Here is a 103905-nt window from a genome sequence, read left to right as displayed (position 1 = left end):
GGGAGCATCTTCAGTCCTCTGGGAAGTGCTGTGCTGGCAGAGGGCCCGGTCTTGCCTTGGCTGGCTGGCTGAGTCAGGGAGAGCCTCGTCCTGTCCGCCAAAAAGGCTGTGGTCCACCTCCCAGCCAGGACACACTAACGCGAGGAAACTGATGTTTATCACCTCAATGTTTCTCCCCCCCCATCTCTCAAATCAATAAAACATTTTCTGGTGAGGTTTTTTTTTTTTGTTGTTGTTGTTGTTGTTGTTGTTTTTTAATAGTACTGAACCCTAGTTGGTTTGGCTCTGATGGATAGTGTTGGCCTGCGGGTCCCGGGTTCGATTTTGGTCAAGGGCATATACCTTGGTTGCAGGCTTCTCTCCAGCCCAGGCTCTGGTCTGGGCATGTGCAGGAGGCAACCAATCAATATGTTTTTCTCATCGATGTTCCTATCTCTCTTCCATTCTCTAAAAAGAAATGGAAAAATATTCTCAGGTGAGGATTCAAAAAGGGGGACTAACCATTGGATACCTCTGGGTTCAAATCCCAACTCTTACTATTTAACCTCACTACCTTGGGACACGTGGTAACAACTGATGTGATTTCCTTCGGCCTCGGGGTCACTGTGTGGACTCAACAACCTGCCAGGCTCTGGACGGACATCAGTTCCCACCAGTGGCTGCCATGGAGCGGGAAACCTGAAGCCGTGTCCTCGGTGCTTCCTGAATGTGGCAGCACCTCCGCCCCCACGGCCACGCAGTCATCACCGGACAGTGCAGACGCACGTGTGAATATCCCAGCTGGCCTCCGCGGCTCCTCTGTCCTCGCCTGTCTCCGAATGCCGGAGCCACGGCACCCAGCAGGGCCCTGACCAGTTCCCCCGGAGAGGCCAGCTGCGCGGGTCCTCAGTGCCCGGCCTGCTGTCTGAAGCTCTGCACTGTGTCCACACAGTGACTCCAACAGCATGAGGAAGAAGCATTTATGGACCATCCTCGGGAGCCACGGCGCCAAGCGTCCAGGCAACCACGAGGTGAGGGAGGGAGGGGCCTTCTTGTTTCGATCTGTCATTTCAGCCAGTCGTGCTCACCCTCAAGTGGTACCTGTGAGTGATGAGGCACTTAATTCACCTGGAACTCCTGGCGGGTTTCTAACTGTCAGTAACCGGTTGTACGATGCTCGGCGGTGCTGCTTCCTCATCTGTGCCTGCCAGCTGGCAGATTAGGTTGAAAATTGATCTCTAAAGCCCTTTTGGATTATAAACTGCCTCTCCACTCCCCACGGAGCCTTCCATCCATTGTCTGTGCTGCTGGGGGTGGCCTTACCCACGGAGCCTCTAGCAGGGGTCCTCAAACTTTTTAAAGTGGTGGCCAGATCACAGTCCCTCAGAGAGCTGGAGGGCCGGACTATATGAACTAATTCCTACTGTAACACCTCGGCTGCGCTCACTGCCCAAAAACCCTGGCGGGCCGGATCAGACTCCTCGGGCCGTAGTTTGAAGACCCCTGACTCTAAGGGAACAGGCCGCTCTCCAGTTTAAAGCCAGCGATTTCTTCAAAGCAGGGCTGGAGGAAGCAGTGTGAGAAGCAACAGAAACTGGATGTCAGTGGCGTTTGTCACTGAAATACCAGCAATGCCCTTACTGGATGTTTTGATACTGTTCCGGGGTTGATCAGACCTGCCCCCTGTGGTTTCTGGACAGACCCCAGAGCTGTGAGGAGGCCAGGGCACAGAAGGGATAGAAAACTAGCAGCTTCCGTGGGCTGGATGGTGGGGACCTGCACAGGAGAAGCGCAGAGGGAACCACCGTGCGATGCAGGCGTTACTGGACTCGGAGGAAGGACTCTGGGATTCCTCTCTCAAAGGGGCCCTTGACCCAAAGCAGTGGGTTCTGCCATGACTCCTGGCAGCCTCTTGGGGCTAAAAAACAATATGGCGCTGCCAAGTTTTAATGATGATTAAAGTATGTGTTCCTTTCATTTTAATTTGAAACTTTAAAATAAGTGACCCAACAATACTGGTTAGACTATGCTTCTTGCAATTACTCCTGCCTCCCCTGCAGAGGAGCTGCAGTCTGTGCGAGGGTGAGAGGCAGGCGCTGGCTCTGGGCGGGGGTGGGGGAGGGGGGGGAGCCATGGACTCTGGCTTTGCAGGATGACAGCCTGAAGGAGACAGAACCGGCAGTGCCTTTGGATCCATGCTGGGTCCGAGGCTAGGGCTGAGCAGCCGCTGGGAGGGCCTGCCTTCCGGAGTGTGTGAACTAGGTCCCACAAGGAAAAGGCCGCACAACAGAAAATACATGTTTATTATAAAATAATGTTTGCTTCATGATGGGGATAGAAAAATAACACTATGAGCTACTCAAAAAGGCCTGGCGCTCAGCCTCCGCAGGATGGAGGCTGTGTCCCTTGGAGCTCCGTGCTGGCGCAGGGCAGGCAGGCACGGCACACGGGGCAGAGTGGCTCAGGTCCTGTGGGCGCCACGGAGCCTACTTGGTCCACACAAATGCTCTGGCCACGGCGGTCAGAGCGGAGAGCTTGAGTCCTCAGGAGCCGGTTCTGAGCGCAGCCAGAGGGGACAGCCTGCCCCGCCCTGTGCTGGAGTGGAAGAGTCTCTTAGGCTGAGGGTCCTGGTTAGATGGTGCCCAGTGGCCTTATGCTCGGTTTGTTGCCCAAACATCTGTGCTGAGGAAAAGCTGCAACTCCCTCGGTCCACGTGAGCCGCCATCTCGCTGGTGTGGCTCCAGTACAGAGCGTGAGCATCTCAGCTGCTGAGGGCTGCGGGCTGCAGTTTTTGGACTTCAAACCCTGTCCATACTGATGACAGAAAGACATGCAGATGTTAGAGGACCAGTGAACAGGAGCAGCTGGCCTGAACTGTTCCAGCTTCCAAGCCTCCTGGCCCCGAAGAACAAGGAATCATCTAGTCTCTCTCCCTAAGGGGGTAAGGCCTACCCTAAATGGGAAGGGCGGTCCCACAGACCCCCTTCACCCCCTTAAGAGCCTACAAGACCCCTCCAGCTGCAGGAAAAGGGGACCTTTCCCCCTCGAGGGCACTCCCTCGGCTCAGACCTGGAGAAGGCGGCCAGCGTGAGCGCCTCCAGCAGCAGCTCGGAGCCGCAGAAGAGGAGCAGGATGCTGTTCATGATGGCTTCCAGGCGGAGCACGTAGGTCTGCAGCAGCAGGTAGTACGTGGCCATCACGGCGGAAGGGAAGGTCAGGGCCACACTGACGGCCAGGGGCATCTTCCGCTGGCACAGGTTTCCCTTGGTGCCTGTCAGACAAGCCAGGGGTCACCTCCAAGCGGCTGTGCCCCTCGTGCAGAGCAAAGATGGTGGGCGTGGGGACTGGCAAGGCAGAGCGTGATGTGAGGGGACACAGCTTTATAAACTGGGTAAAGGCAAGGGCGGGGAGGAGTCTGGGATTGGAATCATTCACCCCAAAGGGCCTGCTTCAGTTGGGCTCCCATTCACGGGGCGCTGGGTCTTTATTGGGGGGAAATTTATTTTAATTATAAAGATAACATATACAGGAAATAATTTTGGAAAATACAGAGGAGCATGCTCACTCCCTGGAAGGAGCTGTTAGATTACACTGCTCTGGACTTCTGTTCCATGAGCCTATGCTCAGGCTATTCTGATAAAAACGAGTCATTCTCTGATATGTTTTGCAGCTTACTATGCCCCATTAATACAACTTAGACATCTCTCCACACACACTACCGTACTCTTTTTTTAATGGTTCTGAATGGTCTCTTTGGACTGATTCTGTAACTCACTGAGCTGATCCTGCGTTGACAGATGTTCAGGTTGTCTCTAGCTTGGAGGTCACACACTATGTGGCCACAAACATTCTGACAGACTGTACATCTAGGAAGTAGGTGTTTTCAGCCAGTTTTAGAGGTGGAACTATTAGGTCTAAGGGTATAATTTAAAATAAAATATTTAAAATATATATATATATTTTAATATTTTACTGATTTTTTTACAGAGAGAAAGGGAGTGGGATAGAGAGTTAGAAACATCGATGAGAGAGAAACATCGATCAGCTGCCTCCTGCACACCTCCTACTGGGGATGTGGCCACAACCAAGGTACATGCCCTTGACTGGAATCGAACCTGGGACCCTTGAGTCCACAGGCCAACGCTCTAGCCACTGAGCCACACCGGTTAGGTCTACGAATACAAATTTGACAAGGTAAAACTATCAGCGAGAAGGACATACTAATTTATGTTCCCAGAGTCTGAGGCTAGAGGTGCTCATGTGTGTGGGGCGCTGGGCCCCGTCCGCATGCCTGTTCTCACGCCAGCTGCTGGGAGCCTTTCTCAGCTGCTGGGTGAGAATGTTCTCGTTTCCACTTACACTGACTAGTGAGTGAGGCGTTTGTCGTGTTTACTGGCTCCTGTCATTTCCCTGTGAACTGCCCATTAGTTTCCTTTCTCAGTGTCCTCAATTCAGTTGCCTTGGCCTGGCGGGTGCGGCTCAGCTGGTCAGCACCGTCCCACACACCGAAAGCTGGCAGGTTCGGTTCTGGTCGGGGCGCATGCTGGAGGCAGCCAAACACTCTCTCTCTCCATTCCTCTCTCTAAACCATTTAAAAAACCAGGTTGTGCTCCCTGGCAATGGGCAAGGAGACACCTGACTGGTGGTGGGGTTGCTCTTTATCAATCAGGGGCGAAGCAGATGTACAGTCCTTAGTTCATCCTAGCTTGATGCCTGTGTCGGTGGCCAGAGCTGTTTCATGCCTGAGGCACATAAAAAATAAAAAATAAGTAAAAACCCAGGTTGTGTTTCCTTCATGATTTATGTGAGCCTGCACCTTTATTCTTTGTTCTATGTATTGCAGGCGTTTTTTGTTTTTTTCTGTTTTGAATTATAACACTTTTCAGAGATGAGACATTCTAACTCATAAGAGACGTGCTCTGCATTTGTGGGGATATGAAGCTTGTCCCAGGGAAATTCTTGTTCGGAGAAGCAGAGGGGAACTTAGTGCCAATCTGGACAGGCACGTTCTGTTCTGGACACGGCGTGACAGCCCAATCCATTCTCCCGGCACCGGCGAGGGGAACAGGCACTTTGAGGGTAGTCAGGCACCTGGGAAGGAATTCTCCAGTATCTCCTGCGACTGCCCACGTCTAGCCCTACAGAGCAAGAGACAGGATAGTCTTGACCCAAAACATAAAGCAGTATGAAACTTCAGAAAGGGAGGAATGCGATATGGCGCCAGATCCAATCTCTTTCTGGGAGCCCAGGTTATGTGCTTTCCTTTTAGTCAAGTTACAGACACCAGCTCATTGTTAAGGCCATGGTTGGCAGACTGCGGCTTGCGAGCCACATGCGGCTCTTTGGCCCCTTGAGTGTGGCTCTTCCACAAAATACCACGGCCTGGGCAAGTCTATGTTGCAGAAGTGGCATTAGAAGAAGTTTAAAAAATGTGGCTCTCCAAAGACATTTCAATCGTTGCACTGTTGAGATTTGGCTCTGCTGACTGAGTTTGCCGGCCACTGGGCTAAGGAATAGGAGCGTCCTCGGGACGGCACTCACCAAAAAACAGCCGAATCACTTCAATCCCGAGGTAGAGGAAGAGCATCGCCACGTCCAGCACCAGATTGGCGTTTGGATACGGCAGCAGGAGACCTGCCAACACAAAGGCCGGCGTTTGCCAACAGCACACAGCTCCCAGGAGCTGGGCAGGGAGATGTTAACCTAGTGCAGGGTCGGCTCACAGTGCGAGTCTGTTAGGGGCAGGCTTCTCATGGTGGAGTTTTTGTTGTTTTGTTAAGTATGTTTTTATTGATTTCAAAGAGGAAGGGAGAGGAAGAGAGAGAAACATCAATGATGAGAGAATCATGGCTGCCTCCTCCACACTCCCTTACTAGGGATCAAGCCTGCAACCCGAACCTGTGCCTTTGACCGGAATTGAGCCCAGGGCCCTACAGTCTGCAGGCCGAAGCTCTATCCACTGAGCCACACCTGCCAGGGCTTATGACGGAGTTTTACTCCCAACTCCAAAAGCCTGTGGGACTCCACTCTCCAACACGATCAGATGGACATGGAACACCGGCTGCTGAGTCGTTCTGAGTCACCCAGGGGCTTGAACGGAAAGTGGACTTCACAGAGAAAGGTGGGCTCACATGGAGGAGCCCACATCCCCCAAATTAAAAAAATCACATTTTCAAAATATTTTATTGATTGGTTGAGAGATATCAGTTTGTTGTTCCACTTATTTATGCATTCATTGGTTGATACTTTTATGTATCCTTGACCAGGACGGAACTGGCAACCTTGGGGTATGGAGACGATGCGCTAACCCACTGACCTACCTGGCCAGGGCCCCCAAAACAAGAAATTCTTGCTGAGGGGCTCCCTAGGGATGGCTCTCAAGGAAGCCATTCCCTACCTTGCTGGGAAGAGGGGCCGAAAAGAAGTGGCTGAAGTGGGGAAGGTATCTGGGGACACGGGCAGTCAAGCCCATGCCTTACCTTTATACAAAAATATGAAGAGTTCCAGCAGGAAGTAGGTCGCGTAATACCAGCCGTTCAGGAAGAAGAGGATTTCCAGGGGCGTGGAGGACAACCGCTTACCTGCCAAGAGGGGCCAGAGGAGAGGGTGAGGGGAGGGCGCTCGCCCCCTCTGAACCGTGTCTCCAACTTGGAGAAAGCACGAGATCGCAGCCAGCGGGAGGGGCCGCTGGGGCCTCTGGTTGCGGATAATGAGGGTGGGTGTGAGCATAGGACGTGGAGGGGGCTTCCTTCAATCCCCTTCTGTCCTCGGAACCAGCCAGACCCCACTCCCGGCTTCGGGGTGGCAATCCCGTCCCCTGAGATCTCCCCCGTCACCATCTGGGGGGAAACGGGCCGCTTCGAGGTCGCTCAGAGGCATGTCCGTCACGGAGCCGGCTCAGAGCAGGCGCAGCCAAGGACGGGGCTCTGAGAGACCCTCACCCCAGGCCTTCCGCACTCGGGCCGGGTGGAGCGGCGGGACCCGCTGTGGACAGGGAGAAGTCCCTCTCCGAGAATGGAGGCTGAGGTCGCGCTCTGGGAGACGAGGAAGGGGAGGCTGAGGGGAGCAGGAAGCCACTCACACACCTCCGGAACCTCACCTCGCGCCGCCATCCTCGGTCCCCATGGAAACTGCGTACGCGGCCGCCGCCACTCCGGAGCAGTGAGGCGCTGCCGGAAATGGGGACTGAGCGGCCCCAACTTCCGGCCCCTCTGCCCGCCCGCGCACTCTATGGTGAGCGGCCCGGAGGTCTCTAAGCTGTTGGAGTGCGGGGCTGGGCGCGGGCCGCAGGCGGCCTTCAGGGGGACTTGGGCTCACCGAGACTTGGGCTCCCCACCCCGAGTTACAAGGCACTGCCTGCCGGCGTGGCTCAGGGGTGGAGCGTCTGCCTGTGAACCAGGAGGCCACAGGCCCGCAGGCTCCAGCCCCAGTAGGGGGCGTGCAGGAGGCAGCGGGTCCATGATTCTCTCTCATCACTGATGTTTCTATCTCTCCCTCTCCCTTCCTCTCTGAAATCAATAAAAATACGTTTAAAAATTGGATATTTGAAGTGATCCTTTGTGGTCATGTGACCACAGGATGGGCCCCACGATTCCCTTTCTAACATCCGTCTGGAAATGAGGAGCAGGCGCGGGTGCTCTGCAAGCGGGCCGGGGTTAGGGGTCGTTTGTCCAGCGGGCAGCCTTTTTTTTGGGGGGGGGGGGGGGGGGATAAGAGGGGAGGAGTCGTGCGTGGAACGTACCAGATAATTAGAAGGCACCGAACTGAATCCGAACCCGAGGCTCCTTTCAAAGAGCACAAAGCAGAGCACGTGAAGTGGCCGTGATCAGCACGTGACCCGCACGGAGCTGGCTGGGGTCACGGAGAGGACCGAGCCTCGAGGTTTCCCGGAGGCGGTCTGCGCCCGGGGTTTGACGCCTCGGGGCGGGAGCTGTCCAGGTGTGTCCCTGCCCGGGGGGGGGCGGGGGGAGGAGGAACGGGGTGTTGAGGGGCCTGGAGCTGCCTTGGCTGTCAGCCCGCGGTCGTCGGGGCAGGGAAGGAAGCAGATGGCGCGGGCAAACCGGGTCAGGTGAGTCGGAGACTAACTGTAGGGACAGAGCCGGGACCAGCAGGCTGGGGGGAAGAGGGGAGGGTCCTTGTTACTTCCCCTGAAGGGCCGGGCAGAGCCACTCCCTGCCCCCGGAGAGCAGTTTGTGTGTCTCCCATTCGGGGAGGTGAGAATCTTGAAAGCAGGAATGTTAACACTTTGAGGGGAGCTCAGAGGTGTGGGGGCCCGGCGCGGACGCTGAGAGGCGAAACCACGGGCTCTTACCTCTGTTTTGCCTCTTGGCTGCACATGGACCTCAGTTCCCGGGCTGCGGTGTGGCCTGGACCCGGCACTTCTCCCCTGCCCTCGAGGGCCCTGGAGAGACGTGGGGCTGGAAGGGCTTGGCTCCTGCCCCAAGATCTCCTGGCCTTGCAAGTACCTGGGCAGTCGGCCACCAGGGGGCGCTCTGCTCCAGCTGCTCCTGGAGCGGACTCTCCCAACCGTTGAGGCCGCGGGTCCTCCTGGCTGGGATGCCAGGCTCTGCACCGACTTACCTTTGTGCACCTGCCCCTCAGCCTTGTTTCCCAAAGCCGCCTGGGCTCTGTGTACCCAGCGCAGTGCCCAGCTCCCTCCTCCAGCTCATCCGCTTCGGCTCTTCTCCCCAGAGGGTGGATTCCCACCACCCGCCACGCCCTGTGGCATCACACCCTCCAGTCCTCCTGCACACGGAGCTCTGCTGTTGGCGCACCTGCCCACCGGCCTTGGCTCACCTGTGCCAGGGGGGTTGTTTACAGGCTTCCGGTTGAAGGTTAATTTGTTGTTAATTTTATCACCTGTTTGTGGTGTGTGGTTTTTCTCTTGCCACTTTCAAGATTTGCTCTTCATCTTTAGCTTTCAATAATTTGACTGTAATGTGTGTAGGTGTGGCCCTGTTTGTTTTTTATTTTATTTTTTATGTATATTTTATTGATTGAGAGAGAAAGGGAGAGGGATGGGAACATCAATAATGAGCGAGAATCATTACAAAAGACCAAAATTGCACAAAAATTACCCGCAGATCTTGACGGCAAAGTAAGTCTTTTCTTTGAAGTGGGGGGTAGTCTTATACAGCGAATATAGGCCTAAACCTACGTTTTAATTTAACTGTAGAATTAAGGGGTCGTCTTATACGCCGGAAAATACGGTAATCAGCTGCCTCCTGCACGCCCCCTACTGGGGATGGAGTCGGCAACCCTGCATGTGCTCTTGACCAGAATCGAACCTTGGGCCCTTTATTCCACAGTCTGAGGCTCTATCCACTGAGACAAACTGGCTAGGGCAGTGTGGCTCTTTAAAACACACACACACACACAACTAAATATATATTGTTTGAGTAAGAGAGGAGAAACATCAATTTGTTGTTTCACTTATTTATGCATTTCTATATGTGACCAGGGGTCAAACCCATAACCTTGGCGCATTGGAACAAAGCTCTAACCAACTGACCTACCTGGCCAGGGCTGCCTTCCCTTTTTTTTCCTAATCAAGGTCTGTTTGTGGAATATCTTTAAAACAGCTTTTTCTGCCCGGCCAATGTGGCTCAGTGATTGAGCGTGGATCTATGACCCAGGAAGTCACGGTTCAATTTCTGGTCAGGGCTCATGCCTGGGTTTTGGGTCCAATGCCCAGTAGAAGGTGTGCAGTTGGCAGCCAGTCGATGATTCCCATCGTTGATGTTTCTCTCCCTCCCTAACCCTTCCTTTTTCGGAAATCAATTAAAATAATAATTTAGTCCTCTCTCTGGTCTTGCTAGTGGTTTTTCTCATGTGCAGACTTCGTGTATAGGAAAGTAGAGTGCCTCTGGATGTTTTCTTCCGTTCTCCCTGAGCTTTCCCTGTACGCCCGTGCTCCTGGTCCCCGCCCTCCACGCCTGGGTTCCGATCACCACGGCGATAAGCCGGTCAGCAATTCTGTCCTGCTTTCCAGAGGTTTGAGGCTGAGCTTTTTATAGCCTCTGTCCCTCACAGCTCCGGAATTCGGTAAACATCTGAGAAGCCGTGTTACGTGCTTCCCCCACGTCCCCGCCCTGTCCTCCCAGCAGGGTGAGACCAGGAAGCTCCGCTGTCTTCCCCGTTCCCTCTGCAGTCCTGAGGCCTTTTAAAAAGACGGTATTACATTTCATCTACTTTTTCTACTTCCCGATTATCGTATGATCAGCTGTGAGCAACTCCGTCCTACTACAAGTCTCTAAGCACCTCTAAAGTGTTTACTTTCTTTCTCTGAGCTTTGGAAGCTGTTTCTAAGGAAACATCCTATCTTAAAAACCTATTGCTACGGTAATCAGCTGCCTCCTGCACGCCCCCTACTGGGGATGGAGTCGGCAACCCTGCATGTGCTCTTGACCAGAATCGAACCTTGGGCCCTTTATTCCACAGTCTGAGGCTCTATCCACTGAGACAAACTGGCTAGGGCAGTGTGGCTCTTAAAAACCTATTGCTACTGATAAGTGAAAAAAACACAAACCCCAAACTAAGTGATGCCGTGTTCCCATAATCACACTGTGCGTAAAATACATAAACATAGAGGATTAGTTCCAAGACCCCTCCCCGACGGCTATTACCAGTTCCAAGGATGCTCAGGTCCCGTCTATAAAATGGCATGGTATTTACATATGCCTGTGTACTTTATATCATTTCTAGATTACTTGTAATACCTAATCTATGCAAATGCTATGTGAATATCGTTGTTATCCTGTGTTGTTTAGGGAATAATAAGAGTCTGTACCTGTTCAATGCACATAATCACAAGAGATCTAAGGACATAATACCTATCAGCTACATCATGTCCCCACCCCCTAATAACTGTCAGCAACAATGTATCATGTCCCCGCCCCCTGAATATTTTTCACCTGCAGTCGATTGAAACTGTGGGTGCGGAACCATGAAATGGAGGACCGACTGTATTTGAGGATTTGAAATAAATGAGTGGAGTAGGATTATGGCAACTTATTTTGTAAGAAAGTTTCTAAAATAGTACATGTTCTATAAGGACATACATCAGCGCAGGTTGGCAGGGCGGGGAGGGGCAGGAGCCCGGGCTGAGCTGCAGCTGGGGGAGTGACGAGCTCAGAACTCCAGGCTCAGGCGGACTGTGCTGTGGGTGTAACGGCTGGAGGCTCCGCAGTCCCCTCCGGGCGTGAGGCCGGGGGCTCCGCTGGCCTGGGTGGCTGCGGCCGCTGCCTGGGCGATGGAGGCGAACACACAGCTCAGGCTCCAGGCCAGGGAGGGAGTGCGGGTTGAGGAAGCAGGCATTTGGTCTTTGAGACAGAAGAGGACCCAGCCCTGACTTGGAGGCCCAGAAAGCTGTCTTTCGGGATATCAGTGAGCAAAGGATTCTACAAGATCCTTTGTGAAAAGATCAGGCTAGTAATTATTTTTTGAACTGCTGAAGGGATAGTAGGCATAGATTGCGGCTTTGTTAGGACTTTTTAGATCACTTTTTCCAATTATAGGATATGGATCTTAGATGATGTGTTTGGGCATCGTACTTAAAAAAAAAAAAAAAGTGTTTTGAGCTGAAACCAGTTTGGCTCAGTGGATAGTGTCGGTCTGCGGACTGAAAGGTCCCTGGTTCGATTCTGGTCAAGGGTATGTACATTGGTTGTGGGAACATCCCTGGTGGGGGGTGTGCAGGAGGCAGCTGATCAATGATTCTCTCTCATCGATGTTTCTAGCTCTCTATCACTCTCCCTCTCTGTAAAAAATCAATAAAATATATTTTTAAAAAATAATAATGAAGTGTTTTGATTTTAGAGAGGAAAGGAGAGAAATATGGGTTAGCTGCCTCTTGCACGCCCCCTACTGGATGGAGCCTGAAACTGGACCAGTGGCTTGACCGGGAATCGAGCTGGTGACCTCTAGGTGCATGGGACAGCATCAACCATGAGCCACACTGGCCGGGCGTGCCTTTTCTTTTCGAATGTTAACATCTTGACACCACAGTAGATTATTACCGACAGTCTGCCTCCCTTTATTCCAGGCTTCCACACCAGGGGTCAGCTCACTGTGGCCAGTTCCTGAGCTGGGGTTGGCTTGCTTTGCATCCCCAATCTAAGAATAGAATGACCTTTAACATCGCGGGGAAAAAGTTATGCCACATGAAAACATGAACTTCAAACCTGAGTGTCCTAAAGCGGCGTTACTGGGGCACAGCCGTGCTCACCCTTCACGGAGCAGCGATGGCTGCTCTCATGCCAGAACGCCAAGAAGCTGCAACAGGCCAGGGGCCTCAAAATCTAACTGTCCCTGCCTGGTCCTTGACAGAGCGGCTTCCTGGAGGGTGGGCTGAGCGCACGGCCCTCCCGGCAGCCAAGCCTGTGCCAAGAAACTTGTGCCTGGCTTTCCCACTGACTGGGCAGTCACATGACCTGCTTTGACCAAAGGGAGTCCAAGAGCCAGAACACAAGCAGAGGCTGGATCTGGAGTTTTTCCCTGGGGCTTGTTCTCCGGTTTCTCAGCCACTGTCACGTGAACAGACCTTGGTGGGTCATGGATGGGTCATATGAACCTGAGCTGCACAGCCCAGTCATTCCAGCGGAGGCCAACCTGGGTTAGCCAAGAGCCACGGGTCCCAGGACCATCCATCAGGCTGCCTGGCTGACCCACAGCTGACCAGACTCGTGAGCAAGTCCCACAGAAATCTTCCTGACCCAGCCCGGTGGCCGGAACCCGGCTCGAGAGCCCTGTGACAGGTGGTGGTCATGTGCCGCTGAAGCTGGCGGCTCCTCGCACAGCGTTCTGGCACAGGCAACTGGGCTCCGGGCACATGAGTTTTAAAAACGTCTTTTGCCAACACAGGCTAAGGAACAATTCTCTGCTGAGGGCAGTTTGAAGACCTGAACGGGGACAGAGTCTGAATAAAGCACAGAAGTCTGAACTCCAGGGGTGGGGCCGGGTGGGCATCAGGCTACATTTTGAATTTCTGTAAAAATACCTTGTATGGGTAATGGGACTCGATAAATGGTATTATCTGTGCACGCTCTGTGGCCCGATCTGCCTACAGGATGAGGCCGGGACTTGGCATGCCTCCTACCAGGCAGGGAAGCGATCTAGCCCGAAGGATGCCACTTCTGGAAAGACTCCAATTTATTTCCTATTTATAGAACGTAAGAGCAGAAAGGGCCGTGGGCACCGGATCTCATGCCCGAGGCGTGCCCAGTCAGCAGCACAGAGCATCCCTCTGGGTATCGCTTGGTCCTGTGTGTGGAGCAGAGAGCACCGATGCTGGGAGTCCCCTCCGGATCCAGCGAGAGCCCGGGGAGCGGGGGAGGAGCGGGCGGAGCCGAGGGCCAGGGGACGAGGCACGTCCTGGAGTCTGCACCGGGAACTGGAGTCTGAGAGGGAGGATCTTGCTTCCCGGCTGCTGGACACAACTGGCGGGAGCCTGTCGGCTGCGTCCGGGGCCCAGGCCGACGTCCCCCTCACGCGGCACACGTGGCCGCAGGCCGGAGAGGCACCTCAGTGACAGGTCACCTGCGGACCTGCGTGAACTCCTTGCGCAGCCACGCCGAGTCCTGGTAGAAGCGGGGGTCGCCCAGCCGCACGGCTGTGCGCTTGTAGAAGTAACAGTAGAACACGGCCGCTGCGGGAGCAGAAGGGCGGCGCTCCTGAGGAGGTGCTGCGGAGCAGGAACCCCCGGAGGCTGGAGGCCGGGGGCCGGAGGCCGGGGCCTGCCTCCCGACCGCCCAGGGATCCCGCCACAGCGGCAGCAGCACCCCGTGCGTGGTGTGGGGCTGACAGAGCCACAGAGGGACCCGGGAGCCTGAGGGTGCTCCGCCCTTACCCAGCCTCTGGAACACAAACAGGGCCTGCAGTCCTTCTGTCCAGACAAAGCGGTTCGAGTCTTTCCAGCGTAAGTTCTGGAGGAGACAGGGAGATGGGAAGGTTAATGGCAGGTGACGCTCCACGGGGGTGTGTGTGTGTGTGTGTGTGTGTGCTGCAGGGCCCCCGGTTCAAAAGCAGGCCAGTCTCACCCTCCTTCTTCCCACGGCCCCGCTGTTTGTCACAGTGCCTCCAGGCCTTAGCTGGAAAGCAAACCATTAACCCGGAGGGAGGATGTGACCCCAGCTGGTTACTACCTTCACCCCGTGGCCCTGGCCAAGAAGGGACACTCGAGCTCAGCGCCTCGGGGTCCCTGCCTTCTTGAGAAGCCCGGGTTCAGTCCTGCCAGCTGAGGGCGCGGGCAGCGCGGGCTTCACAGGACGCGGCCGGGCCTGTTCAGGCTCCAGGACCAGAGCAGGGACCATCTTCTTCAGAAGCACCTGCGCCCTGGCCACAGCCGGCTCCTTCCCGCCGAGAAGGTGGCCGCAGTACAGAGGTGACAGACGCCCCTCAGGACGCACCCCGAGAAACGCTGAGACACCGCGGGAGGAAGACCGTGACGCGGAAGGAACCTGAGGCCGTGAGCACCGGGTCTGCTCTGCGCCACCTCAGCACCGGGGCCTCTGGTGGCTCTCCGGGGTGATGGTGGCTGCAGGGGCCGAGGCACAGAGGGCAGGCAGCGCTCTTTCCCATGAGACACCGGGGCCTAGAAACACCCTGGACTAGTACCCGCCCAAACAGATGAAAGAGATTCAACTTCCCGCTTTAGCCCCAGTAGACCGGTTTGGGGCGAAGGTGAACTGAATGTTCCAGAAGCTGGTCGGGCTAAAGCGCCCTAGGAGACTCACACTCTCTCCACCTCCCCGAGCAGGGTCTGTGCGATAGCGAGCAGCTGCCGGCCCGAGGAGCTAAAGACCCGAGGCCCCCAGCGCCGCTCACCATGAGCCAGACGTGCAGGGCGATGCTGAGGGCGAAGTACACTGCGGTCAGCACGATGGTCCCTTTGAACTTGTGGAACAGCAGGCTGACCAGGCCGGCCTGGAAGACGAACGTGTTGAAGAACATGAGGAAGATGACGATGATGTTGAAGAGGATCGCGATGTCCTGGATGCTGCAGGCATCAAACACAACAAAGCACAGTGCAGGGCGGCTGAGGAGCGGGAGGGGCGACAGTCCCGAGGGACAGTGCTGCTGTCTTTCTCCCTCTGGGACCCAGGCCTCCGAGGCTCCCCCCACCCCCAGGGAGCATGCGCTCTGGGCCCCAGATGAGATGGAGCTAAGACCCCCCTGGCCCAGCAGCTGTGCAGCCAGACGAGGCGTCCTGCTCTGCCTCTCCCTGCAGGACCTCCAGGCGCCGTGGGAACTGGCTCCGCCTCCGCCCAGAGCACGCCGTGCGAGCACAGCCTGCCCCTCGGATGTTCCTGTCCCCGGACAGCAAAGCGCCTCCTGGTCTCCGCACGGCCGCTGCCGCAGGGCCATCGGGTCTCAGTTCATGAGGAAGATGCACTTCCTTTAGCGCCGTGATCTAAAGTGCCCTCCCCTCCTCCCAGCCACTGCGTGTCCACGGCACGACCCTTACTGCTACGTGAAATGGCCCTTTACAGCACGCGTGTGTGCCCTCTCCACGGAACGAACTCCGCGGGAGCAGGCGTGCCGCCGTTGCCACTGTGCGGAGCGCGACGGCACTTCTCCCGGAGCCGCCTCGTGGCGGCCATGTTACTGTGAAGGGAAACGCCAACAGCTCCCATCGCATGAGGTTCATACATCTTATTAAGACAACTGGCCTTTACCTTGCCATCCTGCATTCCTCATCACGGCAACGTAAGACAGTATTTCTGCTCGCAGATGCAGGGACAGGTTAGCGGCAGGCCCTCATTTCTATGGGAACCGCTTCCTGTGTCCCGGACCCTCGCCAGAGGAAGCAAAAGCAGGACCTGTGGCGTCGCTGTGGTCTCATACTTTCTTCCTCATGGTTTTCTATTAATAACTTTGAGTCATGACTGCCCAGGCCTCGCGCCGCTGTGTTCGCTGTCAGTCCCGCCCACTGAACTCACATGAACAGCACCAGCTGGATGACGGGCGGCGAGCGGAGCAGCTCCGAGAAGGAATTGACGAAGAGGTCATAGGTCAGCAGCAGGAGCTGCAGGGAGAGCACGAGGCTGTAGCCGCTGGCCTGCAGCATCTTCCTCCGCTGTCCGGCCCCGAGGGCACATTCCCCGGTTCCCCAGAAAGCAGCTCTGACCGGCCCGACTGACAGAGAAGTTCCTTTTACTGAAGACAAGAGCCTGTTGGAGGAAAAAAAAAAAAGCCGGTTAAAAGTTCATTAGTACCATGAGGATTTCCTGAGGACCTGTCACGGGCCAGGCGCCATTCTCAGTGCTGGGATACAGCTGTGAGCAAAACCAACAAGACCCCAACGAGGCCTATCTTCCGGGCACCCTCACCCTCTCCCCCAGGCTCCATGCTGGTCACGTTAATATTTTTTATTTTTTTATATATATTTTATTTATTTTTTACAGAGAGGGAGAGGGACAGAGTTAGAAACATCGATGAGATAGAATCATCAGTCAGCTGCCTCTTGCACACCCCGCTGGGGATGTGCCTGCAACCAAGGTACATGCCCTTGACCGGAATCGAACCTGGGAGCTTTCAGTCCACAGGCCGACGCTCTATCCACTGAGCCAAACCGGTTTCGGCAAGGTCGAGTTAATACCGACTCTAGTACTAATACTGCGGCTGCAATCCTTTGCATATGTGCTGGGACCAGTCTAAGCATTCCTGTTGTTTAAATCTCACAAGGTAGAAGATACTCCCATTTTGCAGATAGGACAGCTGAGGTGCAGAGAGATAAAATAACGTGTCCCAGGTCACACTGCCAGTAAGCGGCAGAGCTGGGGTTCGGATCCAGGCAGCCTGGGTGCTCTCACCTGCTGCACAAAGCAGTCTGGTCTCTTATTGCTGACAGGCCAACATGGAACCAGGTGGGAGGGAACATGTGAGCACAGGAGAAGTGGGAAGTGGTGTGGGCAGAGAAAGCTGGGAGGAAACTGTGCTCTCCCACAAACTGCGTGTAAGGTTATGGGAGCAACAGTGGGCACCAGGGAAGGGAAGCTGGGCCTTTATTTCCACACTAGAGGCCCAGTGCACCGAGTTCATGCCCCCGGTCTGTGCCTCTCGCAGTCTGAGAGCCCTTGGAGGATGTCTGACTGCTGCGGAGGTGGGAGAGGCTCAGCCATCACCGCTGTGCTCAGCAGCCATGAGCCCAGCTCAGGGCTTCTGGCTGAGTAGTGATCCCCATAAGAGTGCACTGACCACCAGGGGGCAGCTCCTGCATTGAGCATCTGCCCCCTGGTGGTCAGTGCATGTCATAACAACCGGTTGTTCTGCCGTTTGGTTGATTGGCATAATACCCTTTCATTGTATAGGAGGATATGACAAGATCCAGAATTTGCTCTGGGGGTGTCCTGTGACCACTCCCGCTGGATTAAGTTTATAAACAAATTTCAAAATGCTTTGAGGTGGCCTGCCCCCAGTGGCTCAGTGGTTGAGCTTCGTCCTATGAACCAGGAGGTCACTGCTTGGTCAAGGGCACAGGCCTGGGTTGCGGGCTCCATTTCCAGCATGGGATAAGCAGGAGGCAGCTGATCCACTATTCTCTGTCATCACTGGTGTTCCTCTCTCCCCCTCTGCGAATGAATAAAAACATATATATTTTAAAAATGCTTTGAGGTGTTAGAGATTGAACTAACATCTGCAAAATGCTTTACCATCTACAATTCTTCAGATTTAATACTTTGTTCATCCCACACCCGCCTGCGCAGCAGCTGTTGGCGTGTACACCCTCCCCATCTCACAGAGGCTCTGAGCGGGGAGACCCTCGCCCACCTCACCTGGTGGAGGCCCCCCTGGGGGGTGCACGAGCGTGATTTCTCTGAGCCGAGTTTCCATCTCCATCAAACACTGACAATGATGGTGTACTTACCAGCCAAGGCCTCTAACCCCGGACCCCGCCCTCCAGCCCGGGGCGCAGGGTCAGCACTCAGGTCCTCTCTGGCGGCAGAGGCGCGGAGCCGGGCTGCACACTAACGTCACACCCCCTCCCCTGCTCACACCCCCGCTCCACAGCCCGCGGAGAGCTGTGTGCGGGCCGCTCTGCCGACCTCCCGCCCGCCGCCACCGGCCGCGTGGCCTTTGTCCCGGGGCACGTCCCCTCGCCCGCCTGAACCCGCTTTACAAACGGGGCTGCCCTGGCCGGAATCCAAAGCCAAAGCAATAACAACAACAAGCGCCGACGTCCGGACACTTACTTTCTCTGCAAATCCTCAAGCACACTCACCTCCAAGCCCAACGCTGGTTGCCATGGGGACACTCACCTGGCTTCCGGAAACCGGTTTCAAATTCCGGAAGTAGGCGGAGGAGGAGGCTTTCCCGCTCGCTCAGTGGTCCGCCGGGTGGCCATGTTGGGGGGGCCTCCGTGTTCCTAGGCCCGCCACCTCCGCGTGGCCTTGCTGAGCGCCAACCCCTGGCGGGCGGTGTCGCGGGGCCCGAACATTTCGGGGAGTGAGGGGCAGCGTTGCCGGCCCCTGGGCCCCCCGGCTTGGGATGGGGGAGAAACACCCGCGGCGGAAGTGGAATGGGAGTCAGCCTCTTGACGCGGGAGGAGAGGGCTACTCCGGACTTCATTTCCCAGGCGGCCACGCGCGCGGCCGGAAGTGCCATGAGCCTATAAACGGCCGAGGTGGCCTCGCCGGCCCGTCCCAGGGCTTCGGTGCCCGGTGCGTACGGCGCTCGCGGCCCGTCTGTGTCAATTCACCTGGGACCCTCGAGAACGGCCGCCGGGTGGCAGAGGCGGGTCTCGGAATCCCCAGACTCGGCCGCATCCCACTGTGGTTCGGGGGTGAGAGCCCGGGCTGGGAGTTCTGGGACCTGGGTTCGAGTGCTGCCTTCGCTGCTACCCAGTTTCGCACAGTCGCGGGCTCTCGCTCGGCCTCAGTTTCCTCTTTTAGGAAGTGGACACCGGTGTCCGGGCCCTTCCTCCCACCGGCGGTGGTTGTGAGGACATGGAATCCCTCCCGAAGGCGCCGCCCGCAGGTGGAGCCGCGGAGCTGGCCGCCTTGGTTCCCCCCCACCCCCTCTCCATGGGCTGGGGCAGCCTCCGTTTGGCAGGGAGTCTGGGTTGGTCCCCGCAGCCCTGGGATGGTCCTCGGGACCCCTGAGCCAGGCCGGGCACAGTCAGAGGGGAAGGTCTGCAGTCACTGGTGCTAAGGAGGGCTTTGCTTGTCCACCTCGGGGCTGGAACTTAGGGTCCCTCACTCCTGAACCCTGACTTCACAGGAGCTGCCCTCGGAGGTGGGGAGACCTTGCCACTGAGGGGAATGAACAGGGATTCCTGCACCAGCTCAGCTCCGCACCTGGGCCAAGTCCCATTTCCTCTTTGGAGCCAATTTTTTATTTTATTTTTTGTATTTTTTTGAGAGGAAAAAAGCTGGGATCCGTGGAGCACGTACGGGCTGAGGGTAGACGCAGCAGCAGAAGAGTTGAGGGGGGGCTGCTTTGGCTCAGGAAGGGTGGAGAAAAGGGAGCCTTGGCGACAGGATCAGGTGGTGAGCCCAGGACAAGCTGCCGCTGCCCGCTGCTCCCCTGGTTGCAAGTCCTGTGGGGACCCTTAGAGTGCAGAGAGCAAAAGTACACGCGGAGCAAAGGCTGGGGTGTGCATTCTCCGAGGGGAGCTGCAGGGCTGGGAGTTGTGCCGGGTACCTGAGATTCTGGGTTCCTCAAGCCCCCACTCCGCCTGGGAAGGGGGAGCAAGGACATGACTTTGTCCTTCCATCCGCTTGCAGCTCTAAGTGCTAAAAGTAACATTTACGAGTTTGACAGGGAGCCTCTGCCTGATCTGAGCTCACTGGGAAGTGCAGGCATGGCTCCCTCAGCTGCATTCGTGCACTCGCTTTGTTGCACTTCATGGCTGCTGCATTTCTTACAAAGGTGAGGCCCTCCGCCAGCAAAAAAGTTACGGCTGGCTTTCCTGCGACACTCGCCTCGCTGATGGCCTGGAACCAAAGCCACGGTGTCTCCCAGCTGTGCCCTACCCGATCCTGCCCCCGGGCCCAGCTGTGTTTGCGCAGCCGAGAATCCTGCCTGGGCCACAGGAGAGGTTTAGATTGGCAAGTAGACGCCTTCAGTCGGGGTCGGCAGACCTCACAGGCCAAATCAGGCTCTCCTGAGTGGGTTGCGCATTAAATGGTTGAAGAGAAATGAAAAGGGTGCTGTTTGGGGACGTGAACATGACGGTAAACTGAGGCTCGGTGTCCGTCGGTCACGTTTCTTTGGAGCACAGCCTCATCGCTTTGTGAAGGCTTCGCCGGTGACGGCATCAGCAGAGAGGGTGGCATGGCTGTGACAGACGGATAATGTTCCCATCCTGCCCTGCACAGAAGAGCTTGCGGTCGTCCGTCTGAGAAGGGGCCCCCGAGAAGCGAGGGTGGAACCGGAGACCCCGCGGCAGTGAGCACATCTGGACCAGCACGCCGCAGTAAAAGAGAGGGTGCTCTCGGCGTCTGGTGGCTGCTTACACCCCCCACCCCCCACTCTTCCCTTTTCTCTGCTTTGCTGTCTCTCAGGCAGAGGAGAGCTGTCTGTGCGCTGTGCACTGCGCCCCTGTTGGGAAGGCCCTGTCGTCTGCTCCAAGCCCACCCCTGCGCAGTAACGGGACCTCTGCCAGGGGCGTGGGTCCAGTCCCCTTTGGGTTATATTCCTTTTTCCCTTAACAAAGGGAAATGCTGAGCGTAGATGTAGATGCTGTTTGATGGGTGGAGCCCACTGACCAAGAGCCCTTCCTGACTTAGCCCTTCCCCGGGGGCGGAGGGGTGAGAGGGTCTGGTGACAAACGGATAATGTTCCCATCCTGCCCTGCACAGAAGCTCTCGCAGGAACCAGGCGACCGCTCTGGGCTCCGGGTTGAGGAGGGAGCTGATGGCACGATTGCCTCTTCCAGCCTCGTGGAAGCTTGTTTCTTTCCCCAGACCTCAGGTGACCCTTGATCAGAGATGATCGCCAGCTTGGGTCACGTGTGAGAGCGCTGTGTCTGTTCTGGTTAGGTGGACAGCTGGCTGGAGAGAGCTGGCCTGGCACAGAGTCAGGGCCACTGAGAGGCCTGGGCAGGCACGAAGGCTGCGAGTTTGAGGTTTCTGTTGTTGTTTAAATGTTACTGATTTCAGAGAGAGAGGAACATCGATGATGAGAGAGAATCATTGATTGTCTGCTTCCTGTACATGTCCTACTGGGGATGGAGCCCACAATCTGGGCACATGCCCTTGACTGGAATCGAACCTGGGACCCTTCAGTCCACAAGCCAATGCTCTATCCACTGAGCAACACCAGCTAGGGTTGAGCTTCAGGTTTTTGCTGGTAGATTTTTTCTTAGCGACAACACTGAGAATAGTGGAATACCTCACTTTCACCACATCCTTACATTTTCTCACGCCCTCTGACACTGTGGTCAAGGAAAAAACTGGCCCTGAAGCCACCCCGGTAAGGGTTTGAAACTCCCTGCTCTTAGTCCTCTGAGCCTCCGAGTCCTTGTCTGTAAAATGGGGAGGCGCCCCTCACAGGGCTGTTAGGAGGAGTCTGTTATCGTGTGCTCGGAGCTGCCTTGTGGAGTTCTGTCCTCACAGCTGTGCCTTTCTGTCTGCTCGGGCTGCCCGCCTCCCAGGCCCCCGCTCCGCAGTGCCCCCGGGTCTGAGGTGAGGAAGGAGAGCGTTCTCTCCTGGGGAGTGCTTGGCTCTTTTAGGGGCCCCCTTCTCTCTGCGTGCTGGTTCAGACCGAGGGGCCTCACCTGCAGGAAGCCTTTTGGGGAGCCCGTAGGATGGGGTGACGGCGTGGAGAACCGGGCCTGCTCCCTGTACGTTAGCTGGAGGCAGTGCACTGGCCCGCTAAGCCTCGCGCGCACCTGCCTGCCTGAAGGGCACTGCTTGGGGCCTCGCACCCCAGGCCTGGCACCAGAGTTGCTTTCTGAGTTGTCAGGCGCGGGTGGAAACACAGCGGGTCCTCGTTTAACCCCGATGAGACAGTGGGGACTTCACTCTTGTTTAGAACGCGGAGGCTGGGGCAAAACTGGCTGCATCGTCTCATTTCACCGCAGTTCCATGTCAAGTGAGGCGTGCTGTGCACTCCTGCTTTCTAGACCATGAGTTCTTGCTTCCTCTTCTGCTCTGGACTTTCCCCAGAGGAAGAGAAAGCGGAAGTCTCGGGCCTGGGGATTGGCTGAGGCCGCCGCCCAGTTCCAGGTGTAGCGTGTGGGATGGGGAGGGAAGGCGCCCACAGAGCTCACATGGGGAGAGCTGCTCGGTAGAAGGGGGAGCCCAGGGCCTCCCCGCCTGGGGCGGCTTCCTGTCCCCGCTTTCCGTGTGGGTCATTCTGTATCCCCGGTCCTGCGGGCCCAGAGCCCCGGCCCGGCCCGGCCCCAGCAGAGGAGACGCCACTCCGAGCCAGCCCCCGGCCTGCGGGGTGTCCTGCGTGCTCCCAGGTACGGGCTGGGGTCAGTCTCGGTCCCTAATAGGGGTCAGGGCCCACGGGGCGGTGCCCGGGGGGATGAAGCGAAGCGGTCTGAGCTGGTGGGTGCGCTGAGCGGCCGGGACGCTGACTGCCGCTGCTCCTAGGAGCTGGTCGCAATGGCCGAGGGGCGGTTTTACCTGTTGGTGCTGGCGCTGTCGTCCCTGGGCTCTGTGTGCGTCCTCTTCACCGTCTACTGGATGTGGAACTGGCACGGCGGCTTTGCCTGGGATGGCAGCACCCTCATGTTCAACTGTCACCCGGTGCTCATGGTGGCTGGCATGGTGGTGGTCTACAGCGCTGGTGAGTGTGAGGTCAGCGTGGGAGGCGTGCGGAGCAGCCCCTCCCGGGACTGGCTCTGTCCCTCTGGGCTCAGGGCTGTGGGTGTCGGCCGGGTGGCCTGCCGTTGGGCACAGGTGTCCTTGGGAAGAAGCAGCAGTGAGGGTGGTGCCTGTGGGAAGGGCAGCTTCCCGGGTTCTTTCTCTGCGTTTGAAAGGGCTGTGCTGGGAGGGAAGCCATGGTGGGACGGGAGCCTGTGCCTGGCTGTCCAGGGACGCCTCACTCTCAGAGATGGGCAAGGCGGGACTGGTCTTTGAGCTGCAGTTTGCCATCCCGGCTAGGGAGCGGGAGGTGGACACTCTGTTGGCCTAATGGGCCCTTGTGTAAGGGGTCTGCTTACTCCTGCCGGACCCATCGTGGCCCCAGGCATCCAGAGCTGGGCTTGGGGCCCGGAGGGCCTCCTTCCCCCACTAAAATGGGGGTGGCAGTGACCCTGGTGAAAGCAGCTTACCCGTGAGCTTCAGGGACATCATCCCATTGTGTTTTTATGAGAAGCTTGTGAAGTGGGCTCTGTTGTTAGCCCATTCTACAGATGAGGAAACTGAGATTTAGAAAGAAGACGCAAGTAGCTAGCAGGCAGAGCCAGGGTTTGGACCAAGTCAACTACCGGTGTGCATCTTTTTTTTTTTTTATTTTTTTATTGGCCTGCATCTTGATAATGACTCGCTGTGAGAGTTCAGGTTGATGGAGAACTAGAGATGGTGCTTCTCACCTGCACAACTGCCTGCAGACCCCCTGAGCATCGCAGTGCGAAGGGCAGGCCCAGGGAACTGCTCCCTTTTCATCTCTGCCCTCCCTCCTGCCTTCACGGCTGGCTGAAGGCCCGGGATCGAGGCCAGGATAGAAGACACCGATGAGTCCTAGCATTTCCTGATCCACGTCCGGCCTCCCCCCTCCCCCTCCCTCGGCGGAGGCTGTATGGGCACATGTCAGGGTAATCCCCCCACGTGTGGCGGGCACGAGGGGAGGAGCCGAGCCTGGACTGTCTCTCCGGCAGCGTCGCTGGTGTACCGCCTGCCCCAGTCCTGGGTGGGGCCCAAGCTGCCCTGGAAAGTCGCCCACGCGTCCCTGCACCTGCTGGCCTTCCTCCTGACGGTGCTGGGGCTGGTGGCCGTGTTCAGGTACCACAACAGCAAGCACATCGCCAACCTGTACTCCCTGCACAGCTGGCTGGGCATCACCGCCGTCTTCCTCTTCGCCTGCCAGGTGGGTGCCCTGCCCTCCTCTGGCCCCCACTGCCGGCTGGCAGCCAGGGCTCGGGCTGGGCCTTCACTTGATCAGCACCAAGTATTCCCTGTGCTCGTGGCCTGGAGGCGGCATTGCAGGCACCACTGTGGGTGGACAGAAAGGGCCGTGGAGACGGGGGTCCCGCACTCGCCCTGTGCCCATCCCCCTGCTGGTCTGCCGTCGCAGGGTCTGTGTGAGCCAGGCCGGAAGGAAGCGGAGCTGGCGAGGATGACTGTTCACGGGAGAGGGGGTTGTAGCTACGAGGTCATGGAAGGTTCTTGTTTGTGTAGGAGAAGCAGAGCACAGGGAGGACCCAGAGGTGCTGGGGCAGTTCCCGGTGGGAGGTTTGAGATGGGAGTGAAGGGAGAAGGTCCCTGCACAGCCGGAGGCGCTGGGGGTGGGGTGACAGCGCCTTTGGTCACAGGCGGGTCAGGTGCTTCTCCCCCGTCCGTCCGCAGTGGCTCCTGGGCTTTGCGGTCTTCCTGCTGCCCTGGGCGTCCCTCCAGCTGCGCAGTCTCCTCAAGCCTGTCCACGTCTTCTTCGGAGCCTCCATCCTCGCTCTGGCCATGGCATCTGTCATTTCCGGCATCAACGAGAAGCTCTTCTTCAGCCTGTGAGTGGGGTGGCCCCTCTGCGTGGAGGGGAAAGAGCGGGATCTTGAGAAGATGGCTCTGTGGGCACAGGGCCCTCCCAGGGGGGCCTCAGGCTGGTGTGCCCCGATCGGGAAGGCAGTGGCCTGTCTTTGGGAGGAGTTGGTAAATGGCCAGTAGATATTTCTCCAGCATCAGCCTGACTGAGCACTACTGGGTGCCGAACTCTGCAAAGCCCCTTAAATGTGGTCCTCGGATTGCCCCACGGCATCGACCCCATGGTCAGGGCGACGTAGACATGAGGGCCGAGGCCCAGCATTCCGCTCAGGGAGGGCGCTCCGCAGGGGTTGGTGCTGGGCTCAGCAGCGTCAGCACCTCTGTGCGTGGCCCTGGCTCTCCCGCCGGGCGAGAGCAGGCGGAGTCTCAGGCCCACACGCCGTCCACAGGAAGAACGCCACCAGGCCGTACTCCAGCCTGCCCGGCGAGGCCGTCTTTGCCAACAGCACCGGGATGCTGGTGGTGGCCTTCGGGCTGCTGGTGCTCTACCTCCTGCAGGCCTCATCCTGGAAACGCCCGGAAGTGGGGGTCACGACCGAAGGACAGGTGCGGCTGGGGGAAGGTCACCGGGGGAGGTGTGGGTCTTACCAGGAAGACTAACCCCGGAACATGTGGGGTACCAGCAGCTGGAAGTGGGGGCACTGCTGTCAGCAGCCTCCAGCCCAGCCATCGGGGCAGATGCAGGCTCCGGGGCTCCTGGGGGCCGGTCTACTGGGAGCGGGTGGGGGTTCCTCCCTTCCCAGGTTCTTGTGGCTTCAGGAGGGCAAGTGTGGCTCCCCAGGGGAGCCTTGGGCGTGAAGGGGGTGTCATCACTTGTGCACCAGTTTGAGGCTGGTCTGGCAGGCGCTTGGTGACAAGCTGAGTACTTGGAGCAAGTTCTGCCTGTTGGCCACTCTGTATCTGGGCGAGGAGGGGCGAGGGGTGAAGGGCGTGTCAAGCTGAGGGACTTTGGGCTTCCCTGAAAGATGTTGTGAGTTGGGGACTGAAGGTTGGGGTCTGTGTGAACAGCTCAGACCTGGTGGCACCCGCAGGCCCAGGGCCATCGAGTTATGCTGTTAACCTGTGCGCCTGCTCTTCCAGCCCCTGCTGCGTGAAAGGGAGTGAAGCAAGAAGGGACGCAGGAGCGGCCGGTGCGTCTGGACTCCCTCCGAACCTCTGCTCCACCCGGGGCTCCCACCTCGCTGCCCGCGGGCTGTCGCCGCCACGTGCTGCCTAGTCTCTCCTCTGCACTCCTTCCTGGCGTTGGCTTCTGAGGCCCTCCCTTTGCACAGGCCCCCTGCCCGGCCGCTCACACGCCTGCTCCCAGCTGAGCCGATTCCCTAGACCCTGGAGGTGGGGGGAGGTCCCATCAGCTCAGATGGCTGGACTCAAGCGCATCTGTAACTTGAACGAGGGGTGACCTGCCTGTCCGCTCTCCCGTGGAACGTGTGCATGGCCTTTAGGCACCCGCCATGGCTGGCCCCTGGACGTGAGGCTGGGCGGGAGCTCAGAGTGAAGGGAGGCGGGGGGGGGGCAGAGCAGCTCTGCAAGGAAACTGAGGCGCTGCCTGCTCATGTCTCGAGTCCACTGTGACCGTGTGGCTCCATCACTTCCTGGTGCTGCTACAGCTGGGACCTGGATCCTGGCCTGTCCCCGTCAGGCAGCCCAAGGAGCCTGGGAGCCTGCTGCCCCCAGCTGTCCCGGCGGGGAGGCTGGCAGGGCTGCCTTACTCTCCTTCGCCAGGTTGGGGCCACCACGACACGACCGGCGTTGGGGTGCTTTGTCCCAGCAGAGCCGAGGACCACGGCCACCTTCGCCCGTGTTTTCTGCTGGGCATGAGCCTCCTGCCCCCACAGTGGCTGCTCGCAGGCCGCAGCCCGCCTTGTGCCTCACGCGAGCCGAGCTTCTTCCGAGGGATTGGGGGGTGGGAGGGGCCTGGCTCCTCTCCTAGGGGCTGGGGCTTTGGCTTTCCCTGCCTCCTCCAAACGAGTCCTGCTGGGTCCCAGGTGCCACATGCTGTGCACAGACCAGCAGCATGCTGCCCGGTGCCCGGTGTCCGGGGTGTGCTTCTTCCTCTCTGGCCCGTGGCGATGAGGCCGACTGGCCACCGACCCCACAGGCCAGATGCCGCAGGACTCCGCCGGACCCTCTGGTGGCCAAAGGCTCAAAGCCACTGCAGTGACTGCCAGGCAGCTTGTCACGTGACCCTCCTTACCACCAGGGCAGGCATTTCACCGGTTTGTAAAGCCTGGTTTTCATTAAATAATTTTTAAAAAATCAAAGCCTCTTGTGCGGGAATGAGATTGGCTAAGTGAGCGCTGGGCAGCTCAGGACAGTTCTGACCCTGAGGCCTGGAGAGGGACAAGGCAGACACCAGAGGCCCACAGACTGCCGCCCGGGAGCTGCCACTCCTGCTGGGTGGCCGTCCCTCGGCGAGTGGCCCTGAGCACTGGGATCACAAATAAGGACGTGCTCCCTGGTGTGTGCTCACACACACTTGCCTGAGGTCACCTGACAGGAAGTGGCAGTGCTGGGCCCACCGGCAGGTGTCTGATGCCAGTCCCCTCCCCGGCTGCTGGGTGTGCGTCTGCGCACACTGATAGCTGCCTCGTGGTCAGGGACCGGTGGGGGGGGTGGGGGGGGGCTGGTGCTCAGGAACCCTGGCTGAGTGAGGCTGCAGCCAAGTTGGGGTGTGACTGATGGGGCCTCCAGGGTGACCAGCTGTGCATGTACGTGGTAGAGCAGGACCTGGATGCTGGGTGCAGACACCAGTGGGAGCAGTAACCCGCAGGGCGTGGGCCCCAGACTGTGCTGGGGCTTCACATCAATTCCTTGGACCCTGTTCCTGTCCCCACAAGACGGGCACCATTCTGTTTCCCAGACTCCAAGGGGCTAAAGAACAGGCGTGAGCCGCTGTAGCTGGTTTGAAGCAGAACCAGGACCTAGCCGCATCCACGTGAGAGAACTCAGGGCCTGTGACCGCCCCGCACTGAGCACGGGTCAGGTGTGCGCTGTCCTGCCACATGCACGGGATTGCTGAGAGCAGGGCTGGCCTGGGCGCGCTTTCTGCGCCACCACCCGGACGACATGGTGGCTTCTTTCCCTCCGGGCGTCCCATTTGCCCACTTGATGCCTGAAGAACCAGGGCGCTCTGAGTTCAGTGCGGAGGAAAGCACACCGTCGGGTGGCTTGCGTATGGGGAGGACAGGACTGAGGTCCAGTGGAGCCAGCCCAGCTGTGCAGGCCTGGCCTGTGCGTCTCGTGTGGAAGGAGGGGTCACCTCGCCCGGGGCTGAGCGCTGTCCCGGCAGCAGAGGGCCGCTACTCACACGCCTGGAGACGGCCTCAGAGGCGGCCGAAGCTCTGGTCTGATGTGGTTTATTAGCTGCTTTTCACGCGGGCACAGGCTCAGCAATGCCAGTGACGGCTGTGCTGCCCCAGGGACACGCCCACCCGCTGTGGAGGCCCAGGCAGCGGGGCTGGGGCAGAGTGGGAGCCCGGGACCCACCCTCCCTGCGCAGGCAGTGACCCCTCTGGAACTGCAGTCTGCACTGCAGCCGCTCTGGAGGCTGGCAGCGGTTCCTGCTGAACTCAGAGGATGGGCCTGCGAAGCAAGGGCGGTGGCCGGTGGGAGGCAGAGGGAAGTGGCAGGCGGCCTCTGCACTCACTCGCTCTCCAGGTTCTTCAGGACCTGCAGGATGGACCGGAGAATGGCTGCAGTGGCCACTGCCCCGGGGTCTGGCTCGTCGAGCTTCGTGGAGCTGATATAACTGGCTCTCCCAGCTCCAGCCGTCATGTTCTTGGTGGCCTGGGCCGCAGCTTCGGCGCTCTGAGGGGGACGGAGAGAAGCAGGGTTAAGGACAAGCCTCCGGCCGCCTTCCTGCCCTGAAGCAAGGCCTGGGCTCGGGGGAGGCCCTGGACCCTCCTGTCCCCCTCTGCCAGCACCTCTGTACTGTCCCAGGGCAGAGCACTCACCTCCCACCTGTCTGCAGCAAGGCCCGGGGCCCCACTTACTGCGGACCTGCTGTGCCCAGTTACCAAGTGCAGCTGTTACTCCCCAGCCTCGCTCCCCCCTGGACAGGCTCATCTCTCCTCAGAGGAGGGAGCCGAGCACGGGAAGGGTATTGACCAGCTCCCAGCCTGTCCCCCGGGTGGCGGGGCCTCCACTCACCTCCACTGCCTTGGTCAGGATGTGGAACAGATTAGCCTGTGGGTTCCTCAAGGCTTGGAGCTCCTGTCCCGCTGCCCAGAGAGAATCCAGCTGGACAAGGGGAGGATGGGGGTGAGCACAGGTCCTTGCACAGGGTGGCCATCCAAAGGGGAAGGGCTGGGCGCATACACACCATAGTCCTGTCTCCTGGGGCAGCCTTCCCATACCTGCCGGGAGAGAACGGCGGTTCACTGGAGGGGATGCTGGGGTGGAGCAGGGCCTGGCCGGGAGCAGGTGACATCTCCCCGCTCCCCGCCCACCCTGGGCTGGGGCACAGGCTCCACTCACTTCCTCATGGCCTCCAGGCCGGCGTCCATGGCAGCAGACCAGGCTGGGAGGTCAGTGCTGGCCTTGAGGGGCTGGGCCGCTGCGGTCAGGAACAGGCCGTAGAGCTGGGAGGACCACAAGTTTTTACCTTCGGGCCAGCCGTGCCGCAGCCAGCCCAGGCCCTCTCAGCCCTCCGCCCCGGGCACTGCCGCACTCACGGCCCCGGACGAGCCTCCCATTTTATCCAGCAGCAGGAGGGACAGCTGGGAGAGCAGCTTGGCAGGGTGGGCGGGGGGTGGGCTCTCTCTCAGCCACTCCTGGATCGCTGCAGGCGGAGCGGGGGGAGGTCAGAGGCCCTCCCTCCCAACGGGCACGCTCCCCACAGCAGGCAGAGGGAGGGCGGGAACCCCAGGCTCCCCCTCTCTATCCAGTGTGCAGGGCAGAGGCTGAGGAGCAGCGGGCGGCGGGCCTCGCGGCCCGGCCGATGCTCCTCCTCAGCCGCCACGCCATCCTGGGTCTTGTACTGGGTATAAGCCACGAGGGCTGCGCTTCTCATCCGCTTTGCTCGCTGCTGTCCCGCAGCTGCCTGGCCCCCGACAGGCACTGGGGTTCCTGATGACGCTGGACAGTGAGGGTGCCCTCGCCCAGGAACGTGAGAAACGAGGACTACGGAGCGAGTTCCCTGGGAACCTCGTCTCACTGTGAGAGACTGGCTCTACAGTGACGATCCCCACGCCTGTAGCGGTGACGGCCTATTCTCCATGAAAATGGTGGACGGGGCGAGGTTTTGTGCGTGACTGCGCTTGGCAAAGGAGAAGTTGGCAACCCATGCCAGCGCTCCGAATGTTTCTGAGATGGTTCTGGTTCATGAAACACCCAAATCGCAGAAACGTGACCCAGCCCCTCGCTGCAGGGGCCCCTGCACCCACCTCGGGCAGCGCGGCTGTGGGTGGTCCCACAGTCCCCATCGCCGGACACACGGTCCAGGGTGTTGAGGTACTCCTCCATGTCCAGGAGGGTAGCACACACCTGTTCCAGCACGAGCACCATCCGCTTGGAGCTCAAGCCTGCAGGGAGGACAGCGGGGGGAGGAGCACCTGGCCCTTCTCAGAGCTGACTTGAAGGTGTGGGAGATATGGGTGTTAGGGCCCCTGCACACCCCTCACCCTTCGGGACTCAGGCCAATGCCTGGGTCGCCTGCCCCAACAGCAGGGCTTGGTACCTTCTACAGTGATATCAGGAGCCTCTGTGGGGTGGGCGGGGGCTGGCCGGATCCGCTTCTGCCCCGTCACAGAGACCTTGGGCATGTGAGGCCAGGCCGACGCGGTGGTCTCAGCATCTAGAGTCAGCAGGGTGACTTTCTTAGACATGGGGTGCCTGGCCAGAGGTCAAGTGGGACCTGATTCCCCCTGGTGGCCAATTCCCTTCACCTCAAAAAGCAAGTACTAAGTGCCTGCTGTGTACAAGGGAAGAGGGGCTGTCCCTGGGAGGAGCCTAACACCAACTCCTCCAGTCACGTGAGAGCTGGAGAATCAGAAGGGCCCTCCATGGGGCCTGACGGTCATGGTTCATCAGACCTCTGCTGGGGTCTCCCCACGGCCCCTGGCCTTCTCCAGCTCCAAGGAGCCCTGGCTTGGATGGCCCGGGCTGTAGGTCTCACCTATCAGTTTCAGGCGGGACTCATCCACGAGCAGGAGGGTGAGAGAGAGGCCAGGCATCTCCAGCGCTGACATGAAGGTGCCCACCAGGGCACGGGCAACCTTCACCCCGCGGCTCTCTGCAACAGCAAAGCACGGACGACCCTGAGGAAAGGCCACGAGGGCGGTACTTCCCCCAGAAGAGAGAAACGGGGTAAGAGAAAACCAAGGGGCCAGCAGGGAGACGGCCAGGTCTGCTCAGGGCATCCCTCCAATGCCCCGAGTCACACGTCCCCTGCCGTGTCCCCTCTACAGGGCAGATGGGTCCCTGCAGGTCTCATTTGCTGAGCTCTGCCAGGTGCCAGGCTCTGTGCCAAGTGGTTATGCATGTTTAGTTTCATTTAATCTTCACAGCCGCCTAGGAGGCAGGGACCATCCTTACCCCCTACGCCAGGGGCAGGCTCCACACTCGCAATCAGGTGGACTAAAGCCCTAGCTCAGGCTCGTCTGACTGCACAGCCCAAGCTCTGGGCCATCACAAGACCCCACCTCAGCTGTTCTTTTCTTTTCTTTTTCAAAACAAAATTTGTATTGGTTTTTCAGAGAGGAAGGGAAAGGGAGAGAAATATTGATGTGACAGTGAGACATAGATCGGATGCCTCCTACACACCCCCTGCTGGGGATCGAGCCTGCAACTCCGGCATGGGTCCCACCAGGAATCAAACCGACAACCTTTCTGTGCATGGGATTATGCCCAACCCACTGAGCCACACCAGCCAGGCTGGAGGGAAGAGCTCTGGGTGCTGGCAGGCGCCTTCTCGGGGAGGGGCTCACCCAGAGTGCGGATGGCTGCGTCGGCCACGATGCCCAGCTCCAGCACCGACAGGCCGCCTAGGTTGTTCACCACCAGCACCACCGAGGAGCCTGTGGGCAGATGCTTCGCCGTGAGCCTCTCTGGGCCCCTCACCCGGTGGGGAGGGGGGAGGCACGGGATGGGGGTCAGGCTGGGAGACCAAGGAACTCCTGTAAGCGCCCTCACCGGCCTGCACAGACACGTGTGACACGTTGGAGGTGTTGGTCATGTGGTCGAGCATGAGCCTCACAATCTCGTCGGCGGGTGCCATCTGCCGGAAGGACCCGGGAGTGAGCTGTGCCCGAGGCCTCGGCCTTAGACCAGCCTGGGCCGGGGCGTCCACCTACCTTCATCCGGCGCACGCCCGCTTCCCCGTGGATCCCTGCGGACAGAGCAGTCATGCTGACGTGTTTGTACCGAGATTGGCTTGGGACTAGCTCGGGGCCGTGGAGGTGGGGAGCGGGTAGAAACGGGCAGGACAGTGAAAACGACATGGTTTCTGCCCTCCCGGAGCTTGGTTTGTGGTAGAGAAAGCCATGAACTGGACTCGTAACCAGCGAAGAGCTTGAGCGAGAGGCAGTCAAGCAAGGAGACGTGAGCCTCCGCCCATCACGTTGGGAGCACCGGGCAGGAGGGAGAGCGCCGCCTCGGAGGCGCAGGAGGAGGGCAGCCTGTGCGGAGACCCTGGAGGGAGGTGAGCAGGGGCAGGGAGGGGGCAGTGCCTGGACGGACGGAGCCTCCCCTGGCGGGAGCCTGGGTATGGATGGCAAAGCAGGTAGAATGGACCGGTGGAGCCCGAAGAGCTTCAAGTGCCCATTTAAAACCACAAGCACCCATGGGACAGCTGCGGCTCAGCGGGAAGGACGGGCGGAGGGCTCCCGGGGCATTGTGGGTACAACCCAGGGAGCAGGCGCAGCTGGGACAGGGGTGGCCAACACTCACCCAGGCCCAGCTCTACCTCATCAGCGGCAAGTTCAAAGTTGGGTCTGGAACCAGGGACACTGCAGGAGGACAAGCTCAAGCCCAAGGTTCCTGTGAGAGAGGAGGTGTGAACGGTGACGGCCCTGCACTGGCATCGGCCAGGGCAGCAGGCTTAGGCAGGCAGCCTCTTCACCTTGGATGAAGAGAAACCTGGCTCCGGGACCCAAGGCTACTAGTGCCCTGGCTCCCCCAGGGAGACCCCTCAGCCCCCGGAACACTGGGCCGGCCCTCCTAGGCAGCCGCTGGGAACTGCTCCCGGGCCCAAGGCAGCCTTCCCCGCCCTCCCCGCTTCCGACCCCTGGGCTGGCACTCACCCATGGCCTTGGCAGCCACGCTCACCCGGTCTTTGATCTCCTTCAGCGGCACACCGGCCTCAGCCAGGGCACCCGCTATCTGTATTCACACAGAAAGAAGCCCCCCAGGGACAGGAGTCACTGTGGCGCTTGGGGGCTGGAGGGACTCTGGGCACTGCCACATCCACCTGGCCCTGGTGGAGGGCGAACGGCTCCACCGTCCTGGTGGTGCGCTCACAAGGACCTGCCAGGAATCTTTAGCAAACAGTCTGTTGGAGCCAGAAAGAACCCTACCAACGGAGAAATGGGCCCAGAGAGGGGAGGTTTCCTTTTTTTTTTTTTTTAAAAATATATTTTATTGATTTTGTACAGAGAGGAAGGGCGAGAGATAGTTAGAAACATCGATGAGAGAGAGTCATCGATCAGCTGCATCCTGCACCCCCCCAACTGGGGATGTGCCCGCAACCAAGGTACATGCCCTTGACCGGAATCGAACCTGGGACCTTTCAGTCCCTAGGGCGACGCTCTATCCATTGAGCCAAACCAGTTTCGGCAGGTTTCTTGTCTAATGTCACACAGTGGGCTGATGGCCAGTTTCCTGATTCCCAGTGTAGAGGTCTTTCTCTTGGGGCATGTATCCTGCGGCTCACTTTACCCCCCCCCCCCCATATTCATCCACCCACCCACTCACTTTTTGCCAAGCGTCTAGTACAGTAGTTCTCAACCTTCCTAATGCCGCGACCCTTTAACACAGTTCCTCATGTTGTGGTGACCCCCAGCCATACAATTATTTTCATTGCTCCTTCATAACGGTAATTTTGCTACTGTTAATGAATCATAATGTAAATATCTGTGTTTGCCAATGGTCTTAGGCTCTACAGCAGCGGTTCTCAAACTATGGGTCGCGACACAGATAATTACATTACGATTCATAACAGTAGCAAAATTACGGTTATGAAGTAGCAACGAAAATAATTTTGTGGTTGGGGGTCACCACCACATGAGGAACTGTGTTAAAGGGCCGCGGCATTAGAAAGGTTGAGAACCACTGATCTAGTATGTGCTCAAATGGAAGTGACTCGCTCACAACCCTCCCTGGAAGGGACTGGTGTGGGAGGAGCTGGGGGAGGACGCAGATGGCACACTCAGTGGGGGAGGCGGACGCAGTGGCAGTTCATGGAGGAGGATGGAGGACAGAGCAGGGCTCTCACCAGCTCAGTGTGGGGGAGGGAAACCTCCGGATGGGAGACACCAGAGCTGGGCCTCAGCCGAACAGGAGGGTTAGCCAGGCCAACTGAGTTAGATGGACAAAGGGCTCTTACGGCCATGGGTGCAGCATCAGGCAAGCCCCAGAGGGGCTGCAGCCATGGTGCAGGGAAATGGTACTCATGGAGCATGACAGCATGGTGGGGATGATGGGACATGAACTGGGAAAGTTCAGGGAGGAAGCAAGCGTGTGGTGGGCGCTGGACCATGGGCCTGGGCTGCCTCTAGGAGCCCCAGATGGCTGTCAGGAGGCGAGCAGCCTCAACAGACACCCATCTTCCGAAGGCACCTCTGGGTAGCGTGGGAACAGACTGGAAGGGGAGCACCCGGGAGCGCGCTGACCGAGGCCGGGGCGGGGGCAGGCTGAGGAGGATGTGTGTGCAGAGGCACCAGGAAGGCCTTGTGGTGGGTGTGGGCAAGAAGGGAAGGCCTGGGACAACACTGAGATGCTGGCTGAGGCGGGAGGGGGCACTGGGGAAGGCATGGCCTCCTGTGGGTGGAGTGGCAGCAGGCTGGGCGGGAACCTCACCTTGTGTATGAGCACCACACCACAGAGCCCCCGGCGGCCCGCCTTCTTCACCACCGTGAAGGCACAGTCGTCCCCGATGACCACCATCTCCACGGGGATGCCCTCAGCCTGCGCCTGCTCGCGGGCCAGGCCGAAGTTCAGCCGGTCCCCAGTGTAGTTCTTCACGATGAGGAGGGTGCCCGCTGAGGGAACAGCAGCAGGGCCCATCGGTGCTTGCCCTCAACCCCCCGCCCCCCCAGATTGCCTCCTGGCAGCAGCCCCTCCTGCACCACAGGCTTACCTGTGCCCGCCTGGGCCACTGCCCTGATGGCTGCCAGGATGCTGCCCACTGCTGGTGAAGCGAACACGGCTCCTGCGATGATCCCCGTCAGCATCCCCTTCCCTATGAACCCTGTGATGGGTGTGAGAGGATGCTGGGGGAGGGTGCTGGAGGAGGGTGCTGGGGGAGAATGCTGGGGGAGGGTGCTGGGGGAGGGTGCTGGGGGAGGGTGCTGGGGGAGGGTGCTGGGGGAGGGTGCTGGGGGAGGGTGCTGGGGGAGGGTGCTGGGGAGGATGCTGGGGAAGAGTGCTGGGGGTGAGTCCTGGGGAGGGCGCTGGGGAGGGTGCTGGAGGAGGGTGCTGGCCTGCATTCTGAACCTCCTACCAGCCCCAATGATCTCCTCGGAGCCCCCACCTTCACCTCTGGCCGGGGACACTCACCAGCGTGGGCAGGCTCATGGCCGGAGCCCCCACCCGACAGCAGGGCCACCCGGCCCTTGAGGCTGTCCAAGTCGAAGCGGAGGGCCACACGGTGGCCCTGCAGGAGCTGCAGGTTGGGGTTGCAGGCCACCAGGCCAGCCAGGGCGTCATCCGCACAGCCTGCCACCGAGTTCACCAGCTTCTTGGAGGTCTACGGGGAAGGCGCTTTCAGGCACCAGTCAGGTTGCTATGGCCACGACCCTCTTCCACACCCATGGGGACTCCAGGGCCACAGCACCTGGGTGTATTTTATCAGGAGGGGTGTTCTCTTTTAATCTGTATCGTTTGCCCTTTTGAAATGTTTTGGATTATGGCTTAACTTTATCCTGAAGAATGGCTTCTACACAAAGAAAGGGGGCGGGATATGGAGTCTCAGAGGGCCAGGGCCAGCCGGCCTGAGTTCCAGGGGCTGACGGGCGCAGGACGACATGGCTGGGCAGGGCACAGCAGTGAAGGTTGGGTTCCGCAGGCACAGGACGCTGGGATCCAATGCCAGGCCTCCCTGCCTTGCTATGAGGCCTTGGGGAAGGCAGCTTGCTGTGCTGAGCTTCAGATCTCCCTCTGCAAACTGGGCCTTCCCAGGCGCAAGCCTGTCACACAGTGAAAGCTGAACACAGGGAGCTACTCCCTTTTCCAGAAAGCTGTAGCTGGCTGGAGGAGGCCTGCGACCAGGCAGCTTCTGATTTGTCCCAGGGCGAGTGGGACTAGGGCCCCAGAGGGACCCAGAGGGCCGGAGGCGGGGCAGCCTGCCTCTGAGCTGGGCCCTGGCAAGGTGCACTTCCTGAGGCTCCTCCCTCAAGCCTGTGAGCAGCAGGCTCCTTTGTGTAAACTTTGACCTTGCCTGGGTCTGGCAGGGACCAGAGCCAAGCCACCTGCTGCAGGTCAAGGGGACAGATACAGGCCAGTGGGGAGAGAGCAGAATAACGAGATCTGCTCCACTCTGCTCAATGGCCGAGAGCCAGGCAGCTTCTGGGTGCTTTTGAGCTTGTCTTGTTCCTGTTCTCACGATGTAGAGGAAGCGTTATCTCCGTGGGGAAACTGAGGCACAGTTAAGTGACTTAGCCCAAGACCACACGGTCAGCCAGTGTCTGCCTGGCTCCAACGCAGGCTCCATTTTGCTGCTCCACGCTGCTCTCCCTGGGGCTGAAGGGAGGCTGCGAATGGCAGAGGGCTCGCCCACCAGGGATGGCACAGGCAGCAAAGCTGTGATTGGTCTCCGCTCCAGCCCAGCCTCCAGCGCCACCCCCACCTTCCCAAGAAGGTGACCCCCACGCCATCGCTGACAGCCTGTCCTGCAGGATTTGCAACCATCCCCACACCAGAGTCAGAGGAGGCATTGAGGCTAGGCCCATCCTGGCTCCCTTGGCCTGAGGGCACCGTGCCCGGCCCCAGGACTCCATCTGATAAACACCCAGGGCCACTGCCTGGAGGGTTAACCCGCCTCGCTCTGCGACGAGCGAGACGTTCAGAGAGATAGAGGTGCACAGCTGGTCAGGGAAGCTGGCACTGGGACCTGGTTCTGTGCAAGGCCTGCTCTGGCACACATCGTCCTGGAGTGGAGAGGGAGCAATGCTCAGCAGTGCTGAGCATCCCAAAGCGGAAAAACACCCCCTCCCCCCCCCCCCCCCCCACCCCCACCCCGCGGGACCAGCCCACACCAGCCACGTCCTTCCTCAGGGTCCCTCTGTAGCTGGGAGAGGTCTACTCCAGTGTAGGTCACTGTGACTGTCCTAAAGACATGACCAGACCAGGGGGGCAGGTGGGCCTGGAGGGCCTCGGAGGCTGCAGCCCGGCCTGGCTGGGACTAGCTAGGACATGGAGGGAAGCAGAGTCCGGGCCCTGAGACGGACCCTCTGTCTTAACCTCTATGAGCCGTAGGAGGCAGCAGCATATCTTGGTCAGAATGTAAGGGCCTCCAGGGTGCCCAGGGCTGGCATGGCCCCTGCCCCCCCCCATGCCCCGAGCCCACAGTGCCCTTCCCCAGGCCTGGCCCTCCTGAGACTCACCATGGTGGGGAGGGGCTGAAGCCAGCAAGCTGAGGTCGCACCTTGGCAATGAGCTGCCGGAGGACGGTTGGCCCTGTGGGTGCTGCCTGGGCCTGAGCTCGGTGCAGGAGGCAGTGGCACCTGAAGGACAGAGGACGTGCCGCTGGAGTTGCCCACAGCCTACTGGCACAGTCACGCTTCCAGGCCCTCGTAATTAGGGAGCTGCCCCAGACTCTGAGCCAAGTCTAAACTCCAACACGTGCGCTGGGGATGGAGTAGAGCATGGGGCGGATCAAGGTTCACCTGAAGTGGCTGCCAGGAGGCAGATCTGCCCACACTGGGCACAGGGAGGTCTTTACACCCCAGAGAGTACCCACCTCATTGCCACAGGGCGAGATGAGCCAGAGCAGCACCCTCTCCTGCATGAGCATCGTGTGCAGTGAATACAGTCACAGGGATGCTCACGCCCTGGCTCTGGGTGCTGTTAGTATCAGACCAAGAGGAAGGCAGCTGAGCTGTGAGCACATTTTACTTCTAGGACTGACTCCGAAGCTCTAGAGCAGTGGTTCTCAACCTTTCTAATGCCTCGAACCTTTAATACAGTTCCTCTACAGCAGCAGTCCTCAGCGGTTGAGAACCGCTAGCAGGGTCGTCTAAGACCATCGGAAAACACAGATATTTACATGATTCATAACAGTAGCAAAATTACAGTTATGAAGTAGCAATGAAAATAATTTTATGATTGGGGGTCACCACAACATGAGGAACTGTATTAAAGGGTCGAGGCATTTAGAAAGGTTGAGAACCACTGCTCTAGGGAATTGTTCAAGGTCATGCTAAGAGTCAGGACTTAAACCCACATCTAGTCTTTCCACAAAGCCTGTGTTCTTCCCACTGAGAATTCAATGCCTCCAAAGTCACGCAGAGTCCCTGGTGTGGGAAATCACCCATAGCTCCGCGCAGTTCAGCCTGGCTCAGAGGTGTCTTGGGAGCACTGAATGAGTCTGCAATGGGAAGAGTTACAGGCCAGGCAGGCTCTGCGCCTAGTTCTGCCTTTGCCTCTGGGGGATCTTAGGTAAATCAATGCCCTGGGGGGGCCTCAGCTTCCTCATCTGTAAAATGGGGCCTCATGATCTGTGGCCTTCTGCTGGTGCTGCAGACCACGTGGTCCCCCAGCCACGTGATCTGGTGAGGCCTATTAAGTTGCAGAGCTAATGACTGCCTTTCTGGGTCATTAAGGTGCTCCTGGAAAGTTCTGGTTTTGTAGGAGATCAGAATTTGCACAGCAATAGGGGCCCTTCGAAAGTTCAAAGGGGAGAGGTGAGCCCCCTGGTGTCCCCCCTCCCCAAGGTGAGGCGGTTCTGAGGTCAGGAGAGGGTCAGCTGGGTTTGGGGGACCTGGGAGGGCTAAGGGAAGGGAGGCACGGACCTTAGAGCTGCACACACTGCTGTCAACTCCCTTCCCTCTGGTTCCAAAGAATGGATCGCTCGAGGGCGGGGAGGCACGGAGTCCGGTAGGACCCGGCCTGGGGCAGCGCTTCCGGTTCCAAAGAATGGATCGCCCGAGGGCGGGGAGGCACGGAGTCGGGTAGGACCGGGCCTGGGGAAGGGGAGGGAGCGCTCTGGGAGGGGGGGGAGGTCGGCGGGTCAGCTTCCCACCCCTCCTCACTCCCCTGGCACCAACCCGCCGACACCAAGGTTTCTCGGCGACCCACAAAGGGCGCCCTCATCCGGGTATTCCAAGCGCCGGCAGCCCGCGGAGGGGCGGGGCCTCCGGGGCGGAGCCTTCTCTGATTGGCCGCCCGGGGCGCCGGGAGTCCTCCAGGAGGCCAGGGGAAGCCGTCCCGTGATGCCCCGCGCCCCGGCCGCTCTGGGCTGCAACGTGTCTGCGGGGCGGAGGCAGCGGCCGCGGAGTTCGCCGCGCGGGTAGGGCCCCCTGTGTCTCCGCTGGTGTCCTCTTCTCTATCGTCGCGCTCTCGTCTCGACAGGCCGCCCCAGTCCCCGACATGTCGTACAACTACGTGGTAACGGCGCAGAAGCCCACCGCCGTGAACGGCTGCGTGACCGGTGAGGCTGCCAGGGCCGGAGACCCCGGCGAGGGCGGGATCTGGGGGCCCCCGAGGCCTAGGGAGGCCCGCCACCCTTAGGGCGGCCGGGCGGGATCTGGCCCGGGGAAGGGAGGGCGCCGGCGGCCGAGGAACCTCTCTTAGCCCACGACTCCAAAGAAGCTGGGTCCACATGCGCTTTTGGGGTTTAAACGCTGCTTTCGGGGGTCCCCTTTCGTCCTGGGAGGATCATCTGACCTCGAGGACAGGGACGGGCCCCCTAGGACAGAGAGCGAAGTGTGAGTTGGCCGTGCGGCGCTGCTTGGGCCCCGAGAAGGGCCTCGTGTGGTTGGGGGAAGGGGCGGTGGTGGGGGCGACTTGGGGGTCAGAACTTTCCTTCAGGAGAGCCTGGGGCCGAGTGGGGGTCGGGGTGAGGGGCGGTGGAGGGGTGTGGGGAACGCTCGCCCTCGCCCAGAGCTGAACTGGATGGAGTCCTCTTGGCCTGGGGCTGTTGTTTACTCGCTGCTGGGAAGGCTGGTGAGCACGGCTCAACCCGGTGCTGGGTCTGCCTTGTTAACTCCGCGCAGATGGAGAACACAGGTGTCCAGAACACGGGAATAATCAGTCCTGAACCCGGTATTCAGCAAAGCGAGGGCCTCAAACTTGCAGCAAATGCTAACTGCTGTCAGAGCGTTGGAAGCGGTGAAAGGGTGGGTGAGGGTGCTTGTTGGTAGACACTGGGAGGGCAGGAGGTGTGGACAAAGCGTTGTTTCCGTGCAGAGCTGTGACCGGGTCTGCTTGTTTGGTAAGGATTTGGTGAACATTTAGGTAAGGACGTAATGGAAAGGAGCACTGCCTCCAGTCCTGCGTTCCTCAGTGAGAGGATGCGCGTGCCCTCTCCAAAGGAAAAGGAAAGGGGAGGGTGCAGAGCCATCGGGAGGGGGGTCACAGTCATTGCCAGTTGAAGGACACGCTGCCCTTACACCCTGTCCAGGTTTCCTCGTCCGATTTTCTTAGTCTGATTGGAGAAGCAGCTCTCATGGCCGCGTGAGTGAGAGAGACTGAGGTGCGGTGTCTAGTGAGATGGGAGCAGTGCCTGGAGGCAGCTGGAGCGATCTGTGAATTAGGTGAGGATTCTGAAGCTGTGGCTTTCATCGCTGAGAGGATCTATCTCTTCTGTTCCTTCAGGACACTTCACTTCAGCGGAAGACTTGAACCTGCTGATTGCCAAGAACACGCGATTGGAGATCTATGTGGTCACCGCGGAGGGGCTCCGGCCCGTTAAAGAGGTGGGCATGTACGGGAAGATCGCCGTTATGGAGCTCTTCAGGCCCAAGGTGAGTGCTCAGGGTGGGGCCCACCTTGGAGACAGTCCAGGGTCCAGTGTTGTTTTCTGGTCCTGTGTTGTTTTCTGTCGTTGCTTGGGATGGGCGGAGCTAGGCGAAGGAGAGAAACCACTCCTTTTGAGGGGCAGGCTTTAACTTAAACTCTTGAACAAGCTTCCTAGAAGTGGGAGAACTTGACGGGAAAAACTGAGCGAGTGGACTTCTGTGAGAGGGGAAATGGAAGCAGTTGGGGATGGGGGTCACCATACTGTGGTCGTCATGGTGACTCCGAGCATTGGCTCTGAGTAGGGCAGCCCTGGCTTCAGTCCTCAAGAATTCTAACTTTAGCCAAAACCGGTTTGGCTCAGTGGCTAGAGCGTCAGCTTGAGGGCTGAAGGGTCCCAGGTTCAGATCCGGTCAAGCGCATGTACCTTGGTTGTGGGCACATCCCCAGTAGGAGGTGTGCAGGAGGCAGCTGATCGATGTTTCTAACTCTCTGTTCTTCTCCCTTCCTCTGTAAAAAATCAATAAAATATATCTAAAAAAAAAAAAAAAAAGAATTCTAACTTTAGGTGTTACTTAATCTTCCAGAGCCTTATTTTCTGTTTGCAAAATGGGGATTAAAGTTTCCAACCCCCTGGTTTAGTGTGGAGATTAACTGATTTAATAACATGGAGCGGCCCTGCAGCAAGATTATTATTAAATGTTTTTACTTAATTAGCCACCATATTAGTTCATTATATTGGCTTTTTTTTTTTTTAACTTCATTATATTGTAATGAATCTGACAAGAAGCAGTGGTTAGAATTTTAATTACAGCCCCTTTAAACAAAATATATTTAGGGGGTCTTTGTTATCATAATAAGTAAGACTGTTGGTCCATTTTAGCCTCATTGTTATTCACAGGTTTTCCTCTTTCTCCAAATACTTGGAGATTAGAGAAGTCCTTACGTTCATCTTTCAGAATTTGAATGGAATGATTTCAATTAGCTTGATACGGAAATAGATGAAGAAATTGAATGTAGAACAGAGACGTGGCATCATGACAGTGAGGATTCGATGTTTGCCAGCTTCAGTTCTGGTCTTGTGCACACACCCTTCACCTGTGTGCACTTATGTTATGTACTCACTGTAGATTTTCTCTTCAGGGAGAAAAAAGTCTTTAAGTAATTTAGAATGCTTAAAGAACGATGTCTAAAGGCTGGCCAGGAATTTCTATTTCAAAAAGAACCTCTTTTGACGGCATAATTTGGTTCCCAGGGGGAGAGCAAGGACCTACTGTTCATCCTGACAGCGAAGTACAACGCCTGCATCCTGGAGTATAAGCAGAGCGGCGAGAGCATCGACATCATCACCCGGGCCCACGGCAATGTCCAGGTGAGGCTCCGCTGATGAGCCTTCCAAGTGGGCTGCAGGGTTTGATGAAGGGAATTGGAGTGCCGGGCAGCTGTCTCCATGACCAGGGAAACAAGGAGAAAACATAGGGTTTGGGCTTTTAAAAAGGACTTCTCTAGTTTGCTCAGAGTCTGAGGGACAGGGTAAATTAAATAACCCATGGAGTTCAGTGTTTTACAGAAAGACGCTCTGACACTGGTTTCCTGCATGTCACGCAGGGGCCACCAGTTTTACGTCCTGGTAAAGGGGGGCGGGGCCTCTGTGCTGTGGGTGTGAGGCTCTCCCCTGACCCCATTTCCCTCCTCAGGACCGAATTGGCCGGCCCTCAGAGACGGGCATCATCGGGATCATCGACCCTGAGTGCCGGATGATTGGCCTGCGGCTCTACGATGGCCTTTTCAAGGTCATTCCCCTGGACCGGGACAACAAGGAGCTCAAGGCCTTTAACATCCGCCTGGAGGAGCTACACGTCATCGACGTCAAGTTCCTCTACGGGTGCCAAGCACCTACCATCTGTTTTGTCTACCAGGTACCGGGTCGGGAGGAGAGGGGGAAGCCGTGTGTTTGGGCAGAGCAGTGCGTTTTCGCTGCGTGAACTGCCTGGCTTTCGTGGGCGCGTTGGCAGGAGTACTTAATGTACATTTGCATGTGGGTCAGGTTTGGTTTGCGACTTGAGTGCAGTGGTACTTCCTGTGGAGGAAGCAAGCTCCGAGGCTTGCAGCAGGATTAATCCGTGGGGATTTTGTAGGGTGACCCAGTTTGTACTTTGTCTTGGTCTCTTACAGCATGCTAGGGGAATTATTAAAACAGAGATGGGCCTCAGTTAGCGTGTCGTCCCAGTGTGCCAAGGTTGCCGGTTTGTTCGCGGTCAGAGCGCACACAGGATCAGCCAATGAATGCACTAATAAGTGGAGCAGCAAATCCATGTTTTTTCTCCCCTCCTTCCTCTCTCTAAAAATATCGATTGAAAGAACTTAGGAGAAATGTTGTGGAAGTTGCCTTCACCAGCAGAGAGGAAAATGTCTTAGTGATGCCTTATGTATGACTTCTAAGAAAAGGCTGGCATTTTACTCCGAGCTCACTTTCTGGTGCCTCGCTGGCTCTTGACTTCTATTTTAGTCCGCTTAAAGCTTCAGCGGAGCGGACGGGGGCAGCTGTTCTCTGGCAGATCTGTTGCGGGGGCAGGTGGCAGAGCGCTGGATTAACATGCCTGTCTCGGTCTTTTCTCAGAGGGCCACGCAGCATGAGGTCATTCTTCTGGCATGTCATTGAGCCAGTGACGGAAGGAAGCAGCCCGGGTCCGGGTGCCGTGTGGCCAGCGAAGCACGGACAGCTGTGTGAACTGTTAGAATACACTGACGTGCACTCTTGTAGATTTCTTAGTGGCACTAGACGTGTTGTGGTTCTGAGGCTGGTTGGCGCAAGGTTCATTCTAATAAGTTGAAACCATTTAGGAAACTTTGCTCTTTTTTAATTTTTTAATATTTTATTGATTTTTTTACAGAGAGGAAAGGAGAGGGATAGAGAGCTAGAAACATCGATGAGAGAGAAACATCGACCAGCTGCCTCCTGCACACCCCCTACTGGGGATGTGCTCACAACCAATGTACATGCATTGACCAGAATCGAACCTGGGACCTTCCAGTCCGCAGACCGACGCTCTAGCCACTGAGCCAAACCGGTTTTGGCACTTTGCTCTCTTTTATAGCATATTAACTAGCAGAGCTGAAATAAAAACTTGGGATTCCTCTCCCTTCAGTTTTGTAAATGTCAGGTCCTTAAAATTCTGACGGTGGTTATTCTGGCTGCATGTCCAGCCTCGGGGCTGCCTGTGTGACCGCCTGTCCATTTCTCTGTGTCTCAGTAGGCCCCAATCCAAACCCAGGCTAAACTTTTTGTGAAGTTGAGTCTTAACCTCAGTCACTGATGAGAAAATGTTTTCATCAACTAGAAATTATTTTATCTCCTGTTTTGTGTCAAAAGTTCCATTTAACAGTATCTACAGGAAAGTGTTTCAGGGACTGTCACAGTGGCTAAGGCGTGGTCCCTGACCTGGAAAACATCTCTGAATTCCTCCCATAACTGTTAACTCTGGTTCGGCCTTTGAGGCCATCCTTCCCCCAAGCCCAGCGCTTGTATCTCGCAGGGATGACGGCAGCTCCCGGACAAAGTGAGTCATGGCTCAGAAAAAGGAGGGGCGCTGGTGTTGACAGCGGAGGCCTGGAGGTTTGGACTAATTTGAGAGCAGCAATGTGTCCCACATCAGAATACTTTTAAGAATTTAGCAGATAACTTTTAAAAAATTTGTGTGTATTTAGCTTCTCAATAGGTTTATTTTTTTCTCTTTAGCTGGAGAAAAAAATTTCCTTGAGGCTAAGGAATGAATGTAGAAAGCACACACACATTTACGTATTTACTTAGTATCTTTTTTTTTTTTTTAATAATTTTTTTTAATTGATTTCAGAGAGGAGGGGAGAGAGAGAGAGAGAAAGAGAGAAAGAGACATCCACGATGAGAGAGAATCATGGATCTCCTGCACGCCCCACACTAGGGATTGAGCCTGAAACCTGGGCATGTGCCCCGACCGGGAATCGAACCCCTGACCTCCTCTGGTTCATAGGTCGACACTCAACCACTGAGCCACACCAGCCAGGCTACTTAGTATCTTAGTGGTTGGTACAGTATAACAATTTCATTTTTTCTAAATTCTTGTTGTTAATCCTCATTTGAGGATATTTTTCCTTTTGATTTTTAGAGAGAGTGGAAGGGAGGTGGGCAGAGAGAGAGGGGGAGGGAGAGAGATTAAGAAACATTGATGTAAGAGAGACATATTGATCAGTGGCCTCAGGGATTGAACTTGTAACCTAGGTAAGTGTCCTTGACCGGGAATTGAGTGACCCTGTGACCCTTTGGTGCACAGGACGACGCTCTAACCACTGAGCACACTGGCTGGGCTCATGTTTTCTAATCTGTAAGCGTTTATTGGTTGTTGCTGTTGGTAACAGCTTCAGTGACAGTACCCAGTCCCAGGATGGGAAGGCTGACATGCAGGAAGTCAGATGCTCGGAGCCCCTCTCCTTCCCTCAGGCTAACGATCCCACCTTCCCCCCCCAGGACCCGCAGGGGCGGCACGTAAAAACCTACGAGGTGTCTCTGCGAGAGAAGGAGTTCAATAAGGGCCCCTGGAAACAGGAAAATGTCGAGGCGGAAGCTTCCATGGTGATTGCAGGTTGGTTGGGGTCCGGGCCGTTCCCCTGTATCCTGCCTCTCCTGCTCTGCCTCCGTCCAGTGCTCAGTGCGGCAGCGTGTGCTCAGCATGTGCCGCCTCTGGTCTGCTTACCTTCCCTTCTCCGTTTCTGTCTTGGATTGCCTTGTTTTTCACTCCCCCAAATAGAATTTTCTCCTATACGGGATTAACTGTAAAACACTGAAGTTGATCTATAGAGTGGCAGATGGCAGATGGCTATTTTATTTTGAGCATAACATTTGAAAACGGACAGGGGCCCGTGGAGTTTATCTCATCTGACGCCTTCGCTGCACAGAGGAGGAAGCGGGCCCGAGGGGATTGCCCAGGCCCGTGCCTCCTGACAAAGCCTGGGCTGCGCTCCAGACCTGCACGACCTGGTCTGGGCTCTGGCCCGCACCATGCCGCGTGCCCCAGCGAGTAGAGAAACCTAACACTCCTCCTCGGTGCCAGTTGGCTCCTCAGTGACGGCTCTGATGATGGGGAAAACTGAGCTCAGGGACAAGGAGGGAAGGAAAGGCTTAGTTAGGACGTCTTTAAAATAAGTGATGATGGTCTGTGTTTGCCTCGTGTAACTGGACGAGTGCCCTTGCTGTCTCGAGTCTGGCAGCCCCGCGCAGAGCCCTCTAACGGCCCTCTCTCCTCAGTCCCTGAGCCCTTTGGCGGCGCCATCATCATCGGACAGGAGTCCATCACCTACCACAACGGGGACAAGTACCTGGCGATCGCTCCTCCTATCATCAAGGTGAGCGGCTTTCCTTTTCCTGTTCTGCCCCCACCCCCCACCCCCATTTGCCCTGCTCCCCTCTTCCTCCCCATGTGTCAGGAGGGTCACAGGTGTCTGCGGTCTGTCACTGAGTGTGTGAGACAGTGAGGTCATTGGGAACACAGAGAGGCTTGCCTGCTGGGGCTTAGGAAGAGCTTGCGGGCTCACTATGAGCGAGAAATAACAGAATAGGTCTGCCCTTTCCATTGATTGGCCGGGCTAACTTTAAGAAGGGAAAGGTTTTGCAAATTTAAGTATTTGCAGCGTTCGCGTCATGTAAAGTACTATAGTGATAAATGATACAGACTTTTTAAAAAATCCTCGAGCCGAAACCGGTTTGGCTCAATGGATAGAGAGTCGGTTTGGGGACTGAGGGGTCCCGGGTTCGATTCCAGTCAGGGGCATGTACCTAGGTTACGGGCATATCTCCAGTGGAGGGTGTGCAAGAGGCAGCTGATCAATGACTCTCTCTCATCGATGTTTCTAACTCTCTATCTCTCTCCCTTCCTCTCTTTACAAAGTCAATAAAATATATTATAAAAAAAAAATCCTCGATATTTTTTTTTCTTTTTCTTAGAGAAACTGGGAGGGAGGGAGGAAGGGAGAGAGAAACATTGATGTGAGAGAGACACATCAATTGATTGTCTCCCGCACATTCCGACCAGGGATCTAACCTGCAGTCCAGGTGAGTGTCCTTGATCGGGAATTGAACCTGCGGCCTTCCAGTGTGTGACCAGTCGCTCACCGCTGAGTCACACCTGCCAGGCCAGATTATATAGGTGTTTGCCAGGGCAGATTACATAGACATTTAAAAACTAGTCGTAGAAATTCCAAATCTTAAAACTTAAAATCATAAAATTTAAGCCTTGAAGGTAAGTAACAATCTATAGTAGCTTTAGTGCAGGAGGTGAACGGAGGCAGGAGGGTACATTAACAAAACTTCTGGCAACATTTATAGTCCATGAGTAATTACAACTGCTTTCTAGTCCTCTGTTCCTAGTTTCCAATAGAGTAACATGTGACCGAACCTTTTAGAATAACATGTTGAACTCCTCAGACAACTGTCCTCAAAGTGAAGCGCCTCTGGTTGCACCAGCACATGCGATGCTGGCGGGTGGGAAGGGGAGTGGTTTGCGCTCTGCTCGTGGCAGACGCTTCACCTCTAACGACTGCCTCCCTCTTGGCAGCAAAGCACAATCGTGTGTCACAACCGCGTGGACCCCAATGGCTCCCGCTACCTGCTGGGGGACATGGAGGGGCGGCTCTTCATGCTGCTCCTGGAGAAGGAGGAGCAGATGGACGGCACGGTCACCCTCAAGGACCTCCGTGTGGAGCTCCTCGGAGAGGTAGGGCTCCTCCTCTGCTGCGTTCTCCTCGGGGCACTGACCCCACTGTGACGGGCTCCATTATCCAGCAATACATGTCATCCTTCTGCGGAAGTTGGTGTTGGAGGGAGTGAGATGGAGGGTCTCAGGGAGCCAGGCACTTCCTAGAGCAGGAAAAGCAAGCAAGCAAACAGAAGGGAAGATGAACCTAATGATGCTTACATTACACCTGGGAGGAGGGGCGCAGACACTAAGAATTACGCAGTGTTGTTAGGGGTTTCCAGTAGTTTTGAGGTGATTAAAGTTGGGATTAAAGGGATCATTTGGAGCCGGCACCTTCGAGATAAATTACAGGTTTCTCCGACTGCAGGGATGTGGTCAGCGGGTAGTCAGGAACGTCAGCGATCAGGCCGTTGTGTGGTGTGGCCTGAGGTTTGGAATGGCGAGCTGTGGGCACCGCGGCTGCGGTGTGTGTTCTCGGTGCAGCCAGAGGGGAGGACGCTGTTCGGGAGCCACAGGCGTCCTGATGCCCCCCGTGCTGTTGACCTTCCCTAGACCTCGATTGCCGAGTGCTTGACGTACCTGGACAACGGCGTTGTGTTTGTCGGGTCTCGCCTTGGTGACTCCCAGCTTGTGAAGGTGAGAGATGTTTTCTTCTCTGGTTGCTGCCCACGGCCTCGCTGCTGCTTCGTCAGGGTCTTGTGCTCAGTGCCCCTCAGGATTCCCTCCGCTCACCCTGTCCCTACTGTCCAGCTTACTGCTCGATCGCTTGTGCGCTTTGCCTTGACGAGCTCTCCTCACAGTTCACGCGGGGCTGGGTGCTGTGGGGAATGGTGAGCAACAAGACGCAGCTCCGTCTGCAGAAGGTCATGGTCTAACGTGCTGCCTCCCCTTTAGAATGAGCGTTTTGGACCACTGCAGAAAATACGTGCCAACATTTTCCACTGGTTTTCAAACTGCTTCATTAGAAACCCCTGCATGGTTGGGGTCTCCTGTGGGACATGTTCCTTCGGCAGCAATCCCCTCCGCAGGCGCCCCCCCGGGCCCACAGGGAGGGCACCCCTGCACGACGGAGGTTCTGTGGGGTGAGACTGTTTCTTCCGGGGTGGGGTCTGCTGGGCATGCTGCAGGACTGACTGCTCTTTCTTCCTAGCTCAATGTTGACAGCAATGAGCAAGGCTCCTACGTGGTGGCCATGGAAACCTTTACCAACCTGGGGCCCATCGTGGACATGTGCGTGGTGGACCTGGAGAGGCAGGGGCAGGGGCAGGTAAGGGCCCTCCTGGGGCGGTGGTTGTGTGCCCACTCAGCTGCCCTCTTGCGTTTGCCTAAGGGGGGGCGTGTACTGCACATGACTTTTAAGAGCCTCACTCACTAAGCCAGTGGCAAAAGGGTAACCACCTTTTATGAGTGCCTATCTTGGTCTGCCAGACACTTGATACACATCATCACCGCACAGCATCCCGACAGATAGGGGTTCTCGGCCATCTCAGAAGGGCTGAGAGAGAGTCAGAAACGCATCCAAGATCCCACAACTAGTAAATGGCAGGTGTCTGATTCCAGGTCCTGTGATCTTTCCAGTAGCTGGGCCCCGGGTGGAGTGGGAGGGAGCTGGCAGGTAAGTAGCAGGAGCTTTTGCTTTTTGGACTGGGATGTGCTTCCTGTCCTGTCTGTCAGGACGTTGGAGAGACTGCTGAGTCTGCATCCTCCAACCCAGCTCCCCAGGCAGGGTCCTTGGGTCCAGGTGCAGCTGCTGTACTTGCTGGGCCTCAGCGTGAAGGCGCAGGCTCTGGGGGTGCTTAAAAACGTCGTCTCTCTTTGCAGCTGGTCACTTGCTCAGGGGCTTTCAAGGAAGGTTCCTTGCGGATCATCCGGAATGGAATCGGAATCCACGAGCATGCCAGCATTGACTTACCCGGCATCAAAGGTAGTCTTTCAGTGATGTAGGGTGCAGATCTTACTTGAATGACCTTGGCCTTGGCCTTGTTACATGTTGGGAAGGCAGTTGGGTGAAAGCTAGAGGAAAACAGATAAAAAAGCAAAGAAGGAAGAAGGTCCCGGTGCAGTGGAGTGGTGGAAGCTGAAACATGCCCAACAGCTATGTCTAAAGAACACTGCTGCCCAACATTGGATAGTGAAGGGGAGAATGGGAAGAGAAGGTTACAGGGTAATTTGGGGTTGTGTACAGGGAGCTGACAGCCGCCACGGCAAGTGGGGACTGAGGAGATCACAGGAAGGGAGAGTAACTTCGAGGACAAAATGCAAATCTTCAAGCCCAGGAGAGTGGATATAATCAGAAAGATCAAAGAAAGGTACAGAATGAAAGACTTGCAGTATATAAGCAGTACACGTCACTTAAAGTAATACAACAGGACTGGCACCAAACATACGTATGAGTATCTGTTTCTCCTATGAGGGACCTGGCACCCTATGTACATGGGCTAAACTCACCTATTACAAGGAAAAGGTGATCAGACCGAATCAGAAAGCAAAGCCAGTTTAAAGTTGTATATATGAGCTACAACTAAAATGAAGAAATTCAGAATGTAAAGAAACAGAATGGGAGCAGAAAAGAAATAGAGGTTTATGAATTAGAAAGGAAGAGGTCATATAACTAACTGCAAAGCCCAAGAGAATCAACTGAAAAACTAGACTAAGAATTTAATAGAGTGGCAGGTTATAAAATTAATGGCCTGAAGTCAGTAACTTTAAAGATACCCTTGCTGATTTGGTTCAGTGCATAAGAGCATCGACCTGCAGACTGCAGGGTTCCAGGTTCGATTCCAGTCAAGGGCACATCCCCGGGTTGTGGGCTTGAGCTCCAATAGTGGGCATGCAGGAGGCAGCCGATCCATGATTCTCTCATCATTGATGTTTCTTTCTCTCCCTCACACACATAAACATACATACATGTATACACACACATATAATGTATATATACACAAACGTAATAAAAGTTATTGTTTTAAAAAAATAACACAATTAGAAGGTATAACAGAGGGAAAGAGGTAATTTGCAATAGCAGCAAAAAAGGTAAAATACCAAGGAATAAGTCTAACAAGAAATGTGCAAAATCTATACATAAAACTTGAAAGTACTCTTGAAAGATTAAAAGGCTAGCTTGTTCAAATAAAAAAGATACAGCCAGGTCTTACAAATTGTTAGAAAGCTGTTCTGACTTTTTATACATGATGTATCAATATCAGTAGTTTTTTCCTTGATGACAAGTCAGTCCAGATAAAAAGAGCAAGAAACAAGAAAAGCCAGGAAAACTTAAGAGCAGTGATGCAGGACAAGCCTTATCAGATGGTAAAACATATTAAGCCCTGCCTGGTGTGGTTCAATGATTGGAGCACCAGCCTGCATACCGAAGGGTCTCGGGTTTGATTCCGGGTCAACATTGGTTGCAGGTTCAATCCCTGGCCCAACCGATCTATACATCTCTCTCACGTCAATGTTTCTCTCTCCCTCTTTCTGTCTCTCCCTTTCTCCTAAAAAAGCAATGGAAAAATATCCTTAAATGAGGATTAACCAAAATACATATCTATTTACTATATATATAAACTAAACACTGTTAAACCTAAGAAACTAAAAGTGTGGTTTGGTGCAAAATAGGCAGTTCAGAAATAACAATAAATGACTCAGAAGTTCAGAAATAACAATAAATGCGGGAATTTAGTGTATGATAGTGGCAGCATCTCAGTTCAGTGAGACAGGTGATTCTTTTTAATAAATGATGTTGGGGTAACAGTCATTTGGGAAAAAATAAGGTGGAACGCATACTGTACGTGTGCATCTTGCTAGAATCTAAATGATCAAAGACTTAATGTAACAAAACGAAGCCATACCAAAGCTAAGAGCAAACGTTGGTGAATTCCTTTCTAATCTTGGAGTGGGGAAGGTCTTTTAATCCATGACTCAAAGTACAGGAGCCAAAAAGAAGGATTGATAAATTCAACAAGAGAAATAAAACCCTCCTATGTGATAAAGACAAAACACTGAAGTTAGAAGAAACTGGTTAAAAACATGTTATTTTCTAGCCAAAGACCCATTCTCCCTAATTTAGAAAAAAAATTTCTAGGAAGAGCACAGATTTCCTGTCTTCAATTTGGCAAAGACACGAATGGACAGGTTACAGGCCTCACTTTGTAGTAAAAGAAATGCAAATCAGAACAAAATAGTGCTGGCATTCTTTGCCAGGTGACCAAAACCTGGAAGTTTGGCTCCTCATGATGGTGAGGCTGAGGAGCTGGTGCTCGCTAGCGATGCCTCCCAGCTACAGCCCAGCTGCTGACCTACCGGCAGCCCCAGTCTGGGCGCTGCCCACAGTCCTTCATCTGTAGCAAATGACATAAGCGTCAGGTTATTCTCTGTGGCCTGAGTGTCGCAGCAAAACCCACTGAGGAAGTGCCCAGCAGCAGACTTACTAGTAAGCTGGCACAGCCACATAATGCACCACCGTGCTGCTGGCACCCACAGGGCCTGCTCGGTTCTGATAAGGGCTCGGCATGTAATGAGAAAGCAGGCCGCACAACAGTATATAACGGGCTCTTGTGCTTGTGTTTGCTTGTGATACAGTGTTTACCAGTTTCTCCAAAGTACAAAATAAAGTTGAATTATTAGCCATGTTACCTCAATACACTTAATTAAATTGGAAGGACAAACTAGAAACTCCTATGATTTTTTAAAAATACATTTTTTATTGATTTCAGAGAGGAAAGGAGAGGGAGGGAGAGGAGAGGGAGGGAGGGAGAGAGAGAAACATCAATAATGAGAATCATTGACCGATTGCTTCCTGCTCTCCCCACACTGGGGACTGTGCCCTGACCAGGACTTGAACTGTGACCTGGCTCATAGATTGACATTCAACCACCGAGCCACACTGGTCGGGCTTGAAGCTATTCTTGATTACTTATTTGAAGGATGGGTTAGAGGGAGGGGTAAAGGAGTAAGACTAATGTTATATTTAAAAAAAATAAATTAGATTTTGAATTATGCAAATGTATTACTGAAATCAGATTCAGAGTCTTACTGCCCCGGGGGAACACAGTGTGTGCTTCAACTGAGGAGATATTCCAGATTCTCCTCTCTCCCCATGGGGGCAGCTGGCCCTTCCTCAGATGTGTTGGTCTGTGCGGTGAGTCTTAACCCTTGACCTTTGTTCCAGGCCTGTGGCCACTGCGGTCTGATCCTACCCGGGAGACTGATGATACTCTGGTGCTCTCCTTCGTGGGCCAGACAAGGTGAGCTGAGCCTGGCCGGCTCTAGGGCTCCTGGGAAGGCAGTGGGGTGCTGGGCCGGCTCCAGGGCTCCTGGGAAGGCAGTGGGGTGCTGGGCCGGCTCCAGGGGCTCCCAGGAAGGCGGTGGGTGCTGGGCCGGCTCTAGGGCTCCTGGGAAGGTGGCGGGCTCTGGGCTCACCAAGGCTCCCTCCCGCTGCAGAGTGCTCATGCTGAACGGGGAGGAGGTGGAGGAGACAGAGCTGACGGGGTTTGTGGATGAGCAGCAGACCTTCTTCTGCGGCAACGTGGCTCATCAGCAGCTTATTCAGGTAATGGCTGAGAAAGGCAGGCCCCATGTCCTTGAATTTGACCTCGAGTGCAGCGCAGAGCACCCCCGGATTTTACAACAGCCCGTGTTTATGGCTCTAAAACTAATGTTAAAGGGCTGGAAAACACTAAATTATTTGATGACCCAACGCTCGGCACACTCAGCAGCTCTTCACTCGGGAGTTGTGCTTTTAACGCCGTTTCCTCTGCAGGTGTGTGTGTTGTGTGTTCACATGATCATCTCTGGCCGGGCTGTCCTATGGATATGTTGAGCTTTACTGTTTTAATACTTAGACCCTGTCTTCTGAGACACTCATTTTCCTCTATAATATTAACTCGTACTTGTTGGGTGATATATTATAGAAAAGCACAAAAGGAAAAACAATTCGTCATAATGCTACCAAACTGATTGTTGGCAGCGTTTGGCACATATTAGTTATTAGAATCAGAGCTCTTCTGAGTGTGCCTGCTGTGGGGCACTTGTCCTGAAGAGCCTGCTTGCTGAGCCCCGCCCCCTCACCCCAGCAATCTTTATGTTTGGGGTGACCCCGATGCTCTTTGATTGGCATCCCCACCTCACCACCTCACCTTTTGAGCTGTTCTCCATTCTGGGAGAGTTGGTGTTTGCCAGTGGAGATCAACACTTGAGTGCCTTAGGGTCATTGAACTGTTTCCACCTTCCATCCTCTTGCCTTCCTCTTAGCCAGTCAGCGGTGGCGGACTTGGTAGGAACTGGAGGGAAGGTTCTTCCCGTCTGGGCTGAGTGTGGGGGGCTGGTGCTGATTGCTCTGTCCGTGCTTTCTAGCTCGTGGCCTGAGGACTGGCACAGCTTGCAGATCTATCATAAAGGGCTTTCCTCTCACATATGAGCTCCATTTTGGTGGTTAAGGTGAAGCGATACGTAATGCCATCAACCTGCTCTTTGTTTCTTTTCAGTGATGAAATAAATTTATAAAATGTCAACACAATTTTGTGATTTGTACACAGTAAAGAACTTGGGTATTATAAAGCCTCACAAATTTACACCATGACATAGTTGACACCTTTTCCAAGTAACTGTACATCATTGGCTAGTTCTCCTTTTAAAGAATGCTCTTGCTCGCTCCTGCAGCACGTTTCTACATGACTGTGTGTGCCAGGAGCACAATCAGTGGTAGTGGCTGCGCGGTCTCTGCATGCCGGGAACACACACCTCTCAGCATTCCTGCCCCCTACACGGTGGCTGTGGGCTTAGAGACCCTTCCCTCGCTCTAGGGCCTGAAATTAGTGTGTTGGAAGCTGCAGGTCGGACTGGCTTAAACATCTCTGCTTTCATTGATACGCCTGTGAATGCTGAATACCAGGTTTGCAAAGGGGTCAAGATGTGTCATTCAGACCTTGGTCTTGGCTGTTGGGTTGCCTGTAAGGTGGTAAGAATGTTGACCACCATCTGGGGATCCTGTCAGCATTATGACCTTGGTAAGTTTTACATCCTATAGGTATCTACAAAATGAAAATAACAAGTTATTAATAATAAGAGTGCTTATTCTTTCCAGCTCTAAGCTCTTCATTTTATTGCTTTACATAATACGTTTTTTAAAAAAAGTTACAACAGTCACCGTGAAATACGGTTCATGAGTAGACACCATGGTATCTCACGAGTCCGTGATCTCATTTGCTGTGGTGTGTGATACTGTGAACAGCTAATAAGTTGACTTTATGACCAAGAATGTTTGGATGATAATGTATGCTGTTACCAAGTGTATCGCTTTTGCTTTTAATGGGTATTATTAAAGTTGGTATGCTATAACATGCATTAAAGAAAGAACTTGATATTTTAGAGGTCTCATTTTTGGGGTTGATAAAAACTGCTGGGCTGGCGTCACAGGGCCTTATGCTGCTGGTTCCTTTCCGGAGCCTCACTCAGGCGGGAAGCAGCAGGCCTTCTTTCCAGTGGCAGGTGTGCACACTGTCAATTGCTTGAGGCCAGTCTTCATGGGGCTTCAATGAAAAATAACATTGTAATTCATCATTGCAGGCTTTGGGAAAAGGTACACACGGTGAAGGAGGGCTTCCAGAGCTCATTCCCAGGGCAGCTGTGGTCCCTGCCAGGCCTCAGACACATTGTTTCTCTCTCTAGATCACTTCTGCCTCCGTGAGGCTGGTGTCTCAAGACCCCAAAGCCCTAGTGAGCGAGTGGAAGGAGCCGCAGGGCAGGAACATCAGCGTGGCCTCCTGCAACAGCAGCCAGGTGGTGGTGGCCGTGGGCAGGGCGCTCTTCTACCTGCAGATCCACCCGCAGGAGCTCCGGCAGATCAGGTGTGTGCTGTCTGCCTGCCCTCCTGTCCTCTGGGCCTCCTGCACCCTTCGGCTCCTTCCCTCTGCCATGTTCCTCTTTGTTCAGCCACACAGAGATGGAACATGAAGTGGCCTGCTTGGACATCACCCCCTTAGGGGACAGCAATGGGCTGTCCCCGCTTTGTGCCATCGGCCTCTGGACAGACATCTCGGCCCGGATCTTGAAGCTGCCCTCGTTTGAGCTCCTGCACAAGGAGATGCTGGGCGGAGGTACGGACCTTGTACGGGCCGGGCTGGGGCTGGTCGGAATGGGGGGCGATAACTGATGTGCCGCTCCCACAGAGATCATCCCTCGGTCCATCCTGATGACCACCTTTGAGAGCAGCCACTACCTCCTCTGCGCCTTGGGGGACGGGGCGCTCTTCTACTTCGGGCTCAACATCGAGACAGGTGAGAGCAGCGCTCGCCGGGGGAGGCTGGCTTGTCGCCGCTTGGCCCGAAGGTGCTGCCCGGGGACCTTCCCAGCCCAGCTGTCGCCCTGTCCCTTTCCTCCCTTCTCCGATGCCGTCTCTAGGCCTGCTGAGCGACCGCAAGAAGGTGACGCTGGGCACCCAGCCCACGGTGCTGAGGACTTTCCGGTCGCTTTCCACCACCAACGTCTTCGCCTGCTCTGACCGCCCCACTGTCATCTACAGCAGCAACCACAAGCTGGTCTTCTCTAACGTCAACCTCAAGGAAGTGAACTACATGTGTCCCCTCAACTCCGATGGCTATCCTGACAGGTGAGCCTGCGTCTGCAGCAGGAGCCAGCATGGAGCCTCGTGGCGTTTTCCTCAGACCCTCCCCTGCATCCTCCCCAGTGCCAGTCAGGACAGAGCTGATGGGAAGGCAGCGCAGAGGCGCTCAGAGCTGGCTGCCAGAGAAATCCCAGAAGCTTTGTAAAGTGCAGATCTTCTGGACTCCTTAGTTCTGATTCCGCAGACCTGAGGTTGGACCCCAGAATCCTTATTCTCAGCAAACCTCAGGTGCTTCAGACGATGAACCTTTTATTTACTTTTTATTTGTTTAACCGCAGCTTTGGAGATCATTGTGTAGTTCCCTAGAGTGGACACCGGCGTCCCAACACTGCCTGGGCATGCGTGAGAATGGCAGGGCATTTTCTGGGGGACAATCTGGTCAGCAGCCCGCCAGCAGAGGTGCTGTTGAAATCTGTTGTAGATGTTGATTCTTGAGCATTAAACTGACAGCTCGTCAGTCAGCCTAGGCCACCCAGAAAGTTCCGTGACCTCCGCGGTAGGACCAGGCGTCCGGATTGGATGTCTCCCGGGCGCTCTTAGCCACGGCATCCCACTGCCCTGGAGCAGCTGGTGGATTCTGCCTGGCTTTCTCCCCGTGGGGTTCCCTCCGAGAATCCTGGCCTTCCTGGAGTCTCCTCACTAAACCCAGACCCTCTTTCCAGCCTGGCTCTGGCCAACAACAGCACGCTTACCATTGGCACCATCGATGAGATCCAGAAGCTGCACATCCGCACCGTGCCGCTCTACGAGTCTCCCCGGTGAGGCGCTGCGTGGGGGAGGGTCGGGTCGGGGTGGTCGTAGTGCGTGGAGGACCAGGTCTCTGACAGGCACTGTTCTGCAGGAAGATCTGCTACCAGGAAGTGTCCCAGTGTTTTGGGGTCCTCTCCAGCCGCATCGAAGTTCAGGACTCGAGTGGGGGCACAACTGCTCTTAGGCCGAGTGCCAGCACCCAGGTGAGGGCAGCAGACAAAGATCGGGCCTGATGCAGGGCCAGGCTTATTTCAGCTTTGCAGGGCATCTGGTCTTAATCTGCTCAGCTCTGCCCGGGAGAGCGCAGCCATGTGCCACGGGCACAGCTGACTTCAGGAGAACTTGCTGTAAAACAGGCAGGAGCTGGATTTGGCCCCCTCACTGGAGGGTTGAGAATTCGGGGTACGGGTGGCGTCAGTGGCTTTGCTGCTTGGTAGCTTTGCAGGTTGAGTGATTCTCCTCTCATCATTGGGCACTTTGTAGGGTGTGTGTAGCGGGGGGCAGCGTAGCATGATAGTCAAGAGCATGGGATTGGAGTCTGACAGGTTCACTGCTGGCTGCTGACCTCGGGCAAACGTAGCTTTTACTTTTTCTCATCTGAGTGCTAGTGACAGGCCACTCCCGAGTTGCGCTTACGGGCAGGTTGGCTGAGCGCCTCGTTCCCCGTGCTCTGCCTGTCCTGCCTGATCTGTGATAGGGCTTCTTCCCTAATTCCAAGAGGTCTTCCGTTTTCCTGTTGCTGGAAGTGCCCCCTGCTGTTCCCCTTGGGAGAGGTGCAGTCTGTTGCTCTCTTAGGTACCCTGCTTCCTCAGCTTGGCTGGATGGATGTGGCATCGCCGTCACAGTGATCTCTGCTGACCCTTAGATTCCCGTGCTGTTTTGGGCCGCTGTCAGTTCCAAAGGGAATTTAGATCCGTGTCCGTCCCCATGTCCTCCGAAGCCCGCTGCTCCTCAGGTTCCACTGCTCCTCAGCTGCCAATCTCCAGAGTTCTCACTCAGATGTGGTCTCTGCCCTGGTCCCGTCGGCCCCTGCCTGATGCTGCCAGCGCGGTCTGCTCTCGGGGTGCTGATGTCCCTTCTGTCTCCAGGCCCTGTCCAGCAGCGTCAGCTCCAGCAAGCTGTTCTCCAGCAGCACCGCCCCTCACGAGACCTCCTTCGGGGAAGAGGTGGAGGTGCACAACCTCCTCATCATTGACCAGCACACCTTCGAAGGTGCGGGCGCCGCCATCTGTACCTGCTGCTCCCTAAACGAGGCCGCCGGTCCTGATGTGTTTCAGAACTTGGTGGACTCTGTGCTAGACCGTCCTCAGCGAGGAAGGCAGGAGGGCTGGGCCCCCTAGGCCAGAGCAGGCCGGGGAGGGAGTCTGTGGGGGCAGGAGCAGCCGGAGGCGCGTGCACTGGCTCTGCCCAGAGCCGTGCTGCGAGCCTCCAGCGCAGGGTTACGTGCGTGTGGGGTCATCACCAGTCACCCTTTGCCTTCTCTTCCTAGTGCTCCATGCCCACCAGTTTCTGCAGAACGAGTATGCCCTCAGCCTGGTCTCCTGCAAGTTGGGCAAAGACCCCAACACGTACTTCATTGTGGGCACAGCCATGGTGTACCCGGAAGAGGCGGAGCCCAAGCAGGGCCGGATCGTGGTGTTTCAGTATTCGGATGGTAAGTGTCCCGGTCTCCAGCCTGGGAGAGCTTGGAGGCCTGAAAGGAAGCGGACTGTTCCAGGTTTCAGAGCCTCAGTCAGCAGCGGGAGCACGTGTTGTAGTCGTTGCGCCATGAGCCTCTCCCTCCTCTCGCTGTCGCCTGAATGCATTCTGGAGTAGATGAGCGGTGGCAGGAACATGCGAGCATGTGCTGCTGCCTTTTCTGCTCGGGGAGAGGCAGAAACGGGGAGAGGCGAGAGAGGGGGAGGAGAATCCAGTGCTCGAGTGAGAGACGAATCCTGGTTGCTCCGCATTTAGGATTCTATCCCGCTTCAAGGCGGTGTGTTCACTCCTGTATCTTCACGCGTCTCCCCTCCCTATACGGTCCTAACGACTGGTTTTCAGCCCAGAACCCTTGAACAGGTGGACACAATGGAATTGGTCTTCCTCTTGAGAGAGCTGGGAACTCCAGGTAGGGAGCTCGGGGACATGACCTTGAGGCTCATACGTCTGTGCTTCCTGCTCTCAGAGGAGCTAGACTAGAGGGGGGACTCAGTTTCCTTTGATTAGTCAGCGTGGGCTCATCAGGAGGAGACTCAGAGTATCTCTTTCTCCCCCAGGAAAGCTGCAGACGGTGGCTGAGAAGGAAGTGAAAGGTGCCGTGTACTCCATGGTGGAATTTAACGGGAAGCTGTTGGCCAGCATCAACAGCACGGTGAGACCCAGCCACGGGCTGTCCTCCCTCAGCTGCGCACCTGGTCCACAGGCTGTCTCCCCGTTTTCCTGGGCGTGTGTGTCCAGTGCTAACGATAAAGCAGTGGGGGTCGTGTGGCTGGGGTCCAGGGGTTGGGTTGAAGCAGGTGTCAGGCTTGGTTGCATGGACCGCAGGAGCATCTGATCCGAGTGCACGTGGGTGGAACCAGGGGAGTCCCTGCTCAGGAGGGTCCTGCGTGCGGAGCCGCTGTCCTCATGGCGGTGGGGTGCGTGGCCCCCGGTCATGGGGGTGCTCACCAGCCCAGGGCTCTGAACCCTGCAGGTCGGGGGTTTTTGTGGAGACTTCATCCTGTGGGCACGAGGGGTTACCTTGGTCTCCAGCCCAGTCCTCCCCAGGGGAGGGTGGACTTCAAGTTCCAAGCTGGTAGCCATGGCTTGGTCTTCTGAGCGACCACCCCATCCTGAAGCCAGGGGTCCCCAGGGAACTCTGAGGGGCTCGGAGGCTCCGGGAAAGGTGCTTTGAAGTCGGGACAGAGAATGAACCTGTCTTAGTGCGATGGCCACACCGGGGGTTCGGTGTCGGTAGGCAGCAGGATGAGGGAGGCGTGGAGCCAGGTGAGCGATGGGCGGAGATGGCAGCGGGCCATGTTCGTGGCATTAAAGCTAAAGATCCAGGTGAAGTCACGTGAGGGGGGAGGGAACAGGACCTGGAACCGATTGCCAAGGCAGCTTCTCCCGGGAGTTGAGTGTGTCTGTCTGCCGATGACCAAGCATCTTCATTCTCTTGGTGACGTGGCTGTGACTCAGCGACAGTGAGCAGAGGGGAAGGAACCCTGGCTGGGGCTCCGGAGTCTTGGTTACTTGAGGCGGTTGACTCTCCTGGCATGTCCCTGGGCTCGCGTCACTGGTTTCAGGAGCGGACATGTTAGAGAAGGGTTCGGAACAGGCGGGTTTTGGGGAGGCAACCTTGTTCCTTTCTGTTGGCAAAGTTGGAGATGGATCTTCTTTCTAGAATATTCTGCAGGTCTGCCCCCAAACTCAGTCACAGGAAGTCGTCTTTTGTCATCTTCACGGTGGTGCTGGCACTGCTGCTGACGTAGCCTTTGTCTTGCCGCTCCTTTTTCATGTTTGAGGTGCTCGCTGCTTTCGTAGCTCGTAGATGTAAATGCTGGCGTGTTCACGGGAGCCCTCGTCCCCCCTGGTGAGGGCTGAGGGGGGACGAGGACAGGGCGGACAGTCCTGTGAGCAGACACGGTGCCCCAGGTGCGGCTCTATGAGTGGACGGCGGAGAAGGAGCTGCGCACCGAGTGCAACCACTACAACAACATCATGGCGCTCTACCTGAAGACCAAGGGCGACTTCATCCTGGTGGGCGACCTCATGCGCTCCGTGCTGCTGCTCGCCTACAAGCCCATGGAGGGCAACTTCGAGGAGGTACGGGAGCGGCCTCGCTCAGCCGGGCCCTGCCCGGGGGCCTGTGGGAGGGCAGGCAGCCCTGGGAGACGGGGACATTCCTGGAGGGCACTTCCTGGGTCGGTGAGGTCTTCCTCCAGCCCCACCCCAACCACGAGCAGCTCCGTTTCGGGGTAATTGCAGCCACTGGGCTTCATTGGCCCGAGCGGGGAGAACCTCTAGCGTGGCCGTTGCCACGCCCGGGCAGGGCCTCCTCGGGCAGGCGCTGGTTTCTGGCTGAAGGACGGCGGGCCCAGCGCCGGCTCCAGGCGCTCTGCTGACTGTCCTCTGGTTTGCACCCGCTCACCTGCAGATTGCTCGGGACTTTAACCCCAACTGGATGAGCGCCGTGGAGATCTTGGACGATGACAATTTCCTGGGGGCTGAGAACGCCTTTAACCTGTTCGTGTGTCAGAAGGACAGGTGGGTGACAGCGTGGGAGGAGGGCCGGGCCGATGGGTGGGAGAACAAGCCCAGACTCTTGCTAGGAGAACAAGGTCACAGGCAGCCTCTCGGGCAGCCCCCGCTGCGGGCTTCGGGTGGTGAGTTTGTGGCGCTGCCTTCCAGCGCGGCCACCACCGACGAGGAGCGGCAGCACCTCCAGGAGGTCGGGCTCTTCCACCTGGGCGAGTTCGTCAACGTCTTCTGCCACGGCTCCCTGGTCATGCAGAACCTGGGCGAGACGTCCACGCCCACGCAGGGCTCTGTGCTCTTCGGCACGGTCAACGGCATGATTGGTAAGGGCCACCTGCAGGGCTCCACCGGCCTCGGAGGGAAGAGCAGGGAGCGGCCCGCCCCCCGCTGCCGGCTCTGCAGCTCCGGGCTCCCTTGCTCCGCAGGGCTGGTGACCTCCCTGTCCGAGAGCTGGTACAACCTCCTGCTGGACATGCAGAACCGGCTCAACAAAGTCATCAAGAGCGTGGGCAAGATCGAGCACTCCTTATATCCTTCCCGGCAGCCGCCTCCCGGGGAGCGGCCGGCCAGCTGCTCCGGACACTGCTGCCCAAAACCGACGGCCCCTGTGGGACCAGGCCCTTGGGAGCTTAGAGGACAGTCCAGCGCACAGCCATAGGGAGGAGAGTATAATTAACCCGTACGTATCACCACGTCACCTGGCTCTTCGTACATTTATGTCCCTGAAACCTCTGGCCTCTTGGCATCGCAGGAACAGCCGGTTTCTATGACAACAGAGGAGCCTCCTTTCAGAGGTTGTGTTGGGACAATGGTGTTGGGGGGCCCTTACTAGAGAGGCTGGCAGGAGCTGGGGAAATGAAGAAGCTGAAAATTCCAGAAGCCCGAGGATCAGCCCTCCCAACCCCAAGGACACCCAGGATTCACGTAGTGGGCGTTTGTTTCTTGTAGGAAATTTAGAGGCCACCCAGTCAGGAGGTGGGTGCAGCTGGAGGCTCCTGCTGTGAGTCTGGCATCCGTCAGGCTGTGACAGGGCGATGTGGCCTAGCTGTCGCTGGGGGAGGGCTGAGGTGTAGGTGGGGCATGCCTCTCATCTCACTGAGCCTAGTGGGGTGAGTGAGCTGTGTGCACTGGCTGGGCCTGGAGGAGGGGTTCTCCGGGTGTGCACCCCGCCCACCGCCCGCAGCTCTGGAGCCCGAGCTGCGCTTTAGAATGCTGGGTGAAGATCGCCCTGCTGAGAGCCGTTGGAGCAGGTGTGATTCTCCGGGTCTCGGTTCCAAGGTGGTCCGGAGAGCAGTGAGGGTTCCAGGTGGGCCTGTTTCCTCTTCCGGTCCCGGTGATTCAGCTTGTGGCTGAGAGAGGGGCTGGCTGAGGGAAGGGCATCTCCACGGACGGCACTTTCCTTAACTCCTCCACCTGGAGATCCTTTCATACGGAGCGAAAGACAGAACCGGCCACCGGCTTCATCGACGGGGACTTGATTGAGAGTTTCCTGGACATCAGCCGGCCCAAGATGCAGGAGGTCGTGGCAAACCTTCAGGTGAGCTGTGTGGTGTCCAGTCTGGGCGCCACACAAGCCCTCTGCAGGCCTGGTTCGCTTGGACCGCTGAACCCCGGCGCCTCCCTCCTCGCTTCCCAGAGACCAGTGGCCCCTGTCTGTCCTGCTGCCCAGGGAGGAGTCAGGACCAGGAGATATAACTGAGCTCGCCTCCTGGGTCCCCACCAGGCCCTCAGCTGTACCCAGGGGCCGTGCGCTTTAGCAGAAGGCACCTCGGGCCATGTTGGGGTTCCGGCAGACCCACAGGAGGGAGCAGGGCCAGAACCCCACCAGGAAGAAAAGGGCCCTGGAGCTGCAGTTTGGGGTGTTGCTTCCTAGAGCTGGTGCCCCTGGGGACCATCCTGTCCTGGAAGTGCGGCCTGTTCCGCAGGCGGCAGCTCCCAGCCAGCTCATGGTCAGTAGACCTGCTGGGCCACACTCCAAGGGGAGAGCCCCTCGCAGTCCGCACACCTTCCTCCTTCCCTCCGCAGTATGACGACGGCAGCGGGATGAAGCGAGAGGCCACCGCCGACGACCTGATCAAGGTTGTGGAGGAGCTGACGCGGATCCACTAGCCGGGGCTGGGTTCCCTCTCGCAGAGCCTCTGGGGAGGTTCACCCTCCCGTCTCCCCTCCCCCGCCACCGTCTTCTCGGCCACGGGAAGCCTTTCCCTGAGCTGCTGTCCCAGAAGCCACAGTCACCGTGTGGAAATGGGGGTTTCTTAGAACTAAACCCGCTCCCGGGACCGGGGAGCGGCTGTCTCCCTGGATTTTTAATGTCGCACCTGCTTCCGGCCCCACGCGGGACACCAGGCCTTGGTGCAGCCGCCCTTCCAGGGAGGGGTGTCTCCACGGCTGAGGGGACGCTGCGTGTCACACCCGTGCGCTGTCCTCTGCTATCTCTATTTAGGTTGGGGTGTGGGGGGCCTTGGGGACATGGGAAGAGGGGCGGGAAGGGTTCATTGTCATTGAAGTGAGGGCTTCCTTGTGTTTCCTTCTGTTGCCTCTGAGAGCTCTGGGTCTGGAGACCTGACCACCAGGCCCTGGGTGCCTGAGCATAGAATCTGGAGATGGTGGGTGGTCCTCCAACCACAGCCTTTCTGTGTCTGGGGGGCTGACTGCCTGCAGCGAGGCGGCGGGTGGGCGTGATGGTGGTTAGTTTACCAAATAAAGTAGAGTCTAAGAAGAAAGATCCGTTTGTTTTCGCTTTTCCTCCCCCCGCCCGCCAATCCAGTATCCCGGTCACAATGCCCAGTGTCCCGAGTTCACTTCCCACATCGATGGCAGCTGCTGGGCACCTGCCGCTGCTGCTGGAACAGGTCCTCTCCCACTCACAAGTAGTGAGTGAGGTGACGCCTCACCTCCTGGGCCATGTGCGCTCCATGGTGCCGGGTGCTGGGTTTTTGATTCCCTGGTCTGTGGCTCCTGACGGCTGCATCTGCTTCCCAGCCGCCTGTCAGTCACCTGCTGGGCTGGAGGCTGGGCTGCCTTCCCGGACATGGGTTTGCAGCAGATGCAGCTGCCACAGCGGCCCCCACACTCCCCAAGGCCACTGGCAAGTAGCCCCTCATGGGCCTCCCGCCCTATGGGCACACACCCTTTGGGTTCTGGCTTCATGTCCTTTATGTCTGGTTTGGAAATACAAGTGAAGGCATATTTGGGGTTCACCTTTCTGTCCAGCAGACAGCCTGTCTTCGGCTCCGTGGGTCCACATTTCCACCTGTGATCCAGTGGGAATAAAGGCTGCTCTGTCCCCACAGGGGAGTTGAGTTGATCCCAGGCGAATTGGCCGGCTCCTTTAAGACCAGTCTTTATATATTAAAAACAAACAAAAACCGGTTTGGCTCAATGGATAGAGCGTCAGCCTGGGGACTGAAGGGTCCCGAGTTCGATTCCGGTCAAGGGCATGTACCTTGGGTTGCGGGCATATCCCCAGTAGGGGTTGTGCAAGAGGCAGCTGATCAATGACTCTCTCTCATCGATGTTTCTATCTCCCTCTCTGTACAAAATCAATAAAATATATATTAAAAAAAAAAGACCAGTCTTTGATACAGTTTCAGGAAAGTTGTGGTTTCAAGTTCAAACTGGTTTTGAGAGATTCAGGTGTAAAAGGAAAAGGCAAGGAAGCACCTCAGCTTTGGGGTCTTCGGAGTGAGTTCCTCCCGCAGAGCCGTTCCTTCGCTGCCCGTCTTCCTCTCTCTCCTGGGCCTAAACTAGGGGTGTCGAACTCAATCAGAGAAGGGGCCAAAATCTAAAATCCAGCCTAAATCGCGGGCCGAATGGTTTACTGAACAGTCATAAACTGTCATTGTGATGGAAACGCAGCGGAGTGCAGTGATGACAGCGCGGTGCGGGCCACATTGCAAGGCCTGGCGGGACGGATTTGGCCCGCGGGCCTTGTGTTTGACACGTGTGGCCTAAACCATCGGTAGGACATCCCCTGAGGATTCCCGGACTGTGAGGGTGCAGGCCAGGCTGAGGAACCCCCTTGTCCCCCCCTCAGTGCACCGGGCTTCTAGTATTTAAACAATATAAAGACAACAAAAACACCCAAGGTTTTCCTTTGTTATGAATGCACAGCATCATGGGATTGCCCCCTAGAACAAATTTTAGTAAAAGTGTCCGAGCCAGGTGTGGCTCAGTGGATAGAACATTGGCCTGCTCACTGAAAGGTCCTGGGTTTGATTCCAGTCAAGGCCACATCCCCAGTGTGGGATGTGCAGGAGGCAGCCGATCAATGATTATCATCACTGATGTTTCCATCTCTCCCTCTCCCTCTCTGAAATCAATAAAAATATGAAAAAAAAGGCATCTGAAAGGAAAAATGCAAGAATCCAGGCTACTGTTGGCATGCCACGTCCATCCGTGGCCACCAATGTTAAGGCCTGGCAGGCAGTGGGTGGCCGCTGTGGGGGCAGGACCAAAGGAACAGGTGGTTCAGGGGGGAAGAGTGAGCACTTCCAGACAGCAGTGATTCCAACGGGACTGGTCCTGCATTTCACAGGCAGCGAGCACCTCATCCCCGGAAATGCTGAGGCAAAGCCTCATGGGGTGGCGGGTGGCTAGGGACGATTCCGCAGAGAGAAGATTCTGCAGAGAGAAGGCGGGTGTCCGCGTCCTCCGCGGGATGATCCTAGTCGCCACCTGCTCACCACTCCCCTGACGGCCACTCGGACTGGGCCAGCAGCTGCAGGTGCCCGCTGGCCGCGCACTCGGGCGGCGGAGACCTGCAGTCGGGCAGGCTGGGGCCGGAAGGACGCAGCACCTGGACACCGGCATCGGCTCCACCAGCTCCACGCCTGCCCTGCTCCCAGTCTCTGCCCGCCGCGGGCCTCAGCCTGCCGCCCACGGCCCTTCTCAGGAAGCCGAATCCCAACCAGGCCGGGAAGCGGGCAAGGGCAAACCCCGCCCCCAGGGGTCCCCGATCTTTGACCCCATCCGGGACTCTGCGCCTCCCCAGGCGGCCGCGGGCGGGCGGGCGGGCGGGCGGGCGGGAGGCACTGTCTTTTGTGTGCTTCGCTCCGAGGTGCGGAGACCCTCCAGCCGCGCGGGATCCCCTCGCGGCCCCCGGCCCCTCCTCTGGGCGTCCCGGCCCCCTGCTCGGCCCCGCGTGCCAGCTGGGGGCGCGCTGGTTCGCTTCCCGCGGCGCCAGGAGGAGGGGCGAGCCCGGGAGCCCCCTCCCTCGCCGGCGCCGGAGCCAGCCCGCCGGGGGACGCGCGCCGCCCGTCATGTGGGCCGGACTGCTCCTGGCGGCGGCCGGCGTCGCGCTCCTGCTGCCGAGGGCCCCGGCCCGCGGCTACACCGGGAGGAAGCCGTCCGGGCACCTGGGGACGGAGAGGTGAGCGCCCCGCGCTTGTCCCGCCCTGGTCCCGCCGCGGGGGCGCTCCCGGCGGAGAGGGGCGCCCAGAGCCGCCGGCACCCGCGAATCGGGGCTCCCCTCTGGGGTCCTGTCCGTGGGGGCCGGACAAAGAGACTGAACTGTGCCTCGCGCGCATCTCTGTGCCCGGGTCCGGGCCGTCCTGGCTGGGACTGGGGGGGCCGGAGGGCCAGGCGCTGGGGAGCCACCTGAGGTCGCCCCGCAGCGCAGACCTGGGCGGGGAGGCCGGACGTGCTGCCGCCTGGTCTCCAGGTCGGCGCGCTTCCCGGAGAGCGTGCGGGGCTCTGCCGGGCCGGGCCTGGCTCCGGCGCCGGCGCCCGGGGGAGCGGGCTGCTCCTGGCCCGGGCTCTGCGCGCCGCGGACCTTGGACCCGCGGGGTCTCACGGGTCACGTTTCGGTTTCCGCCTGTGGGTGCGGGTGGGGGTGGGGTGTTTGTCCCTTTGCTCTTCCCCGACAGACGCCGCCGCCCCCTCGGGTCCGCTCCCGCCGGTCAGCCGAGCACGTGTGTGCGTGATGCCGCGGGGCCAGGCGGGGGGGACCGGCTGGAGCGCGCAGCCCGGCGTGGGCCGCTGCCTGGGGGCGCCCTGCAGGGGGCGGAGCTCGCAGCTCGAGGCTCAGTGTTTGCTGCCGCCGGTGTCTGCTCAGATTCCGGACTCCGCGTTCCGGAGCTTTCCTGCCACCTGTCTCCCCGCCGCGCCACCCCGAGGCCCGGGGCGTCCCTACATCTGCCAGTGGCTGGCTCCCCTTTCCTTTCAGAGCGGGTCTGGGGAGCAGGGGCTCAGCGTCTCGTTCCCCGGCTGCTGACGTCATCTCTCTGGCTGCAGCCTGCCTGTGGGTCCCCCTCCTCCAGGGCCCCCCTGTTCTGTGATGACCTCAGAGCAGCAGGCTTCAGAGGACACGGTGCGGGCCATTTCCTGCAGACATGCCTGTGCTCAGACAGCTTGTCACGGCTGGCAGGGGCTTCTCCCCGGTGGGGCGGGTCTGTCTTGTGCACCATGCCCTCAGCCCTGCGGCTGTGCCAGGGCCCTCAGTGGTGCTCCCAGAGGCCTGGCGGCAGACTGTACCCATCAGCCTCCAGACAGGTGGAGCGCAGGCGGGGGAGGGTTCCTGGGTCCAGTTCTGCTGCGTGGGCTTCCCGCTGCCTGCCCATCCCAGAACCAGTGGTAGGCAGTCTGCGTTCCCCTCCAGGCCTGTATCCTGAGCTCCCTCCCACTCAGCACCCTCCTGCCCACACATGGCCGTTCCTGCCCGCTTCCCCAGCCCAGCCTCTGGGAACTCCCTGACATCACTCAGCTCCATGCCAGGCCTCTGTGGCCCCTGTCACTTCAGTTTGTTCTCACCTGGCTGCTTGTCCAGCGCCCCCACATGCGGGCTGCACTGAAGTGCTGAGAGGGCAGGGCAGGGCGAGGATGAGCTCCCAACTCCGACTTGGCTCCCTGGTGGTCCTTGGGGATCACGAAGTCTGGGCATAACAGTGCCTCATCCAGCAGCGGGCACAGCGGGTTCTTCTTCACCCCTTTGGCATCCCCCTTCCCGAGATGTCACCTGGGGAGGGACGTGTCCAGCTGCCCTCCCCCTTCTGTGTTTTGCTGGCTCCTCTTCTTAACCTTTCCCTCAACAGCCATTTAGTGAGCACCTACTATGTGTCACGTACACATAGTAGGTGCTCACTAAAAGATGAAGCCCTTGTCCTCAGGGAGTGGTAGGGGAGACAGGCAGTGAATACAATCAACAAGTTAATAAGCACTTTTACGTCCCAGGGAGTGAGTGTCACGAAGACAAATAAAGCAAGGAAGGGCCCTGACTGCGAAGGTGACGTGAGCAGAGACATGGGTCCCAGAGGGATGGCCGGTTGTGTCAGAGGAAGGCCCTGAGGCAGCCACACCAGCGGCTCTCCATCCACTGCGGCTTCCCTCCACGGAGCTGAGGCCCCGGTGCGGCCCTCTCTGCTGGCCACGCCGCTCTGTGCTCACCGGGCCGGTGTCTGTAGGACAGACTGGGTCTGTGCTGCCCCCAGACGGGCTGTCCAGGTCCCTTCTTTCTGGAAACTTCTGGTCGCCTCTCCTGCGGGTCCTGAGAGCTGCTTGTTGAGTGACTGGCTTGGGAGGCGCTCGCCCCTCTGCAGATGCATCGGAACGTGGAATGTGCTCTCCTCTCTTGCAGACACCAGCTGGGCCCCCACGTCTGCCTCTCGGGGTTCGGGAGTGGCTGCTGCCCAGGCTGGGCGCCCTCCCTGGGCAGTGGGCACTGCATCCTTCGTAAGTGCCTGTCCCCGGGCCCCAGACATCCTCCCCAGCAGGCGCTCCCTCCCTAGGCTGGGCAGAGGGCCCCACCTCGCCCCTCACTCCTTTCTTTCCCAGCCCTCTGCTCCTTTGGCTGCGGGCGTGGCATCTGCATTGCTCCCAACGTCTGCTCCTGCCAGGATGGAGAGCAAGGGCCCACCTGCCCAGGTACCAGGGGCAGCGAGGACTCCGGGGAGGGCTCTGAGCACTGAGGTATGTGCCAGGGCCAGGGGCCTTCAAACTACGGCCCGTGGGCCACATGCGGCCCACAGAGGAGTCTGATCCGGCCCGCCAGGCTTTTTGGGCCAGGCACTGGCCACGGTGTGCTAGCACGGCGTCTCCTACTACCTAGCAGCAGGCACTCCTTCCTGTTCTATGGACGAGGAGATGGAGGCACAGAATCAGTGGCTCCCGGGTGCCGTGGCTGGTGGGTGGCAGAGCTGGGTTAAACTCAGAGGCCCCTTCCCAGTAGAACTCAGGAGGAGCGGGGGTGGGGTGGCTGGGCCTGGGCGTGGCCCGCTCACCTGTGCGCTGCCCGTTGCAGACGCCCACGGGCCCTGTGGGGAGTACGGCTGTGACCTGGCCTGTAACCACGGTGGCTGCCAAGAGGTGGCCCGAGTGTGCCCCGTGGGCTTCTCGATGACGGAGACGGCGGTGGGCATCAGGTGCACCGGTAAGAGGCCAGGATGGTCCCAGGGAGATGCCAGCGCAGGGCTGGGCTGGGGGAGCTGCAGGGAGGGAGGATGGAGCCAGAGGCGTGTGTCCCCTGCTCTTTCTCCTCTCCGGGGCAGGCGCAAAGGGGGGGGTGGGGTGGCAGTGACGGGCCTGGGGGCAGGGACTCCGGTGCAGACCAGAGCGGGCAGAGCCGGTGCCGTAGACCCTGCAGAGCCGTGTGGTTCTCAGGGGCGTGGGGGGGGGGGCCTGGGTGCTGCCCATCGAGCCTTAACCAGCTCCCCAGCCCTGACCCCCCACCCCCTCCTCCCTCCCAAGCAGGAACCCATGGCCTCCTGCCAGGCTGGGCTCAGGTCTCCCCTGTGCTTCCCAGAGCTTCCTCAGACTCCCCTCCCCCCCCTGGAGCCTGCTGGTCCTCTGCCATTTCTCCTCGGCTGAGACCGGCTCACACTCTGGCTGGGCCTGGGTGTTTCCTGCGGGCACATCTCACTGGCATGGGTGGCCTCGAGGGACCATCTGGGGAGGCAGTGCCGTGTCTCAGTCCCACTCGTGTCCTCAGTGTCCCCTGCGGGCCTGTGCACACAACGGTGCCAGTGAGCATTGCAGGGTCCTGCCAGCCTCCTGACCGCCCTCTGCCTATGGGGCTGCCCAGGTGGGGATGGCTCAGCTGGCCATCCTCTTGGTTGTCAGTCTGTGGGGGTGAGAGAGGAGGCCTGGCCCTCGGCCTCTCCTGCTGGCTTCCCTGTCGTCCGCAGTGACTCTCCTGCGCCTGGCCTTTCTCCCTGGAGGGGGGCACGGGGACCGTGCGGGGCGCTTTCCCCCCGCACCTGACCGCGGGCACCGTGTGCCACGCCAGGCGGTTTCCTCTCTCCCCAGACATCGACGAGTGCTTAAGCGCCTCTTGCGAGGGCCAGTGCGTGAACACGGAAGGCGGGTTTGTGTGTGAGTGCGGGCCGGGCATGCAGCTGTCCACCGACCGCCACAGCTGCCAAGGTGAGCGGCTCCGGGGGCGGCAGTGAGGCTGCGGGGGCTGGCATGGACCGGGTGGCTGGGCCCTGGAGACAGGCCCAGGAAGAAGCATCCTGCCGCAGCCGCCCAGGCTGGCGGGGAGCAAAGCCACCAGGGGGGCAGGGGTAGGTGTGGGGAACCCCTGGAAGAGGAGGCGTTCCCCTCCTAAGGGAGCAGGGTGAGCGGTCTGTGGACACCCTCACGATGGGGAGTGACTGTCCCTTAGAGGAGTTAGGTGAGGAAGCACTCGCCCACGAGGCAGCCGCCACACGTCCCCCGGGCCCTGCGGGGTTAGCCTCTGGCGTGTGATGTTGTCATCGTTGTAAGAAACGGCTGCCAGCTCCAGGCCTTCCCCCACTCCTGCACCTGCTCTCCCGGCGAGCGACCTGGTGCTGTGGCAGAACGCTGGGACCGGGCGGGGCGGCTGGGACAGCATTAGGTCGGCCTCCCAGTTCTGGAGGTGGAATCCAGGTGCCCCCACTCCATTCCTGGCTCGCAGATGGCAGAGGGAGGGAGCCTGGCTCTGGGCTTGAAGGACAGGGCAAGCCCAGGGGCAGGGCAAGGTCAACAGTCTGGACCTCCAGGTCCCTTAGCCCGATGTCTCTTCTTCTAAGGGCACCAATCCCATCCTAAGGGCCCCACCCTCCAGAACCCCCTCCTAACACCATCACTTGGAGGTTATGGCTTTACCAGGTGAATTTAGGGGACACAATTCATCCATAGCACCTGGTTATCAATCCAACTGCCTCTCCCCAGCACATGTACATACACACTCACACACACTCACACACACTCACACACACACACACACACACACACTCACTCTCACACACATGCACACACACCACTCACACACACACTCACCACTCACACACACACACACACACACATACACACTCACACACTCACACACACACACACACACTCACTCTCACACACACGCACACACACACACACTCACCACTCACACACACACACACACATACACACTCACTCTCTCTCTCTCTCTCTCTCACACACACACACACACACACACACACACCACTCACACACACACTCACCACTCACACACACACACACATACACACTCACTCTCTCTCTCTCTCTCTCTCTCACACACACACACACACACACACACACACACTATCACAGAGATGTCATAAAAAATGAACAGCTCATGGTCCCGGACGATCGTGTTTGGGCACCTCAGTAAGCACCATGGTTGCGTTTTCTCATTTCGTCCTCCAAATTATCCTCTGAAGTTTATTTCCATTTTCCTGATGGGAACACTGAGCCCACAGACGTTAGATAACTGGCCTGAGACCATGTCGGAGCCGGAATTTGATCCCAGCCGTTTCGCTGCGTGCTTTCCCCTCCAACCATCTGCCTTGGCAGTCTCTCCCCATCAGGGCCAACAGCCCTGCTTAGTTCTTTGAACTGCGGCCTGGTGCTCTGGGTGCAAACATCCCACAGCTCCAGTCCTTCTCCTATGGATGGACTCGTAAGGTTTCGCCTTTTCAAATACCAGCTCGGAGAAGCTTTGGCAGGAGGTGCTATAGCAGCTGGGTTTTGAGGTATGAGTAGGAGTTTTCCAGCATATGAGACCAGAAAGGCAGTTTAAGCGGACAAGAAAATGTGGGCAATGGGGAGGCCCATAAGAGTGAGGTGCACTTGGAAGATGGCAAGAATTAAAGCCAGAGCAAAGGTGAGGGGCAGGAGAGCCCGTGGGAAGGGCAGCCCAGGGTTTGTGAACTATGGTGCCGGGGAGTGGAAGGGGCCTGGTCAGAGGTGCCCTTTGGGGGGCTGTGCGGAGGGAGGCCTGGGAGGAGCACGGGGAGAGGCAGGGAGGTGCTTGAAGCTGCTGTTTTCCAGACCCTAGCCCTGTGGTCCCAACCTGTTTCTGGCCCCAACTAAGCTCCTCTAACATTCTGATGCCCCCACCCCCGCGACATGTAATTCTTACTATTCAAAAAGCAAACCCCTGTTCCCGTGGAGGAGGCCTAAAAGGCCGTGAACTTGGTCTAAACAAGCCCCCTCAGAACACGGCATCCATGAAAGAGAAAAATAAAAAGACCAAAGGACAGTGGAGGTCCTGAGGAAGAAATCATTAGGAAACTTTAGAATAAAAATAATAGGAAGTGATAGGGAAGAATAACAAAGTTACAAAACATAATCATAGAGACCTAAAATGGATAAATGTCACAATACCTATTTACATATGTATATGAGGCCCCCGGAACCAGAAGAAATGCAAAAAACTCCCTGTGAGTAACTCATTCTCGAATTGACCCCATAAAAGTCACATTGCCCCCTGTGGGGTGTGTGCCCCACTCCGGGAACCACTGCTCTGGAGAAGGTGGCTGGGTGAGGATATGAGGGGGTGGAGGGAAGGCTGATGGGGGGACGGGGGACTGAGGAGTTGATACACGGATGTGAGCACAGAGGACGGGGTTAAGATGGCCTCCCCCAGGCCCTGAGTGGGCAGGAGATGGCGATGAGAGAGAGAGGAGGGACTGCATGTTTCCACAACGCCATGGGGAACGAGCCCCAGCCTCGCCATGCCCTCCAGACATGGATGAGTGCCTGGGGACCCCGTGCCAGCAGAGATGCAGAAACAGCATTGGCAGCTACCGGTGTTCCTGCAGACCCGGCTTCCATCTCCACGGCAACCGGCACTCCTGTGTAGGTAAGGTCGGGAGGACCATCAGGAAGACGGACAGAGCGGGGACGGACAGAGCTGTGGCAGGCAGTTGGACTTCCTGTCCCCGAGCCTGTGAGCACCTGAGCCTTTGCTCAAGCTGGCTACACCCCAGGGCCCTCCCTTCACCCGTTTTCTTGGCTGCCTTCGCTCCCCTTGGGGACCAGAGCACGTTCCACCTCAGTGCCTCTTAGTGCCCCTGTCTTCTCAGCCCATCGGCAGGAGTCTCCAGCAAGGAACCGGCGTGTGGCAGGAGCTGGGCTCCCGGGATGGAGGGGGGTCTCAGGGGCTTGGAAAAGGACCTTGTTCGACGTCGGTGTGTGCCCTGTAGCTGAGCAGGGCAGTGACTTTTGAGACTTTTCAGATGGGGCTATACCACTGACACCCGGTGGGTGGGAGGGAGGGTGCGAGGTGTGGATTGAGGTTCCCAGTGGGCTGTTCCTCTCCAGCCAGCACTTGATCTTTGCTGCCTGCTGTTGGGGGATTAAACGCCAACTATCATGCATGACCCTACCAAGGGCACTCGCATAGACTTCCGCCCCACTGCCAGGCATCCGAGCCACCCACACCTCGGGCAGGGAGACCCCGGCCTGGTGGCCTAAGGGATGGTGGCAGAAAGGCAGCCGTGGCAGCGAGGCTCTCCCGCAGATGTAAACGAATGTCGGAGGCCGCAGGAGAGGCGGGTCTGCCATCATGCCTGCCACAACACCGTGGGCAGCTTCCTGTGCACCTGCAGGCCTGGCTTCAGGCTGCGGGCCGACCGGGTGTCCTGTGAAGGTCAGTGACCAGCCCCGCCTCCCGGCTCTCGGACCCCCCCCTTCCCCACCCCACCCTCAGCCCTGCCAGGCCCCGCCCTCCAGCACCAGGTCCTACCTCCCAGCACCAGGCCCCACCTTCCAGTGTCAGGCCCCACCCTCCAGCACCAGGCCAACCCTCTTCCTTCTCCACCCACTATTGTTTTTTTTAAATATATTTTATTGATTTTGTACAGAGAGGAAGGGAGAGAGATAGAGAGCTAGAAACATGGATGAGAGAGAGTCATCGATCAGTTGCCTCTTGCACACCCCCTACTGGGGATATGCCCGCAACCAAGGTACATGCCCTTGACCGGAATCGAACCCGGGACCTTTCGGTCCCCAAGCCGACGCTCTATCCATTGAGCCAAACCGGTCTCCCACTATTGTTTTTGATTCATCTTACAACACTTCACTTTCTTCTTCCTCCCTCCATTGCTTTATCCGTTCTTTCTCCCTTTTCACTTCATTGTTTCCCTAGCCCCCTGGTCGGCAAACTGCGGCTCTCGAGCCACATGCAGCTCTTTGGCCCTGTGAGTGTGGCTCTTCCACAAAATACCATGGCCTGGGCCAATCTATGTTGAAGAAGTGGCATTAGAAGAAGTTTAAGTTTAAAAAATCTGGCTCTCAAAAGAAATGTCAATCGTTGTCCTGTTGATATTTGGCCCTGTGGACTAATGAGTTTGCCGACCCCTGTCCTAGCCCTTCTGTTCCCCCCCAAATGGTGAAAGAAAAAAAAGAGCGTGTGACATAGGAGCCCCGTAACTTGGGCCCCAGGGGCGCTGTGGGCAGTGGTGTCAGCTCCATCTGCCATACTTTGCCGGCAAGCCTGGAAATTTAGGTTCGATGTATAAAACCGAAGGTGCTCTCTCTAGCCCTCGGTGAGTGCTCTGGGGCCTCGGCTCATCCTGGGAGCTCCTCTGGGCGGCAGGCGCACAGCCCCCCCTGCAGCCGCCCGCGCTTCGCTGCTTTCCCACCCGTCTCCCTGTGACCATGCCGCAGCCCCAGGACTTAGAGCCCAGCGGCTGGCGTTGGACCCAGCGTGTTGGAGAAGGTGACTGTGGTGGCGCTGGGTCCGGCTCCGCCGTCCAACCTCCCTCAGGACAGCCCTGTGCTTCCGTTCCAGCGTTCCCAACGGCCATGCTGGCCCCATCCGCCATCCTGCAGCCCCCGCAGCCCCCGCCCAACGTGCTGCTGCTGCTTCCCGAGGCCGGCCGGCCCGCCCTCTCCCTGGGACGCCCCCCTCCTTCTGGGGCTCCCGGGGCCCCAGCGGGAGTCCGGACCACCTGCCTGCCCTCTCACCCCTCAGCACCACCGGCAGCCTCCCCTTCTGTCCTGGCGAGGCTGCTGGCCACCCCGATGGCCACCCCAGTGCCTAGCGTCCCCCTGTTGGGGACCCTCAGACCTTCCTCACAACCGCACGAGAGGGCGGGGGTTACCCCTTCCTCGCCCCGGGGCCCCACGGCCCCGCAGCCCACTCCAGGGCCCTCTGCCTGCTGGCACCTGGGAGCCACGTACGAGTCGGGGAGCCACTGGACAGCGCCCGGGTGTGCCCAGTGCTGGTGCGAGGTGGGTGCGAGGCCTCGGGCTGCCCCGGTCGGGTGCGTGGTCTCGTGGTGATCGGAGCTCTGCTTCCAGGACGGGGAGGTGACCTGTGAGGAGGTGCCGTGTGAAGCTGCTTGTTCCCACCCGATCCCCGCCCGAGATGGCGGCTGCTGTCCGTCCTGTGCAGGTGGGAGCTGGTCCAGGGCGGCTGGGGGTTCCCCGTGTGGTCCCACCTCTTCCCTCCCCCAGTTCTCCTGCGGCTCATAGGCTGCTCTCAGACCTTAGGGTCACCTGAAGGGGGACCCCTGGGCCCACCCCAGAGCTTCCATTGAGCACGTGTGGGGGAGGGCCAGGAACTGGAATTCCTACCAAGTTCCCAGGCGATGCTGCTGCCCAGGGACCTCAGTGAGAACCGCGGGTCTGCTGTGATATCCCTCAGGGGGGACTTTTCATCTTCTGGATCCCTCTGAGCTTCATTCATTCATCCATTCATCCATTCGTCCATCTGTCCGTCCGTCTGTCCGTCCGTCCGTCCATCTGTCCGTCTGTCTGTCTGTCCGTCCGTCCATCTGTCCGTCTGTCTGTCTGTCCGCCCATCTGTCCGTCCGTCCATCTGTTCACCTACCCATCCATCCATCCATCCCATAAGTCTCTGCACATGCACGCTGCAGCCCCTTTCCCTCGCCCCATCCTGCAGCCAGAGGAGTAACCCTTTGTAAACTGTACCCCCTTCTGATTTTCTCCTCCAATCTGCTTGCAGTTTTTCTGCAGTTAGGACAAAGACCCCACTCTTCACAGGCCCTTCAGCACAGCTCCTCAAAACGCACTGAGCACACGCATCGCTGGGTCTTGTCAGAGAGCAGGTTCTGCTGGGAGGAGCTGGGGCCCGAGTGCACGTTGTGATGTGGGGGCCGTGGCCGCTGCACTTGGCGTGGCCGTGAGAAAGCCTCCTGCGGGCTAGGGTAGCAGGCCCTGCCCGCTTTCTGGATGACAGTCGTGACCTCTTACCGTGTCCTGACTTTGTACCGAGCCGCAGGGTGAAGTGCTGGGTACTTTACGTTTGCGCTGCGGACCCTTCTAAGCCCTCTGGAAGGGTCTTTACAGGAAGGACAGCGGAGGCCCAGGGAGGGAGGGGCGTGGCCAAGGCCGCTGGGAACGGGGCAGGAAGGCAGGTTTGGAGCCCAGGCTGCCTTCCCCACAGGAATAAAGGGTCTGCTCTCAGCTCAGTTTTGGTTTTGTCAGACATGCATGCCCCCTCCCTGTCCCTCCCAGGGGCATCCTGTGGGGTGTCCCCTCTCCAGGGGTCTTAGTCCACACAGTGCTGGGACCTGGACCCGCCCCTCCGGCCCCCCCCCCCCCCCCCGCTGTGAGAGGCACAGGTGCATGCTGCCTGGAATGGGGGCGACACCACACGCTCTGCTCTGAGGAGCCTGACCCGCCTCCGCCTGCTTGTCGCCCACAGGCTGTTTCCACAGTGGCGTTGTCAGAGCCGAGGGCGCTGTGTTCTCCCCTCCCACAGAGAACTGCACTGTCTGCGTCTGCCTGGTGAGCCTGGGCGCCCTTTGGGGGTTTGGAGGCGGGAAGAGGGCGTTGGGGGTGAGCTGGTGGAACGGAGGGAGAGTTGGAGGGAGAGTTCTCAGGCTGTAGATTTTGGTCGGAACCCGCTGAATTGAAAAGCCTGGGGGATGTGAGGCCTGCAGGTCCGCGGAGCCAGCGAGGCTCTGCTGAGTCGAGGAGAGCCAACTGGCAGCCAGGGCCCGTCTGTCCGGTGAGGGCAGGGCGCAGGTCCCGGAACCCCCACCAGGGAGCTGCTTTTCTCCCCGGACAAAGTGTTTGCCGCACAACGAAGGAGAGCACGCTGCTTTGGGCAAAGCCTCCTCCAGGAACATGAACTAAGCACCTCCTGTGTGCCAGGCACTGCCAGGCGCGGTCACGGGTTGGTTATGAGCACCCAGTGCGCACCAGGCAAGGGTTTGAGTGCTTTCACCCGTTTTCTCACCCGAGGCTCCTGGTAGCCGTTCAGGGTCAGCTTGACTGTCCCTATCTCCCTATTCTACAGATGAGAAGACTGAGGCTGGGAGGGAGCAGAGCTGGGACATGAGCCAACCAATCCTCACTGCCACTCTGAGCATCTTTATTTTTACTCACTTATTTTTTTAAAAATATATATTTTATTGATTTTGTACAGAGAGGAAGGGAGAGAGATAGAGAGTTAGAAACATCGATGAGAGAGAGTCATCGATCAGCTGCCTCCCGCACACCCCACACTGGGGATATGCCCGCAACCAAGATACATGCCCTTGACCAGAATCGAACCCGAGTCCCTTCAGTCCCCAAGCCGACGCTCTATCCATTGAGCCAAATCGGTTTCGGCTTATTCACTTATTTTAAAATATATATATTTTATTGATTTTTTACAGAGAGGAAGAGAGAGGGATAGAGAGTTAGAAACATCGAGGAGAGAGAAACACCGATCAGCTGCCTCCTACACACCCCCCACAGGGGATGTGCCCGCAACCAAGGTACCGACCGGAATCGAACCTTTCAGTCCGCAGGCTGATGCTCCATCCACTGAGCCAAACCGGTTTTGGCTATTCACTTATTTAAAAATATTTTTTTACTTATTGCAGAGACAGAGAGAGAGAGAGAGATAAATATCAATGATGAGAGAGAATCACTGATTGCTGCCTCCTACACACTGGGGAACGAGCTGGCAACCTGAGCCTGTGCCTTGCCTGGGAATTAGACCGTGATCTCCTGATTCCTAGGATGACGCTCAACCACTGAGCCACACTGCCAGGCATTTTTCCCCTCTGACCATCGGTCGTTAAAAGCAGCCATGGCCTGGCAGCGGCGAGGAAGCTGCAGTGCGCGTGGGGTGGGGCACGCAGACACGGCACACCCATCGCCGAGCCCCTTCTGGCGCCATGCATGCAGCAGCTGAGCGCTTTTGCAGGTGACTCAGCTCACCTGATCCTCAGCCTCCCTGAGAGCCGGGGCGACCCAGGTCGGAGGGTGATGGACGTTAGAGGAGTGACCCCGGACTGGGTCTGGCTGGATCCATGGCCAGAGGCTTTTTGGTTTGAACCTCAAGTGTTTAAGACTCGGTTTTAAGTTTGACGCTTTGAGCAGCTAACGTAGGCGCACCGGAAGGCGTCCTGGAGGAGGAGCCCTGGCCTCTGTGCTGGGGGAGGGGAGGAGGGGGGAGGATATGCTGTGGAAGGCTGGCGAGGCGTCCCGTCTCCCACTCCACTCCCCACCGAGGGGCAGGCAGCACCCTCTGCCCTCTGGTCTGGCCCTCGCATAGGAAGGGGAGATGTTCTGAACACCCCAAATAAACACCAGACTCTCCTTGCTGTGACCTCGGCGGCATTTGAAGGTCTGGGAGGGCCGTTAGGGGTTTCTGTAGCTTATGCATTGGAGGGGAAGCCTGGTGGGTGTGAACCGGTGGGGAATGGCTGGGGGCCCCATAGCCTGGCTCTCCCCTCCCTTCCCCTCTCTTTCTCTCATCTCCCCTCCCCTCCCTTCCTCTCCCCCGACCCGCCGCCTCCCCTCCTCAGGCTGGAAATGTGTCCTGCATCTCTCCCGAGTGTCCTCCGGGCCCCTGTAAGACCTCCTCGGAGTCGGACTGCTGCCCCTGTGCTCCAGGTGAGTGACTGGGTGGGGGTGGGCGGGAGAAAGTAGCTTGTTAGTGTGTTCTGGGGAGATGTGTCTTTTGAGTGTATTTTGGGGGGCGAGGTGAGTGGAGGAGAGAGGAAGGGATTGACTTCTGCTTAGACACCCAGATCAGGAGAAGCATTTCAAACTGCCTGTTTTAGTTGAGCACCTACTACATACTCAGTGGTTTGGTTCTAGACTGGGCTCAAGGCCTGGCCTGCCCTCTGGCCCCGGAGGCACTTCCAACACAGGCAGACAGGGGTGGAGCCCACGATGGAGAGGGGCCTCGACCTCCCCACTGCCGAGCTGGTCCTTTCTAAAAAGTTTGGTTCTGGTTCCTGGGATGACCTCACGCCGTCACCGGCATTCCCTGCCGGCTCAGTGCTGTGCGGGCACTTGCCAGACTGTAAGGCACCGCCCCAGGGAGCACTATTTGTAGCTCCATTTCATATTTGAGAAAACAGGCTCAGAGAGCTCAAGGCACTGCCTGAAGGCACAACAGTGAGTACAGGCGCAGAGGTGGGTTGGCATCGTCTTAAAATATTTGTTCTTTTTTTGTTGTTTTGTTTTTTAAAGGCTTATCTTTACCTTAAGCAAGCCCTGTAACATGCTTTATTTTATTATTATTATTTTTTAATTGATTTTCCACAGAGAGAAAGAGAGAGGGATAGAGAGCTGGAAACGTCGATGAGAGAGAAACATCATCCAGCTGCCTCCTGCACCAGGGATGTGCCTGCAACCAAGGTACATGCCCTTTGACCGGAATCAAACCTGGGACCTTTCAGTCCACAGACTGACGCTCTATCCACTGAGCCAAACCAGTTTTGGCAAAATATTTGTTCTTTTAAATGTTATGTATTGTTTTTAATTGAAACGTCCTTTTGAATAGGCAATGTACTCTTAGGAGGTAGGAACTGTTAGCAACCCCACTGAGGCTCAGCGAGTCACTCCCCGTGGGTCGTGTGGGTGGGATTTGAACCCAGGGCAGCCTGGCTGGTGTCTGCTGGGCCTGGCAGGTTGGAGGCTGCTGTTGCCTGTTGGGGGTCTTCGGGTGAGAGGCTCTCCCCAAGTCATCCCAGCTCCCCCGGTGTCTGGCTGGCCTCTTCCCGTTTCTTCTTTTCTCTTCCTCGTGAGCTCTGGGCTTCCTGTGCCCTTTTGGTGCAGGACGTTTTTAGTTGTGGCTCATTCTCTGTCGTTTTTTAAGTAATAGCATGTTAGATGTATGTATATGCATTGATTTCAGAGAGGAAGGGAGAGGAAGAGAGAGAGAACCAGCAACGATGAGAGAAAATTGTGGATCAGCTGCCTCCTGCACTGGGGACCAAGCCCACAACCCAGGCCTGTGCCCTGACCGAGAATTGAACCCTGACCTCCTAGTTCATAGGTCAGCGCTCAACCCCTGAGCCACACCGGCTGGGCTGTGACAGCATATACTTTGTTGGGGTGTCGGGGAGAGAAGTGAGTGGGGTTCTGGGGCGTGGGCTATGCTGTGGAGTGCTGTGGGAGTGCCAGCCTCCCCGAGCTCCCCGCCATTGCTCCCTTTTTCTTCATCTGCCCCCACCCACGGGCCTTGAGCGGCTTCTCCCTTTCCTCTCTGCAGGGAGGTGCCATTTCCAGGGCCGGTGGCATGCAGACGGGGCCGTGTTCAGTGGGGATGACGACCAGTGTACCACCTGCGTCTGCCAGGTGGGGGCCGACGTGGGGGTGATGGGAGGGCGCAGGGCCCAGCCCTGACCCAGGCTGCCTCTGCTAGGAGGAGAGACGCTGGCACGAAGAGAAAGGGAGACCGAGGCAGCAGCGGGCTCAGGGACCGGCCCTCACCAAGGCCTCCCGCAGGCTCCTTGAGGTTCATCCTTCGGCGGGGCTATGTGTGGAGCACCTACTGTGTGCCTGGGGCCATGCTGAGCGCTGGAGACACAGCCAGGCGCAGACAGCCCAGTCCCCTCTGTTGAGGGCCCACAGCCTGGGTGGGGGGTGGGCAGGTGACCAAGCTCCTAGCCAGACTGCAGGCTCCGGGAAGCCTTCTTGGAGGGGGATGCTAAGGCCAGACCCGAGGAGGCTGTAGGCGGGTGCTGATGGGTTGGGCCTGGGGCAGGATTCTCCTGTAGGTGATGTTCTGAGGGAGTGCTCTGAGGAGAACAGGAGAATGGGTGAGGGGAGCAGGAGCAGGACAGGCAGGGACGGAGGCTCAGGCTGATGCCCTGGGGCCAGAGTGTGCATTCCCTGCAGCGATTGGCGATGGAGATGGGATGGGATGGAATGGGTGATGGGATGGGATGGGGATGGTATAGGCGATGGGACGGGTGATGGGATGGGCGATGGGATGGGGGATGGGATGGGATGGGCGATGGGATGGGGGATGGGATGGGCGATGGGATGGGGGATGGGATGGGCGATGGGATGGGGGATGGGATGGGCGATGGGATGGGATGGGGGATGGGATGGGTTGGGGAATGGGACGGGATGGGATGGGTGATGGGATGGGATGGGCGATGGGATGGGGGATGGGATGGGGGATGGGATGGGTTGGGGGATGGGATGGGATGGGTGATGGGATGAGTGATGGGATGGGATGGGATGGGATGGGGATGGGGTGGGTGATGGATGGGTGATGGATGGGTGATGGATGGGTGATGGGATGGGATGGGATGGGATGGGGATGGGATGGGGATGGGCGATGGGATGAGTGATGGGATGGGATGGGATGGGGATGGGGTGGGTGATGGATGGGTGATGGGATGGGATGGGATGGGATGGGGATGGGATGGGTGATAGGATGGGTAATGGGATGGGATGGGGATGGGATGGGATGAGCGATGGGATGGGTGATGGATGGGTGATGGGATGAGTGATGGGATGGGATGGGTGATGGGATGGGATGAGGATGGGATGGGGATGGGGTGGGTGATGGATGGGTGATGGGATGGGTGGTGGGATGGGTGATAGGATGGGATGGGATGGGATGGGATGGGCGTGTCAGAGCCTGGAGCAATGGTGGCTTGTGTACGCTCTTTGGTTCCCCAGGGAGTTGAGGCCAAAGGAGCCATCGGCACCTGGAAGACATGGTGCTCATTGGCCAAGGGCAGTGCCCAGGGGAAGGAGCCTGTTGGGGGAGGGTGGAGGGATCTGATAGCCTCGGCCTCAGACACAGTTGTGAGAGGCTCTGCCAGCCGGGCCAGGGCCTGGGGCTTGGTGGTGCTGCTGGTGGTTTAAGTGGTGGCCTGAGCAGATCAGGTTGGCGTGTGGGAAGTTGTCTGTCTGGCTGCAGAGGGAGAGCAGGTCAGGAGTGCAGGTGGCAGGGAGCCTGTGCAGACGCTGCCTTGCAGAGCGAGGGGAGGGTTGCTGGTGGCTGTGGCCCTGCGGGCAGGGGGCCCTCCAGATGAGCAGCTGGCACATTCCGACCCCCCCCCCCAGGACTTGCCCTGCCTCCCCCTTGCTCCCTGGAGGGGATGGCAGCCCCCTCCTCAGCCCTCCCTGGCCCCGGCGGGAGCTGCCCTCACTGGCCGTGCCCTCCGGCTTTCTGCAGGACGGGGAAGTGGAATGCGCCTTCACTCCTTGCCCGGAGCTGGACTGCCCCCGCGAGGAGTGGTGGCTGGGCCCGGGGCAGTGCTGCTTCACCTGCCGGGAGCCCGCGCCCAAGACAGGTGAGCGCCCGGCCGACCGTTCGTCCGGGGCTGTGCCAGCACAGGCCTGAGGGGGCAGCCGAGCTGCACCCTGGGCTCAGAGTGCCTGTGTGTGTGTGTGTGTGTGTGTGCGCGCCTGTGTGTATGCCTGTGTGTGTGTGCCTGTGCCTGTGCGTGTGTGTGTGTGTGTGTGTGTGTGCGCGCCTGTGTGTATGCCTGTGTGTGTGTGCCTGTGCCTGTGCGTGTGTGTGTGTGTGTGTGTGTGCGCGCCTGTGTGTATGCCTGTGTGTGTGTGCCTGTGCCTGTGTGTGTGTGCCTGTGCCTGTGCGTGTGTGTGTGTGTGTGTGTGTGTGTGCGCGCGCCTGTGTGTATGCCTGTGTGTGTGTGCCTGTGCCTGTGTGTGTGTGTGTGTGTCTGTGCGGTGGCTTCTCTGTGTGGATTGTGTTCACGGGTGCACGTGTGAGGTGTGTTGGTGTGAGTGGGCCTGTGTACACTCACGAGGGTGCCGGGCGGGGTTGAGTGTACCCCCTCAGAGCTGCGTGCATGGCCTGGATGAAGGGTCATCTGTCCTTGCTGGGGGGCTGGGGATCCACGTGTCCTCCTCCCTCGCTGTCCCGGCCAGGCTGCTCGCTCGATGACAACGGGGCCGAGTTTCCGGTGGGACAGATCTGGTCGCCCGGTGACCCCTGTGAGTTATGCATCTGCCAGGTGAAGACAACCTGCGCGCCTTCAGCTGCTTTCCGGCTATATTCTCTGCCCCCCGCACCCCGAGCAAACCGCCCTTCCCCCAGTCCTCGTGTCCCAGGCTCCCTGCCCTCCAGGAGCTGGAGCTGGGCTGCCTCAGGCCCTCAGCCTGTCCCCGCCCCGTCCAGCTCTGTGTTGACAGGAAGGGCTGTGACCGGCATGTGCTGACCCTGGAGACTCCTTGGCACAGGCGCTGGGCGTCCCCTTCGGGGGGGTGGGGGGCAGGGAGGGCGGGTCCCCGGGCACAGGCGAAGGAGGGCCCTGCCGCCAGGGGTGCAGGCCTTTCCTGTGAGTGAGTGTCGTTGCTGGTGTGAAGCGTGTGGCCACGTCGCCTCAGAAACGGTGAGGAGAAGGGGCTGGAGGCCAAGGGCGGGTGGCTGGATGTGCAGACACATTCGCCCCGAGAAGCGACCGTGTTGGCTCCGTGTCTCAGTGCATCGCTCCCTCTGCTGCGGGAGCCAGGCCCTTATCTGTGTGCACAGCGGCCCTGCACCATGGGCTGAGGGCGTCACCCCGGCCTGGTGGGGCAGACCTCCCCCCCCATCCTGACCTGCTGCTCAGACCGCTCTCCTGCGGCCACGGGGTGCACCCGCTGGTGAAGGCTGTCCCTCCGATGTGCCGAGTGTGAAAGGCCTTAGACCCTTACGGACACGGAGGGTGCCATTGGGGCTGGAGTGGGGTTATGGGGAAGTCACTCGAGAGGTTCATGGGCACTCAGGTGCTTAGAGGACAGAAAGCCGACAGGGCACTTGTCTTCTGACATAGACACCTGGGTGGGGGGGGTATGTAAAGGGGATTTTACTGCACTCCATGGGTGGGGTGGTCCAGGGGCCCAGGGCAATGCCAAGGGTAGAATTGGGGCTCTCACCCCTTCCCAAGTCGTGGGTCCTCTTTGTGGAAGACCAGCCCGCTCCTGCAGCATCAGGGCGTTTTTGAGGACAAGCCTTGGCCAGTTTGCAGCCTTGCCCTCTTTTGGGGGGAACAAGAGGTGAGGGGTATGGAGACTGGCGGGATCACAATTGGGGTCTCGGTGAAGTTCCTCGTCCCTCAGGCAGATGGTTCCGTGAGCTGCAAGCGGACAGACTGCGTGGACTCCTGCCCTCACCCCATCCAGATCCCGGGACAGTGCTGCCCGGACTGTTCGGCAGGTAATCCCCCACAGGCAACAGGCTCCTCCATGTGGAGCACCGCACAGCCGTCCAGGCCATCCTTACAACTGCCCAGCGGGCAGCCCCATTTCACAGATGAGGAAACTGAGGCTCAGAGATGTGAACTTGTTCATAGCAGGCCCTGATCGGGTGCTGGAGGCAGATGGGGAGATGTGCCCAACCTGCAGCCTAGGCGGGTGGCGAGGGGCCAGACCGGGGCCAGTGCGGGGACAGTGAGTGCGGGAGAGTGGTAGTTCACTCACAGAAGCTTCTTCCTTGTTTCAGAAGGAACAGCTCAGCGTAGGGCATTTAGAGCACACAGAGCAGAAATAACCAAATGAAGAAGGGCCACTCTTAAATCTCATGGCTCTGTTTTCCTAGTCTCTTGGTGATATACTATCTACGTCTAACATATCCATAATATACACCTCTACCTAACATACACTAGATCTGTTATATATATTGTTCCCTTTAAAATACTTCCCAACTGTCTCATCCCCCGCTTTTTTACCTGCTAGTGTGAGGTAAGTATGATCAAGGTTTCATGTGCATGGGGCCTCGGAGGGCGGGGAGGGGGATGCAGAGGAATGTTCTGGAAGGTGGGGTTTGGGTTCGGCTGAATGGAGGGCATGGCTGTGGCACAGGCACCAGGTGTCTCCTAGGCCTCTGTCCTGTGCACCGGGTGAGGGGTAGAGGAGGAAGCACCTGACTCAGGGGCTGGGCTAGGGAACCCCATGTGACCCCTCTGCCGAACCTGTGTGCTGTCCCTGCCCCAGCCCCGGGGGCAGCTTCGCCAGGAGCAGCTGGCCTGTCGCTCCCTAGGGAAGCACTGACCTTTGCCCTGGCAGGAGCGGGGTCCCCGGCCACCCCTCTGCTCCCTCCCACCGTGGTGCTCACCGCGTGCCTCTCCGCAGGCTGCACCTACAGAGGCAGGATCTTCCACAACAACCAGACCTTCCCGTCCGTGCTGGACCCGTGTCTGAGCTGCATCTGCCTGGTACGGCCACCCAGCTGCCCGTCGGCGAACTCGCTGGGGTGCCCCAGCTCCTGACCCCAGAGACCTCAGGAGCAAGGTCACTGCTGGGTCCTGGCGGTGTGGCCCCTCAGCCTGCCCAGCACTACCCAGGGCCAGGGGATGGTCCACCTGCCCTGAGAAAGCCCTCTGCCCTGGCGGCCGGGCCAGGGGTTCTCCGGGGGCCCGGGCTGCGGCCCTTCTCTGCTCACACAGAGGGCCAGGCTCTGGCTCTGCAGCCTCGGCCTCCAGATCTGGCACCTGCACCTGCCACCCCTGCTCTCAGCCCTGGGCAGCAGGAGCTCAGTCCGAGGGAGAATCCAGAGGGAGGAGGGGAGGTGGGCACCACCACTGGCTCCATCTGCGAGTGGGAAACCGAGGCACAGAGACGGGCATTTGCTCAGGCCCCACAGCTGGTGAGCTCAGTGCCAAGAGCTGAACCCCCACACTCGGCATCTGGGCTGGGAGCGCACGTCTGCCCAAACCATCTGCCCCTCTGCCTGAAAGGTGTGTGGTGGCCGGGCCGTTAGTGCTTGGTGAAAGGGAACCCCTGTTGCTGTCAGGCCCAGCGGGTGGAGTGCCCAGGGAGCTTTGCTGGGGAGGGAGGGGCCTGATGCTGTGTGGGAAAGGGCGGGGCCTGTGGAAAGGGGCGGGGCCTGCAGAAAGGTTGAAGGACCATCTCTGGCCTCCAGTGGCCACGTGCTCTCACAGTGTGTACATCGGGAGCTTCGGCCTCCGGGCCTCCCTGCTGGGGTCCGGGTGCTCACTCTCCTGGGCAGTTCATGGATTTGCTCCCCTGGAGACAGATGAGCTCTGTGCACAGGGCCGGGCCCTTGGCCTGCGGGGCTTGCATTTCAGCGTGAAGACAGACTCTGAGCCACCCATCCCCGCCCCTACCTCCACCACGGCTTTCCTCCGACCTTGGCGGTTCTAGTGGCCACTCAGTGGGTGCGTTACCTGTCCTCCGGGTGTCCCACCGGCCCCCGGTCGAAGGGCCTGTTTTGTGTCCTGCAGCTGGGCTCCGTGGCCTGCTCGCCCGTGGACTGCCCCATCGCCTGCACCTACCCTTTCCACCCTGACGGCCAGTGCTGCCCCGTGTGCCGAGGTGAGTGGGATCCGCGCCCCGCCCGCGGCTCCGGGCGGGCCTCCGCTCACGGCCTCCCCTCTGCCCCTGCAGACTGCAACTTCGAGGGGCGGAAGGTGGGGAACGGCCAGGTGTTCACCCTGGACGATGAGCCCTGTACCCAGTGCACGTGCCAGGTGAGCTGCTCCCCGGGGCTGCTGCTGGCCCTGGTCCCTTTGCAAAACGGAGACCCTTAGCCCGGGTGAGCCCCTCCCCTCCCGCCCGTCTTCCACTTGGGCACCTGCCTGCATGTCTTTGGAGGTGACCTCCCTCTGCGGTTTCGTGAGGTGTCGCTCTGCAGCCTCGGCCTCCGGATCTTGCCGTGGGTCGGTCCCACGGCTGGCGCAGCAGGCCTTGGGGGGCTGCTCTGGGCGGGCGGGGTGCTCTGGGCGTCCTCACCTGTGCCCTCGCTTCCCCAGCTGGGAGAGGTGAGCTGTGAGAAGGCGCCCTGCCCGACTGCCTGCACGGATGCTGCCTCGCCCCCCGGGGACTGCTGCTCCTGCCCAGGTACGCGGGCCATGGGTCCGAGTCTCCCTCCCCCACCCACCCCTCGTCCTCTTCCTACGGACACGGAACTCGTGGCGCAGGCTGTGGGACCCCAGGCTCCGCAAGGGGATGGGGCTTGCTCGAGGCCACATGGCCAGCGCCCGGTGAGCCCCGCTGGGGACCTCTGTGTGGCAGGGTTGTTTCCCTCCCCTTCCCCCCCGTGCCCTGGCTTCTCCAGGGTCTCCTTCCTTAATTGCTTCCTCTGCTTTCTGTCTTTTTGGGAAATTAGAACTCAGGGACTGAACCCCTTTGCAGAGGGCTCCCTGCGAATATGTATTGAGAGCTCCACGTGTCCGGGACCTCCCGGCCTTTTCCCGGCTGCTGAGACCGGCGCTGCCATCACCCCCGTTTCCCAGGAGAGGCGGGGAGGCACAGGGAGGGGAAGTGAGCGCCCGAGGTCACACGGCCGGTGGCTGCAGAGCCAGGAGTGGAGAGTGGAGTCCGTGCTCAGCTCCCGCGCTCTCTCGACTCCTGGAGTTATTCTCAGCTGTTAGCCTTCCTCCATCGTCAGTGTTCGCCCACGTGGTCACTTTCTCGGGTGTAAAGGGGAGACAGGCCGCCGCCGGGGTGCACAGGCTTCACGTGGCCCGGGCTGTCGTTTGAAAAGCTCCCAGCTGTCCGTCTGCTCACTGCCGCCTTTTTGCTGGCTGTGTCCGTGGCTCCTTCCTCTTTTTCTGTCTGTAATACACGCGCTATGAGAGCAGGCACCATGTTGGTGGGTCCTCGGAGCGGCCCTGTGCGCCCATTTCACAGATGAGGAAGTGGAGGCCTGGGCAGTCATGTGCCACACGCCATCAAGGCCAGTGCGTGGTATGGCCTCTGTCTGCTCTCCTCCGGCTGGTCCTTCAAGGCTTGGGAGAACGGAGCCCAGGCCCGGGCCCTGTGCAGCGCCCAGAGCTGTCTCAGCTGTCGGAGAGCCACTGTGTCAGTTTGCCCCTCTCTCTAGATTCCCTGGAGGATGGGCAGGAGCCGCCCCCTCCTGCAGACACGGCCCTGAGTCCCCGCGGAACCCCTCAGGACCCCGCCACCTGCAGCTCCTGCCCAGGGCCCCTGGCAGCCCGGCCTCAGCAGCCCACGCCCCACTTCCTCCAGCTCGTCCTGAGAACCAACGTGTCCAAGCTGCAGACTTTGTCCCAGAGCCGCTCAGGGAACCAGGCCTACCCCCCACCCCCCGACGGGCCCTCCCTGGGGCCTCCCACCCCCCCAGGAGCCTCCTCTCTACCTCCCGCCTCTCCCGGGGCTCCCACTACTCCGGAGCCTTCAGCCACGGCCTCTGGGGCCCACACAATGTCCAGGTGGCCTGCACTGGCCCCTGCCGTCCTGCTGGGGGCTCCAGCCCTCTCCACGGCAGACCCGAGCCCCCCAGAAGCCCCCACCACCCGCCATGGCCTCTCTCCTACCACCTCCGGACTCTCTGCGGTGACTGTGACCGCCAGCCCTGGCGCCCTGCAGCCCCCAGCCACGATTGCGAGTGAAGAGGGGCCCGCTGGGTGAGGGACCTCCACGGAGGGCCACTGGGAGACGCACCGAGGGAGCCACTGGGGCCAGCGAGGGCCACTTCCCAGGGCTTTCAGTCGTGGGACATCCTTGGGGCTGACAGCCTGTCTCCCCGCTTCCCGGGAGTGTGTGGGAAGCCTGAGAACCAGCCTGTCCTGGCAGCGGCCTCTCTCCTGTCTTTGGGAGAAGGCTGGACTTCCTGCTCTGCAGGAGGACGGTCAGCAGGCCCTGATGCCACTGGGATTGGCACCGTGTGGCTGCCCTCCCCAAGGTTTCCTAATTAAAAGCTGCCTCAGTTTCCCTGCTGCCTGCACATTCTTGCCTCGGAAAAGTGGGAGACCTCCCCCTACGCCCACGGGTGGGAAATGGTACCCCTCCAGCCCCCAGCTGGAGAGAAAAGCCGGCCTGAACTGGGGCTGGGCGGTCTGAGTAAGGCCCGCAGGCCTCTGTTGCCGGGAGACCTCTGTGGAGCAGGGGAGGCGGATGGAGGGCGTTGCAGGTGGCTGGGGACCTGGGGGGAAGTGGCAGCAGGCACCGGAGGGGGCAGGAGAGGGGACACTCCCAGGCCTGGCCAGCCCTCTGGGGGCCCGAGGCTGCGTGGCCATGTAGCGTTGTGCCGAAGCAGGCCCAGGGGGCGGCTGTGTGTCCCCATGTCCGCCCTGGCCGCCCAGCAAAGCGGTGAGCGGTCATTCGCCCCGGCAGCTCCCTGAGCCGGGCGGTTCCTGGTGAGGCTGATGGCCCAGCGCTGCAGCTGCACTAACCCGCGGCGAGTCCCTGGGGTGGGGCGCTGCGGCCAGGTTTCCATGACGGGTGGGAAAGGGCCGCGTGTCATTAACAGGCCCGTCAGACGCACGGGGCGGTGCTTCAGGGTGAGGTCTGGGCGCCCTGCTCAGTAGCCACCTGCCGAGGGACTTGGGCCCAGCACCCTCGTCTGCAGGGTGGGGCCTCCCAGCGGAGTTGTGGTAATGCCTCCGCGTGTCTCGGTGGCTTGTGACCCTGTGCAGCCTCTCTGCTTCCGGGACCCCACGCAGAATGGAAGTGCAGGGCCCTGGCTGTCTCCTTCGCTGCCTCTGTGGGGGCCTCTCTGCCAGGCCAGCTGCCACGTGGCAGAGGCTCACAGCACCTGTTTCCTCGTCGCTAAACCAGTTCAATCGAGGGCGCATTCATGTTTTAATACTATCCTCCCCCCAATAGAACCCCAGTAAACAATGTTCATTTCTGATAAAAAAAAAATGTGTGGGAGCCCAGTCGGTTTGACTCAGGGGATAGAGCATTGGTCTGCAGCCTGAAGGGTCCCGGGTTTGATTCCAATCAAGGGCACATACCCGGGCTGTGGGCTTGATCCCTAGTGGGGAGCATGCAGGAGACGGCTGGTCAATGATTCTCATCAATGATGTTTCTATCTCTCCCTTTCCCTTCCTCTCTCTGAAATCAATACCATATATATATTTAAAAAAAGTTATAAAGAGCCGAAGCCGGTTTGGCTCAGTGGTAGAGCGTCGGTCTGCGGACTGAAAGGTCCCGGGTTTGATTCCGGTCAAGGGCATGTACATTGGTTGCGGGCACATCCTCGGTAGGGGGTGTGCAAGAGGCAACTGGTCGATGTTTCGCTCTCATCGACGTTTCTAGCTCTCTATCTCTCTCTCCCCCTTCCTCTCTGTAAAAAATCAATAAAATATATTAAAAAAAAAGTTATAAAGAAATTATGTGGGAAAGGGAGACAGGAGGACAGCTGTAAACATTCCACCACTTTGGCCCACTGCCACGTGGCAGAGGCTCACATCTGGGACCTCCGTGGCCCAGAGAGTCAGGAGAGGGCCAGCGGCACTCCCAGCGCGAGGTGCGAGAACCTGCATCCGGGAGTTCTGGGTTCCAGGGGCCAGTGGAGAGGGACCCGTGCGGGGAGGAGAACCCTTGGGGACAAGAGTGGATGGGAAGGATGGAGCGAGCTGAGCGTAGTCCTCGCTCGGCCCCGGGGAACAGAGAGTGAAGAGCAGAGAAGAGTGATGAGTGAAGATGGGAGAAAAGCATCGTGAGTTTGTCTTATCCTGCGGCGCGACGTGGGAACTGTCAGACCAGAGATGCCCAGCGGGTCTGCTTAACGGGGAGCCTTTTCAGATCGGTCTGTAGCCAGGAATCCCAGGGGGAGGGAACGGAATGGAGCGGGGCTGGGAGGAGAGGCCGAGCTGCTGCTGGCGGGGTGAGGACTGGGAAGGAGGAGGCGTGTGACCCAGAGCAGGACGGTAAGGGTCCGGGAAGACCTGCCTGAGCCCCCGGAGCCTAGCCCATGGCCTGGCCTCGAGCGGGTGCTCGGGAAATGTCGGAGATGCCAATCGCCAGGGCGTTGTGAAATTCCTCCCTGAAATCTGAGAGGTGCACCTGTTGGTCTCATGACCAAATATGACCGGACGAAATGCCAGTGGGGTGGGCGCTGACCACCCTGCTGTGGGCCTGGCCGCAGTGGCGGCAGATCCACTCTTTCGTCCTGTCCAAATTGTTTCCTCCTAAAACGTCACCTCAGATTCATCCCTCTGTCCACATCTACTGCGTGCCAGGCCTCAGGGCTCCAGCAGTTATGCGATCACAGTCCCAGCCCTGGCAGATGAGAAGCAGGGCGAATGGTCGTGCCCAGAGCTGTAAAGGCGGGGGGCTGGGCTCTGTGGGAGGGTGGACAGGGAAGCTGAGACCTGTGGGATGCTGGTGTTAGCAGCCCAGGAAAGGAGGAACAGCGACCCAGGCCAAGGGAAGTGTGTGCAGAGGCCAGGGGAGGGGAAGAAGTGTGCGTATTGGTGGAGGTGGGAGCTCAGGTGAGAGGGATGGCGGTGAGGCGGGGGAGGTGGGCAGGGACGCCTAAGCTTTGTGGTCCTATCCCAGTGCCGTGCAAGGCATTCACGAAAGGTTTTAAGCAAGGAAGTGGCCAAATTGATGTTTCAAAAAAGACAGCTCTGCTGCCCCTCCCTTGAGCCCAGCGTCTTACGTGTGTGCGTGTGACCATGGACACATTGTGGGATGACACGACAAACGAGGACTTCAAGCTCTGTTGCTGGGGTCACCCCAAAGTCGCTCCTCTCAGCAGGGCGGTCCAGCGCTGGCCCCCAGGCCAGTGTCTCCCACGAACAGCCTACTATCAGCTGTCAACAGCGGCAGGAGCCGTGGGGTTTTCCGATGACATGTGTGGAGTAACACAGGACTGGAGTCAGTTTACTGGCAAGAGAGGAACTGGGGTCAAGCTGAGCTGAGCTGAAGCGAAACATGGCTTTGCTGCAGGACTTATCAGAGCCTTTGACGGGATGTGTGCCTTGTGAGCCTCAGGGAAGGGCCCAGAAGCATGTCCCACGCTGACTTTGACACTCGGTTTTCACTGGATGTGCTGCTACCAAACTCGCTCCGGGAGCCTTACATCTCCTTTGCATTTCTAGGGCTCGTGGGCTTGTGAGCATGCTCAGTGCCTCCCCTTGAAACCTCCGTTCAGGGAGCAGGGAGGCCATCGTCTTTCCTGAGGACGGGAGAGTGCGAAGGGCTCCCCAGGGGTTAGCCTGGCAGATGGGGGGGGGGTGTCCACCTGTCACCCCTCCAGGCAAGACCTTCCTGTCTGGCCTGCTTAGGAATGCCACCGTCCGTGGCCACCTGTCCTCAGTCCCTCTCTTTCCTCTTTGTCTTATTGGCTTTGGGAGAAACGAGAAGTCAGGTCCCTTAACCAAGAACTTAGGTGCCCTGTTCCACGGGGAGGCAGTGGCTTGGCATTTCTGGTCCCCAAGTCTTGATTTTTATTTATTTATTTATTTGTTTGTTTGTTTGTTTGTTTTTTAAAATCCTCACCTGAGGATAGGTTTCCATTTATGTTAGCTGGAAGGGAGAGGGAGAGACACAGAGACATATCGATTGGTTGCTTCGTGCACACACGCTGACCAGGGCTGGGGAGCCTGCAGCCAAGGTTCGTGCCTGTGATGGAAATTGAACGGGAAGTGCACCGGAGGACAGTACATGCACGGCCAGGGCTTGCCTCCTTATCTCTTTAAATGGAGGAGGACGTGACTCCCACATCTTCCCTCGACGCCCCCACGTCTTCACGGGTTGCCCCCACGTTCTTCACACGATGCTCCCACATCTTCCCTTGACGCTCCCACGTATTCACACGATGCCCCCATGTCTTTCATCGATGCCCCCACGTCTTCCCTTGACGCCCCTACGTCTTCCCTCGACGCCCCTACGTCTTCCCTCGACGCCCCTACGTCTTCCCTTGACGCTCCCACGTCTTCCCTCGACGCCCCCACGTCTTCATGCGAAGCCCACATGTCTTCCCTCGACGCCCTCACGTCTTCCTTTGATGCCCCATGTTCTTCACGTGACGCCCCATGTCTTCACGCGACGCCCCCACGTTCTTCACGCGAGGCTGCCAGCGGCGCCTGTCAGGACCTGTTTGCCGTCAGGGCTCCACCTGGCGTGTGCGCAGCCAGCTCACCGCGCCATTGCTGTCCAGTGCGCATGGCCACCCCCGACCCCGGCCCTGTGTCCTGCCCCCGGACCCAGTGACGCGAGGAGCAATACCAACGAAGAGAAGCAACTCCACAAAAACGTTTCTAGGGGGTTAGGTTTTATTCTACAGTACATTGTCGGGGCGACCCCAACGCGAGGGAGACCCCTGAGGAGAGTGCTCTTCCCTTGGAGCGGGCGCAGACCCGGCCTCGGGCTCCGGGAAGCAGCCGAAGACGGGGCTCAGGCCACGGGAGCCAGGCCCACGCGGTTGTTGCCCCGGTCGAAGACGGCGAAGTACTGGCGGATGAACACGTCGCCCAGGATCCAGAGCTCCCCGCTGTCCGTGGGGATGTCCATGCCCTGGAAGCCGCTGGTGCAGCCCTGCTGGCTCTGGAGAAAAGAAGACGGAGAGGAGCGGGACGGACTCAGCGGGAAGGCGCTGGGCTGAGCCTGGGGCGCGGGGCGTGGGGGAGCTCGGGGCTGAGGCGCCGGCGCCGGTGGCCCGGGTCTGCCGCGGGAGCTGCTCCCTGCACGTCCATTTCCGGTTTCCGGGAGCACAGACCCTGCCGTCAGCACCGGCGCTGAGGCGGGAGCGAAAGCTGCCGGGAGGGCTTGGGAAGCTTTTTCTCATCACCGGATCGCCGGCGGCCAGCCAGGCCCATGCCAGCCCGTGGTTCACAGGGCGCTGGGCCGCCGCCTGCGCAGTGAGGGCACCTGGGCGCTTGGAGAAAGCCCTGCCCAGGCCCTGCCCTGTGGCGAAGCGGCATCGCCCGACACCCACCCTCTGGACAAGCCGGCCCCGCGCCTGGCTCCGCAGGACAAGGTAAAGGCTCTTCCGGCGCCGTTGGCGGGGGATTGGTAGGCCATAGAAGCGGTAGGAGCGTCCTAGCCCGGACCCCAGTGAGTCAGATCTTCATTTGCTCAGCCCTTGAGGGCCGTCAGGGGTTCGTCTCCCAGGCTCTCCTAAACCACACTCGGATCAAGGGCTGTCACAGAGACCCAGGCCCAGCTAAAACCTTTCTCGCTACCGTCCTTGGCCTTGCTTCTCCTCTTGGGAAGGCTGTATCCAAGTTCTCCGTCACGAGTTTATTGTTAGGACGCTCTCCCTCCCCCTCTCCCATCCAAGTACTAACCAGGCCCGACCCTGCTTAGCTTACGAGATCGGACGCGTTCAGGGTGGTATGGCGGTAGACTCCCTCCCCCTCTCTCCCCCCTCCCTTCCCTTCCCTCTCTCTCTCTCTCTCTCTCTCTCTCTCTCTCTCTCTCTCTCTCTCTCTCTCTCTCTCTCTCCCTCCCTCCCTCCCTCCCTCCCTCCCTCCCTCCCTCCCTCCCTCTCTCCAGAGCACTGTTGGCTGCGACCTGTGCAGGCACTTGCCCTGACGGAGTGAGGGGACGGGCGCATCCTGTGCTAGGGCCTTACCTGCAGGACGTAGGCGCTTGGCGGCAGGGGGTACTGGACTCCGTTGATGGTGAAGACGATGTTGGGCAGGGTGTTGATGGCTGCGCAGCTGACCACCATCTGGGGCAGAGAGAGCAAGAGTCAGAAGGGCCGCATCTCTTGTGCATGGCAGAACAGCCCCCCCCCCCCCCCCCCCCGTCCGTGCCAGGGCCATCAGGGGGCTTACCTCGCCGTAGGAATTCTGGCGGGCGCCGATGGAGCTCTGGACGTTGGCTATGGCTTTGGTTGGGCCAGACAGCAGAGAGGTGCCTGTGTCGACAATGGCCTGGCAGCCCCCACTGCAGGCGATGGCCTCTCCGTTCATGGTGATGCTGAGGGCGAGGTAGCAAGGGGTCTCCTTAGCCCTCAGGGAGCACATCTCCCGAGGAGCCAGGTGACTCCAGAGGGCCCTCGTCCCCATCCTTCAGCCAGCTTCTCTCCGTCATGCAGATACTCATGTATGTGCTCCTGCACTCGCACCTGCGACTGAGCCTACGCCGTGCCAGGCCCGGGATGCAGAGCCTAACCAGGCAGCCACATGGCTCGGGGAAGCAGACACCCAAAGGTTGCCCAGGAGGTGACGAGCTGAGGGGGGCGTCTCAGGCTGACGGCAGGCAGGGGGAGGGGCGGAGACCAGAGGAGCAGGCGGGAGCGCAGGGACTGACCGCGGTTAGCACGGCAGGGACAGACGGAGGTGACCAGCTGGCGCATCTTGGTTCAGGACTGTCCTGGTTCGAGTACTGAAAAATTCTCGCATCCCAGGCCCTGCTCACACCTGGGCAAACCTGGGTGACTGGTCACCCCTGCAGGCCAGCAGGGCCAGGACAGCTGGGGGTGAGGCTGCTGGGGCCGGGGCAGGCCCTGAAGGACAAGGGGGCAGGGAGGTCTGAACTCTTCTGCCATTTGCCCCGTCACCAGGCTAGAGGATATTTTCCCGAAAGTGGGAGGCATGTGCTGGTTCCCAGGTCCCTAAACACTGGGGGGTGCACAGCCAGGTCCACCAGGCTCCCTGGGTCCTGCCTCTGTGACCAGGAGGTAAGGGGCTGCCCCATCCTGGCAGCTCCCCTCCTGCAGGGAGGTGCCTTTTTCGGATCTCTCTGGCTTGGCCACCCCCAGCTTCCCCTCTTGGGAGACATCTCTCTGTGCGGCCATTCCAGTGGCATTCTGGGAAGCTTAGGACTGTGCGTCTATAGAGCGATAGGACTGGGGCCCTGCCAGGAGGGGGCCGGCCACGGCGCGCTCACCTGTCCACGGTGATCTGCCAGTACGTCTCGGAGGACAGAGGCACCCAGTTGAGGGTCCCGGTGTAGTAGGAAGAATCGATGCCCCCGAACATCACCACGCTGCCGCTCTGGCCATTGCTGTGCCACGTGGGGAGGAAAAGACAGGAATGCATTCTTCCCATCATTCCCTCCGAGGGACATACGCTCTGGGTCTTCCAAGAGCTAACTTTCCCCTTCCTTCCTCGCTGTGGAACTTTGGCCTCTGTTTTAAGTGGATTTATTTGGGCTGAGGAGCCATGCGGCAGGCAGGGTTTCTCTGAATCCTATTACACGAAGGGCCATCCATGGCCACTAGGGTTATTATTATTATTTCCACTTTGCAGAGAGGCACAGAGAGGTGAAGCAGCTTGCCCAAGGTCACACAGCAGGGAGCGCCAGAACCTAGATGGGCACCCAACTCTTTCTGGTTCCCGTGCGAAATGAACCCAGGATGGTGTTTGCTCTTGAGGACTCGACAGTGTAGCTCTCAGCCATGGGCACTGTCCCTTCCCCACCCCTCGGGACATGGGCCAGTTTCTGGAGGTGTTTTGATTGTCATGATGGGGTGGGGAGGGGGTGTCACTGGTGTCTAGGAGGTGGAGGCCAGGGAGGCTGCTAAACACCCTGCAAGGCACAGCACAGCCTCCGGCGGTCAGGGGGGATTGGGCCCAAATTGTCCACGGTGCCCAGCTGGCGTGGCTCTGTGGTTGAGCCTCAACCCAGGAACCAGGAGGTCACGGCTCGATTCCTGGTCCGGGCACAGGCTCAGGTTGCAGGGTTGGCACCAGTGGGGGCATGCAGGAGGCAGCCAACCCATGACTCTCATCGTTGATGTTTCTCTGTCTTCCTTTCTCCCTTCCTCTCCGAAATCAATAAAAAAAAAATATATATATATATATTTAAAATGTCAGTGGTGCTGAGATGAGGAGCTGTGGCTCAGCTGGAGAGACAAGGTGGCCCCATGGGACGGTCAGGTCTCTGCATGGCGGGCTCCGGCGCAGGGCCAGGAGGGAAAAGGAGAAGGGCCTTCCTGTGCGAAACACACTGGTTCTCATTCCTGAGTGCTCCCTGACTGCATCGCTGCAAATCTGGGTTAGATGGGGCAGCAAATGGCCACGACAAGGTTAGTCACCAGAGGGTGTGGATGAACTGGTCCCCACTCAGCGGAACCCCCACCTCCGCGGTAAGCAATGGGCAGCCCATGCGGCTCACTGTGTTGCGGCGGGACCGTGAACTACGCACACATGGGCCGCGCTAACTGCTTCGCGAGAGAAGGTGGGGGTGTCTCGGGGAAGCTGCCAGCACCCTCAGGTTTCCTTGGGTAAACCTCTTCTCAGCCCAGACCAGTGGTCAGCAAACTGTGGCTCTCCAGCCACATGTGGCTCTTTGGTCCCTTGAGTTTTCAGCAAAGGCCAGCTAGGAGGACCCTAATTAAGTTAATAACAATTACCTACCTATATAGTTTAAGTTTAAAAAATGTGGCTCTCAAAAGAAATTTCAGTTGTTGTACTGTTGATGTTTAGCTCTGTTGACTAATGAGTTTGCTGATCATTGGCCCAGACCAACGCCTAGTTCGCTCTTTATTCACTCTTAGAAGTAACTCACTGTCACCACGGAAACCTAGATTCTAAATATGGAAGAAGCTGGTCTTCCTCCTTTAACAGCTTCCCTGTCTGAGATTTAAGCCCCAGTCGAATCTTCATCTCCCCAACCCTCAATGGTTCTTTGCTATGAAGTCTTGGCCCCAATGTTAAGCAGATTCACTTGACTCGGTGGTCCTGGGACTGGTGCCTAGCACAAACGGCTGATGACGCTGGAGTTGTGTAAGCCAAAGCGACAGAGACTCTCTCACTCGTCAAATCAGAGGTGTGGGACGGCTGGCCACAGGGACCTGGCACCGTTCTCTCTGCAAGTACACCTCTCAGGCCCAGACACGGGCCTCCCCACACAGCGCCTGCTAAGACCCTCTGCACCCCCCCCCCCCAACCCCCAGCCCGGGCAGCCCTGCTGGGCCGACCCTGCCCTCCCTGCCCTACTCACGGGCTCAGGTAGACGGAGAAGAGGTCTTGGGAAATCAGCCTCTGGTTCCACATGTTGTCAAAGACAGGTGTGGCCCCTGAGGAGGCGATGCTGGGGTAGGCCAGGCCCAGGATGCCGTCGAAGGGCGCATAGTACAGGAAGGAGCCGGGCTCCGTCTTGCTCAGGCCGAAGATCTGGTTGGTGTCGGCGATGCCTGCAACCTGAGTGGGGAGACCAGGGTGTTCCCATCAGCGAGGCCTCTGGCCTGTGTGTGGCGCCAGCGCTGGGCCTGGTGCCTTCGGCTCCTTCCGTGTGAGACTCAGCTCGGGGCATCGGCTGGAGGGGCTGGAGGGGACTGTCCCCGGGTGCTTGTTATTCCTCTGAGGTGACCATGGCGGCTGACCTCCGGGTGCCCCCGCTGCGGGTCGGGTGAGAATTTACTGGGAAGCGGGGTCGCCCTGTGCTTGTGTCTGATGTGCAGATTGAAGCAGATCCCAGGGGGGTCAGAGCCCTTGACCCCTACTGCACTCAGAAGCAGGGAGCTGGAGGAGCTTTTGGACTGGGGGGAGAGGGAGAAGCTACAGTGGAGGGAGGAAGTGCTAAAGGGGAACTGAGCCATTTTTTATGCCTTCCCCCCGCCTCTCCCATAGCTCTCAGCCTGAGTGGGGCAGAGGCTGGCTTATGGCTCCAAGCACCACACCCCTTTGCCACTCCTGCCCATCTAGAAATATCAGCCACGTCCTCTCCCCTTCCACCCCCCAATTCAATTCTGTGATCATGAGACCTATACTGCTGAAGTGAGCTGGTTCTGGGGCCCCCAAAGTCCCTGGGAGCTAGCTCCATGGCGGTGCGGGGGGAGGGGCCCTGTAGGCGCTCACCTGGACCGTGTCGTACCCGAGGATGCCAGTCATGCTGCCGGTGCCATAGGCCACGGACAGCGTCTGGCTGGTGCCCTGGTAGGTGGAGGACTTCTGAGGGTTGAAGCGGTTGTGGTTGGCTGTGTGGGCAAAAAGTGACACTGCTGACCCCAAACGCTGACCGAGAGGCAGGGCCGGGGCCTGTCTTCCCGGGTGGGTGCCGGGTGCTGGGAGGGGGACTTGGGAGAAGGGTAACTTTGCCCTAGATTCTGGAGCCTAGGTATGTCCAGGTTCCAGTTCTGGCTGGTTAGACCAGTTGGGACCATCTTCTGGATGGAGGTTCCCCACTCACCCCACAGTGCCCCCCAGGACGCCCCTGCTGAACATGAATGGCGCAGGCCCACGGCTGCCCACTTCTCTGCCGTTGGCCTGAATGCCTTGGGTGCAGGGACCCTGTGTGTCACCCTTTAGCCCCCAGAGCACCTAAGCCCAGTGCTTGGCACATAGTAGGAGCTCAGCAAATCCCAGCAAGTTTGGGATTGGACCTGTTTGCAGCCCCTGTGAGTTCCAGGTCCCCGTCTGTCAGGGCCGGGCCCAGGAGGTGACACTCACAGCAGGCAGGGCTGGAGCAGTAGACGGAGGGCACCCACAGGTTGGAGGAGCCGGTGTCAAAGATGACGGTGAACTCCTGAGGGGGCGTTCCGATGCCAATGGTGCCGAAGTACTCCACCTGGGGGGGCGGGCACAGCTCACTGACCCGGGCTCCCACCTTTGCCTCCCTGGCGCTGTCTCCGGGTTGGCTCCTCAGCCCACCCCCACCTTCCCCTTCACGGTTCTCTTCGCCTTTCTCTCCCTGCTCTATGCCTCTGTCCTGTCTGGCCCGGCGGGTCTCTGCCTCGTTGAAGCCCTCTCTGATTGTTCCCCAGTTCCCCTCTGACTGCTCTCCTCCGAGAGCCACTGCCACCTAAGAATAGCCTCATCTTGTCTGTCCTCGTCTTGCCACCCTGGGGGACAGTGGGACCCTGAGAGTACCCTGTGCTCATCCATTAACGTGTCCACGGGAGAGACACAGCCCCGACAGGTGGGAGCCCTTCACTCTGCCTTCTCCCTAAACCCATAGAGGGCGTGGCCAGGATTGTTATTCGTGGGGTCAGCCATGCTGGTCTTGCTCTTTGCTGATGAGAAGCTCATTCTCACCTCAGGGACATGGTGCTTGCGATTTCTTGTGCTTGGGAAATGTTTATTCTAGGTCTTTCCTTAGCCAACTCCTCAGTCGCTAAGAGCTCTAATCCATGTCACCTCCACCAGGAGGCCCTCCCTGACCACATTGTCCAAGTTTGCCCTCCCTCATTCCTCTTAGTCCCCTCACTCCCCCCCCTCCCCCAGTTCATGTCTTTTTGTGCCACATGTCAGGCCCTGGAATTGTCTTACATACGCATTATTAGTCTCTTATTTGTCTTCTCCTGCCTCGAAGCTCCAGGAACTCGGCTTACTCACAATTGTTTTCTCAGCTCCTTGCCTAGCCTCTGGCACGTAGTAGGTGCCTCATAAATACGTAAGCGAATAAACAGGATGCCTTTCCCAGGGACCAGACTGTGCTCAATCCTCCAAAAACCTCACTGCGCTGAGCACAGGTCACAGCCCTCTGCTGGGAGACGTGAGCTCTGCGGGCTTGACCTCCTTCCTTCGACAAGAGCGGGGGCTCTTGCCCAAGGTCCCAGGGAGCTGGCGAGCCCAGTTCACTCGAGGCTCCTCAGACAGGCAGCACCGCTGGCGCCCTTGGCCCGGCCATTGCCACAGGCGACACAGCATGTAAGGACGGCGAGGCGGGCAGTCATGTCCCAAATAGAAGAGTCGGAGTGATCTTCCTGTGACCCCACGCTGTCCATGTCAGACACCCCTTAGGGGGTTCAGTTGATCAGGATGCAGGCAGTATCAGAGACTCTGGCTCCTCCCACTGACCCTCGGCCTCACTTTGCACTGCCCTCCCTGTACCCCTCGCACTCTCTGCTCTCTGCAGGCTGCTCCCCAGTGCCACCAGCCCTGACACCACCCTCCTGCTCTCTCCCGTCTGCTGGCCCCCTCGTGCTTCCCTCACTGCTCCCCGGAGAAGTCCTGGCCTGTCACCTGCCACTTGCCACCTGGCTCAGTGTGTACCTTCCTGGCAGCCCTCCCCCGGCTGCGCGTGGCTTGAGGGGGGGGGGAGGCGCTCAGATCACTGTCTGTCTCTCCCTACCAGCACAGGGCCCCTGTGGGGTGGGGCTGTGCCAGTGGCTCCCTGCTACTCCTTGGCCCAGCACAGAGCCTGGCTGTGCGAGGTGCTCTGTGCAAACTGACAGGGCACGCGTGAACGCAGGGAGGAATGAGTGTGACCTCTTCAACCGCGAGTTCTCCTATGCCCTCCCCGTGCCTCCGAGATCCCGGGAGCAGACCCCTGGGTGACGGCCTAGGGGAATCAGAGTCCTCGTCCATCTTCCAACACCCTCAGCCCCTCACTCCCCCTGGCAAGTCTGGGGAGCCGCCCGCCACCTGCCAGGCACTCACGTCCATGTAGTTCTCCAGGGGCTGGGTGGCCATCATGTCGGCCGCCTTGGGGAAGTACTTGCTGGCGGGGTTCAGCTGGTGGGTCTTCAGGTAGTCATTCAGGAGGCCATTCTCCCTCAGGTTAGTACGCAGGGACTTCTTTCTGACGAGGGGAACCCTGTAGCGAGCGATTGCAAAGGGATGATTTGGGGGAGGAAGCGTCGTTAGGCAAGGATTATTCGGGGGGGGGGGGGGCGGGTGGTCCTGTGGAAGCAGCAGGAAGAGAAAGCTGGCCCTAGGGAGGTCGAAGGAAGGAGGTCAAGCCCGGCCGGCAGGGCTCAGTGGGTGAGCATCAAGCTAGGAACCAGGTGGTCACGGGTTGATTCCAGTCAGGGGACAGGTCCTGATTGCGGGCTCCATCCCCAGTAGGGGGCGTGCAGAGGGCAGTTGATCCATGATTCTCTCTCATCATTGCTCGCTCTCTCTCTCTCTCTCTCTCTCTCTCTCTCCCTTCTTCTCTGAAATCAATAAAAACATATTTTTAAAAAAGGAACAAAGTCAAGAGGGAAGGCGTTCTTATTTGGGCACAAAAATACAAATAAGTTGGTGGTTGTCCCGAGGCCCCTGGCCCAGGGGTGAAGCTGGGGCCACACTGGGCCGGGCCCAGGGAAGCCACGGCAGTCGGAGATGCCAGGGTGCGCTGCCTGGGTGGGTCTTACTCTGAGTGCTTTAGGCTTGGCAGTGTTTCAAGGTCTCAAACTAAATCCACCGTTAGCGCCTCATTTCTTTGCATCTAGAACTTCTTATTTACAAACAAGGAAGTTCTCGAGAGAGAATTATGCTGGGCTATCTGTCCTGGACTCGTGTTTAATATATACATATTGTTAGTCCTCACCCGAGGATATTTTCCCATTGATTTTTATAGAGAGTGGAAGAAAGAGGACTTTCTTCCAAAGAGACAGAAAGAAACATTAATGTGAGAGAAATACATCAAAGGGTTGCTTCCTGCAGGAGCCCTGACCAGGGAGGGGCCTGCAACTGAGTACGTGCCCTTGACCGGAACTGAACCGGGGACCCTTTGGTCTGCAGGCCGATGCTCTATTCACTGACCCACACCAGCCACACTGGACTCCTATGTTTAAATGCACAGAATGTTCTTTCCTCTGAACAGTGACCCCCAGCTACAGCACTGGCTCCCCAGGATGGCAGAGAGAGAGAGAAAAATGGTCAGGAGAGAAATGTGAAAAGGAGGAGAACATCTGGGCAGAGAGGCCGGCCAGGGACAGGCAGCCGAGGGGACGTGCCCCTGGAGCCTCTGTGCCCTGCGCCTGACTCACTTGTAGATGAGGCACTCGGAGAGTGCCACCAGCGCGAGCAGCACCAGCCACTTCATGCTTCCTCCGGGCTCCGGTCTCTGAGAAAGTCGAGGGGCAGACGGCGGCAGGTGTACAGTGGCAGGCCACGAGGCGCCTTATATGCTGCCCAAGTGTGAGGGAACCGATCCTATCAGCCTTCAAAGGTGACCGCTTATCCCAACCGCAAACACCAAGTTTTCTGATAAGATTGTCCTTCCCCAGAGCCAGGTCCTGAGAAGTTCCCCCGGGAGTGGCTTTGTAGCTTTCCATCAGGGCCATGTCCCGAGGATGTGTGGGAGCAGGTGATGGCCGGGTGGAGGCTTAGTCCTTAAGTGATGAAGTGTAAGAAAACTTGACAAGTTGAGTATGTTGTCAAAATTGGGCTCAAGGGCCCTTGACATTTCACGGATGTCCTTGGAATTTGGTGTCCCTCATTCGTCCCCATGGGGCCAATGGCCGGGGTTCTGGGAGAGCCGGGGTTCTGGGGGAGCAGCTCCCCATGTAGATATGGGCCAGTTCCTGTTGCTGAGGCCCCGAAGCATGGTCCTAGGCCCGTGACTGGGAACTTGAGACCTTTCCCTACAGAAATGTCACTGTACTGAGTTGCCGAGTGCCTTGTTCTCACGCGGTTGGGCCGAATCCTGCAAAGTGGTGCATGTGGGGCAGAGGAGGAGAGGGCGGAGCGGGTGGGAGAATGTGGCCGCCTTGAGACAGGCTGTCGTGTCTTTGGGATCTATGCCCCTCACACCCCACGCTCCTCCTCTTCCCACGGCTGCTCTCCCACCCTCTCAGGTTGCTCAAAGCCTCTGCCTTTTATTTATTTAAAAATATATTTTATTGATTTTTTACAGAGAGGAAGAGAGAGGGATAGAGAGTTAGAAACACCAATGAGAGAGAATTATCGATCAGCTGCCTCTTGCACACCCCCTACTGGGGATGTGGCCGCAACCAAGGTACATGCCCTTGACCGGAATCGAACCTGGGACCCTTGAGTCCGCAGGCCAACGCTCTATCCACTGAGCCAAACTGGTTTCGGCAGCCTCTGCCTTTAAACTATTTTTATTTTAAATGTATTTTTGTTGATTTCATAGAGGAAGGGAGAGAGAGAAACACTGATGAGGAGAGCGAATCCTCCTCCTCCTGCATGCCCCTCACTGGGGATCGAGCCCG

At 58.2% G+C, this 103905-nt stretch overlaps 7 protein-coding genes and 1 pseudogene across 20 annotated transcripts; 4 read left to right on the top strand and 4 right to left on the bottom strand.

Annotated features, from left to right (window-relative positions):
* Positions 1 to 2264: 2264 nt before the first annotated feature.
* On the bottom strand, positions 2265 to 7201 carry TMEM216 (transmembrane protein 216). 3 transcript variants are annotated; one of them, XM_036417429.2, is made up of 5 exons: positions 7074 to 7201; positions 6459 to 6555; positions 5521 to 5613; positions 3049 to 3250; positions 2265 to 2793 (listed from the first exon to the last, which is right to left on the bottom strand). In XM_036417429.2, the coding sequence occupies exons 1-5, from the start codon at positions 7089 to 7091 to the stop codon at positions 2778 to 2780; spliced, it is 426 nt and encodes a 141-aa protein (XP_036273322.1). In that variant the 5' UTR covers positions 7092 to 7201; the 3' UTR covers positions 2265 to 2777. The 3 variants fall into 3 exon arrangements, with proteins under 3 accessions (XP_036273322.1, XP_045430022.1, XP_045430021.1); XM_045574066.1 differs by having other exon boundaries at positions 6459 to 6560; positions 7079 to 7201; XM_045574065.1 differs by having other exon boundaries at positions 6459 to 6560; positions 7061 to 7106.
* Positions 4587 to 4734, top strand: LOC118707320 (annotated as a pseudogene).
* A 5909-nt stretch (positions 7202 to 13110) lies between the features above and the next one.
* On the bottom strand, positions 13111 to 18582 carry TMEM138 (transmembrane protein 138). Of its 3 annotated transcripts, none has more exons than XM_045574062.1 (5): positions 18200 to 18582; positions 15918 to 16148; positions 14803 to 15013; positions 13826 to 13901; positions 13111 to 13624 (listed from the first exon to the last, which is right to left on the bottom strand). In XM_045574062.1, exons 1-5 carry the CDS (start codon positions 18580 to 18582, stop codon positions 13512 to 13514), a joined length of 1014 nt encoding a protein of 337 aa, XP_045430018.1. In that variant the 3' UTR covers positions 13111 to 13511. The 3 variants fall into 3 exon arrangements, with proteins under 3 accessions (XP_045430018.1, XP_045430019.1, XP_045430020.1); XM_045574063.1 differs by having other exon boundaries at positions 13111 to 13660; positions 14803 to 14974; XM_045574064.1 differs by having other exon boundaries at positions 14803 to 14974; positions 18200 to 18502.
* Positions 18583 to 18652: 70 nt separating this feature from the next.
* Positions 18653 to 26863, top strand: LOC118707309 (lysosomal membrane ascorbate-dependent ferrireductase CYB561A3). Of its 3 annotated transcripts, XM_045574060.1 has the most exons (7): positions 18654 to 18760; positions 22305 to 22387; positions 22521 to 22716; positions 23750 to 23958; positions 24438 to 24592; positions 25016 to 25172; positions 25707 to 26863. In XM_045574060.1, exons 3-7 carry the CDS (start codon positions 22533 to 22535, stop codon positions 25728 to 25730), a joined length of 729 nt encoding a protein of 242 aa, XP_045430016.1. In that variant the 5' UTR covers positions 18654 to 18760; positions 22305 to 22387; positions 22521 to 22532; the 3' UTR covers positions 25731 to 26863. The 3 variants fall into 3 exon arrangements, with proteins under 3 accessions (XP_036273319.1, XP_045430016.1, XP_045430017.1); XM_036417426.2 differs by lacking the exon at positions 22305 to 22387 and having other exon boundaries at positions 18653 to 18760; XM_045574061.1 differs by lacking the exons at positions 18654 to 18760; positions 22305 to 22387 and adding an exon at positions 21136 to 21605.
* A 1104-nt stretch (positions 26864 to 27967) lies between these two features.
* Positions 27968 to 37567, bottom strand: TKFC (triokinase and FMN cyclase). 2 transcript variants are annotated; one of them, XM_045574059.1, is made up of 17 exons: positions 37385 to 37567; positions 35340 to 35529; positions 34921 to 35031; positions 34638 to 34822; positions 32867 to 32942; positions 32514 to 32603; positions 31919 to 31953; positions 31758 to 31842; positions 31553 to 31642; positions 30742 to 30858; positions 30304 to 30420; positions 30011 to 30148; positions 29300 to 29406; positions 29103 to 29206; positions 28948 to 28981; positions 28776 to 28865; positions 27968 to 28433 (listed from the first exon to the last, which is right to left on the bottom strand). In XM_045574059.1, exons 1-17 carry the CDS (start codon positions 37385 to 37387, stop codon positions 28269 to 28271), a joined length of 1737 nt encoding a protein of 578 aa, XP_045430015.1. In that variant the 5' UTR covers positions 37388 to 37567; the 3' UTR covers positions 27968 to 28268. The 2 variants fall into 2 exon arrangements, with proteins under 2 accessions (XP_045430015.1, XP_045430014.1); XM_045574058.1 differs by having other exon boundaries at positions 32867 to 32945; positions 34641 to 34822; positions 37385 to 37504.
* Positions 37568 to 39212: 1645 nt separating this feature from the next.
* On the top strand, positions 39213 to 63764 carry DDB1 (damage specific DNA binding protein 1). The gene is made up of 27 exons (XM_036417418.2): positions 39213 to 39429; positions 40596 to 40744; positions 41992 to 42108; positions 42434 to 42655; positions 45241 to 45355; positions 46018 to 46115; positions 47324 to 47482; positions 48017 to 48100; positions 48615 to 48731; positions 49286 to 49388; positions 52629 to 52704; positions 52901 to 53009; positions 55127 to 55305; positions 55391 to 55554; positions 55627 to 55734; positions 55859 to 56066; positions 56744 to 56839; positions 56923 to 57034; positions 57920 to 58043; positions 58321 to 58485; positions 59087 to 59181; positions 60444 to 60614; positions 60946 to 61055; positions 61200 to 61369; positions 61472 to 61574; positions 62460 to 62583; positions 63072 to 63764. The coding sequence occupies exons 1-27, from the start codon at positions 39369 to 39371 to the stop codon at positions 63153 to 63155; spliced, it is 3423 nt and encodes a 1140-aa protein (XP_036273311.1). The 5' UTR covers positions 39213 to 39368; the 3' UTR covers positions 63156 to 63764.
* A 2282-nt stretch (positions 63765 to 66046) lies between these two features.
* VWCE (von Willebrand factor C and EGF domains) lies at positions 66047 to 89119 on the top strand. Of its 6 annotated transcripts, none has more exons than XM_045574051.1 (20): positions 66047 to 66417; positions 68620 to 68714; positions 68817 to 68906; positions 69283 to 69411; positions 70287 to 70403; positions 72988 to 73104; positions 73765 to 73893; positions 75037 to 75479; positions 75549 to 75642; positions 76918 to 77000; positions 79016 to 79103; positions 80713 to 80798; positions 82639 to 82756; positions 83358 to 83423; positions 84535 to 84619; positions 85534 to 85624; positions 86654 to 86744; positions 86817 to 86899; positions 87182 to 87269; positions 88255 to 89118. In XM_045574051.1, exons 1-20 carry the CDS (start codon positions 66308 to 66310, stop codon positions 88800 to 88802), a joined length of 2751 nt encoding a protein of 916 aa, XP_045430007.1. In that variant the 5' UTR covers positions 66047 to 66307; the 3' UTR covers positions 88803 to 89118. The 6 variants fall into 6 exon arrangements, with proteins under 6 accessions (XP_045430007.1, XP_045430006.1, XP_045430005.1 ...); XM_045574050.1 differs by having other exon boundaries at positions 84535 to 84627; positions 85542 to 85624; XM_045574049.1 differs by having other exon boundaries at positions 83358 to 83443; positions 84531 to 84619.
* Positions 88290 to 102877, bottom strand: LOC118707204 (pepsin A). Of its 2 annotated transcripts, XM_045574055.1 has the most exons (10): positions 102718 to 102877; positions 101402 to 101558; positions 99470 to 99587; positions 98879 to 98997; positions 98022 to 98221; positions 95964 to 96080; positions 94907 to 95051; positions 94702 to 94800; positions 93517 to 93671; positions 88290 to 88301 (listed from the first exon to the last, which is right to left on the bottom strand). In XM_045574055.1, exons 1-9 carry the CDS (start codon positions 102771 to 102773, stop codon positions 93522 to 93524), a joined length of 1161 nt encoding a protein of 386 aa, XP_045430011.1. In that variant the 5' UTR covers positions 102774 to 102877; the 3' UTR covers positions 88290 to 88301; positions 93517 to 93521. The 2 variants fall into 2 exon arrangements, with proteins under 2 accessions (XP_045430011.1, XP_045430010.1); XM_045574054.1 differs by lacking the exon at positions 88290 to 88301 and having other exon boundaries at positions 93373 to 93671.
* Between the last annotated feature and the right edge of the window lie 1028 nt (positions 102878 to 103905).

This window comes from Pipistrellus kuhlii, unplaced genomic scaffold (genome assembly GCF_014108245.1).
Source record: "Pipistrellus kuhlii isolate mPipKuh1 unplaced genomic scaffold, mPipKuh1.p scaffold_m20_p_59, whole genome shotgun sequence".
NCBI lineage: Eukaryota > Metazoa > Chordata > Mammalia > Chiroptera > Vespertilionidae > Pipistrellus > Pipistrellus kuhlii.
The sequence above is the reverse complement of the archived record's forward strand: the minus strand, read 5'-3'. Positions and strand labels throughout refer to the sequence as shown.

Excerpts from the sequence above, each read along its gene's own strand:
- TMEM216 (XM_045574065.1), bottom strand. The coding sequence starts at position 7,091 with ATGGCGGCGCGAGGTGAGGTTCCGGAGGTGT. Across the intron at positions 6,561-7,060 it reads AGGTGAGGTTCCGGAGGTGT|GTAAGCGGTTGTCCTCCACG; the intron begins GTGAGTGGCTTC and ends CCCTCTTGGCAG. Across the intron at positions 5,614-6,458 it reads CTTCATATTTTTGTATAAAG|GTCTCCTGCTGCCGTATCCA; the intron begins GTAAGGCATGGG and ends TTGTGTTGGCAG.
- TMEM138 (XM_045574062.1), bottom strand. The coding sequence starts at position 18,582 with ATGGCACTTCCGGCCGCGCGCGTGGCCGCCTGGGAAATGAAGTCCGGA. Across the intron at positions 13,902-14,802 it reads CCCTGCACGTCTGGCTCATG|AACTTACGCTGGAAAGACTC; the intron begins GTGAGCGGCGCT and ends TGTCTCCTCCAG. Across the intron at positions 13,625-13,825 it reads GTTTGTGTTCCAGAGGCTGG|CGGCCGTGTTCTACTGTTAC; the intron begins GTAAGGGCGGAG and ends CTGCTCCCGCAG.
- LOC118707309 (XM_036417426.2), top strand. The coding sequence starts at position 22,533 with ATGGCCGAGGGGCGGTTTTACCTGTTGGTGCTGGCGCTGTCGTCCCTG. Across the intron at positions 22,717-23,749 it reads GGTGGTGGTCTACAGCGCTG|CGTCGCTGGTGTACCGCCTG; the intron begins GTGAGTGTGAGG and ends TCTCTCCGGCAG. Across the intron at positions 24,593-25,015 it reads GAGAAGCTCTTCTTCAGCCT|GAAGAACGCCACCAGGCCGT; the intron begins GTGAGTGGGGTG and ends CGCCGTCCACAG.
- TKFC (XM_045574059.1), bottom strand. Across the intron at positions 31,954-32,513 it reads TGAGGTAGAGCTGGGCCTGG|GGATCCACGGGGAAGCGGGC; the intron begins GTGAGTGTTGGC and ends CTCTGTCCGCAG. Across the intron at positions 28,434-28,775 it reads TCCTGACCAAGGCAGTGGAG|AGCGCCGAAGCTGCGGCCCA; the intron begins GTGAGTGGAGGC and ends CGTCCCCCTCAG.
- DDB1 (XM_036417418.2), top strand. The coding sequence starts at position 39,369 with ATGTCGTACAACTACGTGGTAACGGCGCAGAAGCCCACCGCCGTGAAC. Across the intron at positions 39,430-40,595 it reads CGTGAACGGCTGCGTGACCG|GACACTTCACTTCAGCGGAA; the intron begins GTGAGGCTGCCA and ends CTGTTCCTTCAG. Across the intron at positions 59,182-60,443 it reads TGGCCAGCATCAACAGCACG|GTGCGGCTCTATGAGTGGAC; the intron begins GTGAGACCCAGC and ends ACGGTGCCCCAG.
- VWCE (XM_045574049.1), top strand. The coding sequence starts at position 66,308 with ATGTGGGCCGGACTGCTCCTGGCGGCGGCCGGCGTCGCGCTCCTGCTG. Across the intron at positions 70,404-72,987 it reads CGACCGCCACAGCTGCCAAG|ACATGGATGAGTGCCTGGGG; the intron begins GTGAGCGGCTCC and ends CATGCCCTCCAG. Across the intron at positions 79,104-80,712 it reads CTGCTGCCCCTGTGCTCCAG|GGAGGTGCCATTTCCAGGGC; the intron begins GTGAGTGACTGG and ends TCCTCTCTGCAG.
- LOC118707204 (XM_045574055.1), bottom strand. The coding sequence starts at position 102,773 with ATGAAGTGGCTGGTGCTGCTCGCGCTGGTGGCACTCTCCGAGTGCCTC. Across the intron at positions 101,559-102,717 it reads TCCGAGTGCCTCATCTACAA|GGTTCCCCTCGTCAGAAAGA; the intron begins GTGAGTCAGGCG and ends CGCTCGCTACAG. Across the intron at positions 98,222-98,878 it reads TCGGGTACGACACGGTCCAG|GTTGCAGGCATCGCCGACAC; the intron begins GTGAGCGCCTAC and ends CTCCCCACTCAG.